At 41.0% G+C, this 144,179-nt stretch overlaps 3 protein-coding genes across 4 annotated transcripts; all 3 read left to right on the top strand.

The window, feature by feature from the left end:
* Window positions 1–41,199: 41,199 nt before the first annotated feature.
* MOB1B (MOB kinase activator 1B) lies at window positions 41,200–106,753 on the top strand. Of its 2 annotated transcripts, none has more exons than XM_075544226.1 (6): window positions 41,200–41,319; window positions 74,135–74,301; window positions 83,014–83,107; window positions 88,794–88,927; window positions 94,250–94,413; window positions 100,597–106,753. In XM_075544226.1, exons 2-6 carry the CDS (start codon window positions 74,247–74,249, stop codon window positions 100,672–100,674), a joined length of 525 nt encoding a protein of 174 aa, XP_075400341.1. In that variant the 5' UTR covers window positions 41,200–41,319; window positions 74,135–74,246; the 3' UTR covers window positions 100,675–106,753. The 2 variants fall into 2 exon arrangements, with proteins under 2 accessions (XP_075400341.1, XP_075400340.1); XM_075544225.1 differs by lacking the exon at window positions 41,200–41,319 and adding an exon at window positions 41,413–41,712.
* LOC142443086 (large ribosomal subunit protein eL29-like) lies at window positions 62,046–62,557 on the top strand. The gene has a single exon (XM_075544683.1). The coding sequence runs from the start codon at window positions 62,075–62,077 to the stop codon at window positions 62,555–62,557; it is 483 nt and encodes a 160-aa protein (XP_075400798.1). The 5' UTR covers window positions 62,046–62,074.
* A 9,419-nt stretch (window positions 106,754–116,172) lies between the features above and the next one.
* DCK (deoxycytidine kinase) lies at window positions 116,173–139,099 on the top strand. Its single transcript, XM_075544224.1, has 7 exons — window positions 116,173–116,498; window positions 123,017–123,132; window positions 126,698–126,891; window positions 128,741–128,888; window positions 134,206–134,321; window positions 136,754–136,844; window positions 138,463–139,099. Exons 1-7 carry the CDS (start codon window positions 116,408–116,410, stop codon window positions 138,487–138,489), a joined length of 783 nt encoding a protein of 260 aa, XP_075400339.1. The 5' UTR covers window positions 116,173–116,407; the 3' UTR covers window positions 138,490–139,099.
* The last annotated feature ends 5,080 nt before the right edge of the window (window positions 139,100–144,179 follow it).

The raw sequence follows: 144,179 nt of genomic DNA, 5'->3' as shown, positions 1-144,179 counted from the left end.
ATAAAGTTGGACGTGTGCAACAACATCCCATTGTTAAATGGAAGTGGTATATATGAGATCGGGCCAAAGCAGGACCTGAAGGAACAAGTAAGCTACATGAAGAAGTGGCCCAAATGCCCACAGTCTCCACTCCTGTCACATTACCTTCTTTCTCCCAGTCTGCACCTATGGCCTCCTGGGGAGTTCCTTACCATACTTTAACTGAAGATCAAAAGAGTCATGCTTGGTTTACGGATGGCTCTGCACGATATGCAGGTGCCACTCGTAAGTGGACAGCAGCAGCACTACAGCCCCTTTCTGGGGTCTCCCTAAAGGACAGTGGTGAAGGGAAATCTTCTGAATGGGCAGAACTTCAAGCAGTGCACCTGGCTACTCAGTTTGCATATAAGGAAAAATGGCCAGATGTGAAACTGTATACTGATTCATGGGCTGTGGCTAATGGCTTGGCTGGATGGTCAGGGAATTGGAAGGACCATGATTGGAAAATTGGTGACAAGGAGGTGTGGGGAAGAGGTATGTGGATAGACCTCTCTGAATGGGCCAAGAAAGTAAAGTTGATTGTATCTCACGTGAACGCTCACCAAAGGATTACCTCTGAAGAGGAGGACTTTAACAATCAAGTGGATAAGATGACACGCGCTGTGGAGACTGGTCCTCCTCTTTCCTCTGCCACCCCTGTTATCGCCCAATGGGCACATGAACAAAGTGGACGTGGTGGCACGGATGGAGCTTATGCATGGGCACAGCAACAAGGACTTCCACTCACCAAGGCTGACTTGGCCACTGCCACTGCTGAGTGCCCCATTTGCCAGCAACAGAAACCAACATTAAGTCCAAGATATGGGACCATTCCTCGGGGTGATCAACCAGCAACTTGGTGGCAGGTTGATTACATAGGACCACTTCCATCATGGAGGGGACAGCGTTTTGTTCTTACTGGAATAGACACCTACTCTGGATATGGATTTGCCTTCCCTGCACGTGATGCTTCTGCCAAAACTACCATTCATGGACTTACAGAATGCCTCATCCACCGGCATGGCATCCCACATAGCATTGCTTCAGATCAAGGAACTCGCTTCACAGCAAATGCAGTGTGGCAATGGGCCCATTCCCATGGAATCCACTGGTCGTATCATGTTCCTCATCATCCTGAAGCTGCCGGCTTGATAGAACGATGGAATGGGCTCCTAAACACACAATTACGGCGCCAACTAGGTGGCAACAACTTGCGGGGCTGGGGCAATGTTCTCCAGGAAGCTGTATACGCTCTAAACCAGTGGCCAATATATGGTGCTGTGTCTCCAATAGCCAGAATTCATGGGTCCAGGAACCGAGGGGTGGAAGCTGGAGTGGCACCACTCACTATTACTCCTAGTGATCCCCTTGCAGCATTTTTGCTTCCTGTCCCAGCAACCCTGTGTTCCTCAGGCCTGGAGGTCCTGGTCCCGAAGAAAGGAACTCTCCCACCTGGAAACACAGCACGGATTCCACTGAACTGGCAGCTGAGAATGCCCCCTGGGCCCTTTGGACATCTCATGCCTTTGGATCAACAGGTCAGGAAGAGTGTCACTGTACTAAGTGGTGTGATTGATCCTGATTACCAAGGAGAAATTGGACTGGTACTACCTAATGGAGGTAAAGAAGAATATGTCTGGAATCCAGGAGATTCCCATAGGCCGACTCTTAGTGCTACCATGCCCTGTGACAACCCAATCCTGACAGGACTTATAATGACCCAGACCCCTCAGGAATGAAGGTCTGGGTCACCCCGCCAGGCCACAAACCACAGCCAGCTGAGGTGCTTGCTGAGGGCAAAGGTAATACAGAATGAGTAGCAGTAGAAGGTAGTTCTACCTATCAATTACAACATGATCAATTGCCTAAGCGAGGTTGTAATTGTCCATGTATTTTCTTTTTATGTGCTTATTGCATATCTTTCCTTTGTTTGGGTATGATATATCAGATACAATTGGACTCAGTGTGTTTTCATTTATATGTATGATAGATGACTGATGATAAGTATAAGTGTGATTTCATGAATGTCTGGAAATTATATAAGTATATATGGCTAAAGAATTGTGTACAGTTGTCAGGTTGGTAAGGGGTGGATTGAGATAGTTTATTGTGCCAGCCTGGCCGATAAACACAAGTGGGATTAATTGAAGGGGGGAAAGATAAATGGCTCGGTGAGCCTCGCCTTCGTCTCTCGCTCTTTAATCATTGGACCAGTGTGCAGCTGCCTTGCTTGTTCTGTGCCTCAATTTAAAGGGCACACTACCTGTGGGATGTCTAGCCTATGGACTGTGTTGCTGTAAGTTGAGGTCCCTTGAAGACCACATGATTAAAATTTACATCTCTGGAGCTGAGGACTGACCGTTGGTGTCCTGCCTTGCTGTTTGCTGCCTGTGCTGGGATAGCCTAGCTCTCTCTCTCTACAGAGGACTACCTGGAGGCTCTAAAGACTTGTAGGACTGCTAGTGTCTCACAACTCTCTCTCAGGAGTGAGTTGCACTGAGTCATTTGTACTGCTTTATAATTTAACAGTTCATTTCTTGTGTTATATATCTATCTTTATAAATATATATTTATAATTGAGGCACAGAACAATTATATATATATAATTGAGGCACAGAACAATTATATATATATAAAATTATCAGCAATCTGGTTTTATCTCTCTAGAGAACCCTGCCTAACACAGGTACAGTGAGACCAGGGGATGTTTGATCAGCTGACTGATGGCCAAGGAGGCTCTTTATGGGGTCCACTGTGTGGGATGATTCCCCAGCCCTGGATACGTGCATTTTGTTTGTTTTTAACAAAATCAGCACTTTAGTATTGGGCAGATTAGGAGTTACATGTAATCCAGGCTTCTCTGCTATCCTTCTCAACCTGTACTTCTGTACGCATGGGTAAGACCTAAGTACTAACTAGGCTAACCCCACTAACCAACCATGCCACCTCATGAAGGCCATGGGCCACCTTCAACCCCAGATTTGAACAAATTGTTAGCATACACACATCTGCAACAGGCTTGTGTTTTGTTTTTCCCTCCCTGAAAGGAATGCATTGTGAGGAAAGAAAAACCATGGCATAGGAAATAAATATAAATGTAAGCCCTTTTGCTAACTGCTTTATGACCACAAAAAAAAAAGGACAGAGAAGACCGCATACAAACTCAACGAAGGTTCGGCGATGGAGGTGCTCCCTTAGCAAGCTGGTATTTGGAATGGGAGCAGCAGTCCGCGGTTTGGGATGGGTCAATCCACGCTTTAGCTAGATTTGTCAGAAGGGTGGCCACGCTGCCCAGGTGGAAGCAGGTGAAGTGCTTGGTGTCCTGTGTCCCATTCCTACCAAGGCTTCTGCCCATGCTGCAGTGCCCGTGGGGGGTACTTATTGTCATACTCCTTCTTGATGGGGCGAGACGGCCTTCTCTGTGTCGGATCTCTCCAGCATGAGGAGCAGACTCCACCGGGTTTGGTTGTATCCCTCTGACATGTGTGGCAGTTTTGGCCCTGGCCTTTGGGTTGGGCATGCTCCCAGCAGAGCATGGGCAGGCAGACTGCCAGGGTCTCCTGAGCAAGTAATTATTGCTGCTTAAGCGAGGACAGAGATGCTGTAGCTACCGACTACATGGCCCATCTAAATCAACCTGTGTGTGTGTGTGTGTGTGGTTTATTTAAGTATTTGTGTGGCACTGTGCACCTGCATACCTGGGCCCAATAGAAATGTTCAATAAGCTTGTTTCAACAACTTGTGTGAATGTTGCCTTCTTTTTCCTGTCTGCCAGTCCTAGAAGTTCTGGAAGATTAGCACCTGGAGGTTCTAAACTAAGGCTTGGGGTTTATGGGAGTTAGGTCTAAGGCAGTGGTTCTCAACCTTCCTAATGCTGCGACCCTTTAATACAGTTCCTCATGTGGTGGTGACGCCCAACCATAACATTGTTTTTGTTGCTACTTTATAACTGTAATTTTGCTACTGTTATGAATTGGGAAACCCCTGAGAGTCGTTCGACCCCAAAGGGGTCATGACCCACAGGTTGAGAACCACCGACCTAAGGGTGTGGGGGCTTGTAGGTTTAAGAGCTGGCATTAGGAGTTAAGATTTAGGAGCCAGGGAGTTGGATTGGGGAGTTAAGAGGTCATGGCTGGCAGCCAGGAGCATGGTCTGTGTTCTGGGGCTCAGGTTCCAAGGTTTGGAGTAGGGCATAGGGTTCAGCGACTGGAATCTGGAGCCTGGGGTTTGGAAATGGGTGGGGTTTGGAGTTGGGACTTGGAGTTTGGACTTGGGGGCACTATAAAGGGCTTGGGGTTTTGGAGGGGTGTGAAGATGAGGGATTAGGGTTAGCATTATTAGGGTTTGGGCTGTGGGGGCTAGAAGTTGGGGATTGGGGTAATGGTGTGTTCATGGGGCTGGGATTAAGGGCATAAGAAAAGGGGGCCTGGGGTCAGAGGTGTGAGCTGGGTTTAGATGTGAAGGTATATTGGCTACGGGTTTGGGGTTAGGGCCAGGTTGTTAGGATTTGGCCTTAGAGCTGGACCTGGGAGTGGATGAGAGTGAAAGTTGGGGCCTGGAGATGAGGGTATGTTTTGAGTGTATTTCAAGAACTGCCAATGGAACCACTTGCATGAATATTATGCTCATTCCTGGAGCCTGGTTGTTGTTTACTGATGTCCTCAGCGTTCATGCCACTGGTTTGTGAACATGCTCTCTCCTGAAATGAGTGGATATCGAAGCATTGTTTTTGACTTGGTGTCCTTCAATATTTGCCCACAAATCCTTAAATGTTATAACTCAAGGCTTGAGCTTTTTTCTTCAGTTCTTTCAGCTTGAGGAATGCTGAGCACGAACTTCACTTTGGATTTCTCACTTCAGTTTTCTGCACGTTTCACTATAATACGTTGCTGTGTTTGCAATACCAGTGGCTTAGCTTACAGCATCACCATACCACACAAGCCATCGTAGTACAACAGCCTGGGGAGTGATGGGAAGAGGCATCTAAACAAGCAAATGCCTCTTGTTCACTGGTCTTCAGGTAAGAAAGAACGTATGTCCCATGAATTGACCATTTGAGCCCAGCAGGAGCAGCGCATGGCCGGATGCCTCTGAAGGGGTCAGGAGGAGGAACCGTGGTGGGAGTGGGAAAGGTCATGGGAAAGGGGGGTACTTTTGCATTCTTTGGACTCTGAGTTGCCAAGAATTTCTGGTGAACCAGATGTATGGGATAAGGTGAAAGGAGCATTAAAGGTGATTTCTAGAATTCAGGCTACAGGAAGAACTTGTTCACCAGATATGGAAAATCACAGAACAAACTTGCGGGGGAAATGACCAAAATCTTTCTCCTGAGCATGTTCGATTTGGGCACTTAGAGTCACCCACGTGTGAAGAACAGTGACCAGAGGTGAAGTTATTTCCTGCGTTCTAACTGAAACTTTGGAGCTCATTAGCCTAGAGAGCATTTGAGCATCATTATAAACTCAATAAGATCTCCTGCAGATTGAATGCTGCATTCTCTAGAGTAATGTTTCAAGGTTTATAAGGAGAGTCAGGAGATAATCTGGGGACTATATTTCCTAATACTATGATTACAAGGTAAAATTTTAGGATGAAAAATCAGGAAACCAGGACTTCTGGTCTCCAACCCATCTCTGTAACCTGGCCTCACCACATACTGTACCTACTCACATTGCAGCGAGTCACACGGTGGAGGGGAGCAATCATTTCTTCCTGAAGGAAAAGAACCACTTCCTGTGTGGCTCCCCAGCTTTATCCACGCAACATGTTAGGAGACTATCATTTCTTGTCATTCCCAAGTGGTCCTCAACACACTACGGAAGGTTCCCCTAGTGGTGTAGGTAGTTACCAGGTACAGAACGGACTTAGAACATTTCTCTGCAGCTCAGAGATATAAGTGGACACTCTCTGTGAGACCCTCTGGTCAGCACAGACCTGTCCCGGCCTCCAGAGAAAGACTTGGAAACGTTCCAGAGCCCCATCCGAGAAGCGGGGAACAGGTCCGCACGAGCCTGTGCTTGAGGGTGAGTTGTATATGAACATCTAGCAGTCACGGTGAACACAGGAACTCACTGCCGCCCCGCAAGGAGTCCTTGACCTCCGGCATCCCTGGAGGCCTGCGGCTGGTCCGGGCACCCTGCAGGGACCTTGGTCATTTTTCTGGAGGCTCAGCTCAGCCAGTGACTACACTGGCCCTCCTGGGAGGTGGCTGTGGGGACCTGGAGAGCAGAATCGAGGTGAAACGATGATGCCCAGCGGCTCCACTCTGCACCTGTGTCCTTCCTCCACATTGTTCTGCTTCTCAGGGGACTTTCGAATGTTGAGTTCCTGCTTTCCTGAGCCTGAGGCTTGCCAGCGAATGCCCGCGATTCGTCGAAAGGACGCCAGAGGGCGCGCGAGCTGCCGGTTCTGTCCACTGGCCCCGGAGGGCGGGAACCGCGTGGGGCAGCGCGCAGACGCTTTCCTTCCCGGGAAGGAGCTGGGGCAGTTTAGGGACCAAACCGGCGCCGCGAGCGCAGGCGGACAACGCCCCATGCTCACCCAACAGGTGCCCGAAGAGGGAGTTCGGCCGGTTCCTCCAGGTTTCCTTCAACAGAGAACCAGCACAGATGGTGTTTATTAATGGCTGTGTCCATTACCTACCTTAAGTAGGTAAATGAAAAGTCACATTATTTTAAATTTGTAATTTTTATTCTGAAACTAGAATTCGTTGTCCTGTCTACTTTCCTGGCTTCAAAGAAAAGCCATTTCGTGAATGTTTTAGCAATACTCTCCGGAGTTGATGTCATTTTCAAATTAAAATCATGTTAACATACCCATAACCCAATGATGATCCTAAATATATATTTTTATTTTCCTTAGTTTAATAAATGTCTACAGTCAAACATTTTATGAGATTAAGAAAAGTTCCCACAATGTCAATATTTTCCTACCATATCAATATCAACACCCTATTTAAAATACCGACCATTAAGATGAAACGACTACAGGACTTAACTTGTCAGAATATTTGAGGGCAAAGAGCCAAGAGAGAGGTTACTTTTGTAATCAGATGTATTATTTGACAATAATTTCCCATCTTGAAAAACTCCGGCGAGACTGTAAAAGGGGGCTCCTACTGTGAAAGTCGTGTTGCCCGTCGTCCAAACGCTGGAAGTAGAGATGCCATCCGATGCATTCACGATCCCCGAGAAATAAGAGCTGCGACTTGAATAAATACATGTACACTGAGCCATGCCCATCTGTGGGAGAAGAAGACGCTTTCTGCTCCCCTAAAGACTCTGGAAATCCAAAGGTGTGGTTCTACTCTGTTCTACAGGGTCTCTGCGAGTCTGAATCGGCTCCATGACATGAGTCACAATCACAAAGGGAAGACAACGACTCACGTGTCCATCGATGGAAGAATAGATGAACTGATACAAACAATACAGTGAACTATTATGCAGTATTTAAAAGGTAACGCTGCGTCTGTGAAACACATAACACGAATGAACCTCAAGGACATTATGCCGAGTGAAATTAGTCACAAAAGGACAAGTATTTTATAAAATCACTATTTTAAAACGTCAAGGAAAGGTTTTTACACATATATAGTCTTTGGTGGTTACCTAAGCCACTATCCAGAGGGTACCAAACCCAGCGCCCACTGCCCTTGCGTTGAAACCAACTGGTCTCCGGTAGGACTCATGGTGGGTTTCCCTGGGGCCCTGCGCGGCCGCAGGCTGGAGGGCAGACGTGGGACAGCTCGGGTGAAGGAGAAGGCAACATATAATATGGAGGAAGTCAGCACAAATACAAATAAAAATGATGGTCCAAGAGTTAAAGGCAACAACAATATTCCCACGCGCACAATCCTGCGGTGAGGGTGACTGCAATGTAACACTCGCATTTGAGCGCCTTTGACACATCTTTAATCTGTTCCGGGTTTCAGGATTTTCTGTTTTCTTTCAATTGAGGGTTTCATCTGTTTTGCTTTGCAATTGTTGTTAGTTTTCTTTTTCTTTCAAAAATGTTTTCCTGTATTTGATACCCAGGCCAGGTAAATCTACAGCGACAGTAACTGGATTAGTGGTTCATTGGGGCTATGTCAGGGAGAAAAGGCGGGGCTAATCACACTGAGTACCAGGAAGGACAATGCTCCAAAATTGACTGTGGTGATGATTGTACAACTGTTCTTAATATGGTTGAGCTATGGAATTGTAGGATTTGTGAATTATATGCCAATAAAACATTTTTTAATGAAAGTACATAATTTAATTTCATGTATCTCCATTTTGAAGGTGAAATTAGGATGTTTATAATAGCCTCTCTTTCCCATAGTAATTAACACTGGGCATCTAGCAATTCAAATATTTCCAATTTTGTTTCTCTACTAATGAAGAAAGTTTATTCCTATATCTAATAAAAATTTTAATTTGTGTAACATACTTTTGCCACTTGTCATTTTTTATTTTCTTGGTTTTAAGGAAAGACACTGGTGACTCGATGACTTTCTGTCATTGGTATAATTTGTGAACAAGGGAGAGCGTTCTGGGGAGTGGGCAACTTTAGTTATCCTCGGGAATTGTCCTTGGAGAGCTTCATTAATTATATTCATTTGGGTGAGATTCCTGCTCTACTCCAATAAATTGCTAGCCTATTTGCCACAGTATCTTCAGATTTTACCTATCATCATTTGATATTGGCACAGGTGAGAATTTTAGAATTTGTTAATTTGTGAAGGAATGCTTTGAATACCGAGTATATTTAATGTATTTTCCAAGGAGAAGAAAGGAGGGAATCCATGCATATTACAACCCCAAGCACTTCCCCACTTGGCAGTTCCCTGTCAAAATCAGTCGGCCCCTCGATCCTCCTAGACACTACAATCCCCAAAGAGAAGCCTCCCAATCACACCTCTGACACTCCCCAGCACACCCCAGGCACACTGTAATCACACCCATAGCGCACCGTAACTACCCTCAAACATGCACCTCTATTAACACCAGTGGCACCCATAGCACACCCATACCATAGCGGTAAGATGTCCAAAATCTGCCCCAAACATACCTCAAACCCACCCTTAACATTTCCCAAGCACACATCCCTCTCTGACAAAGGGCTGACACCAACAAATTGTACTGACAAAACTGAATATCCATCTGCAGAAACGAAACAATTCATATCCGCACCATATACAAAGATGAGTCCAAGATGGATCAAAGAAAGACCTAAATGTAAAACTTAAAATTATAATGATCATTAATGAAAGAAGAGGGACAAATTTAGGGGCACAAATATGTAAAAGAAAAATTATACATAGATAGGCCATCTTTTCAGATGCCAATACGTGAATTTTGATTTACAGATTAAATGCTTACGTGACTGGACACAATTTGCATGAACAATGGTGGTTAATGATAGGGCAAAACTTTCAAGAAAGTACATTCCCAGAGGCAGAATTATACCTATCAGACTAATACACTTCATAAGAAAGCAAGAGGAGCATTCAAATGGAAAATGCATGGGAGTCCCGAGGCACCATTCACTGGGCACCCTCAAAGCAAAAGATCCGAACCAAAGTCCAAAGACCCCCAATTCCATAACCCTGGGATAGAAGTCATCTACTTCTTTCCACACTAGGGAGTTTCAGCCCTAAGCCCAAGGGAGGATGTTAATTCGATCAGTAACAAGAAGATAATTTTTAAAGAATGAAGTATTTACCATCAAAGGGATTTTTTTTAATCAAAGGGCTTCTTACGCACATGTTCCACTTGTGCAGCATGCTAGCTGGATGTCTTTGGCATGATCATTGTTACACTGCAGTCAGTGACCGTGGAGAACAGTGTAGAATGGCCCCTGCGATCTTCCAGCCCGTAACTCTTCACGGGAGTGGAAAGCCGCATCAGTTTCCCAAAGGGCCAAAAGGACGTCATGCTTGTTGAGGTAGAAGGGTAGTGAAGAAAACCCCGAGGAGATGGATTGACCCAGTGGCTGCGGACAATGGGCTGAAGTACGAGTGTGAAGTGGTGCAGCGTTTCCTTCTGTTGTGTGGATGGCTCCCAACAACGACATGTCGTCCTTTGGACCGTTGGCGGCGCTGTTGGGTAAGCTGTCGACTGCTGGCCAAAGATCAGTGGTTCAAACCCACCGAAAACCCGTGAAACTATGTGTTTCCATCACGATGTACAGCCTCGGCAACCCTGTAGAGATGCTGCGAGCTGCCATGGACTTAATCGCAGTGAATTTGGGATTTTGGTTGTTATGGTTCCAGAAATGTAATCCGTTTTGCTTAATGTTTCCTATGTTGCCTGGCTTTCAAATGTGTGCTTCAGAGGTTTCCCTAGAGTTTAGTAGTCAGCAGTTTGGAATGTTAATTGCCATCCACACTGTTTGGCTGACTGGATCCTCCAGTTTCCCTGGTCATTGGATCAGGTCTGATAAGGAGTCTTCTGGACAGTGAATGTCAAGATGGTTAATTGTAAAGTTGTTTTCGTGTGCTTACCATGTGCCTGTGACATTCTTGTGGTATGCAGCGTGCCTTGAAAATGATAGCCCACTAGCATGTAGTATATTACTGATATTATTAGGAAAAGGTATAAATATTATTTGTTAATGTTTCCATAGACTTTTCACTTGGCAAATAACCTTTGTTGATGTTGGATGCTCTGTGAACCTGGCTTTGTAATAAATATATTTTGCTTTCACTGTACCACTTGGAATGATTATTAATTGGGCTCAATCGCTCCAAGGCATGGACCTAGTTTGAGGGTCACAGGAAATAGAAAATTTTAAAATTGGTGTGGGTACAGTTTGAACTTGAATTATCAACTGCATTTAACCAACGTCATTTGTTTAGTCAATTAATATTTACTAAAATGATTCAATATACTCTGTGATGAACCAGGCTTTATTGGTTTTATATCCTAAAAAATTCTCAGTTTATCCATGTAAGATATGAAAATAATAATAATTTATAATATATCCAGGGACCACGAGGATGAGAGAGGTGTAAGGAGGGGAAAAAGAGGAGCTGATACTAAAGGCTCAAATAGAATGGAAATGCTTAGAAAATAATGATGGCAACATATGTATAAATATACTTGATACAATTGATGTATAGATTATTATAAGAGCTCCCAATAAAATGATCTTAAAAAGCATTCTCTGTTTAATACAGAAAAAATTCTCAATTTAATTTCAGAAACCTCAAATACAACATAATAAATACTGGCATCAACCACAGATGTAGGAGCGATATTACTGTAATGGGATAATTCAGAACAATATTAGTTCATCACAGAGGCTGGATGAACCCTTGAAGCTACTGTCCTGCTATAATCTTAAAAACATAACCCAAAAATATTCCAAAGTCTTCTTTAAAATACTTAAGTAGTAAATTAGATGTGCCTTGAGCACTGTGCTTTTAAAAGAACTATCTATGTAAGATCAAGGCGACACCCACAGCCTGACAGACTAGATGGAAATCTGAGGGAGGAAAAGAGAGGGAGAGGGGTTATACAACTCGGAAAATGTAGCTAATGTCACTGGATTTTACAAGAAATAGAGGGGAGAGGAAATACACACACACACACACACACACACACACACACACGCCCAAGCCCACTGCCATCAAGTCAGTTCTGACTCACAGTGACCCTGATAGATACGTATATACATTACTTGGACAGTTTGTGTGACTCACAAAATCAGCAGGAGGCTGAGGGTAAGACTTGGAAACAAAAGCAAAGAGCCCCTCCTTGGGGTCAAAGAGCGCGAAATATAACAGCCTTCTTTGAGTCAGCACAGAGTGGCTGGGCTGGCACCTCCAACCACGTGGGGTGCCTCTGTGGGAATAGATCTAAATACCCCCGCACCCCACTTTAACAACCGCCCAAGTCAGTGCCCTGAATCGGATTTCTTCCTCCTTCAGTTTCTATAGTAAAAGACGGGACGCCGACTCCTACCCAAACCGTACACAATGGCAGATGCCCCTAAATCGAAAGGGGGAGTTAGATAATAGTACCCCAGAAAGAGACAAATATCTACTAATTCAATACAGGATTTTGTCTTGAATTTGTATTGAATTGAACACTGACAAGTTCAATTTTTTTAAGTTTACTGGATGTTGGCTGTGAAATGAGTTAACTTTTTAAAAAAGGGAAGAGAGTGGCAGAATGTGAAAAATAGCTATATTCCTTCCTTGGGAACAATGATTTTTGTTATTTTCTTTCATAATTAAGAACTTACATGTCAAAAAAAGAACTCACATGTTTACATGTGTTTGATCATTTTGGCTGCTAAATGGGTAGGATAGAGTTGCCTTTTTAAATGAATTTTTTGTGAATTAGGTCATGGTATATAGAGCAGATTATCTGTCAGCTTTTATTTTTTAGTCATTTTATTGGGGGCTCTTACAGCTCTTACAACATTCCATACACCAATTGTATCAAGCATATTTTACCATATGTTGCCATCATCATTTTCTAAACATCATTTCCTAAATATTTACTTTCTATTGAGCCTTTGGTATCAGCTCCTTTTTGTTCCCTCCGACCCTCCCTCATGACCCCTTGATAAATGACCAATTATGATTGTTTTCATATGTTACACCAACCGCTATATCCCTTCACCCATGTTTGTTCTTCATCCCAATCATGCGATTGTGATCAGTTCCCTCTTCCTCCCCTTCTTGCTCCACCTTCCCTCTACCCTCCTGGAATCGCTATACCCATTTCTGTTCCTGAGGGGTTTACCTGGCCTGGATTTGATGTGTCATGAGCTCTTATGTGTAAGAGTATACATGCTCCAGTCTAGCGCGCAGTGAAAGGCTGGTTGGGGCTCATGGTAGCAGGGGGCAAGAAAGCCTCAAAGAACCAGAGGAATATGGTGTGTTTCATTGGTGCTATACTGTGCCCTAATTGACTCATCCTTTCCTTGTAACGCTTCTTTACGGGGATGCCCCATTGTCTACAGATGGGTTTTGGGTCTCTTCTCTGAGGCCCCTCATTCTCAACAACATGATTTTGTTTTGGTTGGGTCTTCTAGTACCTGTTACCTGATTCCACAGTCACCTCATGATCACACAGGCTGGTGTGCTTCTTCCATGTGGGCTTGTTGCTTCTCTGCTAGATGGCCACTTGTTTAACTTCAAGCCTTTAAGACTTCAGATGCTATATCTTTTGATAGCCGGACACCATCAGCTTTCTTCATCACATTTGCTTATGCCCATTTTGTCTTCAGCCATTGTGTCGGGAGGGTGAGCATCACAGAATGCCAGGTTGTTAGAACAAAGTGTTCTTATTTTGAGGAAGAGCTTGAGCAGAGGCCCAAACTCCATCCACTTCCATATAAATATATGTGCATAGGCCAATACTTCTGTTTTATTAATTAATATATTTACATGAGTGCACACCTATGTTTCTACCTGTATCCATGGCTTTTCTTCCGAGATCTTTCCTGTTTCCTTTTACCTTCCTCCTGCCCCACCATCACATTTGTCCTTCATCTGCCTTAGTAATTCCTCTCAGCTAGATTGCTGTTGCTTGTAGTTGATTTTAACTCCTTATTTGTTCCCCTGTCTATGTTGTTGTTTGCTCATCACTTCCTTCCCCCACTTCCTTCTCCACCCAAGACGCTTTGGGACAGTCAACCATTGGTCCTATTGCTTTCTTCCAAGGTTTGCTTCGCATGCCTATCTTATATAGGTAGGCAAAACAACAATAACAGAGATGAAACAAAAGATTGAATAAAAACAAAACAAAAACTAGCAAAACCCAAAAAAAGCATACATAATGCCAGAACTATCCACTGACCTTTATGACTAATCTCCCCACCAGTCCTGGGGGGCTGGGGTGAGGGACACTCAGGAACTGCCCCTTCTAGCCTGAAGTCTATTTTGGGGCTCCTCGGGGGTTTTGTGGCTTTGCTCCCATTGCTGATCTGCTATGTTCCCTTCTTGGTTGGCCCCATGGTGGGGGTGGTCAGACTGGAATGTTCTATTTCCTTTTACCTTCCTCCTGCCTCATCATCACTCTAGCCCTACTTCCACCTCTTAGTAATTCCTCTCAGCTAGAGTGCTGTTGCTCCAACACTCCCAGGATCTCTACGGCCTCCTCATTGTTAATTTTAATTCCCTAGTTGTTCCCCTGTCTACTGCATTGCTTGCTCCGCACTCCCTTCCTCCTCCTTGCTCTCCCTCCTTAGTCCCTCCGGGACCTTCAGTTCTGTTGCTTTCTCCTTGAGCTTGTTTCCCACACCTATCTTATATAAGTAGGCAAACCCACAATAGCAGACTAAACAAAAAGAAAAGAGAAAAAAACATACATAATTCCAGATTTGTCCACTGATCTTTATGACTATCTCCCCACTGGGTACCTGGGGAAATTCCAGGAGCTGCCCCTCCTAATCTGAAGTTTACTTTGGGGGCTCTTTAGAGACTTTGTGGTTTTGCTTTGCTCACATTGCTGATCTGTTGTGTTCTATTCTTGGTTCACCCTCTGGGTAACCACTCTGGTGATTCACCCTCGGTGGGTGGGGGGGTTGTTCAGACAGGACTAACTCCCCGCCGTGAGTCCCCAGTATTGTCCTCTGTCTCAGTGTGCTCCAGTAAGTGGACAACATGTCTTGAGATGTTGTCGGCCCTACAATCGTCTCTGTGCCTTAGCAACTCTGTGCAGGGACCTCGTTCTCCGGGCTTGGTGTGTCGATGTGGGGTCTAGACCGTCCCTCTCTCTTTTTCCTGCTCGGTTTGCTGCCATGTGGGTGTAGCAGGCCAGCCCCGCTCCCCAACCTGGAGGTTTAGTGTTGTTCTCTGCAGCACATGCTTCTAGGGAGGGGCCAATGCATCTTGATTGCATGCTTGATCAATTTCGGTTTGAAAATGTTGGTAGAAGTATTCATATCCTCCATTACTGCATTTAGTGGTTGATCTGTGTATCTGAATAGAAGCTGCAATGACTGGTCTTCCATAGAGGGGTAACATGGCCTATCACAGACAGCATTATATGTCAAGATAGATCTTGACATGTTCTTTTTGACAAAAAGGATGACACCATGTTTTTGATTTGTCATTCCTGACACAGTAAACCATGATTGTCCAATTCAGTTCACTAGTACCTACATTCTTAATCTTTGTGCATTCTATTTCAATTAAAAAATCATTTTATTGGGGGCTCTTATTATCTCTTATAACATTCCATATATCAGTTGTATCAAGTATATTTGTACATATGTTGCCATCACCATTGTCTAAACATTTTATTTAAATTTGAGCCCTTGGTATCAGCTTCTCTTTGATCCCCTCCCTTCTCCCCCTACCACCCTGGTGATCCCTTGATAAATTATAAACAATTATTGCTTTCATGTCTTATACCGATTGCTGTCTCCCTTCAGCCACGTTTCTGTTGTTCATCCCCCTTGGGGCAGGGGGTGGGACGGGCTTATGTGTCAATCACTGCAATCAGTTCCCCCTTCCTCCTCTTCTGTTTCAATTTTCACAACTTCCAATTTTCCTAGATCAGTGTTTTGTACTAATGAATATCTGCAGCTGGTTCTTCTCATTTTAAGTCATCAGCAGGTAAAAGTCCCCACCGCGGTGTGCTTTCTCCACCTAAGTAAGGCCTATGCTTCTTTGATGAAGTGACTCTTCTTTAGGCATATTTTGGTGCCTTATACCTTGAAGAGAAGTCCTGGTGGTGTAGTGATTAAGTGTTGGGCTAGTTTGAAACCACTAACCTCCCCAAGGAAGAATGATTGAGGGTTCTACTCCGGTGAAGAGTGACAGTCTCAAACACGACAGGGCCATTTCTATCCTATCCTATAGAGTTGTTATGAGTCAGCCCTGACACAATGGCAGTGAGTAAGTCTACCTTAAAGGACTTATTTCCAGCACTATATCAGACAGGATCTTGCTATTCATAAGATTTTCAGTGGCCAATACCTCAGAAAAGGATTCCCCATTCCCTGGTTTGCAGTCTATTCTTGGTCTGGAAGCTCTGTCGAAGCCTGTTCACCATAGGCGTTTGAAACACTAACATCATAGCCTCCAGCATGATAGCCACATGCAAGCCGCCACAGCCCAGCCATCTGCCACATGAATGGAGTTACATTTTGATATGTAGTTCCAAATTGTCCTTTCAGGAGCAAATATTAATTCACCTTTCTGCCAACAGTCTATAAGCTTCTCTTTCTCTACATGCTCAGTTCTGCAGTTTATTTTTAAAGTTTTCACCTTCGACTATTGGCTAGGGGAAGACATGTTATCTTAATTTTATTTTGCAATTCTTTTACTTTAAGTGATGTCTAAAATATTTCCATATTAATAAGCTTCTCCTATTTCAAAGGGTTTTTTGTCTTTTTCTTATTGAATTATCAGAGCTCTTTAGTCAACAAAGAAATATGTACTACATCTGTAATATGTTTTAAATATCCTCCCAGAATGATTGATTTAAATTATTTGTTAATGTTTCATGACTGACATTTAAAATTTTATCCAATTTATCAAAATCTAGTATGTGCATTTGTGTAGATTCTGGAGTTATGTGTATTTTATATGTTCTTATTTTGTCATGGATCTGCTAAAATTTTCTACTTCGGTCCTATTAGTTAGGTAAGGTAGTGTGTTCCTAGAAATGTGTCACTTTGTCTAGGTTTTCAAATTTGTTGGCATACTGTTTGTAGTACCTTGATCTGTCATTTTATTTTAGCTGTTTAATTCTTTTCATGTTGTTTGCATATGCTCCTCTTTTTTTCCTTTGAACATTTGTCAGTTTTATTATTTTTTCAAAGAATCAACTTCTAGTCTTATTGATTCTTTGCGGGGGTTTTGGTTCATTGATTTCTGCTCTAATTTTTTTGCTGATACTGGTTTTTATGTGTTGATTTTGGTTCTTCTTCTTTTTTTGATATGTACATTTATAGTTGTAACTTGCTCTTAGACTACTGCTTTTGTTGTTTCCCAAAAGTTTTGATATGCTGTGCTTTCATTCTAAGTTGATTCAATGACTTTTAAATGTTCATTTCTAATTTCTTTTATTATCTAGTAGTTTTTCAGCAGGGTGTTATTCAACTTTCATGTATTTATTTCCCCCCTTGATCTTCTTACTTTTGATCTCTGAGTTTTAGCATTGTGACCTGAGAAGGTGTGTTATAATATTATGTTGGTAAACTACGGAGGCTTGCTTTGGGGCGTCACACATGGTCTATTATGGAAAATGTCCCCATTGTACTGAAAAGAATGCTAACTATGCTGTTATTTGGTGTGGCAGATATATAATCTCCTGTCAACTTGAGCGAAGGGGTGGAACCTGGCCTGTCAAGCAGGTCACAGATTGATGACCTCATTTGGAAGTGCCACAGAGTGATAAACAGCTCACTGGAGGCCAGACCCATTCTCTCTGCCTTCCCTTTCCTGCTGTTGAGATACTCAGGGAGCTGGAGGAGACCCACATCAGCATTGAGATGCCTCCACTGCCACTGGGTCCACAAGACATACCACCCACTGGCCTGTGATCTTCCTGCATTTGGCATCAGTTCATATGCTGTGTGAGTCTAAAGAGGAATTTATGGGCTAATTTGGATTTATGGGCTAATATCAGACTTATGGACTTGATCTGTATTAGGCTGGGATGTTTTCTTAATATACAATTACTCTTTGACATAAAGTTTACACATATGAGTGGCTACAAATTTGTTTCTCTAGTCAACCCAGACTAACACATTATATTACTGAGATTTGAGTATCACATATGCCTATGATATCAAGTTGGCAGATTACATTGCTTAATCCTCTTGTGCCTTTGTGGAGTTTCTTTCTAATTCTCCGAGCCTTCATCTTCTGTCTTCTGTTCTTCATTGGAAGTGGTAGTGTATTTTAATTTTCAGTTATTACTGCATATTTAAGCATGTAGGTGCTGTCATAATTGAGTGCATTTTTAACTTTTAAGTTTTATTTTATATCACTTCTACAATTAGAAACCAGTATCACACACCTAATGTAGAAAAGAACACACAAAAATATATACAATGAGGGCAAGATGCTATTAAGTTCTAGCTAGATATTGTTGCCTGCTGAATCTAGGTCTTAAGTCTATGTTCTCTGTGAGAGTTAAGTGTTAGATGTTAGAGACATCCCTACCTAGATAAGATAGGTGGAATAAACAATCCAGAGCAGAAAACAACAGGACTAATGGTTCTGGGGAAGCATGGGAGAGGGGATGCAGGGGATGCATGGGAAGTGGGTGTTAACAAACCCAGGGACAAGGGAACAACAAGTGATCTAAAAATTGATGGTGAGGAGGGTGTAGGATGCCTGGTAGGGCTTGGTGAATGTAACCGAGAGAAATTACTGAAACCCGAATGAAGGTTGAACATGATACTGGGACAAGAGGAAAGTTAAACGAAATAGAGGAAAGAACTAGGAGGCAAAGGGCATTTATAGAGGTTGAAAACCAGACATGTACATAAATATAATGATAGGGAAATAGATCTATGTACATATATCTACATGCTAAGTATTAAGGTAGCAGACGGACATTGCGTACTCCCTCAATGCTAGAATACTGTGTTCTGATAACCTGGCATTCCATGATGCTCAGCTTCCCGACATGATTGCTGAAGACAAAATGGGTGCATAAGCAAATGTGGTGAAGAAGGCTGTGATGGTGCCCGGCTATTAAATATAGTGTTTGGGGTCTTAAAGGCTTAAAGATAAATAATTGGCCATCTAGCTGAGAAGCAACCAAGTCCACATGGAAGAAGCACATCAGCCTGTTTGTTCATAAGGTGTCGATGGGATCAGGTTTCAGGCATCAAAGACCAAGAACAAAAAAATCATATCAATGTGAATGAGGGGGTGTGTGGAGTGGAGAACCAAAGTCCTTCTGTAGACAATTGGACATCCCCTTACACAAGGGTCACCAGGAAGAGACCAGCGAGTCAGGGTACAGTATAGCACCGAGGAGAGTTGTATGTTATTTAATGCTTCCTCCCCAACACTATTATGATCCCAATTCTACCTTACAAATGTCACTAGACCAGAGTATGCATACAGGTACAGATAAGAGCTGGGGAGGGGGGGATCCAGGAATCCAGGAAATTCAGGAATTCAGGACAGGTAAACCCCTCAGGACCAATAATGAGAGTAGCGATACCAGGAGGGTAAGGGGAAGGTGGGGGGGGGGGGAGAAAGGGAGAACTGATCAGAATGATCTACATATAACTCCCTCCCTCGGATAGGACAACAGAAAAGTGGGTGAAGGGAGACATCGGTCAGTGTAAGACACGACAAAATAATCAAGGGTTATTTTGATTATCAAGGGTTCATGAGAGATTTATAGATTATCAAGGGTTCATGAAGGATGGAGGGTGGGGTAGGGAGGGGAAAAATGAGGAGCTGATACCAAGGACTCAAGTAGAAAGAAAATGTTTTGAAAATGATGATGGCAACAAATGTACAAATGTGCTTGGCACAATGGATGGATTGCGATAAGAGCTGTTATGAACCCCCAGTAAAATGATTTTTTTAAAGAAAGATGTTATAGACATCCTTGGTGTCTGGGTGGTACAAACGATTCGTGCTGGACTAACACGGCCTCCAGCGCATGCTCGTGCAGCGGCTCCAAGCCAGGAAAGCGGGCAGTGTGCTGTGTTCAGATGATAGCCAAGGAAACCCGAGCAACAGGTGACTAGCTCTACTGCGTGGCACCTGGAGGCACCACGAGCTGGAATCAAACGTAATCACCTTGGTTTGGGTTTTAAAGACACACTGCCCTAAAACTTTCTACCAAGGCTTGCTTCTTGATCTAATCAGAGCGAAAATTAATTTTAAAGGAATCCTTTTCTAACATGCGACTTAATTCATATCGTGCTGGGCTTGTGCATCAACTTCAATCATGTAAAGCCCTGGGATGGTTTCCTTTTTCCTGGAGTTGAAAGACCACGGTTCAAATTCTGGATCCACTCTTTCCTATCAGAGCTGTAGTGGATGTGATTTAATTTCCTCATCCATAACATAGAGCAATAAAATCTGATTTATTGTGTTATCATGAGGATTAGATGAGATGTAATCTTATAAGATTGGTAAAAAAACGACATAGCAGAAAATAATGATTTGTTTTCGCTCCACCTGAAGATGCTGTGGTTTCTTTGAGTGCTAGCTTAGATCTGCTTATCTTTTCATGACCATTCAAGGTCTTTTGGAGTCATGGCGGGTTGGCAGTCACAGAGGACCTGGGGTATCGCAGGGAACAGAGCTGCTTTCAGTCCTGTCCACAATAGCCACGTAGCCTCCTGGGAGGAACCTGCCTTTCCAGTCACACTGTGCAGTCTGGAGAGGGTTGCTGATGATGCAGGCTAGGTTGATGGAGATTGCAAGCATGATGCCCTGGGATAGTCAGTCACTCTGATAGATGACCCAAGTCCCTGTGGGTTGCCAGAAGGAGGAAGATGATCAAGGGGGAAACGGAGGAAGGCTTTGTTCCTAGTTCCAGAGCAGTGGGGTCGATTTCTTTTCCTTAAGCACAAATGTATATATACCTGCTTCAATTTTAGATCTGCCGTTTGGACAGCCAGTGGGCTTATGGCTTACTACTGTACTTTACTCTTCTTTTTTTTTAGTAGCTGCTACAGGATTCGATTTGTGATTCTGTTCAAATTAGTGAAAATGAACATTAAACTAGTGTCTGCTTAGTGTCGGGGTGTCTTTTGTCTTTATGCTGTGCTTTCAGAGTTTATTTACCAGATTCCAGTTACTATAAAAAATATTTATTTAACAAGGTTTGACATCTCCACGCCATACTTTGGGATAATTAAAAAACAAATTCACCCAGAGAGTGGAATTCATAGACTTACATCCAAATTATCTCTTTCCTACTAGAACGTCAGCTTCTGGAGGTCACGACTTTGTATGTTCTGTCCGCTTCTATCTTCCCGGGGCTTAGGTAAGTTCCTGACACACAGTTGGTGCTCAGTAAGGCTGTGTGGAACGTGCATGGCAGATGTGGCTGGGTGCCGGCGTCTGTTCCAGTCCACAGGGACCCCGTGCACAACAGAGGGAGCCACCGTACAGCCCTGCGCCAGCCTCGCCATCGTTCCTGCGCTGAGCCACTTGTTGCGGCCCCTGTGTCAGTCCGCAAAAAGGGCGTCCTCTTTCTCACTGCCTCTCTCCCAAGCGTCATGGTGGAGGTGTCTAATATATGGAAGAAGTCTTGCCATCCTTGCTTCTAAAGAGCAACTCTGTCAGGACGCCTTAGAAGACACATCTGCGTGTCGTTTTAACAGCCCCTGGTACGTCAGTATGCTCCTCCAGCCCCTCCGTTCAAGTGATCGATGCTTCTCCGGTCTTTCATATCCGATGTCCGACGGTTACATGCACATGGGACAGCACTAAAGCGACCCAAAGACATCGCTGTAGGTAGATCTTCTGTCAGATCGCAGATTTGACACAGGTATTAGGTGTAGTGGAGAGTACTTTGAAGGTGATAGGTTTTTTAAAAATTTAAATACACAGCTTTGGGGGGAAATTCCCCTTTTGGGGGGGAGGGAGATGAGGGAGGTACCCCCTTGTGTGACTTATTAATAAGGGATTTGGAAATACCTGGGCCAATCTCAAGCTGAGTTTGACTACATTGGTGTTCTGTTCCCTGGATGTCTCCTGGTTACGCTGATACCATAGTGATCTCAGGGCAATAGCCTTTTGGGAGCGTTGGCATAGTTCGCCTGAGGGAAAACAAATGGCCTGGCTCTCTGGGACCCGCTTCCTGGTGCGGGGCTGGGGGATTTTGTCATGTAAAGCAGTGTCTCACGGGTCTGGCTATCAGAGGATTGTGGGTCTGCAGAGGTTATTATGGCGGTGACTATGACAACTATGAAAAATATTAGGGAGATGCCAAGAAGAGGGTGTGGTCATAGTCAGAGGCAAGGGGGAGCAAATGGCCAAGACGAGGGGCCATGTAATGTCCCTGATGGTGCCTGGAACCCAGTGACTGTGCAGCAGGGAGTCAAGTCCAAATTTAAAGATCTGACTTCCACACTACATTATTTAAATTGATGCCAGTTCTGGACTGCTCCTAATCAATCCCTTTGATGTATCCATTCTGCTTTATGTGGCTCAGCAGATGGGAATGGGGCAGGGAGAAGCAGCAGCGTAAGTGCTTAGGGTACCACCCAAAGGGCTGCAGCTCGTGAGAGCAGACACTTTAATTAAGTCAGCTGTGAATTTCAGTGCGTGAAAGTAACAGCTGCTGATTCCTGGGATATTTTTAAGTTGCACCCAGTTAGGATAGTCTCTGTGTCTATATACGGTCTTCCACACTACAGGGCCGAGTGGCAATTGGGGGTGGTGGCAGCTGGAAACATAGGCTCCTTGAAATGACATGATCACTTCTTCATCCTTGACAGCACATCAGCAGCCTGCTCACTGGGAAGTGTCAGTAAGGTTCAAAGTTAAGCTGTTCACCTGACAAACCCAGCAGGGGTTTTGTCCTATCTCCCACTTGGTTGCTAGGCCCTTCAGAGGCTCGAGGAGAGACTTGTTGGACTTGTTTGCTTAGTCCGCATATACTTCAAGCTGCTTAGCTACCACATCGTGGGCACAACATGCACTGCAGGCAAACGAGTTTGTAAGAGCACGGCAGATTGAAGCAGCCAGCCAGCCTAGCAGATGGAGCCCCCTGAGCCCGTGTGCTATATGCGGCAAACCAAAACACAGCTGGCAGAGTTAATTTTAGGCTTTGCAACCTTGGCAATGTCCTATCGATGGTGGAAGAATTGCTTTGAATAGACTTAAAAGGACCCTCTCCCCTTCTCTCCATGCAGCTTACTGGGAAGAATGACTTCATGGGGTAACTTTAGTGGTAATGACAACTCACTGTGGGCAGTGGTCAATTGAATAAATGAGGACATTCAATTCAACATTTATTGAGCAAGTACAAGCCCATGTAAGAAATCTTATATGATGTTTGTTTTGTGGACCAAGAAGATTTCTAAAAGATTGATTCCCCTTTCTCCTCAATTAAAAAAAATCCTTTATTTTCTGTGGTGCTACAAAGCATCATAAGTGGGTCAACAGTAATGAGTGGCTCACATAATGCGTTCAATAAATGCAACAAAAATTTAAATACAAGGGAAAAACATATCAAATGTCATGAAGATAGTATAGGACCAAACAATGTTTTATTCTGCTACATGTATGGTAACCAGGAGCTGGAGCCAAATGGATGCAACTAATCCATGACCAACACCAGCACCTTGACTTCTGGGTTCCTGAGTGGTGCAGACATTTAGTGCACTTGGCTGCTAACTTGAAGGTTGGAGGTTCAAATCCACTTGGCAGCATCCTGAAAGAAAATGGAAGCTGTGCTTCTGGAAAAGCATCCCTGAACGCCATGGAGCACGGCTCTACTCTTGACGCCTCCTGGTTGCTGTGTGTCAGAGTGCACTGACAGCAACGGGGCTTTGTTCACTTTTGAATACGCAGAATCTAATCTTGCTCTGGCCCTCCAAAGGAGGACACATCCTCATAATACATGCTCGTGTGACAGCACGGGGCTCTCCTTCATGACATTTTCTGAAGCAGTGAAGTTCTTAGTATGGCTCTTCTGCCCACTGTCTTTGTAACTCCCACCGAATGACATTTTCCTGTTAGGTACGTGTAAGAGAGGGTGGGGGAAGATATTGATAGGACTACATGATTCTGTTGTGAGTGATTGTTGACAAGGTCAATTGTGATCATAAAATCTTGGAAATGTAATGAGATTGGTCAATTTTGCTAGGCTTAAAATGAGCCATCTAAGAAGCAAGAAGGGGGAATCTATTACCACAAAGAAAGAAGAGCCGAGAGTCTTTTGAACCCTGAGATCCTTGTGTGTTGAACCCCCCTCAATCCAAGGACAGAAAGATGTGACAGCTGAGAAGTGGCAGAGAATTGGCAGCAATAGAACTAAGAGCAAGAGCGCACAAGACAGCATGGTGGGTTTCTCGCCCGATGCAGATTGAAGTTGAATGCCTTTGGAGACGAGGCTGACTTTCAGAGTGGGGTGCCTCCAGGTACTTGCTTGGGAGGCCAGGTTTGGTGACCTGTGGAACTAGAGCTAAACACCTTTGGGCTGAGGCTTATGGCCAAATGGAGTGCCCTTTGGGCATTTATCAGCAGCACCAAAAGTGCTTTGTAACCTTGTCTGAGCATGACAGAGGCCAGGGAGCCAATTGACTAAGAGGCTGAGGGCCAGAGTGAGGCATGCCTCAAAGCAATGCTAAGAAAAGGCTACCCTAGCTGGAAGAATTGTATCCTAAGCATATCGGACACTGAATTGTTCTGTTAACTTTCCTAATCAACCTCAAAATTGTGAGTGTGGTCTGTGAGCTCTGTCTGTGGGCTTTGCAGTGAAATTTCAAACCCAGCTGAGAAACAGCGAATGTTGGAGGGATGGTTGGTATTAGAACTGGTCAGGAAGGTTAAAAGGTGGAAGCGTGTCTGATCTTCACCCCATTGGACTCAGAGGGTTCAGCTAACGTTGATGAGTTTGACTTCCATTTTCTCCTGTGAAGTCTGAAGACACCAGACACCTCGTCCTTTTCCCACATATTTATGTTACTTACATTTTTACTTTTATTTATGTCATGGTTATGCATTGGGATGCAATCCACATGGTCAGCAGTTCAAATCCACCAGCAGCTCCTCAGGAGAAAGATTGGGCTTTCAACTGCTGTGAACGATTAGTCTTAGAAACCCAGAGTGGGTCACTGTGAGTCGGCATTGACTTGATGACAATGAGTTTGGTTTGGGTTTGGTCTTTATTAAAAACCAGTATGATTCATGATGACCATTGTGTTTATCTTTCGCTTATCGAAGTCCACAGACACCCAGTAAATATCTGTTATATCAAGGGATTTGAACCTTGCCATTCCTCAAAATCTAGTCATTCTATTGCACAAATCTCACCTTCAAAAGAACAAGCAGCTTGAATAGAAAGTAGTAGAGTTAGGGTTGGAGGTCAATGGAAGAATCATGCTTCCATGTGAAACATAAATAAGAAACTTTCTCTCTTAAAAATTTTTTTTTAATTTTTAAATTTTTCTCTCTTTTTTATTTTTATGGGTTTTGGTGAACTGAGATGAATGCACTAAGAGATGTCAAGCTTCAGGAACCAGCCTTTCATGCTTCCACACCTTTATAGGACCTCAAATATATCCTTGAAGCTTTTGTGACTGCAGCTTGGTTTGTCCTGAATGGAGAAAGTGAATTCAAACCTACCGAGCATTGATCAGGATCAGGTTGGCTAACTGGTTAAATTTAAGTGAGGTTGTGTAGCATGCCCAATTAATTTTTAGGCCATCTTGGAAGGAAAAATGGATTTTGCTAAATTCAGATGATATTTACTAGCTATGCGATCCTTAACAAGTTAGTAACAAGTTACTAATCTCCTGGCATCAATTCTTTATGTCTAAAGTGGGAAAAATAATAGCTGATATCAACTTCATGGGGCAGTGTAAGGAAAAAATAGAGATAAAATATATGAAAATAATAAGGAAACATAAATGTCAAATACACGAAACGTTTAGTAGCGGCTGTCCCACTCAATAGATGATAGCTACAAAAATAATCTTATATAACTGAAGTAATTAGATGAAATAATTAGCGTGCCAATTTAAATATTATGCCATCAAAATACTCCCACACAGCAGAATGCATTTCATCAGGTCGCTAAGGATTTGTTGCTAGGGTATAGCCTTTCTAGTATTTACTTACCTTTGTTTGAGAATCTGTTCTTTCAGAGTCGGATCATAGTCCTCAATCAGAAGAGAATAGCTGTTGAAGAAGTACTAATGGAGTCAGAGGGTTCGAACTCTCATTCCTCTGTTCTAGCATCGAAAGCATCTGGTTTTAGTTTTATGAGCAAAAGCATATATGGGGCAGATAAAAGATACTAAACCATCGATATTGGTGACAGCTGCCCAAGAGGATTAATGTAATTACTGCCACTACATTGTACACATGAAAAGTCTTGTCTTGGCAAATGTTGTTACCTTCACAACCACCACCACAAAACAAGTTGCCTAATGTGAGGAAAAGGAGAGCAAGTCCCAAGCCTCAGCTTGCATGCCTGCTCGCTTCGACCCCTCAGTTATAGCGCTTCTCCGAGGAATTGGCTCAAAGATACTTGCCTTTCTTTATATTATGGGCGATTTCAAACCAGAACTGAAGAACACAGGACAGTATTCTGGCTGCCACCCACCCTCCGCACTCATCACGTCAGTTTAACAGTTAACTCCTGACCAATCATGTTTCATTTCACTCTCACTCCTCTCTCCCATGTTATTTGAAAGCAAGTTTTGGGCATGATTACTTCAACTGCAAATATGTCAGTACATATTTTCAACGATATAAAACCAAAAATCCAAATTCACTGCGAGTGAGTTGATTCTGACTCATGGTGACCCTATAGGACAAGGTAGAACTGCCCCCTATGGTTTTCTAAAAGGGTTCCTAAAGAGGAACTGGTAGTTTCAAACTGCTGATCTTCCAAATCGCCACACCTACTCTCTTAAAAACAAAACAGTGAGACAATTAGCAATAAATACTTAATGTTATCAAATATCTAGTGTTCACACTTGCAGCTGTCACGCATGACATAATCTTGTTTTCAGACTGCTTGCTTGCATCAGGATGTAAACAAGGTGCCCACGCTGCAATTGGTTGACATGTCTCCTATGTCTGTTACTCGCCAGGTTTTAATTCCAGTTCCTTTGTCCTTTACAATTCAATTGTTGAAGAAATCAGGTCTTGCCGAGTTTGCTCATAGCTGGGAGGAATTAAACCATAGCGAATTGAATCCACATGGTGTCATTTAACATGTTCTCTCACACGTTGTTCTGTTCCTTGTAGTTCCTATAAATTGGTAACTAATCTCAGGTTTGCCCCGCCCGCTCCGTCCTCACAGTTGGTGCTGTTTGCAGTTAGCGTGTCCATTCATCTCCTTGGGAACCTGCCTCTTTTCACTGCCTCTCCACTTTACCAAGCACGACATCCCTAATGATCAGTGTTCAGACTCATCAGTCTAATAAGGGTTGCAGAAATGTTGATAGTTTAAATAATAATTCAGCCATTCCTACTTCAGTTTTAAATCCGAAATTCTTCTATTTGGGGCCATTTCCCTTTATTTACCCCCTTTAACTTTCAAGCAGGGAAGCTGACATCTTAATGAGCACCTTGGAAGTAGTTACCTGAGGGACAAGGGAAGTAGTAAGAACTATCTTTTAGGTTTTTTTACCAGAAGAGGACTCCCATCAGGCTTTAATATGCTATTAACACATAACATTGTGTTCATAGAATGTATGGTGAATTGGAAGAGATCCATACCTATATATTTTGGTCTGTATATCGGATGGTTACTATTACCGTATATACTCATGTATAAGCTGAGGTTTTTCAGCACTTTTAAAACATTTAATCATTTTATTGGGGGCTCATACAATTCTAATCACAATCCATACATACATCCATTGTGTCAAGAACATGTATATTTGTTGCCATCATCATTCCCAAAACATTTGCCTTCTACTTGAGCCCTTAATATCTGCTGCTTATTTTCCCCCTCCCTCCCCACTGCCCCCTACCTCATGAACCCTTCATCATTCATAAATTATTATTATTTTGTCATTTATTACACTGTCCGATGTCTCCCCCCGCCCTCTTCTCTGCTGTCCCTCCCTCAGGGAGGAGGCTATACGTAGATTCTTGTAATCAGTTCCCCCTTTCTACCCCACATTCTCTCCACCCTCCAGGCATCGCCACGCTTACCACTGGTCCTGAAAGAGTCATCTGTCCTGGATTTCCTGTGTTTCCAGTTGCTCTCTGTACCTGTGCACATCCTCTGGTCTAGTCAGATTTCTCAGGTAGAATTGGGATAATGATAGTGGACGGGGGTGGGGGGCAGAAAACATTTAAGAACTAGAGGAAAGTTATATGTTTCATCATTGCTTCCCTGCACCCTGACTGGTTCATCTCCTCCCCACAAGCCTTCAGTAAGGGGTGTCCGGTTAGCTACCATTGGGCTTTGAGTCTCTACTCTGCACTCACCCACATTTTCAATGATATGATTTTTTGTTTCTTGATGCTTGATACCTGATCCCTTCAATAGCTCGTGATCACACAGACTGGTGTGTTTCTTCCATGTGGGCTTTGTTGCTTCTGAGCTAGATGGCCGCTTATTTATCTTCGAGCCTTTAAGACCCCAGACGCTATATCTTTTGATAGCCGGGCACCATTAGCTTTCTTCACCACATTTACTTATGCACACGTTTGTCTTCAGTGATTGTATCAGGAAGGTGGGCACCCACTGATGTGATTTTTAGGTCTTTGATGTCAATAACTGGTCCCTTCTACACCTCATGGTCAGCCAAGCTGGTGTGCTTCTTCCATGTGAGCTTTGATGTTTCTCAGCTAGATGGCCGCTGTTTATCTTCAAACCTTTAAGACCCCAGGCACTATATCTTTTGATAGCTGGGCACCGACAGCTTTCTTCACCACATTTGCTTATGCCCACATTTTTCTTCAGCAATTGTGTTGGGAAGGAGGTCAAGACTTTTTTTTAAATCGTTTTATTAGGGGCTCATACAACTCTTATCACAATCCATACATACGTCAATTGTGCAAAGCACATCTGTACATGCATTGCCTTCATCATTCTCAAAATATTTGCTCTCCACCTGGCATCAGCTCCTCATTTTTCCCCTCCCTCTCTGCTCCCCCCTCCCTTATGAACCCTTGATAATTTATAAATTATTATTTTGTCATATCTTGCCCTGTCCGACGTCTCCCTTCACCCCCTTTTCCATTGTCCATCCCCCAGGGAGGAGGTTATATGTAGATCCTTATTATTAGCTCCCCCTTTCTACCCCACCTTCCCTCCACCCTCCCAGTGTCGCCATCCTCACCACTGGTCCTGAGGGGATCATCTGCTCTGAATTCCCTGTGTTTCCAGTTCCTATCTGTACCAGTATACATCCTCTGGTCTAGCCAGATCTGTAATGTAGAATTGGGATCATGATAGTGGGGGGAGGGGTGAAGGATTTAGGAACTAGAGGAAAGTTGTATGTTTCATTTTTCAGCACATTTTTAATGCAGTTTTTGTGGTAAAATTAGGTGCCTCGGCTGATATTCGGGTCGACTTGTACTCGAGTATATAGGTACATGATTCTGTGATAATAGTACTAGTTTTTCAGCATGAAAAGGGCACCTATTTCATCTAATTAATATTTTTTAACAATTGCATTGGCATATAATTCACATATCATATAATCCAATAGTTCAATCACATCAAGATAATTGTGTACAATTATTGCCACAATCAGTGTAAGAACATTTTCTTCCTTTTAATCATTTTATTGGGTGCTCTTACAGCTATTATCACAATCCATACATCATACATACACAATATACACCCATTGTGTCAAACACATTTATATATATGTTGCCATCATCATTATCAAACCATTTTCTTTTTACTTGAACCCTTGGTATCAGCTCATTTTTCCGCCTCCCTCACCCTCCCTCCCTCATGAATCCTTGATTATTTATACTTTTTTTTTCATGTCCTACACCGACCCACATTTCTGTTGTCTGTTCCCCTGGGAAGGGGTTATATGTATCGGTTCCCCCTTTCTCCCCCCACCTTTCCCTTACCCTCCTGGTATCACTACTCTCATTATTGGTCCTGTGGGGGTTTATCTGTCCTGGGTTCCCTGTGTTGTGAGCACTTTTATTTTTAATTGTTTTATTAGGGACTCATTGCTGTGAGCTCTTTTAAGGTGGTACAAATCTTATCTTGAGAGAGAGGGAGAATGCACACACATATACACATACATGTAAAGAAAGGTATTTCTCCCAGGGTTCCAGTTCATATGTGCACAGCTTTACCCCGAGCACAGCGTGTCTAAACATGTCTCTGCAACCAGTGAGCTGTAGCAGCCACGTTCTCTTAGCAATATACCTCCTTACTCTCATTAGGGGGAGATTATTTGGAAGCAATGCATATTTGTGTGTTCTTCTGGCAGTCTATGTACTTGCAATAATTCAAATGCATCAATTCTTGTGTGGTCTTCCTCATTCATTGTTATGGTAGTTATATAATTTCATGTCAACTTGATAAATGGAATGAAGGATTGAGTTTTTCCTGTCAATCAGATCACAGCCTGATGATGCTTCCTTGTGGGTTGGCCTTCTCATGAGGATTCTGGTAACTTGCTCTCTTCCTCCTGAATAGGGGGTGGGAGGTGGGGGAGCACACACTCTCTCTCTGTTTAACCTTCTCGTCAATGAGCCATGCATGGAGCCACACTGATGGAACCAGAGCCCTGGGGCTGGAGGAGCCACGTGGAGACCCACGCCAGCACTGAGATGCTTCCACTGCCACTGGATCCATGACTTTCCACCCACTAGTCTGTGATCGTCCTGCATTTGGCATCATTGCATATGCTGCATGAATCTAAAGAGGAATTTATCTACTAGTATCAGACATATGGGCTAATAGACTTACGGACTTAATCTGGTCCAGGCTGGGATGTTTTCTTAATAGACAATTGCTCTTTGATATAAAGCTCTCTCTTATACATATATGAGTGTCACTGGATTTGTTTCTCCAGTCAACCAGGTCTAACACTTCTATTGATAGGGAAATATCTTATCTGCCCTTCACCTTGCTTTGTACTGGGGAGGCATTGGGGACACATGCCGCCACCTCCCTTTGCAGTAGGCTTCCTTCCATTATTGTTCTTTTATTCCTTTGTCAGGTTCTGTGTGGCTAACAAAATCCTTAACAGTGTCACTCTTTTCTTTGTTAATCTCGATGTTACTTAGAGGCGTGCCTGCCCAAGATAAAGATTTACTTTGTGAGGCACAAAATGGGTTTTCTGCATAGAGAATTTTATTGCAAGTCTCTTGGGAGGAAGAAAAGCCTTTCCAGGCAACATGGCTGCTCTGATATCTTCTTGCTGTTGTGTAAGAAGAGATCGTCAGGATCTGTGCCTGTCTTGTCCAAATCTCCACCTTTGTTCCCATGCCCTGTTTCAATCATGTTGTCTATTGGTCCATTTGTGAAGGTTGTTTTCTTTTTTGTTTGTATGGAGTTGCAATCCATTCTGAAAGCTTTGACCTTCATCAGTAAATGTTTCAAGTCTTCAGTCTTTCAACAAGCAAGATTGTATCATCTGCATAATACAGGTTGTTAATAAGCCTGCCCGTCCTTGAAATCTGATGCTTCATTCTTCTTCATCTAGTCCAGTTTCTCGGGTTACTCACTGTGCACACAGATTGCTTAAGTATGCTGAAAGGATACACCCTCATACACACACACACACACACGTCCCTGACTTTAAACTGTGCGATTCCCCTGTTCTGTTTAAACAGCTGCTCCTTGGTGTGCGTACACGTTCTGCACTGTCCAGAACAATGAAGTGCTCTGGAATTGCCATGTGTGGTGAAATGAAATTCCTAAATATGGATTTTCTATCCATGTCTTTGTAACCCAATGTTTGGGTGGAACTATGCAAATAGGCTGTGTGAAACACTAATAGAGGGGCTGGTTAGGTTAGCTGCTGTTCCCTTGGCTATAAGAGAGTTATTTCAGAAACAGAAACAGAGAGAATTCCCAGGACCATCAAGGAAGAAGAACCAGTAGCAGAGCATGTTCAAGGTCCCTTCTTGCCTAAAGTGGTAGACTAAGTCTGAGGCCAGAGGCACCCCCGGAGCTGGGGCAGAGTGGAAGCGCAGCATGGAGACGGAGACTGTGAAACAGAACCGTGGGCTGGCTTCCTGGCCCATGAAGACCAGATGCCAAATGACCATGTGACTGAGAGGCTGAGGATGGGGGATGGGAGCAGGTTGCTGGCGGAGGAAAGGCACTGCTGTGGACAAAAGGCTATATCCTTAATGTTTTCTGATCCTGGCTTCCCTAACCCATTCCTCTAATTGTGAGTGTTACCTGTGAGTGCTTGAACTGGGCAGAGAAGTTGGAGGAACAGTTGGTGTGAGACAGGGTAACAGAAGCGTGGGGCATGTCCAGCCTCTGCCTTGTGGCACTTGACTTTGGGCTGGTGTAGCGATGGAGCCTTCTTCTTCCCTGTGTAACCAGAGGGGTCAGCTATGGCCTCCAAGCCGTTTTCACACCATTCCTCTCAATGTTATCCATTGTCCGTTATGATCCACACAGTCAAATGCTTTTGCATAATCAATAAAACACAACTAAACAGCTTTCTGGTATTCTCTGCTTTTAGCTAAGATCCAGCTGACATCATCAGTGATGGTCCTTGTTCCCTGTCCTTTTTGGAGTTCGCTGTGAACTTCTGCCAACTCCCTGTCTCTATGGTGCTGCAATACTGAGAGAGCTGGAAACACCAGTCTCAAACGTGTGCAGGCCTAGATGCTGGCCATGTCAAGAAACAACAGCATCACACTTTGATATGTTTGTTTAATGAAAGTTATTATGATTTTGTAGCAACACTTCCGTGTGTGTGTGTGTGTGAGAGAGAGAGAGAGAGAGAGAGAGAGAGAGAGAGAGAGAGAGAGAGAGAGAGAGAGAGAGAGAGAGAGAGAGAGAAGTACCCAGGCACCCCGGTAATGACATGGGTTAGATGTTAGGCTGCTTATCATAGATTAGGAGTTCAAGCTCATCAATAGTTTCATAGGAGAAAGGTGATTCTGTCTGTTCCTATAAAGATTTAGTCTCGAGGGTCTGCATGAGATGAGATCCACTCTTTGGCAGTGGGTTCTAACATCACGGAACCCCACCAGTAAGTCTTGGCCCCAATGTGCTCAGCCTCTAGCTTCATGATTTGGCAAACCTAGCTTCCCTGTTAGGTGCCCAAGACAACCCTGTCTGCCAGGAAGCCTCCTTGAGAGCACTCAGCTTTCTTGCTCGGTGGGCCAGGGCTGGACAGACTGCTCTGCTGCCGCCATGACCTCTGCTTCTCATCTCCTCGGATGGCACACTTTTTATGTCCTGGATCAAGGAGAGGGGTCCGGGTTCAGCACAGAGATCTCAGATCCAGAGATCCACTTCACTCCTGGATCATCATCATCTTCTTTTTTTATGTTGGTTTTCTTTTCTTTTTATTAATTTTGATTTAGTACATATATCAAATCATTACATATTTCAATCATGTCAAGTAGAATTATATAATTGCTACCACAATCAGTTTAGTGGTCACTTTCCTCCCATCCCTGAATTTTAGATAGGGGGAGTTCTTCAGAGGCTTGTTTCCTCTGGATCTTCTTTTTCCATGATAGTAAGCTCCCCCTTTCTGTCTCAGGGATGACTCATTTTCAGTCTAAGAGGATGACAAAATTGGCCAGTCCCTTGCTAGGGTGCTACATATATTATTTGCATAGTTTCTTGCCACAAGGGGGCTTACCCATTATTTACACTGTTTGTAAGCTATCCAGCCCCAGCCCTCACCCCCATGGACTCCAAACACCTCATGTTTTCAGTCTTACCAGGTCCTGGGCTCCTAGCAGTGTAGTGGGTCCAGATTGGGCTGAAACCCACAAGGTCAGCATTGGGAACCACTGGCTGCTTTGAAGGAGAGGGACGGGGCTGTCTACTCCCACAAAAATGACAGTCTTAGAAACACACAGGGGCAGTTCTACCCTGTCCTATGAGTCAGCATTGACTTGATTGCAGTGAGTGTGACCCATTCATTTGATGGGAGTTACAAGGACACTGGCTACAAGAGCAGGTCAAGTGATTCACTGCACTGCAGTAACACTCTGCGACGGCTAGTCAGGTAACATGTTCATTAGGTCTGCACCTATCTGACATGTAAATTCTTATTTATAAGCCAATCCCTTGGGTTCAAATGCTAATTACTTGTTACAGACTTGTACATTCATACCTCTAGTTCAGGTCTCTCCCCGGAATTCACACAGTAGTCAAAATTCTACCAGACACCTCTACTTTAAAGTTTAAAAGACATCTCAAAAGAAATACTGGGGAGCCCCCAACATAGACTTCAGGCTAGGAGGGGAAATTCCTGGAATCTTCCAGGACTGGTGGGGAGATAGTTCTAAAGGTCAGCAGACAGATCAAGAATTATGTATGCTTTTTAGGGGATTTTTTTTGCCCGTTATTTTTTCCTTTCTCTTTCTTTTTTCTCCCTTTCCTTTCTCTTCTCTTTTTATTCACTCTTTTGCTTTCTTTTCATTTTGTCTCCATTATTGTTTCATTGCCTACCTATATAAGATAGGCATGGGAAGCAAGCCTGAGGAGAAAGCAACGGACAGCTCTGGAGGGACTTGGGGGAAAGAGGAGGCAGGGGAAGGGAGCAGTGATCAAACAACACCATAGACAGGGGGAAAACTAGGGCATTAAAATCAACAACAAGGAGGACATCGAGATACTGGAGGTGTTTGAGCAACAGCAATCTAGCTGAGAGGAATTACTAAGAGGCGGAAGAAGAGGTGAGCGTGATGGTGGAGAAGGAGGAAGGTAAAAGGAAACAGGAAAGATCTAGGAAGCAAAGCTATGGATACAGGTAGAAACATAGGTGTGTACATACATAAATATATTAATTCATAAAAACAGAGGTATTGGCCTATGTATATTTATATGGTAATACACTGAGGAAGTAGACAGTCTTGGAGCCTCTGCTCAAGCCCTTTCTCAATGCAATAACACTTTGTTCTAACAACTTGGCATTCTGTGATGTTCACTGTGTTAGTCTGGATAGACTAGAGAAGCAAATCCATGGACACTCATATATGTATAAAAGACAGTTTTATATTCAAGAGCAGTTGAGTATTGAGAAAACATTCCAGCCCAGTCCAGATCAAGTCCATAAGTCTGATATTAGTCTATAAAGTCCCCTTCAGACTCACAAAACACATGCAATAGTGCTGAAATGCAGGAAGATCACAGACCAGTGGGTGGGAAGTCTTGTGGATCCAGTGGTGGTGTAAGCAGCTCATCACTGGACAGGCTCTCTAGGTGGCTTCTCCAGCTCCAGACGTCTGCCTTCATCAGCCTCTCTCCATGTGTCTTCTCCACAGGGATGTCTCGCAGGGAGTGAGCATGTGTCCCACCTCCAGTGAGATATTTATCTCCTTAGTGCCTCCAAATGAGGTCATCAAGCTACTACCTGAGTGACAGGCTAGACTCCACTTCTTCACTCTGAATCCTCAAATTGACACCAGAGTATGTAACTACCGCACTCACCCTCCTGGCATAATCACTGAAGACAAAATGGGTGCATAAGCAAATGTGGTGAGGAAAGCTAAGGATGCCCAGCTATCAAAAGATATAGCATTTGAGCTCTTAAAGACTTGAAGTTAAACAAGTGGCCATCTGGCAGAGAAGCAACAAGCCCACATGGAAGAAGCACACCAGCCTGTGCAATCATGAGGTGACAATGTAATCAGGTAAGAGACACTAGAAGACCCCAAACAAGACAAAATCATATTGTTGAGAATGAGGGGGCTCAGAGTAGAGACCCCCAATCCATCTGTAGACAATGGGACATCCTCTCACAGAAGGATCACAGGAAGGGTGAGTCAACCAGGGTGCGTAGAGCACCAATGAAACACCATATTCCTTTGGTTCTTTGAGGATTTCTCACCACCACCCCCCGTCATGACCCCCGTCCAGGCTTTTACTGCAGGATGTATACTGATACAGATAAGAGCTCATGGCATATGGAATTCAGGTCAGATAAATGGGAATCTCAGGAACAGAAATTGGAGTAGTAATACCAAGAATGTAGGGTAAAGTGGAAGAAAGGTGGGGAAGAAGGGGGATCTGATTGCAAGGATCGACACAATCACCCACCTCCACGCCTGAGGGGAACAAACAACAGGAACTATGGAGGAAGGGAGACAGTGGTTGGTTTAAGATATAAAAATAATAATTTATAATTTATCAAGGGGTCATGAAGGTGGGAAGGGAGGAGGAAGGAGATAAAACAGAGCTGATACCAAAGGCTCAAATAGAAAGTAAATGTTTAGAAAATAATGATGGCAACATATGTACATATATGCTTGATACAATTGATGTACTATAATAGTTATTAGAGCCCCTGATAAAATGATCTTTAAAAAAATAAAAACATCTCAGAGTTAATGTGTCTAAAATGGAACTTTTCATTTCACTCTGAAACAGGGACTTTCATCTTCCGTAGCTCAACAAATAGCAGGATTAACCAGTTTCCCAAGCCAAAATCTAGGATTCCTTCCTTCCCTCCATCCCCCCAATCAATTATTCAGCCACTCACTAGTGCTGTTGGGTTTACCCCTAGGTTATCAATCCATTATTACATAATCTCTGAACAACTGGACTACTGCAAGTCTTCCCATTGGCTTCTTTTCTGACAGATTGATCCCGTGCAGCCTATTTTCCATGAGAAGTGAGCTAACAACTGATGAAGAGGTGTAATAGATTCATTATGCTAAACTCTGCCCCTCTGTATGTTTGACATTTTCCAAGATTAAAAACAATGTTATTCAGATTATTATATTTTCTCTTGTTATTTTACTTTTCTGTTGAAAATCTTCTAAGACTCTATGGTGCTTAGAAAACAATCAGAATGTCTTACTTAGGCCTGCCCTCTAACAGAAAATATTCTCCTCCAAGTTCCTTCAAGACTGGCTCCTCCTCTTCCTCTGGTCTCAGCAAAAACGGTCTCCCTGGAGAGGCCTTTTGTAACTACCCAGTCTAAACTAGGTCCTCTTCTACCTGGGGGTAATAGTTACACACTGGGCTGTTAACTGCAGGCTCTGTAGTTCAAAACCACCAGCTGTCTGAGGGAGCAGACTGGAATTTCCCAGAACTGATTTTTTGTGGGAGTAGAAAGCCCTGTTTTTCTCCTGCAAAGCGGCCATGGTTTTGAAGGCCGACCTTGGGGATGGCAGCCCGGCATGTAAGGACTCCACTGCGAGGACCCCAGTGACTGGGGAGGACTGTGTAAACACCCAGTGACTAGTCCATGGTCTCTTCCTGTAGGCATAGTCTATTCTGTTACTTTCCACTCCCCTGAGAGGCAGTCTCAGAAACCCACACGGCAGTTCTACCCTGTCTCATGCGATCACTAGGAGTTGAAATCAACTCAATGGCAACGAGTTTTTTGGTTTTTCTTCTCCCTGCTATTACTCTGTCATATAATTGTTAGCCACTGTCAAGTCAGTTCCAAACTCCAGCGTCCCTATGTACAGCAAAATGAAATGCTGTCTGAATCTGCACCTCCTCCAAATTGTTATGTTTGAATCCATGGTTGCAGTCCTTTTGTCAGTCCATACCACTAAGAGCATTGAGAATCTTCCTCTTTTTCTCTGCCCCTTGCATTTATCAAGCCTGATGTCCTTCTCCAAGGACTGTCTCTCTGAATACCATGTCCAGAGTACACGGGAGAAAGCCTGGCCATCCTCGCTTCCAAGGAGCACTGCTTCTCTAGCACCTTTTCCTGTTCTATAGTTTTCACCACAATGTATAATTTCTTAAGTTGTTTACATAAATTTGCTTATCCTGATGAAACTAATTCCAATGAGTACTAGGAGATATTTGAAGGGACATGACTGTTCATATTCTATTCTATTCACACTATATTTTAATTCTAATTAATTGAAACATTGATAGAATACAAATTTTAATAATCTTCATAAATGAAGACCTGCAAGATTTTAATCAGGGGAATAAATTTTAAATTTTTTATTGAGAATTGGTGGAAAGTTTACAAAGCAAATCACTTTTTTATTCAACAATTCATGCTCATTTTGTTTCATGTCATTGTTACCCCTACAATATATTATCATGTTAACACCTCTACTATGCCTTCTGTTTCCGTTCTCCCTCATTTTCTGACCCTTCCTGACTTCTGAACTTTGTCCTGGGGTAAATTCTGCCCTTTTGTTTTGTTTTCCAGAACCATAGGGAGCGCTTACAGATATACTGTTTCCATAGTTCAAGAACACCAAGCTGTATAATTGCTATTACAATCAAAGTATTTCCTTCCTTCCTGAACCCCTTTATATCATTTCCTCTTTACCCTCTCCCTCCCAATTCTCCCTTTTGATCTGAAATGGTTGATTGTTCCAAGGAGTGCACATCTCCCTGGTGCTCTTGCTCTTCTTAAAGCCCCTGTACATTGGCTGAAAATTGAACCACTAGGGAGAATTGCATTTCAGGGGTAAAGGGTCATTAAGGACCATGGCCTTGGGGGTTCCACCAGTTTCCATCTGACCAGAAGGCCTGGTTGCTTTCACGAGTTTGGGTCTATACTTTTCTCCCACTCTATTCATATCCTTCTACTGTGCTCCTTTGGAGAGTGCTTGGTAGTGGTAGCTGGGCACCCTCCGCTTCTTCTGATCGCTGAGTGGAGGCTGAGTCTTCTTTGAACAAATTATTCTCATGTATTGTTGACTCTCTTCACTTTTCTTTGCTCCTGATGGGGAAAGACCAATATGGCACCTAAGGCCAATACTGGCTGCTGAAAAGCGTTAGAAACTCCAGACATAACCGTAGAACATCTTCTTTGTGGACTATGTGGTTTCAATTGACTTGATGTCCCCTAAGACTATAGTCCTGAGCTCCCAATCCCAGCCATTCATTCCCTCAAGATGTTTGGTTCTGGCTAAGAAGTTTTCATAATCTTGCCTCCCATGCCTATGCTATGTTCATAGATATTTTGGGAGCACATATAAATACCTATGAGGGACTAAAAGGAGACCGAGGGTGCGGTGTGTTATGCATTGGGTTGCTAACCACAACCTCAACTTCAAACCCACTGGCTGCTCCAAGGGAGAGAGGCCAAGTCTGTCTGATCCTGCATTAGCAATCCTAACGAGCGACCACATTCTGTCTTACAGTTGGTATGTAGAAATAGCCTCTCTCAAACCTATATATATTTTAGGTATAATCCCATTCTCCTTCCCACACCTGTTCAGTATCTAAGGTTGATTATTATTATTACTATTGTTATGGTAGGATAGTGGACATAGTCTCCCACTACCTTGGCTATTTGGAGAGTTACTTATTGTTTTAGAGAGTAGTATAAAAGGTCAATTAGCAGGGAGATTAGAATTCGAGTTATATCTGAATATACTCTGATTCTGAATTTTCATTTTTTTAAAAAGTGGAATGATTTTAGGCGATTTTAGATTTAAATGTCTAACTTTCTGGAATTATGTTCTATATTTTTAAGAGTCACCTCTCCAATCTCTAGGACTGATATATTTAAGTTTTGTTAACTGCTAAATTCAGGCAACTCTCCTAGCAGGCATTCCCCTCCTCTGCAGATCTTTCACATGAATCAGCGTCATAGGACTCACCTAAATCGAGTCACTTCAGCTAGCCTACCGAAACATGGAGGAGTTGAGCATTGTGTGCCAATTATTTGAAGAATGCCTCTGGAATGACCGGATTTTAGAACTGGCAGATATCTTCCAGATCATTTAATAATCTGACACTCTTATTTTAATGGAGTGATGTCAGGGCTCCAACAGATGAATTGATTTGCCTTCCCCCAAACAGCCTAATATCCTAATCAGGTATTGCAAATATTACTTTAAAAAGGCCCACAAAGAATTCTATGGTTGGCTAGTATGTTATCGAGATCTTAACACGGTGCTTTTATTTCATAAATCTACTATGTTTATTATATTAAGATAAATCTTTCTACTCGGACCTTCTTTTCCTTTGTGTCTTTAAGTTAGTCTCAAATTTTTTGAGTAATTTCCATCGCTTATTACGTGTCACAATCTCAGTAGTGTCTTTCTTTTATTTTTTATGGCTTTTTGTGTGTGTTGTAATTCAGAAACAGTAGACTGTTAACTCAACCATGCACTGCATAGTAAGTCTTTATTTTTTAATCATTTTATTAGGGGCTCATACAACTCTTATCACAATCCATACATACATCAATTGTGTAAAGCACACTTGTACATTCATTGCCCTCATTATTCTCAAAACATTTGCTCTCCACTTAAGCCCCTGGCATCAGGTCCTCTTATGGCTCGTTTTACCAACCGAGAAACTAATAGTGTATGTCGTTAGCCACCCTGGATTCAGCTCTGACATAACAGAATACACTGCTTTATTCTTAGGCAAATGCATGGTCAGCTGTGATCCATAGATTTTCAGAATAGACTATCATGCCTTTCTTCCGAGTCCATTGTATCATATGAACATGTGAACCTCCACGGACAGATGGGGATGGTGGTGGTAGTGGTTGTGCATGAGATCCAGTAATTAATCAAGTAAATTTCATACTTGCATATCCATGAAATCTACTATGCTCATGGGTATGATTATCCAAAGACGGGTTAACACTTAACATACATTTTTGTTCTATTTCTTGGAATACCCTACTCATAGATTTGATGAATGTTACGAATAAAGAACATAGGCATTTTTCAGGTACAACAAACGGGTACCCATCTTTTCCCAGCAACTGATAATGCTGTAGGCTATTCTTAACTATATAAAGATTTGCCTTGCACTATATTAGAATAAAAGACCCTCCTTTAGGGGTAGAGGGCTGAATCTTTTCTGGACTCTAAAATGTTTGGGGTATGAGTGCCCAGTGGTTATAATTGACTTTGCCCACAGATACGTAATCACTGTTGCCACTGCTTACCCATGACCTCGCTCTCTTCCTTGTTTCTGCCCAGTGTTCTCAGATGCTGATGACAGTCTAACTTGTCTGTTCAGACAGTGATAGTCTTTGACCTGCACCTAATTGGGGGTTTTGAAATATATCCTCAAAATGATCAAGATGCTGAAAATGCTGTCCCTAATCACTCTTGTGGGACGAAGACAAGGCTTTCAACTCCAGTAAAGAGTTAGTCTTGCAATGATACAACTCTTCTTGATTTAATTGACCTACTGAATTGTATGATATGTGAATTATATGCCAATAAAACTATTGGGGAAACATAAAAGAGTGACAGCCTTGGAAGTCCACAGGGGCACTTCAACCTGTCCTACAGCGTCGCTATGAGCCAGAATTGACTCTACGGGACGGCAGGGAGTTTGGTTTGGTTTTAGCCACTCTTTTGACCGAACCACACCCAAGCCATTCCAAGCGGATGAACCTCCGTCCTGTTTTAATAGGAGCCGGCAAAGAGATTCCATAACCTTTCCTCACCCTTTGTTGGGCACTCAGGGCGGGTGACATCCGGTCCCCGTCCATCCCTCCCTGCCGTAAGCTGACACCCAGGCTGGGAGCCCATTTCCTCCCGGAGCGCTGAGACCCAGCCGAGCAGTCCCGAGCACGCGGCCACGACCCTCCGCCGCAGGACAGGAAGGCCAGGGTCCCGGGCGCCCTGGCTGAAGGTGAGCCGAGGTGAGGTCCCGGGCCGCGCGGGGAGGGGAGGGTTGCGCGCACGCCGCTCTCGCGAGAGCTGGCAAGTCGCGGGCGGCCGGGGGCGAGGGGCGGGGCGCGCGCGGCGCCAGGAGGGCTGGGCGCGCGGCGCGGCAGTCGCGGTGCGTCCTCGGAGGAGCCGGCCGCCCACGTTCTCTCCGCCCCGGTCCCTTCTCCTCCCGCGGCGAGATTCCAGCCCGCGCTCCCCACTTCCGCCCCCTCGGCCTGCCATTGGAACTGGCCCGGGCGGACGAGTTGCCGCCGCGGAAGAGCCCGCGCGCCCCTCCTCCTTCTCCCTCAGCTGCCCGACCGCCCTCGCTCCTGGCCGCCGCCGACCGGAGGCCTCGCCGCCGCCGCCGACATGAGCTTCTTGTTGTAAGTAGCCAGGCTCCGCGCCCCGGCTTTGTTCGAGCGCGACCCCGCCGCCGCCCGCGCTCGGCCGGGCCTCGTCGCCGGGAACCTGCGGACCTTCTCCCTGCACCCCGAGGTCCTGACACACCCCGCTGCCGGCACCCCCCCGGTTTCGCCCCGACCTTCCTTAGTCGTTCGTAGCCGGGGTGGACGGTGTGTACGCTTTTGATGGTTACCTCCCACTCTGCCGCGGGACTCGCTCCTACCGCGTGCCGGGCCGCTTGCCCGCCTCCTGCTTGCTCGTTATCGATGGATCGATTGACTTATTTATTGCGCTGGTACCCTAGCCCAGGTGACAAAGCGCCGGGCTTTCACGAGCCCGGCTCTGCCCCGTAGCCCTTCCGAGCGGTCAAGTGCTCAACCGCGAACCGCAGGCGCTGCTGCTGGAACACATCATCTATCTGCTCCTAGACTCATTGCAGCCTCGGAAAACCCGGGGGGCAGCTCGACTCCGCCCTGGAGGGTCATTCTGAGTCAGAATGGACTCACTGCTAATGGGTTGGGTTTGGTTCTTGGGTCCTAGGCGGCGTAAATTACTCCGGGAGGTAATGCTGAAAGGCGGCAGCTTGGTTCTGGAGGACAAGGGTCTGCAGCAGGCTTTAACTTTCCCGAGAGACTCCTTTCTCTCTTTGTGGTTTCCCTGAAAAGTATGGACTTTTATCTCTTTAGACAACTACCAAATAAGGGTCTGAGTAGCGGGCACTGGGCTGATTAGGTTCACAGGGGAGTTGTTTTGCAAAGTCATTTGTAAATGCCAATTTTAGCACATTTATTGCATGTCATTCTTTCACTTACTTATCATTTATTCCAGAGGGGAAGGGTGGGGAGATGGGATGGCCAGATGGAGTTAGTTATGAATAAGGAGGCAAAGGACCCTCCCTCCAGTCACCCTAAAATGGGAGCTTACACCCTGATGATTCCGCTTTCCTCGGCTTCCTCGAGTTTCCCCCGAAATTTAGTCCATGGTTAGAAAAAGTACATTAAAAAGTCGAGGTATTTTCTTTCAGAATTGTGGAGGAAAAATGCGTTTAACGACAGGTTTCTGTTCTGTTTTCCCCCTGCCCTCATGAGAAAAATGACCTTTGAAGACTGCTTTCTGTTCTGTCTTCCCCCTTCCACATCCTTTAATACTTAGTTATCAAATTGGTATCTGTCTGAACACTTTAATTTTCACACATCTAGAATGTAAGTTCTTTTCATGGCATTCAAGCAAAATTGAGCCATCATAAGGAGGCAGACCACCAGGACTTGCTAGTATTTTTTGTAAGCATGGGACCTGGTTGGTAATCAACTTGCCTAAAGTGTTTGAGTTTGTGAAACCCTTTTGTTAGGCTAATCTTAGAAGTGGACTCTGAGTTTGCCAAATTGAAATCATGAAATGAGAAGGCTGTGTAACTTTAAAGAAGTCTTTATTTCCAGTTTTAATGTGAATTAACATACAGGCATCTGTACTTGAAGCGTGAGTACAATCCTATAATGCTGACGTTTGATGCTTTCAAGAGTGTAAAGGCTGTTCTGGAAATAGTGATGTAGAGGATTGTGGTGGCTGTTGATGCGGTTGGGTTGGGTCTCTTGGAATTCAGAAACTAAATTGGTGCAACGAGGGAAGGAACTATATTTGGCCGAAACGGGGGTGTGGAGAAGGCCCTTATACTATTTTATGAATACCAGTACAATAAGAGCCGGTTTTTCAAGGTTTAATAGGAGCTCCTGTGGTATCGTGGGCTATTAACTGCAAAGTCAGCAGTTCAAAACCACCAGCTGCTCTTTCGGAGGAAGACGGGTCTTTCTCTTTTGGGTCTTTCTACTCTAGTGAAGAGTTAGTCTCAGAAACTCACAGTTTCTGTTCTACTCTGCCCATGCTCTGACTTGGCTCTGACTTGATGGTAGTGAGCTTGGAGTTTTTGGTAGTGTTTAATAGATTCAGTACGGTAGGGGCAGGAGGGGTTAAAGGGGAGTTGATATCAAGGAATTCAGGAAGCAAGAAAATGTTTTGAAACATTGTAGTAGCAATTGTACAATACTGCTTGAGTTTCTATAACTGTGGAATGTTAGGATATATCTGTAAGCACTTACAATAAAATAATTAATTAAGGAAACTGAAAAATACCAGAATAGATACAGAGACCTACAGAGAGAGGGGAGACGGACATCGGGAAAAGAACCATGTACATGCAAGAAAGCCAAGGAATGCCGGTAAACTTAAGAAACCAAGGGAGAAGTTCCTAGAAGGAATCCACACAGCCAAAGCCCTGGTTTGGATTTTTCACTTCCATGACTTTGAGAAAATGAAAATAAACTTCTGTTCCCTGAAGGGGAAAAAAAAATCCAGAAATGCTGTTAAGTTCTCCTATTTCCTGAAGCATATTAACCAACCTCTGTCATCGGTTCAATTATGACTCATGGTGGTGACCTTATTAGCAACTTTCAAATCTTGCCTAATGGGTGTATATGTAGTACTGTATAGGGTTTGCACTCTTTAGGGCACAGTTTCACAGTCAGCTCCCATAGAGCTTTTAGAATATTCCTAACATACTTAGCCTATATGCCGGACAACCCCCCAAATTGATCAGACATTATTAGTTACATTCCTGTTGGACATGATACAGGAAAGTTTGGGTTATTTCTTCTCTTTGTTATCTGGTATAATTTCCTGAATACTGTTTTCTGTATTACAAAGTGAGCAGAGAAAGGAAGGATTACAGCTTAGTTCTCAAAATTTTATTAAAATATTAATTAAAATATTTCTCCCTAGATTTTGGAAGTGGTTGGAGCAGAGGAAATAGGGGACAGTGGGAGATGGGGTTCAGAAGATGATTACTCCTGAAGGCTTGTAAGATAGAAGGGAAGAAGTTACAAAAATTATTCATTTTGCCAGTACTGGTTTAGGCACTCAACTCACTGTCATTGAATTGATTCTGATTCAGAACGATCCTACAGGACAATGTAGAGCTGCCCCTTGGCTTTCCAAGACGTTAAATCTTTGGGGAGAAAGCCCATATTTCTACCTCACCATGGCTGGTAGGTGCTGACCTCTGACCTTATGGTTAGCAGCTGAGTGTGTAGCTTACTACACATGGGGATCTATGTATTGAGTATCATTAATGCTCCCTGTCATTAATGAGTAAAATAGACAAAAATTCCTGCCTTGGTGACGCTTAGGTTTTATTTAGTAAGCAACCATAAACCATAAGCCATCAGTAAATGGTATGCGAGGGGCTTCAAAAACTTCGTGGAAACCTTCATTATCTTTTAATTACATTTTCCAACAACTGTTTGAAGTTGTATGGGTATGGTCCATGGCTAGGGAAGAAGGACTTGCTTGGAATGGTGTCAGGAGCAGGGCCTACATAGTTTGCTTGGCTCTGGCTCTCAAGGAGAGACTGGGCTTCTCTCCCGCTGTCTCAGAGAATGCTATGTGCCCAGAGACAGCCGTTGCAGGTGCAAGCTTGCAGCTCCCAGGCTCAGGGTGCCTGTGGAACACCAGGACAGCTTGTGTGGGGGCTTACTCTGATATATGTGTATCACATATTTACTAAATCTGATGTTCACACAGCATCTGAATCACATAGTATCATGTTTTACAGGAAGCATCCTTGGCCATGCAGGGACGCACACCCTAGCATGGTGAGAGGATTGATAGTGGAGTCAATTTGATGCATGACAACCCCATGTGTGTCAGTAGAACTCTGTGGGCTTTTGACTGGCTGATTTTTTGGGGAAGTAGATGACCAGATTTTCTTGTAAGCAACCTCTAAAGGTCGACTTAGACCTCCAACATTTAATTAGCAGCTCTGCGTACTAAGTTGGTACCAATCAGCAACTCTCTTATTGAAGGACACAAGCCATGGGACAGAAAGAGCTGGGCTGAGGAGGTCTTGGGTAGGGAGTGGAGGTGGCCTGGGGAGCCCCAGAGGTTCCCCGATACCCTGGAGCAGTCATACCTTTGTGTAGCTTTGTACAAGTGTTCAGAGTAAGTTGGCACCACGTATGCTGCTCTAGCTGGGACAAAGCTGTGGTTCTGCTAGCAAGGGACTGCTGTGTACTTTCAAATTAAGCTAAATTCCCGGAGGGAAGATAACAGAAAATTTGAACTTAATTTTGTAGACTTAAATCTCTCAACACTTTATTAGTACTTGCTGTGTGTCATGCATTTTTGAAAATGTGAGACTCTGGGGATGTTAGATAAAACACCATTTCTAGCCTCATAATGTTTGATGAAGAAAGTATATGAATATCAAACCCACTACCATTGAGTCAATTCCAACTCATAGCAATCCTATAAAGCACAGTCGAACTGCTGCTTGCTGTTTCTGAGCCTGTAAATCTGCAGAAAGTCTCCTCTTTCTCCCTCAAAAGTGTTTGGTGGGTTTGAACCGTCCACTTAGCAGCCCAGCATTTATCCCACAGTGCCACTAGGGCTCCTTAGTATATGAATAAACATCTGTCATTGATGCCGTATAGTCACATGGGTTCCAAAGTCTAAGAAACATTTGGTTCTGTTTGGCTGCAGTAAGGTTTCATCAGAGTGGGTGGTATTTAATGGAAGGTGAGCATGAGGTCTCTAAAAGGGCAGAACTCCAGTCATAAACATTCGGAGGCATGAAATTGCCTCTTAATTGTGCATCATTAGGTTCTTGTCAGAAACTGGAATCATAGAGCGATGGGATCTCTCATTAACATAGCCAACTTGCCGCTTATTGCAGAAGAGGCATAATCACTAGCTCCAGGTTGTTGCCTAATTACCAGTCTGTCCAGAATTAGAATTCAGGTCTTTTGGCTTAGTATTGTACTTCTCCTGACGTTTTAGGGGAGAGGGGCTTGGTGGTGCAGTGGGTTGCTTGTTGAGGTGCTAACCACAAGGTTAGCAATTCAAAACCACCAGCTTCTAGGGAGAAAGACAAGGCTTTCTACTCCTTAAAAGACAGGGACAGTTCTGTCCTGTCCTTAAGGGTCTCTATGAGTCAGAACTGACACAAGGACTGTGAGTTGAATGCCTAGAGTTTTGCCGAGAGCTTAGAATGTATTAGGCACTAAATGCTTTTCGTCAGTAACTAATTTCAGTAGCTAATAGGACCCTCATTTTATAGGTCGTACAGAGAGTATCTTAATGACCTAATGCTGCTATAACAGAACTTCCACAAGGGGGTGGCTTTAGAGAACAGAAGTTTATTTCCTCACAAGTCTGGGGCTAAAGGTCCACATCTGTCTCTACAGTGTGGGTTCCTTTTTTGCCCCCAGCCCTGGGTGTTCTTTGGATCCTTGGCAATGTCCACATGACATGTTTGCCACTGTGTTTGTTGCTGTGTCTACTGTTCCTTTTACCACTCAAAACAAAGGTAGCTTTAGATTAGATTTAGGACCTACCTTACCCTGATGATGCTTTCAGGTAGCCTTTGGATTGCTAACTGCAGAGTCAGTGGTTCAAACCCACCAGCTGCGCCGTGTAGAAAGATGAGGCTTATCTGCTTCACAGCTTTATGTAGGGCTGCTATGAGTCAGAGTTCCTCTGATGGCATTGGGTTTTACTAAGGTGTGATATAGTTAACACAGCACAGAAATGCTATTTCCAAACAAGATTACATCCATAGATACATACCTTAGGATTCTAACATATTTTGGGGAGACACACATTTAATCGATAACTATATAAACTAATTAACTGCCACCACGTCGATGGGGACTCGTAGAAACCTTGTAGGACACAGTAGAACTGCCCCTGTGAATTTCTAAGACTAATTGATTACCTAAGTGGAAAGCCCCTTCTTTTTCCTGAGGAGTGGCTGGTGGTTTCAACCTGCTGACCTTGCTGTTGGCAGACCGACTTGTAACCACTGTGCCACCAGGGCTCCTAACAGGCTAAATAGAAGCCTCAGTATCATGTAGCCTATAAGTGGTGTCTCTCACTCTTACTGCCACCGAGTCAGTTCCAACTCCTAGTGACCCTATCAGACAGGGTAGAGTGGCCCATGTGGGTTTCTGAGACTGTCACTCTTTACAGGAGTAGAAAGCCTATCTTGTTCTCACAAGACAGCAGGTAGTTTTAAACTGATGACCTTGTAACACACTATGCTGCGAGGGCTCTTTGGGATTTAATGCTGGCAATCTAGATCCAGAGCTGTTATATATCAGGCTTGATAAAACTGTAAGAACGGGATATTCAAGTAGACCACATTTTAAAGGAAAGTCTTTTATTACCAAATACTGGTATGCCATATTGCTTAGACAGTTTTCTAAGGTTTACCAAGAAAATAATGATGACAAAGAAAATTTTAAAAATTTAAATTTAAGTAACATTTAAAAATTAGTGTTAACATCCTTTTTTTTTTTTTTTTTAAATGTTAGAGCAGTGGTTCTCAACCTTCCTAATGCCGCGACCCTTTTATACAGTTCATGTTGTGGTGACCCCCAACCATAACATTATTTTCGTTGCTACTTCAGAACTGTCATTTTGCTACTGTTATGAATCGGATGACCCCTGTGAAAGAGCTGTTTGACACCCCCAGGGGGTCATGGCCCATAGGTTGAGAATTGCTATGTTAGAGAATTCCTTGGGTGGTTTTAGTATTTAAGAGCTAACGTAGTTTCACTGTTTAAACCCACCCAGAGGGATCTCAGAGAAAAGACCTGGTGTCTTTTCCAAAAAGTCACAGCCATGGAAAACTCTACGAAGTGCAGTTCGACTCTGTACACATAGGGTTGCCTTGAGTTGAAAGGGATTCTAGGGCTCTACAGTCAACTGGAGAGAAATCAGGCTATGCTTAAGAAAACAAAAAGAAAAACACCCGCTCATGTAATCATGCCTTAAGAGAAAACTATTATCAGTATTTTGGTATATAATGCTGATTTTTTCTGTTGGATTTTTGTTTGTGTGTATTCTAAAATATACTAATGAATCCCTTCTGTACATAGACCATATTATTCATGTTTGAGTGTTTTATGTCAATAAATAACTTCCCCGGCATAATTTTGAATAACTGTTGTCTCAAGTACTTGTATTATGTTATACTTCTACAACCAGTGGTAAGATTCAAATAATTTAACAACTGGTTTAAGTATATAAAAGAGATATGCTGAAAGGTAGTTTATTTAAAAAAAGGTAGTTTATCATTTACTTTATTATTTCATACAGTTAATACTTAAGAACAATAAAAGAGGTATACAAAACTGTATTAGGTCATAGGAGTTTTAAAATATCAATGAAAAGATATTAAGTAATACCTTACAGTCAAACAGCAGAACTGTTATTTCCACATTGCTTCTTGATTGGCACCCTCACTTGCAATATTCTTCCCTTTCATCTCCAAGCATTATGGTCTGTGTGATTTATCCTTAACCACCTTTTCACTGTAGGAATAGGATATCTACTAATTAGACAATAGTCACTCTGTGTAATATGTTAATAACAGGTGACTTCTCTGCGCTCACAGCAATTATTCTGACAATATTTTCAACTCTTTGAGGAATTGCATAATTCATTCACTATCTGTGGGAATTTGGGGGATAACAGAAAGCTCTGAGACAAATGGCAGTGTCACGCTCTGGTTATTTGGAACTTTTTCTTTTGTTTATAGAAGGAACAAATGCAAGGGAATGAAAATATTTCATCAAAAGTATAATGAGTTTTATGGAATGAATAAATAAATATTGCAAGCATAGTTCATTCTAATTTTTTATACTGATGGACAGAATGAACATCACTATGGGTGCTTAAAATACACTGTTGTGCAGATAAAAGTTAAAAAAGACTAAGGAATGTAAATTTGTGATTTCCACATTGGCGCATTGCCCAGCCCCCTACCTTATAGAGAACGCTGATTACAAGTGCCATTTTAACAACCAGTTCACTGAACTCAACAAAAAATTAAATATTGGTTCTGCTAAACCAGTGGGAACCAGCTGAATCCCATTACTGTCTACAACCTACTTAATATATTATGAATTTTTGTGTGTGAGAGATTAGAAATAAGCATTGGTGTTTCAGTGAGAAAATTCTTGCCTTCTGTGAGTGGCCCAGGTTTTTCCTTTTCTTTTTTTAAACTTACTGTGATTTAGGTGAAGGTTTACAGTGCATATCAGTTTTACATTAAATAATTCTTAGACATTTAGTTTCAGCTTATACATTGCAATCCCCCAAATATTGCCAGTGTATTTATCCAACTTCTACTCTGTGCATCTTATATCCATTCTTCCTTCTTTCCTAATTCTCTATACTTTATCCTGGGGGTAACTGCTGCTCTTTTGATCTTAAATTATTCTAACACAGTGGGACCTCACTTCCAGACCTGAGTGACTTAGGTCTTGGGAATTCCACCAGCTTCTATCTGATCAATAAGTCTGTTATCTTTTATGATTTTGAATTCTGTTTCACATTTTCTCCCACTCTATCCAAGACCTTCTAATGTGATCTTTTCCAAGCTTTCGGTAGTGATGACTAGGCACCATCTAGTCCTTCTGTTCTCAGGATGATGGAGACTGAAATTTGCATGGTCCATTTGACTATTTTGACATGTTTTTAAATTTTCAGCCCTCTTTCCAGTAAGAGAGACTGATAATTGCAGCTTAGCTGCTCCCAAGATTTCAAGACTTTAGTCACTACTTAATAAGATGTAGGCCACTGTCTTTGTGAGCAGGATTATGCCAGTTAACCTTGGTAGGGTGACCTAAGTTTGATTGTTGGCCAGTGCATCTCTTGCACAGCCACCAGCTTTCGGTCAGTGGAGGCTTACGTGTTGCCATGATGCTAAACATGCTTCAGTGGGGGCTTTTACCAGACAGTAAGGTGGACCTAAAAAGAAGAGCCTGGCAATGTACTTCTAAAACTCCGCCAGTGAAAACCTAAGCTCACAACAGTTCCATCCGCAGGTGATCACAGGGTGGACAAAGGAATGGACAGTTTATTGTTCTACAAGCAGCCCCCAGATTACAAACTGACTGTAAGGAGTTTTAAGTTGGACTCGGTGCATATGGTTCTTAATTAATCTTTAGTTCAAGAAGGAGCCCAGGTGGTTCAATGAGTGAAGTTCTGGGCTGCTAACTAGCAGGTCATTGGTTCAAACTCACTAGCATTCTGCTGGAGAAAGATGTGGCTTCTGCTCCGATAGCGTCATCGTTCTGGACATCCTAAGCAGCAGTTGTAGTCTGACAGGGTTGCTATGAGTTGCATTGACTTGATAACAGTAGGTTTAGTGGAAGAGAAGATTCAAAACCTTTCCAATGATTTAAAAGCTGCAGATGCAGCAACTGACCATGACTGTGAGAAAAAAACTTGTTGCAAGTAGGGTTGGTCCAGTCCTTTCAAACGGAGGGCAAATTTACATAACATTCAAGGACAAGTTGGAATTGGGGTTGTCTGTCCTTCGTGAGAATTCTATAAATCTGGAACTGACTATGCCATCTAATAACAGCAGTAAGTGTGACCATTTTTTTTTTCAGAACTGTGGTTTTAGGAGTTAAAAGATATTTGGTTTGTCTTAGTTTTTTTAATTAATGAAAAGATCATTATTGGGGACTCTCACAACTCTTGTCACAATCCACACATCGATTGGATCAGGCGTGTTTGTCCATATGTTGCCTTCATTCTTTTCTAGACGTTTGCTTTCTATTGAGCCCTTGGTATCTGCTCCTCTTTTTTCCCTCCCCCACCTCACCCTATCTTAGTTTGCTTTTGTTCTGCATACCAGACAAGCTCACACAAACTCCAACTATACTGCCACCTAGTTGATTCCACTCATACTGACCCTGTGCCAGGGTTTCTGGGGCTGTAAATCTTTAGAGGAGCAGATAGGATCATTTTTTTCCTGGAATTGGTAAATGGATTTGAACCACTCACCATGTGGTTACAGTCTATCACTTCCCTGACAGTGCCACCAGGGGCTCGATTTGTTTTATACAAATCCAACACCCTGCCCATTGAGTCCATTTGGACCTTCAGTGACCCTATAGGACAGGCTAGCACTACACCTGTGGGTTTCTGAGACTAAGTCTTTTTTTTAGCATTCTAACTCATGATGGGAGTAGAAAGCCTCATTTTTCTCCGTTTTACATTAGTAAGCATAAAAATAATTGCCATGTAGTTATTTTTTAATCATTATTGATAGTTTTTCCTCTAGGTGTGGTTACAAACTTTTTATACTTTTGGGGTTTCTGATATGTGAACGAGCAAGTTGTACTTTTCTTCAAATGTAGAGTTATTTAGGAGATGCTGAGATAAAATAAGCTATGTGTTACTTTCTTAAAGATGAACAAATAGCACCATTTAGGAATATAAAACTATGTGCTGTCATCCTTTGTTTTACTACAGAATTTTCTTTAACAATTATTGAGTGTTTGTTGAGAATGTGCACCGCAAAAAAAGATGATACAAACTCCGTCATTTTACATGTACAATTCAGTGAGATTGACTACATTTTTGGAGCTGTGCAGCCATTCTCTAGCTTGTCTGAGTTGTCCCTTTCCCATTACTAAAACCTCACTGCCCACTCACGTTTCCTATCTACTCATCCAGTTGTCAGTTTGATCCCATAGAGATCTTAAAAGAGCCCCAGGCTGACGTTCTTTATTAAGAAAACCTAACTATTGTTAGCTTTAAAGAACACTTCGGGGGACATTTTTGGTTTAAGGTTCACATTTTAAAGATTAGCTAAAAAATATGGTTCAAAATTTTAAGTCTTGAAAAAGACTAGACTTACTAGTTGGTTAGAGATTTGTTGGGAACCCTGAGACTGTGGCATTTAGACACCCTTCAGATCTGGAACTGAACTCAACTAATTTTAGCTAAACTTGCTCTATTTTTAGCCAAACAACAGATAGGTCTGCAAGGTCAGCAATAACACTAGTAGGCTAGATACCCCTTAGAATAAGCAATCATTTGAGATCAACAGGACAGCATTTACCCAAGAACGAAGTTCAGAAGGAAGAATGGAAATATGATCTCAAGAAGGTGGAATAAGTGATACTACATTGTGGGGATCACAATCGATGACATGAAACAAGATGTGTGTGAATTGTTGAATTGAAAATGGGTTGATTCTGTAAACCTTTCACCCAGTTTAGAATAAAAAGTTAAGAAATATTTGGAAGTTGATTCAGAAAGACTGGATTCATTAGACTTCCTTTTGATCAGGAGTGTTCTCTATAATCTTCAGTTAAAACATTCAATAATAGCTGGGCACAGTCCAGTTGTTTTGGTCTCATACAAAGGAGACAATTGTTTTTAAGGCAGTTAGTCATGCATTCTGTTTTCTCCTCCAGTGTTAGATTATTATTTTTCCTTGCTATTCCAAGCATATGTAGACTAATTGTTGTCTTGAATGGCTGCTTGGAGACTTAAAACACTAGGTACTGCCCTGTGAGCTAGAAGGTAGAACAGAAGCACTTCTAGGTGATATTAGACGAATGAACTGGATGTCCTATGAAACTCCAAGCCAAGAAACCACATCCTATGAGGTTTTTGCTGTATAGCAAGTACTTTTTTCTTTCTGTTTGCACTTGTTGTAAATGCCATCTATTACGCAACATTTGCACTTAAACTTTTTAAAAGTGTACAGTTTATGGACATCATTACATTGTTCAGTCATACAATCTTTACCCTTAATGTGATTTTTTTATCACTGAGAATTGAAACCTAGTACTTTATATGCTATAATTATCCCATTCTCACTCCCCACCTTCTCTCCTTGGTTAACTGAACTCCAAATTCAATGCCATCTAGTCAGTTTAGACTCAGAGCCATCCCACAGGACAGATTAGAAGTAATCCTTGTGGGTTTCTGAGACTAGCTCTTTATGGGATTAAAAAGTTTCATCTTTTTACTGTGAAATGGTTGGTGGTTTCAAACTGCTGACCTTGCAATTGGCAGTCCAACCCACTACTCCACCAGGGACTCCTCTGCCCTTGGTTACCAACACTGATAAACTTAGTCTCTATACATTTGCCTGTTCTTGACTTTCTGTATAAGTGGGATTGTACCGTTTGTATTATTTTGCAATTGACTTATTTCATTCACCACAGTGTCTTCAAGTTCCATCCATGTTGTAGCAGCATAAAGAACTTTAACTGTCCTAAATACTCCCCTTCCCCACTCAATTTATATATATTTCAATTTATATTTTTGTTTTGTATTGTTAACTAAGGCCATTATTTATGAGAAGTCTAATTAAAAATGTAGCTGTGATATTTTTTATTTTCCCCACACCTACCACCTTTTTAAAAAGGTCTTTTCATTTACAAAAGTAGTTTATAAATTTTATTTTGAAGCAATTTCAACCATATGGAAAAGTTACAGAATAACAAGAATTCCTACGTACATTGAGTTTCCCAGTTGCACCATTCATACCATCCTTAGCTCAAGGGTCCACTCATGAATCATGCATTACATTCAGTTACGTGGTACAGCTTCTCGGTCTTTCCTTGACTTTCATGACCGTTACATCTTTGAGCATTTAAGCTCATTTTGTAGAATGCCATTCAATATGAATATATCCAATGTTTCCTTAGGAGCCCTGGTGGCGCAGCGGTTATGTGTTGAGGTGCTCACTGCAACACCAGCATTTGGAAATCACCAACTGCTCTGTGGGAGAAAGACATCTTACAGTCTTGGAAATTCACAGGGGCAGTTTTACCCTGTCCTAAAGTCTCGCTGTGAGTTGGCATCAACTCTATGGCAATGAGTTTTGTTGTTTTAATATTTCCTTGTGGTTAGCCCGGCTTAAGTGTATGGGGAAGAACTACCACAGAAGTAATCAACATTTTTCTTAACTTGCAACCTTATCAAGTGACACAGTGCTTATTTGTCCATATTGGTGGTGGTAAATTTGCTACTTTGATAGAAGATGTCTACCAAGTTTTCCCACTAAAACCATTTAAATCTTTTTATTCCTTTGTAAAATTTCATGAGATGTTTTCGGACTGTGTAACTATCCTGGTGTTCTATTTTGCACATCCATTGATGATTCTTTACTGAACTGTGACTATGAAGATTACCACACTAATTTCGATTCTCTTTTAACTTCTATGGTTATTGGTTGGCATTTTCAGTATATGGGACAATTTATTCTTTTTTCCATTTGTTTATTTTTCAAATATCAATATAAACACAGATCCCTATTTTACTTAATGGGTTATAATCCTTTGCTAGCATTATTTACTTTGGTACTCAAATTGTCCCAGTTCTGGCTAATGGGAACCTTACTCAACCTGGCCTTTATATCTGTTTGACTTGCTTATTTTTTCTCTTTGGGAACTTCCTTGCTTTCTGTCAACACAAGATAACTGCAGGTTCATTTTCTACACCCCACCCCCAGCTCTAAAGTGAGTCATTTCTCCAAAAGACTTTGGTTCTATTTGATGGGTATTTAGAAACCAAAATCTGGGTAATACATTCCTTCATGACTAGAGATATATTATTATCCTAGTGGACAAAACCAAGCAATCAGAATGCATTCACATCTTGTCAGTTCCCACTCAGCAACTCTACAGGTCAAGGTGGAACTGCCTGCCCATTGGCCTTTCAAGGCTGTGCGTCTCTACAGAAGCAGACAGCTACTTTTTCTCCCACAGTGGGGCTGTGGTCTGGGCCTGCTGAAGGTCCAAGTGCTTGAACCACGGTCTCTCTCAGTGGGCAGTGCTAAAAAACACACACCCATACAGGTTTGTTACTTCTACATATTGCTTTTCTGTACTTAATCTGCTATCTACTGAACAAGTTTGCACCAATACCTGAATGTCTGTAGCACAAGGTTCTTCATGTTTTGTTCCTTTCCATATTTTCCCCCTTTTTTTGTCACTCAGAAAGCTGGCGACTGTCATCCTCTTTATACTTGTTTTTGCTCAGTCACTTACTGTCTTGGTCTTGCTGGTCACCCTCCTTGGGATTGTTGTCCAGCCATCATTACGACCCTACTCCTCTACTTGGAGCATGGGTGGGCCCCACTGCTGCAGTCCTTTCAAGCGTGAGTGTCTGCATCTCCATCATTGTGTGTGGTATGTGACTGGCTTTTATAGGCCATTAAGTTTTAAATCCCCCTACCCCATGAATCTGTGTTAGAACCAATATTCCAGAGATGTTGGGAGGATTAGAAATACTGAATATAAAAGTCTAATTCAATAGATTGTATTTATGTCCCTGTGAGACATGTTCATTATGTGTGTATATGTCATGTATATGGGTGTGTATTTATCAGTGCTACTTTGTTTTTCTAAAGTTATAAAAGTAGGATGCTGAAGGTTAACAATTATTTGCAAAATAGTTTACCTTATAACCAAGCCGGTTTATTATTATTTGTCTTGGAAATTTAAATAACCTATTACTGTTTTTTTACTCACTGCCATCGACTCATAGCCATCTTCTGGATTTCTGAGATTGTAACTGTTTACGGGAATAGAAAGCCCAGTCTTTCTAAGGAAGATCTGCTGGTGAATTTTGAACTGCCGACCATGTGGATTGCAGCCCCATCTATAATTGTTACTTGTGCCGTCTGTCTAAATTCTTCTTTTGGTCTCAAGTTGAATTTGATAAGAATGGCTCAGTAGTTATAATCTTGGATATTGGCACTCAATATTAAAAGAAATATTTTTACCTTAAGTGTTCATTTGAGGAAATAAATAATAATGTAATTTAAATACTTTTTAGTATTCCGCTTAAACATAGGATAAGTAGAAACAATGGAGAGGTGCTATCTTATAGGAATTATTCTGATATCTCAGTGGAGCCCTGGTGGTATTTTTGAGTAAGCATTGGTCTGCTAGTCACAGTATCTGTGTTTCAAGGCCACTAGCTACTGCTGGGGAGAAAACAGCAGCTATATCTTCCAGTAAAGATTTACATCCTTGGAATACCTTTGCAGGGTTGCTGTGAGTGGGAATTGACTCTGTGACTGTGGGTTTTAAAAATTCTGCAATCTCAGGATTTTGAATCATGTTCTAGGTGGATTAGCAGCAGCATGTACGTCCCTTCTGCTGTTGGGGAATCATTTGTTTGCGAGTGTCTTACAGCGTTAGATTTCACTACTGAAACCTAGCCCTTTGTTTAAAACTGCCCTTCCTTAAAGTGTTTGTTCAGATGCAGCTTGTTTCATTTTGTCTTCTCCATACTCTGCCACATATTCAGCCGGTTCTCTTCTTCTCAGCTCTTAGAAATTATCCTTTCAGGCAGTGAACAGCAATTCATTCAAGCTGGTCTCTCACCCTGAGCACAGCTTTGATTAACGCAGGACTGGTACTTGTTTTTCTAATTTATTGTTGAAGATCCCCAAAGGGTTCTTCACTGCCAGAATGCTCAGCCTTTTAATCAGTCCCCCCCCCAACCCTGTCAGTTTTAAATTTTGGAAATAGCAAGCTATCAAAGACTGAATTCATTTAACATATTGTATTTCTAATTGTACCAGAAGTATAATTTTAAATGGCTTTACACTTGGGTGTTAAAATAATGGCTCAACTGAGCTGAATTGATTTTAATGTTTGCTCAAGTGGGAAGACATACATACAGCATTTGTAAGTTGGGAGGAATGTATTGTTGAATGATAACTATAGTTGTCGATGCAGTTTTTTTTTAGTGTCACTAAGCATTAAAAATTGAAACACCATTGAGGGGAAACTGCTGTGGTGCTAGTCCTGGGACACGTTCCAGGAATGACGAGTAGTGTTTCCACATACCTATAACCCTAATGAAGTCTGCTTTAGATTCTTAATGCTTTGGCATTCACCTTAGAGCTTGTTAGGAATGCAAGATTTCAGGTCTTGATTCTGGAATTAGAATTGTTTTTAATAAGATCCCCGGGTGGTTTGAAAACTCACTTAATCGTGAGATACTTTAGACAAAGTAAATGGAGTTTAGTGATTTGAAATAAGGTAAAGAAGAAAAATCTTTGGGATTGAGTGTAACGTTATCTCTACCCCTGAGCTGTTCTCTGAAGCCCACAGGGGGTTAGGTGCCCTTGTTGTCTCTGCAGCATTTTTCACACTTGTAATTATTTAGTCATCCATATTTATTGTTTGAGCTTTTCCCTCCTTCTGGTGTATACATTTCACCAGGAGTTGTTTCCCATCTTCTTTCCTAGTATGTTAGTACATTGCTTGGCAGATATTTTTGTTAGTTTCTGGGATGGTTTTCCTCGCTTCTTGCCTCTCAATGCTGAAAGAATTCACATGGAAGAAGCACTTTCTTAAATCCAAGTACCTTGAACGAGGGAAAGGGAAGTTTGGGGTCGCACAGTCTCAGCACATGTGCTCTCTGCAAAGCACGTGAGGCCGAGCAGGGATTCGCAAGAGTTCGTGACTGAAAACGACCGCTTCAGGGAGCTGAAAAACCACCCGAAAATGCCCGGAAAGTGGAGTTTACAGAACTAAAAGTGGAGTTCTGAACCGGAAAAAGAGAGTGTGAGTCTGAGGGGGCACCCGCATGGTGGGGTGTGGGGGGAGGAGGGGAGGTACTGCCCTTGAGCTGCCTGCCCTCAGGCTGGGCTATTTATCCCCTTGGGTCCCTGCTTGGGGTTGAGGTGCTGCGAGGCTGAGGGTATTGGCCATTCTTAGTGGCTGAGTTTAGGTGCGCGTGTGATGTAATGTGTGTGCCCAGGTTTGCCTTCACCTAGGTCTAGGTGACTGGTCTGAGCATCCCAAATTTTGGGTTGACACCATAGGTGTCTAATGTCTGCTCAATTTCTTTCAAACCCTTTTATTGTGTCATGGCCAGCTAATTTTCGTCTAGTTTAGTCATTTGGTAGAGACAATCCCCTTTATCTCTAATCTTCCTACTTCATTTCCAATACATTTTGGGTTTTGCTGACTCTGAAGGTTGTGGGGAGAACAGTAGCTAATGATGAGGAACCATGGGTTTGGGTCTTGATCTGTCTGTAGCCTTGTGATCTTGAGCAAGACACTTGATTGCTTGGTCGCCTTTCCTTGACAGCAGAGATGTGAGGGGGAATGCCTATTCCAATGCGTCAGTGTGAGAACTGAATGTGATATGCATACATGGAAGCTTTTCATAAACCAGCGTCCTATGCAAACACTGTCATTATCTGTGGGGGGAGGTCAGACTCTTACAGACATCCTCCCCGAGGGCAGTTAGTCACCAGACTATAGGGTAGGTCTAGCTCCCTGCTGCTGGGGACAATAAATTATTTCTCCCTGAGGCCTTTCCACCCTACCAATAATGGTCTCTATCAGTTGAGCCAGGGAACAGGCCAAACTGGCTCTGTGACATCCAAAGTTAAGTTGCCATCCTAAATCTTGGATCCGCCCATCTTGCCACATGTATACTCCCAATCGCTCCTCTTACTATTGCGTGGATACCCCTAGGTCATCCCCTCCCATTACTGTATTACCTATAGCACAATCCCTTCCTGTGACTATGTCTTCACCTGTAATTAGGGGGCTTGCATGTCCCCAGAGAATATAAAAGCCTGGGCTAGCATTAAATTACATTATGTTAAATTAGGTTAAAATGTAACACCGTACCATTTGATTACCCATTTAGAAATTGTTTCAGTGTTTAAATATTTTCTTCTTTCTTTTCAACTGATGTTTTCCCTCTGTTTTGATTTGTCATATTGCGGGTTTTTGTTTTGTGTGTGTGGTTGGTTTCTATGACTTTCTGTCTCTGAAATCCAGAAGAAGAAAATTTACAAAGACAGTAATTGAAATAGTAATTACCTAAGGCAGAGGTGTCAAAGTGGTATTTTTTGTGGTCCACAATGCTCTGAAATAAAAGGGAGAACATCAAGCCTTCTATGCTCCTAAAGAATTAGTTACAGTCTGGGGAGATGCTTCACAGCGATTCTACCCTGTCCTACAGGGCCCAAATGAGTCAGAATTGGCTAGATGGTAGTGAGCTTGGTTTGTTTGGTTTAAGCAGTGGTTCTCAACCTGGGGTCGCGACCCCTTGGAGGGTCAAATGACCCTTTCACAGGGGTTGCCAGATTCATAACAGTAGCAAAATTAGTTGTGAAGTAGCAACGAAAATAATTTAATGGTTGGGGGTCACCACAACATGAGGAACTGTAGTAAATGGTCAAGGTATTAGGAAGGTTGAGAACCACTGGTTTAGGGGCATGATAGGGCTAGGCTGAGAGGAAATGGGACGTTAACAACAATGAGATGAGAAAGTAGAAAGTGTCCTGAAATTGATTGTGGTGATGATTACACAACCTTTTTTTTTGTATGATTGATTGTATGATATATGAATTACATGCCAACAAAACTATTTAAAAAATCATTGGTGTGTTTTATAGTAATAGAATGACATTTTACAATATTAATAACTCATTTGAAAAAATACTGTTTTTCTCCAAGATCACCATGTATTATGGTCTGTTAAGGGTGATTTTCACCAAACAATATTTAACCCATATTTGACTTATTGTTTCTTAATTATCTGCAACTGTCACATCCAAGAGGATGCCTGGAACCTATGTAGAGCCCTGCAAGACAAATGAGAAGGGTCGGACTTGGACTTGAGGTCGTGGTAGTGCAGAACTGGTGTTACTTGGGCAGTTATTATATTTTTATGCCTCCTTTTCTTACCTTTAAAAGAACAGATTTTTTTTTATAATGTGCCATCTCTCTTCCTACTGGTGCTTGAGAATATTCACGGTGACTTGTGAAATTTTAAAATGCGCTCATACCTTTGTATAAGTAGTTTACATTGCGTGATTTTAGAGCTGGAAGAGATTATAGTAGCCAGTCCAGTCTGTTGTTTTTTTGATGAACCAATTGAAACTCTAGGATCTTTGGATTTTCCAAGGCCCCTGGAAATGACTTTTAATGAGATTAGTCTCGATTATAAAGAATCTTGGTAACACCAAGGAGTTTGAATTTACCAGTTACTCTGCAGAAGAAAAAAACCTGTAAATCTGTTCCTCTGAAGAGTATAGGCTAGGAAACCCTGGCAGTTCTATTCTGTCCTGTCTTTCAAGTTGACAGCAATCAACAACAAAAAACTTGAAGATAATTTTATAATTTTAAGTATAAAGTTATAGTTTTAGATATATTTTGTGACAGTTTTATTTCATTGTGTTTTGGCATTATTAAAAATGCAGAGTATGGCGGGGAATGTATGGATGTGCTTTATACAATTGATGTATGTATATGTATGGATTGTGATAAGAGTTGTGTGAGTCCCTAATAAAATGTAAAAAAAGAAAAAAAAAGAAGATGATGAATGGATTGTTATAAGAACTGTAAGAGCCCGCAATAAAATGATTTGTTTTAAAAAAAAAGGCAGGGTATGTAAGCATAACTTGTCTTATGTGTGTGGAACCTCTAGCTTCCAGGGATAAGCAGATGGTACAGCTATGTTTAACTGGTGAGCCTTTGCTGTGCACCCAGTGCTCTGTATTTCTATACATATCATTTCATTTTCAGAGCCGTCCTGCATGGCAGGTGAATTTTTTGGAATGATTTATATAACAGAGTGTCGACACATTATAGCAGTAGCAGCCACTGCCACTAGCTCTTAAGTATTAGGATGAGAAATCCCCACCTAGGTGGTTTTGGCATTCTCATGTGCTGTAAAAATACTGAGTCATATGTACACACACACAGTGTACAATACTCTTAATTTTAAAGATGCTTCTTTATAAAAACTGTTATGTTGCTATTTTTAATAACTCAAATGTTTTCAAAAATTAGTTTCTTTTTTTAATGAAAATTTTCATTTTGTCATTGTTGTGTACATACTCTAATTTAGAGTCCAATAATTCTATAATACTTGTGATGAGAAACAAGTTCCTTTTCCTTGCCTTCTAGTTAGACTTTGCTCCGTACCTCATTGTTTTGAAATTTGATTTCATATCACTAATATCTCTAACTGTAGGAATAGGCTTAAGACCACTAACAGTTGTGAGGACGGCATAGGATAATGTCTCATGAGGTCGTACAGCAGGTTGCCCTGAGTTGGAGCCACCAGCAACAGTGCTTTTTTATTGCTACTTAGTGATTTGTTTGTTTGTTTGTTTCTGTACATTCATTGTTGAATTCTTATTACTGACAAAGTAGGCTCAAGGGGTTAACTTTAAACTTTTCCTTTTTCTGGAGTATGATTTATAAGCAGTGAAATTCTGCACTGATGGTGTAATGGGGCACATGTTAGGTTACTAACCACAGGGTTAGTAGTTTGAACCCATGAACCTCTCTGAAGGCTCAAGATCCGACTTTCTGTTCATGTAAAAATTTATAACATGGAACCTATATATACACGGTCATTATGAGTTAAAATCAACTTTGAAAGGCAGTGGGTTGGAGTTATATGTAGTTGGAGTCATTTAAAAAATGGGGTGGCGCTCTTCCGGTTCCTGGCGTTCCGGGAGCTGCTGGCGTCGGTGCAGACATGGCCAAATCCAAGAACCACACCACGCACAACCAATCCCGGAAATGGCACAGAAACGGCATCAAAAAACCCCGGTCACAACGATACGAATCTCTTAAGGGGGTGGACCCCAAGTTCCTGAGGAACATGCGCTTCGCCAAGAAGCACAACAAGAAGGGCCTGAAGAAAATGCAGGCCAACAACGCCAAGGCTGCGGCTGCTCGTGATGAGGCCATCAAGGATCTTGTGAAGCCCACAGAGGTCAAGGCCAAGATCCCAATGGGCGTCAACCGCAAGCTCAGCCGACTGGCCTACATTGCCCACCCCAAGCTTGGCAAGCGGGCTCGGGCACGTATTGCCAAGGGTCTGAGGCTCTGCCGGCCCAAGGCCAAGGCACAAAGCAAGGCTGATGCTCCAGCCAAGGCCACGACTCCAGCAAAAGCTCCCAAAGGCGCCCCTGCCCCAGCTCAAGCTACCAAAGGCCCCCAGGCTCCCACAAAGTAGAGTTCTCTGTGAGGGCGAGAGGGACTGGTGTGAGCCCTGCACTGCTGCCTGCATGGCGCTGGTGTCTTCTTGAGCTGTTTGTTGTACAAATAAACCCATGTGGCGCTGTTAAAAAAAAAGGGGGGTGGAAATATGCACAATAAAGCATACCCTTTCAGAGGTGTCAACAAACTCAGGGACAAGGGAACAACAAGTGATCTAAAATTGAGGGCGAGGAGGGCGTAGGATGCCTGGTGGCAATGTTGCCAAGAGGAATTACTGAAACCCAAATGAAGGCCAAACATGATAGTGGGACAAGAAGAAAGAACTAGGAGGCAACATATTTATAGAGGTCTAAAAACAGGCATGTACTTATGTAAATATACTTATATATAACGATAGGGAAATAGATCTGTGTGCATAATACATTTATATGTTACGTATTAAGGCAGCAGATGGACATTGGCCCTCTACTCAAGTACTCCCTCAATGTAAGAACACTTTGTTCTAATAACCCGGCATTCTGTGATGCTCACCTTCCCTGGCATCATCGCTGAAGACAAAATGGGTGCATAAGGAAATGTGGTGAAGAAAGCTGATTTGGTGTCTGGGGTCTTAAAGATAAAGGCTTGAAGATAAACAAACCCCCATAAATAAAACACACCAGCTCATGTGATCACAAGGTGTCAGTGGGATCAGGCTTCAGACATCCAAGACCCAGAACCAAAAATCATATCCATGTGAATGTGGGGGTGGGCGGAGTAGAGACCCAAAGCCCATTTGTAGACAAGTGGGGCCACAAGGAGGAGATGAGCCAGTCAGGATGCAGCATAGTGTTGACAAAACATAAAACTTCCCTCTAGATCTTTAATGCTTCCTGGCCCTCACTATCATGACCTACCTTACAAATCCAGCTAGACCAAAGCACGTACACTGGTACAGATAAGAGCTTGCAACAAAGGGAATCCAGGACAGATAAACCCCTCAGAACCAATAATGAGAGTAGTGATACCAGGGGTTCAGGGGAAGGTAGAGGGAGAAAGGGGGAACTGATCACAATGGTTGACATATTAATCCCCCCACCCCTCAGGGATGAACAACAGAAAAGTGAGTGAAGGGAGATAGTGGATGATGATGTAAGATATGAAAATAATAATAATAATAATTTATAATTTATCAAGGGTTCATGAGGGAGGAGGGAGGGAAAAAATGAACTGATACCAAGGGCTTCAAGTTGAAAGAAAATGTTTTGAAAATGAGGATGGCAATATATGTACAAAAGTTCTTGACACAATGAATGTATGTATGTATGGATTGTGATAAGAGCTGTAAGAGCCCCCAATAAAATGATAAAAAACAAACTCCTTCAATAATTCCTACATGAACAATTTGGTGACATGTTTTATTCAGTGACTTTGGTTACATTTGGGCCACCTTTCTTCATGATACCCTTTTCCAAATTATTGTAATATCATGAAAGATCTCTGGTGGCACTGTGGATTAAGTGTGGAGCTGCTGAACTTCCAGGTTGCCTGTTCAAATCTACTAATCACTTTGTGCAAGAAAGAGGAGGCTGGCTGCTCCTGCAAAGATTCGCCGTCTCGGAATCCCTAGGAGCAGTTCTACTCTGCCCGTAGGGTTACTTTGAATCGGAATCTGCTGGAAGACAGTGGTTTGTCTGTTTTCTCCTTCGTTGTTTGTGTTTTTGTGTTTTCTTGTTTATAAAATAGTTTCAGTTTAAGGTTTAAAGATCATTTTTGGGCACTAGTTATTTTTAAAGTGCCATTTAGTATGAGTAGTTTGATTAATTTTAACAGATGTATACCTTCCTGTAACCCACATCCCATTCAAGTCTCAGAGTGTTTCCATTACCCCAGAAATTTTTTCCAAAGTGAAACAAAAGGACATTCATTCCATATGGGCCTTTGAATATATGTCAAAAGTACACACTTGTGCCTTGTGTCACATAGCTCTTGAGATTCTACTAGCTTAAGTGCGTAGCTCAGCTTTTATGAAGTAGGAACAGAGTCTGCTATCTCATGCAGGTAGTTTCCCCCCATTGGACAGTGCTTCTGTGTGGACTTGGCGATCCTTAAGGTAATCAAAGCATTGGGATGACACCTAGTACCTCACCTTTTGGTTCATTAAAGAGATTTATTTATTGTTCCATGATTCATCCCACAATAATGGGATGAATATAAACATCTGATATAACACAGAAGAGAATAGCTTTATATACTTTTAAGAAAATGGTTCTAAGAGTATTAGCTTAAAATATAGATTATTTGTTAATGATATTAAATTGTTTCTGGATAAAAATACTCAAAATAAGTAACACATGGCAATAGGGCAGACAGATAAATGAGCATCCTATTCTAGTAGTTTGCTGAATACTATCCTTGAAGACTATATAGTGAATAGTGCAATGAGGGGAGGAGTAAGGGGTTAACATTTTAGGAGCTAAGGGCAGTTGCTATAAGAAGGTACCTGACAAGGCCTATGTGTGAATAATTTTGGAAATCAGTTATACTAAGCTAGAACTTACTTTCCCTCTATCACTACCTTTAGTGACCCTTCCAGTGCCTGCTGACTACTCCAGACTTTGAGAGCCTAAAGCCTGTATCATTCTGGATAAATAAGTACAAAATGAATGCAGTGTAGGTAAGAAAGTGACTGTGAGGGAAAATATTAACAAATTACAAATTAAATAAAACTTACAAACTTACCATAAGCTAGCGCATGGCAGCATTCCTATTAGTTAACCACCTGATAGTTCTAAGAGGTGTTTTTGTGTTTAGTGTTATGCTTACTGTGGCCACTTCTGTAAGTGTCAGCAATTTAGTAAAGAAGTAGGCTTGCTTCTTTTTAAAAATGGATAATAGAAAATTTACTTCTTGATCTAGAAGTATAGTTTAGAAACTCAGGGAAAAGATGAGACTGCCTGCTCCTGTCAAGATTTACAGCCTCAGAAACCCCAAGGGGACAGTTCTACACTATCCTGTAGGGTAACTCTGAGTTGGAATTAACTTGAAGCAGTGGGTTTTTGATTTTGCTTTGGCTAACCAAAATGTGTATTTTATATTCATAGTTTAGAAAAACGTTAGGTTCATATAATTAATACCGTCATGTACTCTTTTAATATTGTGAAGCCTAGAGAAACTGCTAAGTTTCTTCCACATTTGAAGGACAGCGTTCCTGTATCTTTTGTGTCAATATCCGATGGGGGTTCACCATCGCTAGAGGACTCTAGTACTGCCATTCAGTGTGAATGACACCAGGTAGTTGGGTATAGTGAGTGATGGGAATGTTCCTGGAAGTTACTCTTCACTTGAATGACTGACAGTCATCTAAATATATATGGTCCTTGTAAACTACAGATAGCCTACTGACCCTACACGAAATGTATCTCCAACTGGGCTTCCCCTAGCAAAAGCCCCAGAGTTTTATATTATTCAGAGACAGAATGTTATCTGGCTGCAACCATCTTACTTTTGTAATTTTTATGAAAACATGACCATGGAAACACATTATGATTTGTTTCCCCCCAGGGCTTTCGTGTGTGCCCTGAAATTGAGGGCCCTAAAAGTTTAAACATTCTTATTGTCTCGGTGAATCTAGTTTTGTAGTCCTGTGTTGTAATTCTGTGTTGAACAAATTCTATTCGTTCAGTTTCATTAGTTTGGAAAATAATGTTTATATTATGTGTATGTATTAAGAATCACTTTGATTACTAAGGTACATTTAATCCAAGTCATGGTCTTTCAGGCATGCAAACATTGGTAGTGAAAAGGAAAAGAGAAGAATCGATAAGTTCAAATTGTGGCATTGGTGAAGAACACTGAATTACCTTGGGCTATTTAAAAGAATACGGAGCCTTGGTGGCATCATGGGTTAACACATTGGGCTGCTAACTTCAAAATCGGAGGTTCAAGACTTTCAGCTCCCATAACCCTTGCTTTGAAAACCCTAGGGAGCAGGTCTACTCACTTCTGTAGGGTTTCTCTCTAGGAGTTGTGATCAACTCTGTGGTGCTTTGTTATTGTTGTTGTTTTATTGCCAAAAGAATGAACGAATCTATTTGAAAACAAACCAATCAGAAAACTCCTTAGAATTGAGTAGTTATCCTCAGCTTTACTTACTATGGACGTATCAACCAGGAAGACCAATTGCTGGAAAAGGCATACTTGATAAATTAGAGGGTCCATGGAAAGAAGAGAGTGCTCCAGTAAGATGGGTTGGCACAATAACCAGAGCAGCAGACACTACATGCTTACTTTCATGAAGATAGTACACGGTTAGGCAGTGTTTGGTTCTACTAGACCTAAGATCACCATGTACTGGCAACATAACCAGTCTCATGGCTATTGAGTCTATGCTGACTCATAATGACCTTAGAGGACAGGGCAGAACTGCCCCTGTGAAACTAATGCTTTATAGGATAAAGGAGTTTCCAAAAGATAGCTGAAAAATAGATTGAAAAGATAATGGAATTTTTCCATGAACTTTTGACTCGTCTTCATGTACTGTTATTGACGATACTGTAGTTGGACCTATTTGTATAAGCTCAAAATAGAAATTACTCAACAAATATTGCTGCACTATTGAATTTTGAGCCTGTACACCTCTTTATCAGTTTAGCTCAATAGACATTTAATGAGGTTTGTTCTGACCCAGACTCTATGCTAGATCCCGTAGATGTGTAGTAGACTTCAAACTTCCTTCTTTTTGGGAGATTTGTGGTGCATTACAAAACCAAGGCATGTGGTAGGTTCCTGTGTACGCACCGAGAAGGAACAAACCCTTTTTCTAGTTTGGGATTTCAAGGAAGCTTCGGGGAAAAATGATTACTGAACTGAATCTCAGGGTGGAGTAGAAATTAACCAGTGGAAACAATGTTCAGTTAAAATTACATAAGATAAAAAGCAGTGGACTACCTGACTTTGTTTTGGTATTTTTTTCTAGTCAAGTTGGCTTTATTATAAAAAACTTAATTTTTAACATTTAGATCACAAAACTGCTTCATCACAGATTATATGGAACAAATATTGTGTTACAAGCCCATATTTGTAGTTAAATGGTGTGTTGCAGTAGTTGAGGGCCAATCTTTTTCTTAGTTAACCCGAGATCTGTGTCTGACGTAAAGATTGCTCCATTACTGCCAAGGCTGATGACTTGATCTTTTACTGCACACCCTCCTAATGGGCTGTGGTTTTGTATTAAATGGCAAGGGAAATTCTTTTCCTTTACTTTGAAAAAAAGTTGTAAGTAATCAGCGTCCTTGTATTACAAGGAAGTGCATTTTGGTTTTCAGAGTATGGTTAAATTACTTTAAACCCTGTGAGGAAATCACAACCTACTTAGTTATTAAAAATATAAAAGTGATCTTTCTCATCAATAGGAAGAGTAAGCTTTCTTAGAATTGCTGAGATGGCTTGCTTTCACTGACCCATTTTTTAGCCAAGGTTTAAGTAAGGCTGGACTGTAAAGGATCTAAAATGATTAAATATGAAAGTTTGTTGTTGGGGTTAGATATCGCACTGTTATTAAGTTGATTCTGACTAACAGTGATCCTATAGAACTGCCCTTGTGGGTTTCTAAGACTAAATCTTTATGGGACTTGAAAGCCTCATCTTTCTGTTGTATAGTGACTGGTAGTTTCAAATTGCTGACCTTGTGGTTAGCAGCCGAATGTGTAACCCACTGTGCCACCAAAGTTCCTTAGTTAGAAAATAGTATCGTTCTATTGTTATGTCTCTTGCTCAAGTTAAAGTCTTTCATATTAGATATTCTTGAGTTTGGTTCAACTATCGAATTGTATGCTATGTAGACAAAGTGACACACTTTTAAAGTGACAAGCATTTTAAGCTTCAGTTTTGCCACTTATAGAATAAATCAAATTATAGCGTATACATTATGAGAGAATTAAAATGAGAGTGCAGAGATGTCAATTTTTAAAATTGTAACAGGTGGCGGTGGGGGTTACATTTCAGAACACCGACTCTGTGGTCAATGGTTTAAATGACTAATCAACACTTTCCCAAGTGTACCCTTCATCACTTTTCTGTCTCTTATGAGTTACTGCCTCCGTTACACCAAGGGCACATCCCTCCCTGTCTAGTTTCTTACTTTCTCTTCCCTTCTTTGTCCTGCCTTTGGTAGTCTCCAAAGTCTGTTCCCAGTTATGCTCATATTGATTTTATAATTATCATTACCCTCCTGATGTAGGCATTTTTTTTACCAGAAGTGATTAGAGCTATCAATCAATAGGTATTCGAGTTAGATCTATTAGATGAGCTACTGATAAAAAGCAGGTTGATATCTAAAGGAGGAGGCAAACACATACGCCACTCACTCACTCACTCTTTCCCACTCTCAAATGAACAGCAGCAAAGCAAGCCCACTGTCATGCAATTGATTCTGACTAATGGCAACTCCTTTCATTTCAGTGTACAACTATACTTGGTAAAAGTAGATCCTCTGGCCTTTTTTCCCAAGTACCTCTTGGTGGATTCATAGAAGTGGAGGAAAAAGAACTAATGTTAGTGAGATTTTCACCTCATAGTTCAATAATCCAGTGTGTTAGTCTGGGTAGACTAGAGAAACAAATCCATGGACACATATGTATAAGAAAGAGATTTATATACAAGAGCATCTGAAGATTGAGAACACATCCCAGCCCAATCCAGATCAAGTCCATAAGTCTGATATTAGCCCATATTTCTGATATCAATCTATAAAGTCCTCTTCAGACTCACAAAACATATGCAGTGAAGCTGAATACAGAAGATAACAGGCCAGTGGGTAGAAAGTCTTTGGATCCAGTGTCATTGGAAACATCTCAGCGCTGGCAGGGGTCTCTCTGTGGCTTCTCTGGCTTCCGAGGTCTGGTTGCAGCCATGTGGCTTGTCTTCTGCAATGTCTCCCAGGGATTAGCAGAGAGAGAAAGAGGTATCTTCTGCCTCCAAGGAAGAAGTACCAGATTTCCCAGAATTCTCAGGCCATGCCCACACAGTAGAAGTCTCATCGGCTATCTTCCAGATTGGCAGCCTAGACTCCATCCCTACACTCTTAATCCTTAATTGACACCAGATTAGGTGACTGCCACACCCAGTAAGGTAGATATTAGTATTCCCATTTTACAGATGAAGAAGATACTCATAATGAACTAGTTATTCCTGTTTCCTACATATACCTTTAACTAGATGTGTGGTTAGAGTACTGAATAAGATGGAGCTATTATGTTTTCCAGGGTCAAAATGCAGCCGTCTATTCTAATGCCTACTGTTGTGTGCCCTTAAGTGAATTCCAATTCGTAGTGATCTTAAAACAGCAGAACCGCCTCCTGGGGTTTCCTCTAGCGAGACTGTCAATCTTAGTGAGCAGATTGCCGGATCTTTTCCTTAATGGAGTGCCTCGTAGATTCAAACTACCAGCCTTTTGGCAGCTGAGTGAGTTAACCAGGCTCCTTGCTCTTTTTTTGGATCTCTGTGAATCTCCTTATTGGCCTTCATTCCTTCAGCCTTGCTTATATTCCCCAGTCCAACTTAGAACTTGAGTAGCTTTGGGTATTTGCTATCCTAGAGTCCATGTTTATTTTCATTGTGTGATCACTGTGTTTAGCAACACAGTACACTTAAGTTTTTCTTCTTAGCACTGGCAATTGTTAGAGTGTGTCAGTTTGTTTGGTCCGTATTACTCTGTATCTGCAAGGGGAAACAAAACAACAAAGGGGGAAAAACAGTATTCAGTTTTCCAGTATTCAGGGTGACTGTTTATGGTGAAACTGCCACTTTTTTCCTGGTAAGACTGTTGATAGGAAAATAAAGGCTCAGCAGAGATGGATTCTCTTCCCTGTTCTTGCTCCCCCGTGGTGGCTGTTGAAGTGCCACGCTTACCCTGGAGCTTGTACATGCTGCTAACTATCCTACCTTCCCTTTTATCACAGTAATGGGAGCAACTGCTTTTTAATTTTGAAAATCCCAGCTGTGTTCTTTGATAATACAGAAAATGCTGTTCGTGCTGTTACTGGGTTTCATTCTTTGCGCCCCCCCCCCCACCCCAGCTTTATTTTTCTACCCCACCTCATTTTATCTAATCAGGCTTGTTGGTGGTGGTGCCACAGAGTCATTCTGATTCACCAATTTTAGAAGTATAGTTTGCTGAGTGTTTACTAATCTATAAATCTGCATAATCATTACCAGAAATCAAGATAAAGAACATTTCATTAATTAAGTGTCCCTGTTCTGTTTCTCTACTCGTTCACTTTTCCCTTCCCTGGACCCTGACAGCTACTGATCTTTTTTATGATTATGAGTTAGTTCTTTCCCTTGCTTTGATATTTAATATTCAAAGCATGAAAGTGAGTAGAAGTTAAGGAATTGTGGATTTCCAAGTTCTGTGTAGGTGGTGTTGAGGGCCCTCTTCTGGATAACTATGTTCATAGAGACTAAGGTATCTAAATATGTAAGATTAAATAGTAAGTAGATTGAATGATCTCTTTATAATAAATAAATACAGATTCATTTCCCCTGATGTGTTAAGTATAATGTGCTTATTGATCATGAAATAATAAGTATCAGAGGAAAATATAATTGTGATTCAATTTTCCTGATTATTATTTGTGCATTTGTATAATATAATTTGCTCTACTAGTAACTTTTAGGAAGAGTCCAAGAAAAGAGCATATGGTCATCTCAAATCCATCTTCCACTTTCTGTCCTGGTCCTAGTTCTGACTAATTCTGTGAGTGGCCCTAAACAAAAACCAAACCAAACCAAAACATAACAGCCATTAAGTCGATTCCAACTCAGAGAAACCCTTTTTGGGGGTTCCAAGACTCTAAACCTTTTTTTTAAAAAGACCTTCAGCAAGTACCATGACCTCTGGGAAACTTCCCATGACATTCATTCTCTAATTCTTCAACCAAGTGGAGTTACAATGATGCCAAAGATTTGCTGATAAGCCTCTGAGTGAATGGCAGGTACTGTTAAGTACTTCCTATAAAATTGTTTATTTCTTCTCACTTCAGCTAAGAGAGATGCTACAGCTATTGATTGCTCTTAGTGCCTGTTCAGGTTCTTCATGGCCTGTGTACCACATAGTGAAACCCTCCCTCTCCTATGCCATCCTCACAGGATGTTCTGTGAAAAGTCATTGTTGCTGCCTGTAGTTTGAAGCCACAGTGCCAGTCTCTCTTGTTTCTGTAAAGCATTTCAATCTCTGAAATCCATGAGACAGTTGTACGCTGTCCCTGCGGTTGCCATGAGTTGGCATTGACTTGGCAGTGGGTTGTTCTTTTCCCTACTTTACCTAACATGAGGTCCTCCAGGGACTGCACTTTCCTGATAATGTTATGAGGAAATACTGTTAGTATTCTCATTTTATAGTTCGAAAACCCTAAGGCTTAGGTTCATTTTTTAAAGAAGATTTCATGCTTTAGTTGTTTGATTTACTTAATCTTTCTTCCCCTGAACCTTTTCATCTGTGCTTTAAAATAGGTGTTGCCTTTTAGTCTTTAATATATAATTTTTTAAAGTAATAATAGATGGTGACAACTTTTGCTTTAAGGGCTAAACTATTTAAAGGTGACTTAGGAAGAGAGTTCTAATTCATGATTTAAAGAGCAGTTCAGGCCAATAGTCTCAGTGATACCTCTAGATTTAATAGGTGTCCAGTGAGCCTGAATTCTTAGTAGAAAGAAAATGTTTTGAAAATGTGATAGCAACATATGTACAAATGTGCGTGACACAATCTATGTATGTATGTATCCTGATAAAAGCTGTATAAACCCCCAATAAAATGATTTTAAAATAAAGAATGTGAAATTCTAGTCCATATTTTCTCCCATTTTTTTTCATGACTTCTGGATTACAGTATTCAGTAGTGGTAGCTAGGCATCTAGTCCTTCTGGCTGCAAGGTGTAGGGGGCAGTCGTTCCTGGAGACAAAAACAAGAAAATAAAAAACCCAAGCTCCCTGTCCTCTAGTCCAGTGGTTCTCAACCTTCCTAATGCTGTGACCCCTTTAATGTAGTTTCTCTTGCTGTGGTGACCTCCAACCATAAAATGATTTTCCTTGCTGTCTCATCACTGTAATTTTGCTACTGTTATGAACCAGGCAACCCCTGTGAAAGGGTTGTTCGACCCTCAGGTTGAGAGCTGCTGCTCTAATCGATACTGACCCTGTATGATAGGGTAGAACAGCCCCTTTGAGTTTCAGAGACTCACTGCTTATGGGAGTAGAAAGCCGTGTATTTCTCCCTCAGAGAGGCAGGTGGTTTCAAATTGTTGACCTTGTGGATTGAAACTCGGCACTTAACTACTCTGCCACCAAGGTTCCTCCTCATGTAGACCACAGTGGTTGATACTGCTGCCCCCCTGGGAGGTGTTGGAATAATCCACAGGGTTTGCAAAAGCAGACACCTGTACTTTTTGGGCTGTAGTACAAACACGTAATTGCCAGGGGGTGCTGGGTAATTCTTTTCGTGAAGCGGGGACAGTTCTCAAATGTCATTTGGCTTGCCATCCTCTTTCAGAAAAAACATCACTTAGCGTCCCTCTCACCACACCCCCACTTCCCGACAGTAGGTCTCTGCTTTTGCAGGCCTTCATGAAACTTTATGAAGAGTTCCTGTTTAACCCAAACCAGCAAAACCCTCCGTGCCATGCAGTCTTCCCTGGCCTTTGCCCCTGGATAGGGCAGGGAAGAGCTGCCCAGGGGCGTTTCCAGGACCAGCTCTTTGTGGCATACGGAGAAAGCTTAGTCTTTCTCCCTGGTGCAGGTGGTGGCTTTGAACTACTAATCTTGTTAGCAGCCCAATGGATAATCACTCACACCTTTTTTTCATAAGAAAAGAAAGGAAGTACTTAGAAGAAACGTCTGTAATAATAATGCAATTTGATAATAACGGCAGCACAGTTGAAAAAGTCATTGCTTAGGGAGCTGTTCAAACAGTTGTAAGCCTCACTTCAGTGATGTGTGTATTTGTAGTTCAAATACATAAAAATGTTCAGAAGTCTGTGCAAAGCAACCATAGTGATGTGTGACTACTTATGTACTTAACCAAGAATTTCAGGATTAAGCTTGTTGGTGTTGCTTATAAGTGGGAAAAATAACATGTAATTTCTTGCGGTTGGGTTTATATGTGTGTTTTCTTATGCTTCCTATAAGAAGTAAATTGTATTTTATTTTTATTAGTATAAAAGACATGATAGGTAAAAAGGATAGAAAATAATTAAAAATCATCATGGAAGTATTTTTGTTTTTATATATTATAATCTGTAGTCATGAATCATTAATGTGCAAAGCCATTAGTTATAGGTTGCTAAAAACATTTTTCACCTATGTAGTAGCGAATGCAGAGAAGGGTTTTAGGTGTTGAATGTAGAGAAAATTTTAGGTATTGAGCACCGTACTGCCCCAGTTATTTTGCTAGCATTCAATTTATACAGCTTAGGTCTGATGCTAATGGGGGGTGGGGGTATATTTGTTGTTTATTTGAGGATATTCACCATTACTTCTGTTTTATTTATCTCAATATATTAGACTATTAAAGGTCATGAATTAAATATTGAAACACCTTTCTCTCTCTTATTCACAGTGGTAGTCGCTCATCTAAAACTTTTAAGCCAAAGAAGAACATTCCAGAGGGATCTCACCAATACGAACTTTTAAAACATGCAGAAGCCACACTTGGCAGCGGCAACCTCCGGATGGCTGTCATGCTTCCTGAGGGGGAAGATCTAAATGAGTGGGTTGCAGTCAATAGTAAGTGGCCAATTCATTTCAGTCGGTTCTTAAGTAGATCAAAGACCTCACTGTTGCTGTTTAGGATTGAGTTAGCAATATCATAGTATAATCACAAATATCACAATATAATGATGTTTCAACCCAATTTTAGCCAGTTATTTTATATATGAATATGTAATGTTATGAATTTATTCAGTGGAGGACTGGTGGCACGGTGGGTTTTAATAAAGAGAGCTAACTGAGAAGAGTTGGTGGTTTGAACTCACTAGCTGCTCGGCTATGGACAGTTGGTTTAAACCAGAAATTGATAGCAGCTCTAGGACGTGGTAGAATTGCCCCTGTGGGCTCACGGGATGCTAACTTTTTACAGCAGGAGAAAGCTTGAGCTTTCTCCTTTGGAGCCGCTGGTCGTTTCAAACTGCTGACCTTGCAGTTACCAGCCCAGTGTGTAACCACAGTTTAGCCCAGGAGTGAAGAGTCTCACCCTGGAGTATTCTGTCACTTTAAAAATCTAAATAAATCACATGTTCATGTATACACGTACACCATATATATGGGTCAATGTCTATTTTAAAGCAGAAACAAAGATTGAGAGGAGGAAAATTAGGTAAATGGAAGTAAAAAAATTAGAACATGAAATATTTTTAAAATGAATATATACCCTTTAAAATGTATTTAAATTATTGACTTGTATGATACAAGAGTGAATGCAAATAAAACTGTTTAAAAAAATGAATCACTTTAGGCTTAGTTTTTTCAACTGTAAAATGAAGAAGCCTTCCATAACGATTGTAGCCTCAGAAACCCTAGGAATAATTTCTGCTCTGTCCTACAGGGTGCTAGAAGTTGAAATTAACTCAGCTCAGTAAGTTGGGGTGTAAAACAATGAAAAGCATAGATAACTAACATTTAAAACACTGTGAGAGAGGGAGAAGGAATAAGTGTAGGCTGACTACAGAATGCAATACCTGAATTATTCACTAGAACCGAATAAATCCTTTCATGACTCGATGCTATTTACACAAATAATGGGAGTTGGTTGTTGGGCTAAACTTAAAATAATATTCACCGACAATGTCCATCACAAGTCTGCTGGAATAAGATACAGCAAGTGATGCATTAAAATACCCTCCTACCGATAGTTCAGTGCTCTTGGTATGGCTCTCTTTTGCTCCTTCACACACTGTAATTTCAGTCTTAAATCCTCAGATTACAGGTGTGTTTGAGGTAGAGTCTAGCTCACCTAGTGGGGTTTCCGGAATGAATCCCTCTGGAACGGTCTTCGGAGCATGCTGTGCACCTTGAAGATCCAGGATTCAATGTCCCAGTGCTCTATGGCACTTGACCTGCGTCCCCAGGGTAAATGTCTATGTTTTGATTGAGGGAAAGTGAAACCATATTTTTCTTGTAATTGGTAGCATCTTATTATCCATTTAAGCATATCATGGATTTTGTAAATTATGCTAGCACCTGCTGATAACTTTTGGGAAGGTAGGAGGATTAATATGTTTGTTTTAATTTTTTTGATTGATGTTTTAAAACTATAATGTGACAGCATTTATAAAAGAATATTTACTATTAATGTGGGTATCTTCTTTGACTCCATAGAGTTTAGGTTACCAATGAAAGGAAGTGATTTCTTTGCTTTATGTAGTGAGATCCATTTTACTTAAAAGGTGGTTCTGTGGGGTTAACCATTGATCTGCTTACCTAAAGATTGGTGGTTCAAAACCATGGGAGAACAATTTGTAGTCTCTGGAACCCTAGAGTGTTTCTGCTCTGCCCTGTAGAGTTGCAGTGTACTTGATGGCAGTGGGTTTGGTTAGGGTAGCACTCAAAGACTGAGTAGAATAAATTTCCAGTGTGTATGAATAGCCTTTGTTTTGTTGTTCTTGCATGCCTGTGCCTTTCAGGACCACTTTTTGGATCTGGTAATCTTAAAAACCTAAGGAACCACAGTGTAGAGCTTTTGAACTACATGCACTTCAAACTTTCACGTATAAAAGGAGATGACCATGTTCTGTCCCATTTCCTTTCAGTCTCATTTGTGAGAATTGTCTGTACTACTGAAGCTCCAAGGATTTTGAGAACTCTGAAAGTTCACAAGCATGCCATATTCCTATTCCAAAGATTGCTTTGGATTAGAACATTATAGCATCTCCTTAGAACGTAGAATTCTGCCTTGAAATTATAGCATTTGATAGTGCTATCCTCTGAAGTGCTCTTTTTTTTATGGCAGTAGTCCCAGATGACACTTGATGTAATGAGAAACATTTTGGTTACATAAAACAGGGAAGAGAATTTGTTGATAGGATTGGCATCTTAATGGCCTTTGGCTTCAGTACATTTGCCAGATGAAGAGAAATGGTGGAAAATGGGAAATCTTTTAGCTATTCAGCAACTGTTTCCACAGCCAGAATATAGATAGCCTGGATTTGAACATTGTGCTTAGTGAAGACAGAAAGACGCTTCAGAGTTCTGGGAAAAAGCAGAGTGGATGGTTTGTAAATAATTTATATGGCACAGAGTCCTGAGGCCATATGTTGTTTGGGAGATGGGAACTAAGACTTACTAAATGCCCACTTTATCGCAGGCACTTAAGAAATGTCCTTTTCTGTTTTATTTCCAGTCCTTAATAAAGCCAATCATAAGTTCGGGGAATTTTAGGTAACTAGAGTAGGAAGCGTAGGATTGGGAATTAAGATCTGATTATTCAAAAGTCATAGGTTTCCCACTGTGTCACGTGGAGACAGCTTGAGAATTGTTATTACAAAGTCATTGCTTAGAAAGGCTTGAGAAGTGAGAGGGCAGAGGAAAACTTTTAGGATTAATTTAGTTGCTGTTCTACTCATGCTGTTCCACTTTCATCAGCAATTAACTTTGACTCCTTTAAAAGTAATTTCATTTTTCATGCAGTCCTAGAAAGTCTGCATTAAACCAGCATAGTGTTGCCTGTGGGTAATTAACAAGATAAAAAGTTTACTTAGAATTGCTTATTTAGGAAGGAATAGGGCAGAACTCTTTTAAAGTCACCCTATGAAAAATTACTCCCTATTTATACTTAAAAATTTTAAAGATCTGTTTTTATCCAGAAGAGTGTAGGCAGAAGGGTATTATCATCTAGCTACAGAGATTTCAGTGCTTGGAACACTCCTTGGGGTTCCCTTGAGTTAATTTTATTCTTTCTGTTTTATATCATAAAGGGCCCAGAGGGAAGCTATTTTTGCTTCCTGTAAAGCTCAGTTGCAGTCAGTCCTTCTATTAGGTACTGTTCTACTGCAGATGCATTAAGTACTTCTGGCTCACGTCATCAGGGGTGGGCCAGATCTGAGGGTACAGGTCACAATCCTCCCGATGCCTTCATTTCTGAGCTGCTCTTTTGTTTATTTTTGCTTTAGTGGGGGGTTCTCAGTATACCTACAGGCACAACACCAGCCTTAGGCTCTGGAGGCCCCAGCATACCTCAGCTCCTTGCTTCTGAATGCCTAACCACAAAGTTAGAGGCTCCCTCTCCCCTCAGAGGAGCCCTGGTGGCATAGTAGTTACACCTTGAGCTGCTAAGCACAAGGTCAGCAGTTCGAAGCCACCAGCTCCTCTGTAGGAGAAAGATAAGGCTATCTACTTCCATAAAGAGATATAGTCTCAGAAACCCCTTTAGACAATTCTACCCAGTCCCTATGATTTAACATTAACCTGATGGCAGAGTGTTGTTTTGTTTTGTTTTTGTCTCTGCCCTCAATATAACATCTATAAGCCTAGAGGCTCCCAAGATCCCTCCTCGCTTTTGATACGTGAAGTTCCTTACTCCCTCAGGTTGGACGATGTTTAAAAGAACGCACAGAACTCAGGAAAGCCCTATATTTAACAATTATAATTTTATTAAAACAATATAAATCGGGACCAACATCAAGAAGAGGGCGTAAGAGTGGGGTCTGGAAGGGTCTTTAGTATGAAGCTACTGTATCCTAAAAAGAGTGTATCATACTTCTGAGAATAGGTATCTTTTTAAAAAAAATAAATCATTTTCTTGAAGGCTCTTACAGCTCTTATAACAATCCATCCATCAGTTGTATCAAGCACATTTGTACATATGTTGCCGTCATCCTTTTAAAACATTGTCTTTCCACTGAGTCCTTGGTATCAGCTCCTCTTCTTTTCCCTCCCCTTGCCACCCTCCCACCCTTGTAAACCCTTGATAAATTGTTTTCATAAACAAATGTCTTTTGTCAGTCAGGAATCTCATGGAGCTTCTATGTCTAAACCTTTATTGGAGCTGCATTAGATAGACGTGATTGATCAAATCATGCCCCACCCCTGAAGTAAGGTGCTATCAGGAAGTAGGCCTTTCTGGTAGGGCCAGCCTGCTACACCTGAGTGAACTCCCTGGTATACCCTCTGCTTTTGGAGCCTGTATGGGTAAAAAACACTTCATCCTTGGGGCACTTCCAAGGTTTTAGAGACTGTCCGTTAGGGACCCAGGACAAAGAGCAGAATCTTTGTGTTGTGGTTAAGTTCTTTACCCCACACATTCACAACAACTTATACTACCCTTTGGGAAAACTTAAAAGAGTGTTTGTGAAAAAAAGAGAGACATACCGTAGATACTCGAATATAAGCTGAGTTTTTCCCAGCACGTTTTTTAATGCAGTTTTTGTGGTAAAAGTACATGCCTTGGCTGATATTCGGGTCAGCTTATACTTGAGTGTATATGGTGCTTGTTCTCTGTCATCCTGTAAAGTCACCGAGGACATGGGATTGTTAGTTTTGCTTCCCATTATATTCCTAGAGGCTAGCATAGTTTCTTACATATCTGAGGGCCATAGATTATCTGGGAAGAAATACAAGTATTTTAGTTATTGTTTGACTTTAATTAAGGGCAAGGCTGGTAATTTCTGTATAGAACGTAATAATAAATAATTTGTGTTTCATAGACGACATGTACTTTATCACAACTATCTAGCTCTGCTATTGTACAGCAAAAGCAATTATAAACAATATATAACTGAATGAATATGGTTATGTTCTAAGAAAACTTTGTTCACAAATGTAGACAGTATGCTAGAATTGGCCTGTGGACTTGAGTTTACTTGTTCTGTTTTAGGGTAATGCTTGCTGTGACTAAAATAATAATATAAAATGACCGAGCTAATTGAGAAGAAAAATTGGCTAAGACTCTATCCAATAATTTGTTGACTAGAAGTAATGGTGGGTGTCCTTGACTTGTTCCTAAACAGAAAAAGTAAATCTAAATGCTGCTTCCAAGAGACATACTCTAAATATGCTGACACTGGGGATTAAAATTTAAAAAACAAAATAATTGAGACCCCCCCAAAAATCTGATATAGTTACATTAATATCAGACACAGTAGGTACCTAGGTAAAAAGTATTAAGGAAGAGAATTTTTAAATGATAAATGGCTGAAGAAATGGCAGGGAGACCACATCTGACTTCCTCTGCCAGCATGAGGAAGAAGGAAATTCCCCTCCATACCTCCCCAAGCTGATCCCACGAGACAAGACGTTCTGCCACACCCAATTGTTCCTTCACCCTACTATGATGGCAGCGATTCCTCCTCTCCTCCACCTTTCTGCTGGGCTTGACAGTCCCTCCCAGTGGCCACACGGAACTCCCAGACAGTACTCACAATTATGAGGATTTTATTAGGGACGTTAACAGTTTGTCACAAATCAGGATCAGAAAAGAGTAAGGATAAGTGACTTTTATTCAAGCAGCTCCTTGTCTCAGCCAGCGGCCATGTCTTTCTCTGGCCCTCAGCCCCTAAGTCACATGGTCCCTTAGCATCTGCTTTGTTCCACGGGCTTCACAGTCTCATGATCTCAGCAGTGTGCCTTCTTGGCGCCTCCACCGCTTTCGGCAGGGATCTCAAATCTGCCCCACTGGTGGCTCATCTTTATTTCAAAATCATTCACCTGTCAAGCAATTTAATCAGTTAATCATATTCAGAAGAGTTGTATATTCATCACCAAAGTCAGCATTTTCTTCTTGTACTTGCTGTTAGGCCCCCATTTCCCACCAGCCTCCCCTGCCATGCCCCTAGGTCTCTCTAGATTTATTTATCTGGATTTCATATACAGAAAGTCATACAAAACACAGGAAGCAAACAAAAACCAACAAGAATGACAGAACAGAAAAACCCCATTCGAAAAGAAAGCAGATGGTCACAAAATTGCTCTAACTGCTTCTGAGATGACTTGTTCTTAATACACACAGTGGAATGTCAGAACCGACCAATCCACACTATGAGTGTTTTGCCCACTGTTTGTATGGTCCCACTCAGTCATTAGTGGGAGTTGCAAAGACATGGACAGAAGAGCTATCAAAATAGTATATTTTACTTCACAGTATGTAAAGTTTTGAATTTACATATGTTTTTAATCCTTTGCTGACAAGTTATGTCAAGCCAACATCATGCTGTGCAACTGGCTATTTTTTCACAAGTGACTACAAAATGAAAACATAACTAAACCTTAATATATTTACACATCATGCATCCAAGTGAAAGGTAGTACATATATTTAATAACTTGAGGCATGGTATACTGTATAGCATTTACTTATGTGCAGTGATATTATACAATAGGTTTTGCAAACATACTGATACTGAGTTTCGCTGTGCTATTCTTTGGAAGAACATACTCCACATGCCCAGTAGGGTTTTATTTTTCCACTAGGTACTATTTTTTCTATAACAGGGTTTTTTAATTTTCATGAAAGCCTCCAAGGTGAACCTGTGTATGTAGCTCTTCTAGCGATATCAGAACTGCCAGATGTGCTGCATTCAGTTGAATTGTTAGTGACCCATTTGCCAACTACTTCCAGCAGGAAATGCTTTTATTTCTTCTCCTTTTTAAGAGTTATAGTTGCAGTGAATTTTAAATGCCTTGAATATAGCACAGTTGATCAAAGAGCCTACTTTTAAAATGCTTTTTTATACTTTTGCTGTTCACCCAATACTGGTCTGCTCGATTGACTCCTGTTGTAATCCACTCTGTGTATAGACTATATTCTCTTATGTGGGGTTTTCATCAAGGCTTCACGAGTAGCTGAGATCATACACACTTGGCTTTGGTCTTTCTAGATAGCAAAAACAATGGGTCTTTTTTTTTTTGGCAGGGGGGGACAGCGAGGCGGTGCCGAGGTGGAGACCTGTCTCCTGAAGGTGGTGTTTCCATCTCTCTATCCCTCCCTTAGAATTCTGTGCTCTTTAGTTTTAACAGGTCAGAACAGCAGTTAAGGACCCAAGACATATTCGTGAAGGACCCAAGTCATATTCCGTTTAAATGCTCTTTGAGTTTAAGAAATAAAAAGTCTGAAGGGGCAAGGTTAGGACTGTAAGGTGGATAGGCTAGGTTTCTCAAGGAATTTTTTGTAGGGCAACCTTTGCTACAGTAAGTCTAGAGCTGCTTTCCCTTAAAAACAAAACAAAACAAAAACATTTTGGGACCCTGAACTTAAAGCAAATGCTACTGTGCATATTCATGTCATAGATCATGAAAATGTCTTTCTGTGCTGTTTATTAGAAATAACTTCACATGTAGCTGTAGAGTATGTAATAGATTTTTTGTGTATGGTATGAGTAAAGTCAAGTGTTTGCTTTTTTTATGAAATAGAGATAACCACTTGACCACTGCTGTCTATTGAGAAGACTTGCCCATTGTCCTACAGTGATGTCTTGCTCCCAGAAACAAATAGAGATGAAAAACTTATATAAATCAAGTGTTTTATCTTTGCTTACATCTAATTTAGTGTGTTTCATTGATCTATGTGGTAGTTACATAATCTGGTGTCAATTTGGGACTTGAGAGGATTAAGAGTGAACGGGTGGGGTCTAGTCTGTCAATCGGATCATAGCTAATGAAGCCTCTTTGTGGGCATGGCCTTCTGAGAATTCTGGGAATTGCTGTATTTCTTCCTTGGAGGCAGGAGAAATTCTCTTGCCTCATTTTCTTGGAAACTCTACTGACAAGACACATGGTACTATGCTGATAGACCCAGTGCCCAGGGAACTGAAGAAGCCATGTGGAGACCCCTGCTCTAGCGCTGAGATGCTTACAATACCACTAGATCCAAAGACTTTCTACCCATTGGCCTGTAATCCTGCATTCAGGGTCATTGCATGTGTTTTGTGATTCTGAAGAGGACTTTGTAGATTGGTATCAGACATTTGGGCTAGTAGCGGATTTACGGGCTTGAACTGGACTGGGTTGGGATGCTTTCTTAATGTACAATAATTACCCTTTATATAAAACTTCTCTTATATACATGAGTCTCTATGAATTAGTTTCTCTAGTCTACCTAGACTAACAGTCTGCTAAGACCACCCTTTTTTATTTATTGTAACTTTTAAGTCTTAATAATGTTATGCGTCTACCTTATTTTGAGTCTTGGCCATTTGAATCTTCAGGCAAATTTTAACCACTTGGGTGACTATTGAATGACATTCCACTATCACTTTAATGTACAGTTCCACGATTGCTAATGAAGTAGAGCGTGTTTCATGTGTTTTGACAGTCTGGAAGTCTCTTTTCTGAAGTGCCAGTTCAAGGTAGTCTATATTGGTGCTGCTGATTCCGATTCTGACTCTTCAGTGTGTTTATCACTGTTCCTCTTTGAGGAAAGGATTCCTATAACCTAAAGATTATACTTGAATAAAACTTAGTTTTTATTTTAGCCATTCTGTTTTATTAATAACTTCTATCTTCTTTGCAGCTGTGGATTTCTTCAATCAGATTAATATGCTCTATGGAACCATTACAGATTTCTGTACAGAGGAGAGTTGCCCAGTGATGTCAGCTGGCCCAAAGTAAGACATGGTTAATGATTAAATCTCATTTTCACTGTGCCATGGGTTTTAGATAAGAACATTTCCAGCCATGAAATCTCTTTATCAGCAACTTTTGGTGATTTACCAGTGGTGAATACATCAAGGCCAAATTCCTTAACCGAGCTTCAGGGCCTTGGCTGTGTTGTCCTCAGTTTGGCTTTTTTCTGTTTGCTTATGTAACTCCTCTGGTGTATCCAGAGGATACATTACCTCATACTCTTAAAATTTGCACATTTTCCTCCTCTCCGTCTCCCATCATCTGCTAATACTTAAAAACGTATTTGTACTTCAGGGTTCAGGTCAGATTCTGCCTTCTTTTTGAAGTCTGTAAAGTCTTTCTGATTTCCTCATAATAGATGTGCTCTTTTTGTTTTTAACATTTTATCTTTATAATGATTATATTTCTTTGTTACACACAAATACTTTTTATAGCTGCATTATTTAACCCATTTAAAAATCCATTGGAGCTCCTAAATATTAAACATCATTAGCTATTATTATTACTGTTACTCATAATAACAAAAACAGCTAGCATTTATTTAGCCCTTGTTAAGTGCAAGACCTTTACAGACATTAGATCTTTTGCAATTCTCATTTTACAGGAAAAGAAACTGAGCTATAGAAAGGTTAATTTGTCCAACGTCTTACTATTAGAAACAGGCAATACTGGAGTAGAATTCCAATCCTATTTGATTTTAATGTCTGTGCTCTTTTTATTGCAGCACTATTATTTTCCTTATTATAAGCGTATAAGTTAATGTTTATAAGGGATAATGTAGAGAGATATTTTTAAAAGGATGTTTTTATGTAAGAGTATCAGAACAAAATACAAACTGCCCAAGCATTACTAGTACTAAGTAATCATCTTATATAGTTTATCATTTATTCTACCAATACTTTCATTGATCAGACTTTTTGGAGTAACTTTTAAGTTGTCATGTCACAACCAGATCACTAACTAAAAGAAGAGAGATTTATTTCTTCATCCATACTACTATTGCCCTTGAGTTGATTCCAACTCGTAGTGACCCCATATAATGTTTCAGAGGGTATAATCTTTTACATGGCCAGTTAACCTGAACTTTCTACCATGGAGCCACTGGTGGGTTTGAACCACTAACCTTGTAAGTTAGCAGTCCAAGGCTTAACTTGACAGCGCCACCAGGGCTCCTTTTTATTATTTCGTAGTATTACCTAGTTAGTATTGCCTATCTTAGTCCTCAGAATGACTCCAATTAAAGTTTTTCTTTTCTAAGGATTAGGTCTTATTAAAATGAACGGTAGTCTGTCATCATTAAAGATACTCAATGTGCTTTTCACTTTCCTGGATACTGTAAAAAAGATTTAAATGATTTTGAATATCATTGGAATTAATTCCTAGCTTTTTGAGCCAACTTCTTTGAAAATTAAAAAAATTTTTTTTTTAAGGGTACAGAAAAGTTACCAGACTTGTATGGAGAAAATCCCAGAGTCCCAATTGTTAACATTTTACCATATTTGCTTCATTACCCTCTCTTTATAAGTATATTGATTACCATACCAAGAAGAATTGGTCAGTATTCAACCATTTCAAGATGTAATAACATGTGATCACGAATCGATGGTATTGGAGGTCCGCGATAAGAGGAAGAAGGCCAAGGACCTGGATTGACACAGTGGCTGCAACACTGATTGTGAGAACAGCACCAAACCAGGCAGTGCTTCGTTCTGTTGTGCATAGTGTCCCCGTGTGTTGGAACCAACTCGATGACATCTAACAATAGCTGCTAGTTAAAAAATTGTTTAATATTCACCTACATAGTAGATTACACTATGTAAAAAGGAATACAAAAATTAAAAGCATTTTTCATGTTCTCATTTACTAATACAATAGATTATAAAGATAGATCATAAATGAACTCATAAGGATAGTATGATGACTCTAATTTAAAGAGTCACCTACATGTATGAGCACACACACCTACAAGCTCACATTCATAACACACATGGAATCTGACTCTTAAGGATTAAGAATACAGCAGAGACATCAAAGTATATAAACCTAAACTGAACAGGCATTTAGTTTTTCAGTTTCCTCTAAAGTTACTTCTACCACTTAGCTTCTCTCTCTGACTCAGTTGTGCTTGTCTTTCTTTTTTTTAATCATTTTATTGGGGCTCACACAGCTCATCACAATCCATACATCCATCCATTGTGTAAAGCACATTTGTGCATTCGTTGCCCTCATCATTCTCAAAACATTTGCTCTCCACTTAAGTCCTTGGTATCAGCTTCTCATTTTCCCCTCTTTCCTCCCCATCCCCCCTCCCCCTTCATGAACACTTGATAATTTATAAATTATTATTATTTTATCATGTCTTACACTGTCCGATGTCTCCCTCCCTTCACCCACTTTTCGGTTGTCTGTCCCCCAGGGAGGATCTTTGTGATCGATTCCCCCTTTCTGCCCCTACCCTCCCTTAATCCTCCTGGTATCTTTACTCTCTTGTTGGCCCTGAGGGGTTTATCTATCCTGGGTTCCCTGTGTTGTCGGCTCTTAACCTGCAGCAGTGTGTATGCTCTGGTCTAATCTGATTTTTAAGGTAGAATTGAGGTCATGATAGTGGGGTGAAGAAAGCACCAAAGAACTAGAGGAAAGTTGTGTGTTTCATTGGTGCTATACTGCACCCTGACAGGCTTATCAAGAGTACTATCATTAACATCCCATACAAGCAAAATTTTGTTGCGCATCCTTGAGCAGCAGTTTTAGCAGCGGTTTGGCGAGGACTGCCAGAGAGGCTCAGGCCGGATTGAGAAGAGGGGTGGATATCATTATATTGTTTTGTGTTTCATTATTGATACATCTTGGCTGAAATCAGAGAATAACCAGAAAGTTGTTTACTTCTTTATATTGACTGTGAAGACATTGAACTCTGTGGATCAAGGCAAATTATGGGTAGCCTTGAGAAGAGTGGGAATTCCAAAACACTTCATTTTGCTCGTGTGAAACTTGTACATGGATCAAAAGGCAATTGTGTAAACAGAACAAGGGAATACTGCATAGTGCAAAATCAGGAGAAGTGTGAATCCAAGTGGTATCCTCTCACCATATGTATTCAGTCTGTGTACTGAGCAAATAATAAAATAAGCCGGATCATATGGAGAAGAATGTGACCTCAGAGTTGGAGGAAGGTTTATTCACAACCTGAGATATGCAGATGACAATTTTTGTTTGCTGAAAGTGAGGAGGGCTTTAAACACTTGCTGATGATCAAGGATTGCTGCCTTCAATATGGATTACAATCCAGTGTAAAGAACACCAAAATTTTCACAACTGAACCAATAGGTAACATCTTGATAAATTTGGAAAAGTTTGAAGTTGTTAAGGGTTTTGGCTCACTTGTATCCACAATCAGTTCCCATGGAAGCATCAGTCAAGAGATAATCTCTACTACATTAGACTTCTTTAAGGTTGAAAAGCAAGGATGTTACTTTGAGAACAAGGTATGCCTCACCCATGCCTTTTTTTTTTTTAAACACCATGGTATTTTCGGTTGCCTCATGTACTTGGGAAAGAAGACCAAGAAAGAATCTATGCTTTTGAATTATGATGCTGGTGAAGACTATTAAAGGTGCCATGGACTAGCAGAACAAACAAATCTGCCTTGGAAGAAGTACAGCCAGAATGTTCCTTTGAGGCAAGAATGACGAGACTTCTGTGTCTCAAGTTGTGTTAGTCTAGGTAGACTAGGGAAACAAATCCAGAGACACTCACATGTGTAAGAGAGAGCTTTATATATCAAAGAGTAGTTTTATATTGAGAAAACATCACAGCCCAGTTCAGATCAAGTCCATAAGTCTAATATTAACCCATATGTCTAATATTAATCTATCAACTCCTCTTCAGACTCAATCAACCCATGTAGTGACTCCAAATACAAGAAGATGACAGGTCAGTGGGTGGAAATTCTTGTGGATCCAGTAGCAGTGGAAGCATCTCGGTGTTGGCAGGGGTCTCCACGTGGCTCCTCCACCTACAGGGCTCTAGCACAGCTCCATGTGTCTTGTCAACAGGAATGTCTCACAGGGAGACCATGCGTTTAGCCTTCAGTGAGTTATTTTTCTCTGTCAAGCCTCCAAATCAGGCCATCAAGCTTCGACATGATTGAGAAGCTAGACTCCACCCCTATAACCCATTTAACAAGTTGCCACCAGATTATTTAACTAACACACAAGTACTTTAGTCATGTTATCTGAAGAGACCAGTCCCTGGAGAAGGACATCATGCTTGGTATAGTACAGGAACAGCGAAATAGTGGAAGTCCCTCGAGATGGATTGACTGAGTGGCTGCAACTATGGTCATACAGAATAATTGTGATTATTATGGAGCAGGTCGTGTTTCATTCTGTTGTATATAAGGTCACTATGAGTTGGAGCCGACTCAATGGCATTTTCCAACAACATCATGATTGCATAGTTGATTAATCTGATTGAAGAAGGTAGTAGAATTCTTCACATTCTTCATCACTGACTCTAGTAGTTGTTTAAATTTGTGCAGTTTAGTAGCCGGATTTCCTTGTAGATGTATAAACAGATATTACCCCATTACCGCTAGATAGTGTTGTACTTCATTAGAGACCTTGAAATGTTTTTGAAGATGAATGCAAAACCACTCCTCTTCAGTTTGTCATTCCCAGCGTAGTAAAATATATCTGATTCAACGTGCCCCAAACTAGGTAATTTCAGTTCTTTATCCATACCATTTTATTTTTAACTACTTCCAACTTTCCGACATTCATAATTCATATATTCATGTTCACTTACTAATGGTTATTTGAGCTATTCTCATTTGGAGTCAGGCCTATCAGCTAATGAAGGTCCCAACAGCTTGGCTCTTCCATGTCATTAATGTTGACTGTACTTTGAGAAGGCAACTCTTTCCCAATCATATTTTTAGTGTCTTCAAACCTGAGGGGTTCATCTTTTGCTGCTATATTTGATTGTCTTCCACTATTATTCATAAGTGACGAATTTTTCAGACGTGATCAGCGTTTTCCTTAGTTTGTCCTTGTTCTGTAAGTTCTGCTGGAACCCGTACACTTTGATTGACCCTGCTGGCCTTTGACATTGGCCAGGAGCACAGTCTCTAGCATCACAGCAACACGCAAGTGACTTACCACACCTGACAGGCTGATAGGTGATTTGTGAGTTCTTGGTTAATGCGCTTAAATCTTGAGCCACTCTCTTCATTCATCTTACTTTGAATCTTCCTCTTCTGTATACTTAACATTTAAAGCCCCAAGTTAAATATTTTTCAAGGGGGGAAAAAACCCTAAAACAATCATAAAGTTCAATTATGATCATCATCGTACCAAAAGGAACTTTTGTGGTACTTTATGATTCTAAATGTTACATGGTAGAAAGCTAAGTACGAAAATTAAGACATGTGAGGAGAGCATTGAAACACCAAAAATCAAAACTCTGAATATGCGGGTGTCTGCTTAGTCTGGATCATGATAAATTTAAAATAACCCATTGGCATTTCAAAATGCATCTCTATTGGAAGAGAACATTACTTAAAAAATATGTCTGTTTAAACCCTCATATACATATAAAAGTGCAATAGAAAAATATATATCATGTAGATGAGTACTAATCTGTGTAATTTGTGTCTCTCCATTGCAGGTATGAGTATCACTGGGCAGATGGGACAAACATCAAGAAGCCTATTAAGTGCTCTGCACCAAAGTATATTGATTACTTGATGACTTGGGTTCAGGACCAGTTGGATGATGAGACATTATTTCCATCAAAAATCGGTATAATTGAGATTCACTGTGCTTTATCTAATTTTATATGTGTCTAGCATTGTTCCCCCTTGAGTCCACCTTTCTACTTCAAGTGGAGTCTTTGTGTGTCATGTAGTTCCAGAAGTTCCTTTTTCCAGAGGTAAAGTAAGCAAATATCCTTTGGGAAATGGTAGTCCCTGCATTTAACATACTCCACAACTGATCCATAATTGTGACTCATCATTACCCTGTGTGGAGCCTCTGGAGCAGATATCCTTATATTTCTCCTGAGGAGCAGCCGGCGGGTTTGCACGGCCAACTTTGTGTTTTGTAGTCCAATGCTTACCTCAACTCCATGGCACCACCAGGCCTTATCTACTTAATACAGCATTTTAAGTACATCTTGAAAGGTAGATTTATTAGAAAATAATGATCTCCTGATTTAAGATAATAATTTTGTTAGATTTCTGATGTTTCCAATTAAAATATCACTGGTTGTATTATTAGTATCAGAGTAATATTCTTTGATTGATATTTGATACTTGATTCTTTTAAATATTAAAGGAAATTGTGACTATCAAATGAAGAAGAATAAATATAAAACCTTACTGTTTAAGTCCTTTCAGGAGTTCTATATAGAAAAAGGTATGGAGGCTACATCTCATTACTCTGTAACCCCTCTGGTTACTTCAGGGAGAAGGAGATGCCCACAGTGCCTCTTCTCAGCCATGCTGGTGGGCATGTCTCTCTGGTCCTTGGCCTTGCACCCAGTTGGTCCTTCGACCTCTGGTCTGCTTCAGCAAGTGCTCCTTCCACATATGTAAATGCTTAATGGGCACCTCACTGTGCAAGCCAATCTCTTGCCACAAGGCAGTCAATCATGTGTACTAATTCTGTGGGCGGGAAATCCCCTTGCTGTACCTGAGTCTCAGCATAGCAACTCTGATCTGCCTTAGGGTCTAAGAGCTGTGATCTCTGGTCTCAACTGACTGTGCTACCTTTGCCACTTTAGACAAGGCTCTTGCATGCCCTCTTTTGGTGGCTTTTCTTTCTTGATGGTCTCACAGGCTTGCGTTCCTGCTTCTAAAGTGGTTCTCTCATACCCAGAGTAATGATGAAGCTGACCAGTTGGTTCCCTCTGTAAGTGTTCCGCACGCTGTGTGCAGGGTCTCCTCCAGTCATTTAGTAGGAGTTACAAACACATGGATAGAAGGGCCATAGTAAGCAATTAACTACATCCCAACCTCACAAAGCATTTGCCAACTCAACTTTTTGCAGTTGTACAACTTGTGAACACCGTTACTCTTAATCGGTGTAAAATGCCCATCACCATTAACAGAAACTTGGTCTCTCTTTCCTTCTCCTCCTGACCCCTGTAACTACTTATAAACCTCTCTCTGTATACATTTATACTTTCATGTCCTTGTATATAAGTGATATCCTACAATATTTGTCCTTTTGTGATTAACTTATTTTACTTAGCATAATGTCTTCAAACTTGGTAATGGAGAATATTTAAGTCTCCCTTTCTGGTCTCAGCTTCTCAGCCATGTGGTCCCTTGGCCTCAGCCTCTATGAGCCAGGAAACCAGCCTGCTGTCTGTCTCATAGTCTTGGCATTACTCCTCTGTTCTGTTTCATGGTTTCCTTTCTTCTACCTGTGATCTTGACCTGACTCCTTTGCTCTGCCCTATTGTCTCTGTGTCACATCCTCTAGTGCTTCCAGTGTCGGCCTCCACTGCTTTAGACAGAGATCTCAAATGTGCCCCGTTGGTGGTGGTTCTTCCTTCACGGTCCTTGGGATTCCTTGTTTCTGAGATGGCTCATTCTTATGGCCAGGGAAGTGCCAACTAAAACTGACCAATCCATTCTGTTAGTGTTCACACACACCCTCTATTGCATCCACCCACCTAATCATTTGGTAGGAGTTACAAAGACAGGTGAGAAAAACTATATTAAGAAATTTTACTTCAAAAAAGAAATTTTACTTCACTACACTGTACCAGGATCCATACCAGATTATCATACTTAACAAGGAATTTTAATTGTGTATATTTTTAGTGTCCTATCGTTTTCATACAAGTTTCATTATGAACATTAAAGTAAACTTCTCTATAATTTAAACAAGAAGATCATCGGTATATGCAGGATAGTAACAAAAGGATATAGTGGATACTAGTATACAGTTGATCGCATCTGCTACATTCTCTTCCTTATTCAATGAGAAGGATTATTGAGTTTGTACCCAATCTTAAATTTCATTGGTAGTAAACAGAGTTTGAATTTGTGACCCATTAAGTGAATCTTACAGATTCTGAAATTATGCCATTTGGGAAAAAAGAAGATTTGAGGGATCGGTCCCCTTACATTGGCTTTAAGAGTACATCTTTCAAGAGAAAATTGTTTTCCTGTAGAGAGTTCATGTGTTCTTATCTTGTTCTATTTCTTACAACTCTGTTTTCTGTTACTTTCTTTGGAGATATTAAAATTTTGTTCATTTAATGATTAAAAAAACGTGCGACTATTTTTTAATATGTGTAGTGTTTGAAAGAAGGGTGTGATGGAGGATTCAGCAATATATGTAATTGTTGTATTATGGCCATTTAAGCAGATTTATTGAATGTTTTAATCATCTTGGGGCCTTGGTTATAAAAGAACTATTTTTTTTAGGACTGAATGACATAAACTTCATAGTGATTTTGGATGAGTGCCCACGCCTTTCTTTATCTTCCATAATTTGTACATTTAAAACTTTAAAAAATAAATTTAACTCAATTTCAGGCTTACATTAAATTTGTAATGATTATCCAAGAATTTCTTTATACCAATCATCTAGATCAATGGTTCTGAACTTGTGGGTCGTGACCCTTTGGGGGCGTTGAACAACCCTTTCACAGGGGTCACCCGATTCGTAACAGTAGCAAAATTACATTTATGAAGTAGTAACAAAAATAATTTTATGGTTGGGGGTCACCACAACATGAGGAGGAACTATATTAAAGGGTCCCGGCATTAGGAAGGTTGAGAACCACTGGTCTAGATTGTTACCTTGAAAATATTTTACCACATTTGCTTGATCTTTCCTCTCTCATATACACAATTCTGCACATACTCTCTTAATTTTTCACATCCTTACATTTTTTAAAGCAAAAGGAAATCTTTGGTTTTCATTTTAATTCACTTGAAGTGTCTTTGGCCCTCTCGCATCTGAATATGGATGCTTCAGTCTTACGTGGTCTCTCACAGCATTGACATTTTTTATGCTGTAGAATGTCTCTTCATTTTGGGCTTTCCTTTGTTTTTAACATGAGGGCAGGCTGTCTGGTGACTCTGAACCCAGTAAGACTAATTGGAGTCGCTAGATGATACAAATGATTAATATTCTCAACTACTAACCAAAACCTTCTACTAAATGGTTAGGCAAGACCAAACAACCATTTCAATGTGAACTAAGGGGCTAAGAATGGAGACCCAAAACCCATCTATAGACAAATGGGCATCTCCTCACAGAAGGGTCACAGGGACGGGACGAGTCAGACAGGGTGCAGTATAGCACCCATGGAACACACAATGTTCTTCTAGGTCTTTAATGCTGCCTCCCCTCCATACTCTTATGACCCCAGTTCTACTTTACAAATTCAACCAGACCAGAGCATGTACATTGGCACAGATAAGAGCTCTTGACAAATGGAATCCAGGACAGATGAACCCCTCAGGAACAATAATGGAAGTAGCAATACCATGAAGTGGGAGGACAAGGGGGAACCGATAGCAGTGATCGACGTATATTCCCCCAACCGGGGGATGAACTATAAAAACGTGGGTGAAGTGAGACAGTGGATGGTGTAAGATATGAAAATAAAAATAATTTATAAATTATCAAGAGTTCACGAGGGTGGGGGACGGAGGGTGAAAAGAGGAGATAATACCAAGGGCTCAAATAGAAAAATGTTTTGGAAATGATGATGGCAACATATGTACAAATGTGCTTGATACAATTGATGTATGGATTGTTGTAAGAGCCCCCAATAAAGTGATTTCATACAAATAAAACAAAAGGTTGGGCATTTCCAAGTCCCCCAGCCATGCCTCAGTAGAAAGGCCTGCTGGCCTACTTTTAAAACCAGCTCCTAAAACTGGTATATAGCTTGGCTTGGCTTACCTTACACAGGGAATCTCCATTTCGTGGATTGACCTGAGGACAAAGAAAATAAAAATGTCAGTATTTAACTCGTGCTTTAGCTAATTTGGGTCAAGTTATCCCTCTTAACCAAAGAGGTTAAAGTTTTAATTTTCTAGTTTTCTAATTTTTCAGTGCTATAAATGTGCGCTAATGGAAAAAACTGCACTCATTTGAGTGGAGACAGCAGTTAATTTTAGGGAAAATGTAGATCTGGAGTAGTAACAGAATAATTTCATCATATAAATATAAAAATCCATTACAACAATCTTAAATAAAACAATATGATTAACGTACTATCTGTGCTTAGCAAATATTTGCATTCCACTTGATGTTAGGAAACCTGAGGGTCTGAAGTTGAGTTATATATAGTTTTAGCTGGGTGCAGTGGTTAAAGCACTCAGCTGCTAACCACAACTTTTTTTTTTTTTTTTTTAAGTTCAGAAGCTCTGGCAACATAGTGGGTTAGCATTAGTATGCTAACCACAAAGCCAGTGGCTCAAGCACACCAGCCACTCCTTGGGAGAAATTTGAGGCTGTGGGACCCCATAAAGCTTTTAATAATTCTCAGAAACACAGAGACAGTCTCCTGTCCTTTAGGGTTGCTGTGAGGTGGAATTAATTAAATGGCCATGAGTTTGGATTTTTAGGAAAGCGGTGTTTTATATTTGAAGAAAGTTATTGTTCTGTGCTGTCAAACCATTGCTTACTCAGTGACGTGCTGTACGGTGGAACAAATCGCTGCACCATCTTCATGACTGTTTCAACCTATTTTTGCAGCCACTGTGTCATCTATCTTGAGATTGAGACTCTTCATTTTAGCCTATCCTCTTTACCAAGCATGATATCCTTCCTTGGGAACTTGTCCCTCCCGATGACATGTCTAAAGTATGTGAGTAAAGTCTAGGCATCTTTACTTCTAAGAAGCATTCTGGTTGTACTTCTAAGAAGCTTAAAAGGCTTTCATGAAGACTAGTTTTTATTCCATTGAAACTTTGGTTCATGATTCATTGAGAACTTCTGAAAGGTATATTGGGCATATAGAGGTGTGATTTCATATATACTTCATTTTACATCCTTGTATTTGTAATTTATGTTGCCATTTGTGGCAAATGCATATTATTTTATTGCCATCTTTTTATTAATAAAGGTTTTTTTTAATCTGTTTTTTAGGTGTCCCATTTCCAAAGAATTTCATGTCTGTGGCAAAAACTATACTCAAACGCCTGTTTAGGGTATATGCTCACATATATCATCAGCATTTTGAACCTGTGATCCAACTTCAGGAGGAAGCGCATCTCAATACATCTTTCAAGCACTTTATTTTTTTTGTCCAGGTGAGTGGATTAAGAGGTCTTCAGTGCTTAATGTAAGCATTTGCCTACAGATTTTGTTTTTAACAATTGTTTGGACATATAATTAATGTGCTACACAATTCAGTGGTTTAAATATGTTAAATAGAGTTGTGCAATCACTACCACCATCAATTTTAGAAATATTTCTCCGTTCTTGTACCCATTCATTACTCCCCAAACTCTCCTGCCATAATTCTAAGGAACGATTAATATAGTTACTGTGTCTGTAGATTTTCCTATACTGGGTTTCATATTCTAAAAATCATACCTTAAAAACCCAACAATGACAAAAAAAACCCCCAGAAAAACCTTAATCCAAAAGAAAGCAGAAGATAATTGGAACCAGAACAAATGAAAAATTGGTCAAAAGGGAAAACAAAAACATTTTAAATGTTAACCTAAGTGGATCTGCAATAACTCATTTTCCAATGCACTGTGTGCAGGCCAGAGTAGTCACACCGCTGGTCCGTGGTCCCAGGGATTTCACTGGAGACTTAAGGTGCGAGGGGACTCTCTGAATGGATTTTCAGCACTTACTGTCATCCATAGCTGCCTCTGAATTTAGATTTTATTATGTACAATCCTGGAACCATGTGAACTGGTGTGTTTTCTTCTGTGCAGACTTGGCCAACACCTTACTTCAATGACTGCTTGTTTTAAGACAGTCCTTTAAGATCATAGATACTTGTTCTTTTTTTTTTCTTTTCTTTTTAAATCATTTTATTGGGGGCTCATACAACTCATCCCAATCCATTCATCCATCCATTGTGTCAAACACATTTGTACATTTGTTGCCACCATCATTCTCAAAACACTATCTTTCTACTTGAGCCCTTGGCATAGATACTTATTCCTTCTGATTGCCGGCCCCCATCTGATTTCCTTACAACACTTTGCGTTCATATCGTCTTTGATCACTTCATAATAGCATATGTTGAGCAAGGGTACCTCATAAGAATCGATTGCATTTAGATCAGGTCACTGTGGGGGTAGAATTTGCCATAATTCTATCTAGTTTGCATACTCTTCTAAATTAACCATGAGAAAGACTTATCCTTTTGTTCTAATTGCATGTATCTCCAAGAATGTGACATGTAATTCTAAAATGGACCTGAGAGGTCTTACTCTGGATTTATTTCAGTTCACAGGCCATAATGGAAGGACTGAATAAGGAACCTGACTAGTGACGTGGAGTTTAATTTGTAACTCTCTTCTAACTCCTCTTATCCCCCTCCTAAAATACAGTAATTAGTATAACATAGCATAATAGCATAGTTTTGGCCTTTTTTAACTCACTCTATCTCAAAATGGACTTTGAATATCACACTCTTATGCCTTCTTTTAAAAATCTCATTCTAGAATTTTTTTCAGGTAGATGCTACCCATTATGTGTCACGGTGTGTTAGTCTGGGTTAACTAGAGAAACAAATTCAGAGACACTCGTGTGTAATAGTGAACTTTATATAAAAGAGTAATTGTATATTAAGAAAACATCCTAGCCCAGTCCAGATCAAGTCAATTAAGTCCAGTATTAGCCCAAATGTCAGATACCAGTCTATAAATTCCTCCCCAGACTCACAGAACACATGGCAATGAAGCCAAATGCTGGAAGATCACAGGCCAGTGGGTGGAAAGTCTTGTGGATCCAGTGACAGTGGAAGCATTTCAGCGCTGGCTTGGGTCTCCATTTGGCTCCTCCAACTCCAGGGTTCTGACTCCATTAGCATAGCTCCATGTGGCTTGTCAACATGAATGTATAGTAGAGAGTCTGTGTGTCTTGCCTCCAGGGTTGAAAACAGGAGTTCCCAGAATCCTCAGGAGACGGCCATTCCCATATGGAGTCATTATTGGCTATGACCTGATTGACAGGCTAGACTCCACCCCTTCACAAGTTGACAGGAGGTTGTGTAACTGCCACATAAGGAAACAAGTGTCCAAAGGAGTACTTTATTCTAGAATCCATTAGTCTTTGATACGGTTTCCTAGTTGAACTATTAATTTCACCTGTTTGGTTTAGTCATCATTGAATTGAACTTAGAGACTAAGAGTGCCTATAATATTAGAGAAGCAGCAAGCAGAGATTAAAAAGAGTTGGGAATGAATGAGCTAACTAGCTTTTAATTTTTTAATGGTGGTAAAGAGGAGAGGGGTAAAGAGGGAGAAGAAGTCTAAGGCTTGAATCTCTTGTGGGCTTCTGGAGATATGTTTAGAATTGTCAAAACTGTTCCTCCAACAGTTAGTTTACTAGGCTGTCCCATGTAGAGGCACTTACAGAGGCAAAAGTAGTCTTAATGTTTGCATACATGCTGTGATCTAAGAACATATGATTGCTACAGTCAGGTTTTGGTGGTTATAGAGAGGATATTTTCCTATCTGGCTGTTAGTTTTACCTTTATGAGCCCACTGTAGAGTATATTTTCTTAGTAGAGGCTTGATATATATAGCATAACATCTGCTCCTATTTATGTCTCAGAACACGGAGCTCTTTAAAAGTAGGTGCATTCATTATACAGCTTGTTCTTTCATTAGGCAAGAGGGCCCTCTGTCTAAAACACCACAATTTAGGGGATCCTGCCCTGGGTCAGTCCCTGGGGAAGGACATCATGCTTGGTAAAGTAGAGGGACAATGAAAATTAGGAAGGCCCTCAATGAGATGGATTGACACAGTGGCTGCATCAACGGGCTCAAGCATAGGAACGGTTGTGAGGATGGTGCAGGACCAGGTGGTGCTTTGTGCTGTTGTTCCCAGGGCTGCTATGGGTTGGAATGGACTCCATGCACCCAACAACAGCCCTAAGGTATATCTACCCAGACCCCTTCTGGTGCACTCTTGGGTACCTGTGATCCCAGAATTCATTGTGCACATGGCCCTAAGTCCAGAAATCAGGATCTGCACAGATTTTCCCTTCTCTCAAGTGTAGGTCACAGCTGCACATCTCCTAGTAAGGGCCTGAAGGACAGATAAGTGACAGTTTTTGTGGGAACATGTGGACATGTGGATGTCCCCTTGAGGTGTGGGATGGAGCTGGAGATGGAAAGAGTAGGAAGGTGCGTGTGCTGAAGGTCAGAGACCTGGAGCTGACTCTCCTTATGTTGGTGCTTTTCAGTACAAACTCCACAGAATTCTAAATTTGAATCTGCTTTCCCGGTCATGATGAAAGTGTGTTTGTTAGGTTAGGAGAATATATATTTTAATAACTTAATGGCTCAATGTATAATTTAAATGCTTAATCATGATATTCTATATTGGTGTTTTTGACTCTATAGCTGGAGAAAGAGGGAGCTTTCTACTTGTGTTAAAAGTTTCCTTCTCAGAAAGCCATGGGGCAGCTCTTCCCTGCCCTGTAGGGTTGCTGTGAGTCGGCATTGATTAGATGGCAGTGAGTGATGACTTTGTAAGATCCACCTGTCACTCCGCCAGAGAAAGGGCCAGCTGCTCCCATGAGGATGACACCTTCAGAAACTGCTGTAGGGTTGTTGTGAGTCAGAATCAACTCAATGCAGGGGGTAGTTGCTGTGCCTTTTCTGCTGCTGCTGTTGCTGCAGAGGTGGATAGTCCTGGGGGCTAGGCATTGGGGTACTAACTGCAAGGTCAGAGTTTAAACCAACCAGCTGCTCTTGAGAGAAAGAGGAAGATATATGCTCCTTTAAAGGGTTACGGTCTCAGAAATTCTATATAGGGTCATTATAAGTCAAACTTGACTGAGTGGCAGTAGGTTTTAGGAAAGGTAGTAAATCCCAAGTACTCGATGGTAACACTTGAAAAGGAGTGGCAACTAAGAATTTCTCGACCGTGGCGGATTATCACACATAAGAAACACATACTTTCCCAGGGCAGAATATCGAAAGATAAATACATACTCACCCAAGTCCATTACGACTCAAACCAAAAACATTCAATGAAGTGGAGATGTTTCTGACTCAAAGTGACCCCTGTTCTCCAATCCAAACTAGGAGTTGAAGGGCCAGTCTTTCTCCTGGGACTAGTGCACAGCCCAGTGGGTAACCACTACACCAATAGGGCAGAGTGACCCTATTGGAAAGAGTGCAAAAGCTCCTGAATTTATAAATGTTTGTTGGAACAGACAGCCTCCTCTTTTTCCCATGGGTTTGATCCATCGACCTTGAGGTTAGCAGCCACTGCACCACCAGGGTTCTCCCACCCCCATGATGATCCTACATGTGTGCACTTCCTTTCTCCCTTCCCCTCTCCCTTCCTTAGTGCCCTCCCTCCCTTCCACTTTAGGCGGAGGTTTACAGTTTAGATCGTTAACTTAGTGATCTTAAAAAAAAAAAAAAAAGAGTCTTGCAATTTATAGTGTAGGGGAAATCTATTTAAAATTGAACTTTAGAATGAAAGTTCTGAGGGAGTATAAATTAAATCAAGGCTTTCTTGCTTGAGCTTTTGTTGTTGCCACTGAGTTGATTCCAACTCACGATGACCCCATGAGTTATAGGGTAGAACCACTTAGTTGTAATCTTTATGGTAGATTACCAGGCCTTGTCTTCAACAGGATAGCCGGGTGACTTTGAGCCCCCAATATTTAGGTTAGCAGTCAAGTACAAATGTTTGTGCTACTCAGGGACCTTAGAGGATCTTAATTTAAATATGTGATCATCCCTATCCCCAAACTGTCCCTGTGGGTTTCTGATAATAACTCTTTTTAAAAAAAATCATTTTATTGGGGGCTCGTACAATTCTTTTTTTAAACAATTTATTAGGGGCTCATACAACTCTTATCACAGTCCATACATATACATACATCAATTGTATAAAGCACATCTGTACATTCTCTGCCCTAATCATTTTCTTTTTTTTCTCTCCTCTTTTCTTTTTTTACATTCTATTAGGGACTCATACAACTCTTATCACAATCCATACATATACATACATCAATTGTATAAAGCACATCCATACATTCCCTGCCCCAATCATTCTCAAGGCATTTGCTCTCCACTTAAGCCCTTTGCATCAGGTCCTCTTTTTTTTTTCCCTCCCTCCCCACTACCCCCTCCCTCATGTGCCCTTGGTAATTTATACATCGTTATTTTGTCATATCTTGCCCTATCCGGAGTCTCCCTTCCCCCCCTTCTCTGCCGTCCCTCTCCCAGGGAGGAGGTCACATGTGGATCCTTGTAATCAGTTCCCCTTTTCCAACCCACTCACCCTCCACTCTCCCAGCATCGCCCCTCACACCCTTGGTCCTGAAGGTATCATCCACCCTGGATTCCCTGTGCCTCCAGCCCTCATATGTACCAGTGGCTCGTACAATTCTTAACACAATCCATAATACATCCATTGTGTCAAGCGCATCTGTACATTTGTTGCCATCATTCTCAAAACACTTGCCTTCCACTTGAGCTCTTAATATCAGCTGCTCTGTTTCCCCCTCCCTCCACACTCCCCCTACCTCATGAACCCTTCATAATTCATAAATTGTTATTATTTTGTCATATGTTACACTGTCCAACGTCTCCCCCTGCCCACTTTTCTGCTGTCCATCCCCCAGGGAGGAGACTATACGTAGATTCTTGTAATCAGTTCCCCCTTTCTACCCCACATTCCCTCCACCCTCCAGGCATCGCCACTCTCACCACTGGTCCTGAAGGAGTCATCTGTCCTGGATTTCCTGCTGACAGTAACTCTTAATGGGTGTAGAAATCCCTACCTTTCTCCCTAGTGGTCACCTATTACTCTCATACTTCATAATTTCATATATGTTTGCTAATAATCAGGCGCTTAAGTAATGCTGAAGTCTGCCTGGTTGGTTTTTTGGTTTTTTTCCCCCAGTTTTGGTCACTGCTTAGTTGACTTTAAGTGATCCCCAGATTGTTCCTTTTCAAATAGCCTAGTGGTGAGATCAGTCACAGCAGCAACTGCTGTTTGAGTGTTTTCCTTGTGCCAGACATTATGTGAATTGGTTTACATACAATATCACCTTTAGTTCTCACAACTTTCTAAAGTGGAGAGATCTATACGAGTACTACAGGTGAAAAAAACAACAGGAGTAGCTAAGTGATTCTCTTACAGAGAAACAAGTAAAAAATCAAATCTATGTTTATTTAATTCATAAGGTAATGAACTTACAAGTGTTAATAGATATCTGCTGTGGAACAAGATGTAAATAATGTCTTGCTATTTTTTTCTTCATCTGTCATGCATAGGAATTCAACCTTATTGATAGAAGGGAGCTTGCACCACTCCAAGAACTGATTGAAAAACTCACCTCAAAGGACAGATAAAAGGATGCTGAGCTGTGCAAATTGTTCCTCGAATGGAGCTGTGTGGAATATATTGGGGTTTTGTTGTTTTTTTTAATCTGGGCTCTTTTTGTGTTAAATTTAAAGGGCTTGTTCGGGTTCTTTTTTCTTTATTCTGAATTAATGAAATCATATTCTATCGCTAGAGGCAACCAGGAACCACTGATAAAGGTACATTTTTTCTGAGGGGTGTGATACCTTTTGTTTACCTGAGGAGTTTTCTCTGATAATGTGTGTTGAAAGAAAATACTTAAAGATGGAACTGCTGATGGATGGGGTTCTGTGTTGTGTAAGTTGTGACCCATTTATGAAGTTCTCAAAAGATTGATGTTTTTAAGTGCCTTGGCAGGCTCACTTCTGAGGTGCACAGACACAGAATTGAACAGGGCTCAAAACAATATGAGCATGCCCAGGGCACTTACTGATGCATGTTTTAAAGTATCTATGATAAAAGCCATAGTTTGCCTAAATTGGTGATCTCTAGCTTTTACTACATTGAAGAAACATAATTTCTAAAGGTGTGCATGTAGAACATAAAAATATTAGTATTTCCTATTTATTTTTTATAGTGATGGTAATATATTCTGTTCTACAGATGCTTAGAGTTCTACAAGCAGGTCTTTTTCCATCTCTTGATATCTGTGATATTGAAAATTGAGGATGTTGGGGTGCAGTATTGTATTGCATTTCCACTCCTCTACATGTTAACTGTACTGTAGGTGTAAAAAATTCAGGTTATCTATAGGATTGCCATCTTCAGAGGTGATGCTGAACTGTGAGGTTTCTTAGTAATTGCCAAATGAGCCATAAGTCGACAAATTCCTTCTGAGGAGACGAGTGTGTGTTTGATGGAGAGGGTTAGTTTGTGTGGGGAGAGGGGTAAAAGGTGGGATTAAATAGGAGGGGTTCATATTCACGAAAGTCCTTTTTTAAGACCCCTTGATTAGAATGGCATGAAGATTGTAGCTAATGCTCATTAAGGAGGTCTTGAAGACTTCCTTTTAGGAATGAACTTCTATGAGAAGTTAAAATAGATTTTTAATTTTTAGTTGATTGCTGTTGAGTTGATTCTAACTGATGGCACCCCTGTGTGTGCAGAGTAGAACTGCTCCATAGGATTTTCAAGGCCGTGACCTCTCAGAAGCAGATCACCGAGCTGGTCTTCCAAGGTGCCTCTGGGTCGATTTGAACTGCCAACTTTTGGACTAGTTGTTGAGTACTTAACCATTTGCACCACCCAACCTAACCATTAAAAATGGAACTTCAGACAATTGGGGGACACTGATCACTTTTCAGTATATCCATTCAGTGAATGGAGCTGGTGTTCGCCTATCATTTTAAAATGATAAATTACATTATTTGTTTCTTATAGGTCCAGTTTGAAGCATTTGACTTCTTATCATCTCATTGTGAAAGGAAATCTTTTCCTTTGCAGTGATATGAAATCACCATAAGCTAATTCAGTATTTATTAATTTTTGAATTGTATTTGCCTGCCTTTCTAGTGAATTATCTCCAGTAACAAATTCAGACATTTAGTTTTAAAAATAAAATATTAGCATTTCACTTTTATTTAATCTTCAAAAATGGTTTGATTTTAATTTTTTCATTTCTTATAAAATATGTGTCTTTCAATTAGATTTTTTGGTAGACTAGAAATGGTTGCTTTGAAATTAAATAGCAGTGATATGATTTAACACCATTAAAATTATCACTAGGAATTGCTTTCTTCATTTCATTTCTAGCCATCATTAAGAACCACTAGTAGAAAGGATCAGGAGAACTCTTGACACGGCAGATGTAGTGAGCTTTCATTGGTAATGATGATTTCTAAATTACAGTGAGAGCTAGCTGGGTTCTTTAAAACAAATCTCTTAAGCTTCATATAGATAATGTTGACCACTATAAGTTGAAAGGAGTTAAATGATTTTTAGTTCTAGCTACATAAGAAAATGAAGCACATTATTCAAATTGTTTTCCACACTGCATTTGACTTCATATAACCTAATAACATAGGGATTGCAATAGCTGAGTACAGAGAGAATCATGGAAAATTGTTCTTGCTCTTGTAAGCCTTATATTAAAGTGTAAAAATAGGGAAATATTTCCATAAATTAATATTTAGGAGTAGGACGTCCTTTCCCAATATTTGTAGACAGGTGTCTGTTATCACTGTGCCAGAATCTCAGGTGCCTACTTCCAAGTGCTCATTTAATCAGAGTTATGGTATGTGTGTATGTATGGTAGCCAGAGTATAGGAGGGGCCTGACGGTGTACATGGTATTACACAGCTATGTCAAGGGAAAAACACACTCAGAACATATGATCAATCACATTTGCTTTGATTTGGATGTTTCCCAACAAATTTACTAGGATGCTCTCTATAAAATAAAAGATCAAAGTTTGATTTTGCAGCAGATATTACTTAAAAATAATCTATTGGCTACTCCTCAGATCTCCTTGTTTAGGTTATAAGGAATCAAGATAATTATTTTCCCACTGTTCTTCATAAAGGTATATAAAATAGATATTGAGTTTTCTCATCCTCTGATAAAAGCATCTTTTAAAAATAAGTAGTAAGTTAACACAATTTTTCTGTCACTTGAAATAATGCTTTGATTACATGTTGATATGAAACAAATGTCAGAATTACTTTAAATGATGGAGTACTACTGGTGGTAGAGAGAAATTAAAAAGAGGAAGAGTGAAAATCTCTTGGTTAGCAGTAGATGGTGCTGCTGGCTTTAATTTGCTGACTTGGTCAGTTTTCCCCCCAAAGTCATTCAATTACCCTAAAACAGGAAATGAGTGTGAGCTGGCATATATTTTGAAGGTCAATTTACCTTAAACAGAAATATTTTAGATGGCTATCTCTACAACTTTTCCTTGTATTTGTCCTGTGTAAATTCTAAATGGTCAGAATAAAATGTATTAGGTAGAAGGTACATTGACTGTACATCTCAAATCTCTGAGTGATGCTTGTCGTATCAGAAAAGAGAAAGCACGACAGTTTCTTTTATGCAGAAAATAGAAATGATGTGGATGAAAATACTTTACATATAATCACCCAACCACATTTTATTACGTACTAGCATTTTCTATGCTTATGGGAAAATAGCAATGTGACGCATTTCTTTTATACCCTCCTCTGGTCCCTCTCTGAGAGAGGTTCTGATAACCACCAAATGATAGAAATTCATGAAAATTTTTAATTAACTTTTTGTTTCTCTTCATGAATTTTTGAAGCGCCCTCATTGAAACGAAGATATAATCAAGCTGTAGGACTTTCTTTTGAAATAAATACATCATACCTTAAACATCCACATGAGAGTTGATCTTCCCATCTGTTCTTTTCAGGACACTGCTTATTTCTGAAAAAGTGTAACGCCTTGAGAATGTTAGCTTGTGACTATGCAACAAAGCTAATCTCATAATTTTATTTGCGGCATTTTAAGTTGACTTTATTCACCAGGGCAGCTCTGACGTGTCTGTTTTACAAAAACGAAATCATGAGAACAGTTCAATAGCATGCTCCTTAGATTCTGAATTTGAAGGAAAAAATGGTTTAAGCATTAGTAGCATCGTTGAGTCTGGGAATAGGTTCCTGTCACTGTGTTAAAGTGGGCATATCATTTGGATGTATTGGTTATATTTTAAATTAAGTTTTATTATCTTACAGTTGAATATAATTTTAAAAATCAAGGACTTTCTCTAGGAACTTTTCTCTTTTTAATCCTTTGCCTAAAAACATTTGAATTCTATCTTGACTACTATAGGATCATTTTGACAGAGGACATACTGTGGAAAAATAGATTTATTATTTAAGTTAACAGCTTAAAGAAACAACATTCTTTACCTCCCTTATCTGTATTTCCTGTGGAATTTTACATTTTTTAAATGTCTTTTGAGAAGATGTGGGACCAGAATATATTTGTAATGTGAAAATGTGATGGCATACCAACAAGAAAACTTATTTTACTTTGAAACTTAACTCTAGGGTATTAAGGATATGTCAGTTCTTAAAAACACTATGCGAGATCTGTACTTTAAGGACCACTAATGAAATAATGGTCTGTGTTTTGGCATAATGTTAATATTTACCAGCAGAATCACTGCTGTTCACGTGTCAGTTTAATGATATTTAAGACCATAAGATATAACAAAAATTCTGACTGCAGATGATTTGGATTTTTAAGGCTTTTCCTCAAAAGCTTAGCAGAGAAGTCAGTAACAATTTTCATCTGAAGTGTGATATTACAGATTTGAATTTTAGAAAAGTCATTCTGCAAGCCTTGCGGAAGATGGATCAGAAGAGGGAAAGAAAAGGGAGGAACAAGTGAGGTTTGCGGCAGCGGGTGGAGAGGGAAATCACAGTAAACCCAGCAGAGTTGCAACTCCGCACAACCGCCTTGTTTTCTGGCCTTTGATGGACTCTGTCATGTTTCTATTGCTAGTTTTAGTGGGAAATATTTGTGCTTTCCTTCTCTGACTGGTTGTAACAAAACTAGATTGGGTTTTAGCAGGTTCCTACTTTTACAGGTTTTACGGCATAAAACTGATAACTGTCCTGATACTTAGCAAGTTTTGACAAAAGAGAAAAAATACAGATGAAAATACTTAGCACTTTCAGCTTCACAGCATGATAGGAGTTTCTTTTTCTCCATAAAGCACTCTGTAATGGAAACACTTTGGGCAATAGTTTTCAAACATCGTAAAATCACTGGCCTTTTTTTTGGAGGATAGTTTTCAAACATCGTAAAATCCTCACCTCCTCCCTGGAGGTAAAATGTCTTCTTTCAGCTGTTGACTTTCTCATTCCTGTTCCCCTCCTCCCCACTCCACCATCACCACCACCACCACTTTGAAAACAAAACAGGTTGATTCTTTCAGTCTCAAGGTGAATGATTCTAAAGTACAGCCAATCTTTGAGCAACATGGGTCTGAGTGTGTGTCACATGGCACTCTAAGTGGATACTTGTGTAATACTGGCAACACTGGAGCTCATGAAATAGCAGGCAGAAAAAGAGAAGAAAGTGTTTGTATACATGGGCATGGTTCAAACCTGCGTTCCAGGGTCCACTGTAAAACCTATGTGGAGCCGGGCTGTATGGGAGCTAGGCAATCCTAACCGTGTAAGGGTCCTGTCAGTAATAGAGATTTCATTGGGAGATGCAGTTTTTGTTATATTTGTTTTGATTGGTGGCTTTCTTTCAAGTGGGTCACTGAAGCTGAGTTTGTTAGTAATCTCTTTTGTTAATATTTAATTTCATATATTTTAATATTCTTCCAGGTGGGTGTTTCTTCCAGTTTTGCACACTTCTCCAGTTTTCTTGGGTTTTGAAATATTTAATTGTTTAGGTTGTAAAATAGTGCTTTTTATTTTCAGAACACCTTTTCCATATATTGTTCTTCAGAGATGACTATTTTTAGGGGCAATAATTTTTACAGTCACTAAAGTGAACTTGTTATTTTTGTACACGCATAAATGGGGTGATGGGGGCACTAATCACGCCTCTAGAGAACACTTATTTTTGTTTGAGCTTTTCCTCTACATTTGTTACTTAAAAATTACCATTGGCAACAGTGCCATCAAATCTAGGATGAGAGAAAATACAATAAATAGGAGAACACTTAGAATGAATAGGAATAATTTCTGATGACAAAAACAGGAGAAGACTGCCAATACCACATAATCCAAGCTTAACAGCAAAGCATATGGTGCAAGTACGGAAAAGAAGGCCCATGGGTGGCCATCCTGCATTCATGGACATAGACAATTCTCTTGATATTAAAGCAGGGAAAAGGAAACAACGCGAGATGCTACATTTTAACGTAGCTGTGCCAAGATTACTCAAATTATAGTTATTGTTTAAAGTTTACTTTAAGAGGGGATTCTGAATGTCAGAAAAAATCTGTAATATGTTTCATTTGAGAGATGTAAATAATGTATACAGACTTGTATGTGATGGTATGGGAAATATTTAAATTTTAGGGTTTTTTTTTAAAGATCAAACTGAATGATGTTTATAAAAAAATAATAAATTGATATGTTTGGCCACGAACTCTTGCTTTGTATTACTGTTTTTTTTTTGCCCTGTTTGCACCGAACACATTTCTGGAGAAGCATGGAAAGTACATGAAGTATGTTGAGCATTTAAAATGGGCTCGCTGTCATTTTCTCTTGTGTTCACAACACCCCTGGAAGCGAGTACTCCACTGTTTTACATACTTGAAAACTGTACCTCAGAAATGGAACACATGACTGATCTGGACTAAAATTTAAGCACATGTATATCTGCCTTTGAAGCTGGTGGGTTTTTTGGGTATTGTCTGCTGCTTTAACATGTATTAATACCATGAGAAGAGTTAGTAAACTAATATTGTTGACCTTTCCATCTAGCTAAGATACTACCTAATATTTTATGTTATATACCATTAAAGAGTATTAAACGATGTTGGAGATTGCAGCTGAATCAACCTACCTTCTAAAAAGGAATGTGTGTATTTGAGTAGTAGTTAAGTATTTGTGTTTAGACTACCCAGTTGAAACTCTTTTGGCAGTAATCACCAGAGTTGTCTAATGTCACTAATTGGTATTTGGGGACAAGAGGAGTAAAGACATCAAGCCACATTGTGCGGACCATGCCTGCATGCTTTCAAACACCTCACACTGCAGTTACTGTGTGCAAAGAACCAGTGAAGTGATATTTTGATAGATTCATTTGCCGCAATTAAATTAAACTATCAATCCCTCCCTGTCTGAAGGTGTTGCTAGGAAAGCATGTTGGGTGTCAGCTGTCAACAACTCCATGTACAAAGGACCACTGCCCAGTCCTGTGCTGTCTCCTCATCCTCAGGAACGGTTATAGTTGAGCCCATTGTGTCAGTCTTATCTCATCAAGGGTCTTCATTTTCATGGACCACCCTCCCCCCCCCCACCCACCATCAAGCACGATGTCCTTCAGGAGCTCGCCTCCTCCTGATGACATGTACAAAGTATGTGAGAGTCTTGAAATCTTCCCTTCTAAGGAGGATTCTGGTTGTAATTCCCCCAACACTGAATTTGTTCCTTCTAGCAGTGCATGGGATTTTTTAGTATTTTTTGCCAACATTGTAAAACAAAGGCATCAGTCCGTCGGTCTTCAGTATTCATCGTGCAGAAGTATATGAGGCAATTGAAAACACCATGAGCTGCCACACTTCAGTATTCAGTGACATCTCTGCTCTTTAACATTTTAATGAGATCTGAAATAAATTGTTTGACTTCTTGGCTGCGGTTTCATAGGTTTTGATTGTGGGTCCAAACAAAATGAAGCCATCTTGTTAGTACCGTCAAGTCGGTTCCGCCTCACCGAGCCTGCTGTGTATACTAGAGCAACCTGTGCCATCATCACAGCTGCCCTTCTGTTGTCAAGGCACTTCCTCATTTTAGCCGCCCTCTACCAGATGTGATGTGCAAGCATGCTGGCTGTGCTGCTTCCAAGACGGATGTGTTTGTTCGTTGGGTAGTCCCTCGGTCCCTTCGATTTCCTTTGTCAGCACCATAATTGAAATGCACCCAGTATTCTTCAGTCTTCCAACATCCACATGCATGTGAGGCAATGGAAAGTACCATGACATGCCTCAGGCACAGCCAAGATGACTCTTAAGTTTAACTCCTTGCTTTTCAGTTTTGTGCAGCAGATTACTCCAATATAATGTGCCTTTTGATCTCGACAGCTGCTTTCATGAGCCAGGAACATTGATTGTGGATTCAAACAAGACAAAATCCTTGACCCTCAACCTTTTCTCCATTTACCACGATGTTACCTATTGGTCCAGTTGTGAGGTCTTCTTTACATTGAATCTTAATCCATACTGAAGGCTGCAGTCCTTAATCATCAGCAAATGCTTCAAGATCTCAATTTCAGCAAGCAAGGTTGTGTCATCTGCATATTGCAGGTTGTTAGTAAGCCTTCCTCCAATCCTGATGCCACATTTTTCATATAATCCAGTGCCTTGTTAATTACTCAAATGAGATTATAGAAACCTTTATCAAACAAAAAAATAAGAATGGGAAACTATTGTTTCTCAGCGTATTCTGCATCTAGATTTGTACACTTATGAGGGTAGTGTTTACATCTTTCTAATCTTTGCCCAAAGAATTTTTGCACTCCTCAATTTACACCATGTCTGTGGGATTATAAAGAGACTTTTCCCCAGCTTTGTCTCCCTCAAAGACATGTCAAACATTAGAGGCTATTTGCCAGCATATGTGGGGAGATCAGATGCTTAGAGACATCCTTCCTGAAGACAGTCAATTGCCAGACAACTGTCTGGTCCCACCAAGGTAAGGGCCTGCTCCCTACTGTTAAGGCTGTGACCATTAGCTTGGTTCCTGTAGGTGGGGTTTACACCCTTCTGATAATGGTTTCTATGGAGATCCAGAGAAAGGTCAAACCTGTTCAGTGACATCCAAAGTTAGGTTGCCATCCTGAATCCAGGATCCGCTCTTGTCACGTGTATACCCCAAATCCCTTCTCTTCCTATTGCCTGTATATCCCTAGATTGTCCCCCTCTCATTGCTGTATAACCCCTTCCTATGACGTAATGTCTTTACCTCTAATTAGTGGACTTGCACTCCCCCTAGAGGTTTATAGACCTGGGTTTGCAATAAAGATCGCTCTTGGGCTCCCCCCTTGATCTCTTGTAGGTCCGCCCTCCTGTCCTGTCCTTGCTCCCCTTTTCCCTTTCCCCTTGTCCTCCTTCCCCTCCCTCTCTATCCACGTGGACCACCAAGCAGGGCTGAGTGAGTGTGCTACCAGAAATGTGTCTGACTCCATTATTTCAATCTCATGCTCTCTGGGACTTTAATATAATATATATCTTAATCATACAATTGTGCCTTTTGAATTTATGATTGGTGGGGGGCTGGCCCTTCCCCATACATGTCAAAATGGCAGTTTGAGCATTCTCAAAGGACTCAAATAATGTTCTCTCTGCATTTTGTGGGAACAAGTCTGAGGTGGTGGGGTTACAGCTGTGTAGGGTGGATAGGATGCAGCATCCTAATGAAGTTGTCGTGGAGTAATCCTGTGCATTGTGATGGGGAGAAAATTCCTTGGTATAATTTTCCTAGGTTTTTCTCACCAGTGCAGTTTTCAGTTCCTTACACCTTCCTAAAAAACCCTGACATCAAGATTACTCCTTTGGAGTACATTACCCCCACCAAAATGCTATAATCCTGATCTTTCCACTGTCACAAACCCCGGGAGAGGTGCCATCAGGTATGTGGCTCAGCCCTCCACTCAGTGTGACTCAAAAGAGTAGAATGTGTGGGGTTTCATAAATGGGCCCACCCCAACCAGAAAGCAGGTCTGAGATCTAGTCTTCGTTCTCTGTACTTCAAACTCAGCCATTTCACTGTGTTGCCACTTTGATGTGTGGGTGCCTCTTCTGTGGAAATCACACATGGGGGTTTCTACTCCTATAACCAAAGATCCATATGAGATGTCTTGATTTCCACTTTCTGCCTCTTTGAAGGTCTCAGAGACTCATTAGGACTTATTTTTTCTCAGTACTTGTTAATATCATCACCATTTCATGGGCTTCTCAGTGCAGTGAATTAAATTATTTAATGTGGCTCTTATAGCCATAGTTTCAGTAACTCCCTCTAAAGGACCTTTTACCGAAAGGATTAGGGAAGAGAACATGAGGGAAGAGGTTTTATGATTCAGCTGTGAGTGATTGCCATTCTGTTGGGTGTGAAAGTGCCATCTCCGAAGCAGGAGTGGGGGTGTTTCACTATCAGTAAGAGAAGAGTCAGGAGTGGAGGCCTCATTTGGATCCCTTGATCCAGGAGATGGCTTCTCTGCCAGAGTAGCAGCAGCAGCAGAACCAGGAGCCAGAACAAGAGACCAAGAGGTGGACTTCCCCACCCACAGAGCAAGTAAAGCGGGGGACTTCTGGACAGGAGGCTGGTTTGCGGAATGATTGGGGTAGCTGGGTTTCTTGACCCACAGGTCTGGAAATGAGTGCTTTTGAGTTGAGGCTTCGTAGAGTTGCCTGCCCTTTGGGCATTTGTTTACTCACTGCCCCTGTGTCAATTCTGATTTATAGATACAAAACAACTGCGCCATGTAGAAGTTCTAAGACTGAACATCTTTACCAGAGTAGATAGCACCATCTTGCAAGGATCGGTGGACAGATTCAAACTGCTGACTTTACACATGAAAGCCCAACTTGTAACCAAGTGCACCACCAGGGCTCCTGCAGTCATCCCCTTGGAGGGCCCGAGTTGAGCTCTCTGGCTTCCCTATTGCCAAGAGGCAGGAGTCAGACATGTCTCCACTCTCCATCTTTGGTTCCTAGTCTCACGCTAACCGGTCTTGCCACAGCACCCTACATCTGTGCTAGGTTTGCTAGTTCATCGCAATGGCCCCACAATGCGCAGTCAGTACTCAGAATTAAGGGGGTTTATTCGGGAATTTAATTGGTTACCAGAAGTCAGGATCAGTAAACAGTAAGGATGCAGTCCTTGGTCCACAGCAGCACTGCTCCTCAACCAGCAGCCAAGTCTTTCTCCAGTCCTCAGCCTCTCAGCCACGGGATGCTTGACCTCTGCCTCTTGGGCCCAAGAAGCCAAGGCAGGATGACTGGTGCTGCTCCTCTGGGTCTCTGTGCCAGTCTGGGGTGCCCCTGGCCTTGGCCTCTGCTACTTCAGGCAGAGATCTTCTGCGCTCTTCAAATGGTCCTTGGATGGCTCCTATAGCGGCATGACTTAAAATAATTGTATTGAGCTAAAATTAGCACATCATGCAATTCAGTAGTAGTTCAATCATATTAAGGTTGTGCAGTCATCAACACAATCAACTTTGGAACATTTTCTTCCTTGTTCCCATTGGTGTTGATGCCACATTTTCCTGCCCTTCCCTTGCCCATTGAGTCAATGCTGACTCATAGCCACTCCCCTGTGGGTTTCTGAGACTGTAATTTGTTTACTGGAATAAAAAGCCATCTTTATTCTGAAGAGCTGCTAGTGGTTTCAAACTGCCAACCATAAGGATCACAGCCCAACTTGTAATCCCTACACCACTAAGGCTTTTGTGCCAATCAGTAATTTGTACTGCCGTCTTTAAAGCCACCCATCCTGGCTTTCCTATACAGAAAAGCATATAAAACAAAGACAAAGTACAAAGAGAAGAAAGGATCTAGTAACGATGATCGTATGAAACAGATACCTTAATCTAAGAAAAGCAGAGGAGATTAAGGATAAATGAAAGGGAGTATGCTGTTCCTTAGTTCTACTACAAATGAGTTCCAGGCAGAGTCCAGTTCGACCAGTGGGTTTCCAACGTGAGCCTATCTTGTGTGGTCTATGACGGGCTTGAAGGTTCAAAGAACAGAGTCCAGGGGTGGGGTTCAGCCAGTTTGCATCAGTTTGACAGAACCGATACCTAATTTTTTGTTGAGTTTGTGAAAATGGCAGTTCTTTCTTTTAAAAATCATTTTATTGGGGGCTCATACAACTATCATAGTCCATACACACATCCATCGTGCCAAACGCATTTGTACATTTGTTGCCATCATCGTTCTCAAAACATTTTCTTTCTTCTTGAGCCCTTGGTATCAGCTCCTCATCTTTTCCCCTCCATCTCTGCCCTACCCCCTCATACATCCTTCATAATTTATAAGTCATTATTATTGTGTCATGTCTTACACTGTCTGAAGTCTCCTTTCACCCACTTTTCTGTTGTCCGGCCCCCAGGGAGGGGCTTATGTAGATCATCATGATCTGTTCCCCCTTCAACCCCCCGTCCACTTACCCTCCTGGTATACCTACTCTTCATTATTGATCCTGAGGGGTTTATCTGTCCTGGATTCCCTGTGTTTCCAGCTCTTATCTGTACCAGTGTACATCCTCTGGTCTAGCTGGATTTGTAAGGTAGAATTGGGATCATGATAGTGGGGTGGAGTAAGCATTAAACAACTTGAGGAAAGTTGTAAGTTTTATCTGTGCTATACTACACCCTGACTGGCTTGAATCCTCCCCGAGACCCTTCTGTAAGGGGATGTCCACTGGCCTACAAGTGGGCTTTGGGTCTCCACACAACCTCCCTCATTCACAATGATATGATTTTTCTGATGATGCCTGATACCCGATCCCTATGGTGTGCTTCCTCCATATGGGCTTTGTTGCTTCTGAGCTAGATGACCACTTGTTTACCTTCAAGCCTTTAAGACCCAAGACGCTATATCTTTTGATAGCCGGGGGCACCATCAGCTTTCTTCACCACATTTGCTTATGCGCCTGCTTTGTCTTCAGCGATTGTGTCGGGAAGGTGAGCATCATAGAATGCCAATTTAATAGAAGAACGTATTCTTGCATTCAGGGAGTCCTTGAGTGGAGGTCCAATGTCCTTCTGCTACCTTAATACTAAACCTATAAATATATGCACATAGATCTATTTCCCCATCTTCATATATAAATATATTTACAGAAGTACATGCCTGTATTTAGACCTCTATAAATGCCCTTTGCCTCCTGGTTCCTTCCTCTATTTCCTTTTACTTTCCTCTTGTCCCACTCTCATGCTCAACTTTCATTTGGGTTTCAGTAATTCCTCTTGGTTACATTATCTTTGATCAAGCCCTACCAGACCTCCTTGCCTCCACCCCACCCCCAACTGTAGGTCCTGTTGTTTTCTCCAGATTGTTTATCCTGCCTATCTTATCTAGATAGACCTGCAGAGATAATAATATGCCCCAAACAAGACAGCAAAACAAAGCAACAAAAGAAAACAAAACCAATAAAAACTGATGACATAAAAAAGAAAAGCCTATAAATAGTTCAAGGTCTGTTTATTGACCTTTAGGAGTATTTTTCGGTCAAGTCTGATGGGGTGCCATGCCCTGGCCCCAAAATCTGTTTTTGGTATTCTCTTGGGACTTCCTTGTTCTGCTCCCTTTGCTGTTCTGTTGTACGCCCTTAGTGTCTTGCCTCTGTGGGGTGAGGTCAGTTCAGACACAATTCCCACACTGTGTCTCCAGTGTTGCCCCCTGTAGGGCTATGGGTCAGTGAGGGATGTCCTGTCTCTTAGTAGGGCCAGCTCTATGGTCGTCTCTATGCGTTGCCTGCTCTGATAAGGGAACATCGTTGCCAAGGCCTGGTGAGTCAGGATGTGCTCCATTCTATCTTCCTCCCCCTTCATTTGCTCCTGTGTGCTCTGATCAGACATGTCCCTCTCTCTGACCTGTAGTTTCAGTGCTGTCCTCTGAAGTAAAATTCATGATGCTTTGATGAAATACTATATTTTTATTCCTTTGCATTTATTATTTCAGAAAACAAACATATAATGTAAAAAGTGCCAAAATACCAGAGGGTGACATACTGTTATTCGTTTCAGCTTGTGTATTATGCCCCATATTCCACGAGATATCATGAGTGAATTATGCAATTCTTAAAAGTGTTCATAGAGCTAACAATATTGTCAGAACAACTCCTATAACTTCAGCAGAAGCAGAAACGAGTTTTTCAAAGATAAATATACCATATATACTCTAGTATAAGCTGACCCAAATATCAATCGAGGCACCAAATCTTGACTTATACATGAGTATATATGGTAATATCTTCAGAGAAGTTGCTGTGCAAACATGATGATTACTGTGGAATTGGTCTACCTCTCAAGCAGTGGTTCTCAACCTTGGTAATGCTCCGACCCTTTCATACAGTTCCTCATGTTGTGGTGATCCCCAGCCATAAAATTATTTTCGTTGTTACTTCATAACTAATTTTGGTACTGTTATGAATCCGGAGACCCCTGTGAAAAGGTTGTTCTACCCCCAAAGGGGTTGCAACCCATGGGTTGAGAACTGCTGCTCTATAGGAATGAGGTCCAATTCCTACAGTGAAAAGAGGGTTAAGGACAAATCACACAGCTTATGATACTCAGGTAAAAGCGAAGAAGAATATTGCAAGTGAGGATGCCATTCAAGAAGCAATATGGAAATGTCTTAAACAACAATTTGGTTGACTTTGGTCAGGTATTATTTAATATTTTTGGTAAATTTGATTAATATTTAAAACTTAAAAACTCATAACATAACATAGTTTTGTGTAACTCCTTTATTAAGTATTAACTGTGAGAAACAAACTACCTTTTGGTATGTCTTTTTTCAAATACTTTCAAAGACAATCATTAGAGCAGCGAACTGGTGGTTCAATTATTTGAATCCCATCATTGACAGAGTCCAACACCCAATGCACCGGACAGGTGGATCACCAGGTGTTGGTTAGAAATCAGAACAAAAGTGTCCAGTTAGGAACCCAATACCAATTCTATTCTTCCTCTGGTGTTTCTAGAATAATAATAAGTATTTTACTCAATGACAGGGTGCCCAACTCATCTTACCCATCATTAGAAGTGTGATGGCTTTCTCCAATACAGACATGCTCTGCCCCAGCCTTCACCTGATTTCCCAGTACGGGGCAGTTCTACCCTGTTCTAAAGGATTACCAGGTCTCCTCTGACTGATGGCAGTGAGTTTGATTTTTTGGTTTGAGCTGAGTCTTACAGCATAGTACTTGGGTAACAAACCAGAAACTCACTGCCACTGAGTCAAGCTGACTCTTAGCAACACTATAGTACAGGGTAGGATTACCTTGTGGGTTTGGAGACTGTAAATCTTGATGGGAGTAGAAAGCATCATCTCTCGCACAGAGTGGCTGGTGGTTTCAAACTGTCCCCTCAAATCCAACATTGTTAACCATGTACTAGGGGCTGGGCATGCAAAGATAATAGCCATCGTCGCGGTGAACAGAATCTTAGGAAGGGGGTTCAAAAAGTTAAAGGAAAATCTCCATTATCTTTTAGTTCCATTGTACTGCACATTTGTTTGAAGCCTACTGGTGGGACAGTTTCTACAGAGCAATAGACAAGCATCCAAATAAAATGGCTAGAGAGATCAAGAAGTTTTTTAAGGTGGTGTCAGATTTAAATTCTCATCGTGTTCGTACTTACTGCCTGGGATTTTGAACAAGTAACTTCTTGGTGTCAGTTTCCTCACTGGTAAATTGGGGCTAATGGGATTTCCTTCGCTTGGTATTTCCGGAAGGCTGCACTGCCCAGGGGCACTTAGCCTGGTGGTGTTCCTGTCCAATCCCAAAGTCGGGTAATTAAGTTCTCTACTAGGTGGTGCATTTCTCAGGAGCTAAATTTCCACTGGAACGCCATTCAAATGGAGAGCAGGTCTTTAAAGCCCCGCTCCGCCCCTTTCAGGTCCCATTGGCGGCCCCGGGAAAGCCCCGCCCCTTTCACGTCCCAAAGGCGGGCCACGTCCCTAGCCTTCCGCTTTTTGCAGTTCCAGGAAGAGGCGGGCCATCACGTGCGTGACCCCGCCCTCAATCCCACGTGACCGGAGGACGTGAAGGAGGGGGGTTACGTAAACTGGGGCCTGGCCCCGCCCAAGGTGATGAATTGGAATCATGATAGTGGGGTCCAAAGGAGGGATGCCTGGCTGGGGCGGCGAGGGGGCGTGGCTTCGCAGCTTGGAGGGCGTCCACGCACAGGCCCTGCCCCTTCGGCCGGTGCCTCCGGGCGCCAAAAATCAAATCGCGCCGCCGGAGACCGGTTCGCGGGCGTCCTGCGGGTTCGCCTAGGTCCGCAGCAGCGCACGTCCTCGCATCTGCGGCCCACAGGCAGCCCTTCCTGCCCAAGTAGCAACCAGACCTCAGCATGGCCACCCCGCCCAAGAGGAGCTGCCCGTCGCCCGCGCCCGTCTCTGTAGGGACCCACATCAAGAAAATCGCCGTCGAAGGGAACATCGGTAAGAAGTCCCAGGACGTGCTGCGGTCAAGGCGGGGAAGTCATGGCCGCCGCCGCCGCCGCTGCAGCGGCCTCTTTGCGGTGCTTTCGCTGCTGCATCTCCGGGCCCAGCTCGCCGCAGCCTGGCTGTGGGACGGCGGGCGCGCTCCCCTTCCCGCCCGCGCGCGCTTCGCTCGCGCCCCGTGGGCTGTCCCGCCGCGTTCAGAATTCGCCCAAACCAAGCCCAAGCTCCCGGTCGCTTCCGACTCCTAGCGCCCGGAGACGGCAGGGTAGAACTTCCCCTTTGGGCTTCCGAGGCTGGAACTCTTGCCAAACGCCGAACCGTACGCACCACCTTGAGTTCATCAGCCTGGTCTCAAACCGCTGACCTTGTGCTTAGCAGCCCGACATCACCCGCGCTGCCACCGAGGCCTCACGAGAACGCTGCAAAGGGGAGGGTTTTTGGTCATGTACCACAGGGTTGTTTTTTTTTTTAAAGTCAGGGTTCTTGAGGTGTAATTTAAATTCTTTATCTTACTTGAGGTGTAAAGTTAATTTCTGTGTCTTAGTAGCTTTATTCTTCAGTGTGTTATAAGGTTGTGTACTCACCACCCACAAAGGAGAGAACGATACCCTCATTTCAGAAGGCTGCCTTGAGTTGCTCCATTGTCCGTGGACATTCCTCTCTCTTGGCAACTGCTGATTTTCATCTCGACTAACAAACAAAGTTACTGGGTGTTTACCACTCCTGACACCTCATGGCTGCTTAGTAGAACTGCTCATTCCATAATATTTCCAAAGCCAAGGGCACCAGGCCTTTCTTCCAAGGCACCTCTGGGGTGGGATATTTATGTCCCTGATTGCCAGCTTAGCCGTTTACTCTACTCAGGGACTCCTCTGTGCAGTTTTGTCTTTTTCAACATGCCATCTAAATGGAGTCATAGAATCCATTGTCCCTTACTTTGTGTGGGGTATTGGTTCCAGGCTCTTGTGGGCACTGAACTATGGGGGTAAGCTACCCACATCCGCCCGTATACTTTAAATAATATTTCCCCTCCCTCTTAGCATTTGAGGGATGGCTTTGACCAATCTATTGTTTTCCTGCTGTGACCTCTTTCCACCCCCCCCCCCCGTATTTTCTATTTGTCATCTGCCCTTGTGCAACCTATACATGTCGTAAGGAAGCCTGCTGCCACTTGTTTGTTCGACTTCTCGCATGTAGCATAATGTTTCTGATAATCATTCTGATGCTTCTGTCTGTCAGTTAGTGTGTGCCTTTCTGTGTGCTGAGTAGCACCCCATTGCATGAATATGCATACTGCACTTTGTTCAGCATCTGTGGACATTAGGAATTAGCAGGTTCCTCCCTTTCCACCCAGCATCCAAGTAAACATTGAGTGGGCTATGATTTAAAGATCAGTAATGGTTTGGGACCTTATACCATGAATGTCACTTTGCAAGGTACATGGGCACTGTATTCTTCACTGTAGTGTCATACCACAAAAAAACTGTCAGGCACTTCCTGTTTTGATAGATTTTCATTCATGCATGCAGCAAATGTTTTTTGTTTCTTTTTAAAATTCGTACTAATTTGACCACACTTTGAGCACTTGTAGCTTCTTGAAAAAAGTAAGGCAAACAGATGTTTTAGTGGCATTTAAAGGTATGGAAAATTCAAAATATCCCCAAAGATGCCTTCCCTTTGTTTCATTGCTCGGAGTATTAAAACACCAGAGGAAAACTCAGCTATTAGAAGGCCCTCCCTCCACTCAAGTATTGCCTCAATGCAAGAATACTTTGTTCTATTAAACTGGCATTTTATGATGCTCACTTTCCTGAAACAATCTCTGAAGACAAAGTGGGTACTTAAGCAAATGTGGTGAAAAAAAGGTGATGGTGCCGGCTATCAAAAGATACAGGGCTTGAAGGTAAACGGGGCCATTTAGCTCAGAAGCAACAAAGCCCACATGGAAGAAGCACACCAGCCTGTGTGATCACGAGGTGTTGAAGGGATCAGGCATCATCAGAACAAAAAATTATATCATTGTGAATGAGGGTGTGTGTGCGGAGTGTAGACCCAAAGCCCATTTGTAGGCCACTGGAGATCCCTTTACAGATGCGTCCAGGGGAGGAGATGAGCCAGTCAGGGTGCAATGTAGCAACCATGAAAAATACAACTTTCCTCTAGTTCCAATAGCTTCCTCCCCCCACCCCCATCATGATCCCAATTCTACCTTGCAAGTCTGGCTAGACCAGAGGATGTATACTGGTACAGATAGGAACTGGAAATACAGGGAATTCAGGGCGGATGATCCCTTTAGGACCAGGGGTGTGTGTGGTGTTACTGGGAGGGTGGAGGGAGGGAGGGTTGGAAAGGGGGAACCAATTACAAGGATCTACATGTGACCCCCTCCCTGGGTGACGGACAACAGAAAAGTGGGTGAAGGGAGACGTCAGACAGTGCAAGATACGACAAAATAATAATTTATAAATTATCAAGGGTTCATGAGGGAGGGGTAGAGGGGAGCCGGGAGGGAGGGGAAAAATGAGCTAATACCAGGGGCTTAGGTGGAGAGCAGATGTTTTGAGAAGGATGCAGACAATGAGTGTACAAATGTGCTTTACACAATTGATGTATGTATGGATTGTGATAAGAGTTGTATGAGCCCCTAATAGGATTTTTTAAAAGGCCCTCATTTTTTCTTAGGAGGGTAAATACTTCAAAGTGGGTCTGTATTAGTGTGGTGTTTTCAAAGTCATTTATTGGTTGGTGGAAGCCATAGATCAATACAGAAAAGTAGTTGAACAAAACTACCTCAAAAGGAAATTGGGATGAAAAACCCCATAAGGTCAGTGCCCAGTGAAGGGATTTCCCTCTCAAGTCTAGTTATTAACGGAAGCATTTCCAGAAATCTTTCCCTCAAGCATCTTTAGCCTGTGAGCACTTAAAATAATTTCCTAAAGGTAATTATTTCTGATTTTCTAACTACAAATGTAATCTTTCTCTTCTGTTTAAATTTTTCGTTGACTTCTCTGTCACCTACACTGTAACAGGAATGTGAACTGATGGCCTGTATTTGCACAGTACTGACCCTGATTGCTTTGAAAATATTTTTAACTACCGGGTAGTGTTTTAATATCACGGTTTCACATAAACATCTAGATCAGGGGTTGGCAAACTGGCTGTCGAACTGAAAAATTTTAAAGAATATTCTTCAACTAATGATGATTTCATTTGTTTGTAAGAATGCATTTATGGCTCTTGAATAATTTTTAAATTGTTGTGAGAGACAAGATTTGCTCTTCCATCTCACAAGTTTGCTAACCCCTGATCTAGGTCATTGGTTCTGGAACTTATTTGACCCACGGCTCCCTTGTCAGACAAAGGTTGACTCAGCACACCCTAGCAGTTGCACTTTTGTGCTGAAGCCCACACTCCAGGATGAAGTGTCCATGTCTGCGATGGTTCCAGAGCCCACAGCACAGGATCACCCGCTTAGGGAAAAACTGATCTAGATTTCTTGGCTTTCTTGGAGAAATCCTAAGATCAGGTTCCATTGGACCTGCATTTCTTGGTGACAACAATTGATATTTAGGCGGAGCATATCGGAGCATGTTCTCCAGGAATACTGGCTTCCTGACACTAAGGCTTTGTCAGTTGCTTTTTATTATTGCTCTTGTACTGGATTGATTATAAAATTATCAGGAAAGAAATATACCCACCCCTTTTAGTCATTTACTTTCCCTTCTGACCCATGTTGACCCCTGACATGGCTAAGGATATAATTAGCATGCTCTATAAGACTGGGGGCGCTGGAGCCATGGTGGGTTACCAATGGAGCAGTTAAACCGTGGCAAGGTGAGCCGTTTGAAACCACCAGGCGCTCAGGCGAAAGTTGAGGCTTTCTGTTCCTATGAAGATTCACAGCCTGAGAAACCCACAAGATCCGTTCTACTTTGTCCTGCCGGGCCCCTATGAGATAGACACGTCTCCATGGCAGTGAGTTTTTATGAGACCCTTTAAACTCCTTGTTCTTTTGGTTCGTTTGCTTCCCTCCACTATCCCAACTTGAAAACTGTGGAGGGAGGAGAATGTCTCACTTTGTCTGGCTTCCCTATTGCCCCAAAGAAGAAGTCATACTCTTCCTAACTGACACCAGCTGTTCCTCCCACTCTGCTTCTGCCCGAGGTTCAGTAATTCCTTGCAATGGTCACACAGCTGAGAGACAAAGCTCGAAATCATGAGGACGGATGAGGGAAGTTGATAGGTTATCGCAAGTCAGGGTCAGTAAACTTAGTAAGAAGGTGCAGTCACTGGTCCCAGCAGCACCTCACCTCCACTGGCAGCCGAGTCTCTATTTGAATTTCCCTTCTCTGGGAGATTTCTGTCTTACAGAGCTTCCAGCTGTCTCAGGCTGGAGTGTATTTGGAAATTTATGTTTGTATCAGAAGAAAGTGGATGCTCGGTCCTTAAGGACGTCCTCACTCCAGAGGATGCCTGATTTTTGGATCTTTTCTTTGGGTGCTGTTTCTGAACACTATATTCATCTTTGCTTCTTCCATTTAGCTTAGTGATTGGTGATCATTTAAGTGTTTGCTTCTATTCTTCCAAATGCCTTATAACTCTGTTTGCTCATTAGCTGCATCCATAAATCTGAGGTCACCATGGTTTTGCCATAAGCAAATCGAAGAGTCATTCTATTTTGTCTGAATGTTTTTCTTCCTTCCTCAGGGCATAATTGACTTTATTCATTTTTCTATTTTTATTCATACTTTGCTTGCTCTGTTGTGATCTTTAAACTTTCCTGTTACCTTATACATATAAGGTCATAGGCTTTCTGTCCTTGATTCCAGTTATGGTGCCCTTGAGGTACAGTGGTTACAAGCACTTGAAATCACCAGGCAGTCCACTCGACACAGATGTGGCCGTCTGTTTCGGGAAAGACTTACATCCTTGGTGAGTGTCCTCTGTGTGTAGGGCCTCTCAGAGCTGGCGTCAACTCGGCAGCGATGTTGCTGTTAGGTGCTGTCAAGGGGCTCCAACTCCTAGCACCCCTGTGTACAGCAGAATGCACCCCTCAGTCAGGAGCCAGCCTGACAGACGTTCTTACGTTTGAACCTGTTGTTTCAGCCACTGTGTCAATCCAGCTTTCCCAGGACCTTCCTCTTGTTTGCTGCCTCTTAACTTTACCAAACAGGATGCCCTTGTCCAGGGACTAATCTCTCCTGACAAACATGTCCAAAGCACATGAGGCGGGCAGTCTAGCCTCATCCTTGCCTTTAAGGAGCATTTTTGCTCCAAGACACATGTTTGTTCTTTTGGCCGTCCATGGTATTTTCAATATTCTTCTCCAGCCCCATACTTCAAATGCATCAATTCTTCTTTGGTTTTCCTTATTCAGTGTCCAAATTTCACATCCATATGAGGCCATTGAAAATACCAGAGATTTGGATTTGTGGTTTGGCTTAGGTTCTGTAAGGACGAGGAGGTTTTGCTTATAAATATCCCAGGATTATTCATGTTTTTCTACATATGTATGCCACTTACAGAGATAGAGGTCTAATATGACCACATTTGGTGACTTCAGATAGAAAGGGCGCGGTCTTCGTTAGAAATATTGCCACACCCTGTTGTATGTTAGGTCAGGAATACTCTTACTATTTAAATTATTAGGTAATATTTAGAATTTGAATTATAGTATGTCTTGGTTTTCTTTTTTCCCCTGTATATGTCTGAGAAATTAATGAATGATCAGGGAAAGGTGAAGTGTATATATTGTTTGATTCTAGGATTGGATTGAATGTACATGAAGCAGAGACCCTGGTGACTACTTGTATAAAGTGCTTTGCAAGGAATCTGTTTGCTAATTTTTTTACAGTTTCTGTAGTGCCGATTTAAAAACCGCTGTTGAGTTGATTCTGACCAATGGTGACACGTCCCCTTGCAGAATGGAACTGTGTTCGGTTGGATCTTCATGACTCTGACCTTTCAACAATACTATTTTAAATTCTACAATTCTAGTCATTAGATGCACCTTCATGATAATTTGAAAATTGATTTGGCCATTTATTCAAAAGAGAGAAGCTTATTTCTAGACTGAGTGTAGCCAGCGAAGAGGAAAATATGAAAATGCAAGAGCCTGACTCATCTAGGGGCTTTACTTGTTTGTGATATTTAACCATCACAGCGGCTTCCAGGAGGAAGGAATAGCTCAGCGGGATTAAAGAATTTGTCCCAAATCACACGCCAGTAAGATCCCTACAAAGCTCTCTCGTTCACTGGTTGGCTTAGGCAAGCGAGTTTAAGTCTAGAATGTTTTCTGCTGTAGCATCTTGCCTAAAATTTTCCCATGTTTTAAAATCTTCTCACCCACAGAATTGCTAAACAATAATGTGGAATTGGACCCTTGTAGCTTACATTAAGAAAAAATTCAAGAAATTGAATGGTATTTATTTGTGTGTGAGTTAAGATTTCGATAATTTTGTAAAAGACATTCGGATTTTGGCTGTTTCAATTTCTGACAAATTTCCCCTTAACAGGTGCCGGGAAGTCAACATTTGTGAATATCCTTAAAAAAGTCTGTGAGGATTGGGACGTGGTCCCTGAACCTGTTGCCAGATGGTGCAATGTTCAAAGTACTCAAGATGAATTTGAGGTGAGAAAATGAACCTTATCTAAGTAAACTCATAAAACTTTCGTTTAGAGGGGTGTTGCTATATAATCTCTTGGCTTTTTGTTTTAAAACTTTTTCCAGTACAACTTTCAAATCTCAACTTTAAGTCTGTTTTCATCTGAGCCCTGGTTACATGAATGGTGGTATTTTATTCTGTACATAGGATTACTTAGAACCTAAAAACCTTCATTTGCACATGTAGCTTTTTGTTAGGTTTTTAAAATTGTTTTAAATTATAAACTTATTAATTTAATTTTAATTGGGAGTTATTACATATATCATATTCCATAGTTCAATCACGTCAAGCAGTCCTATATAATTGCTACCACAATCAATTTCCAAACATTCTTTTTCTACCACTTGTAGCTTTTAAATCTGCCCCTTTTTGCCTTAAACCAAAAACCAAACTCGCTGCCATTGAGTTGATGCTGACTCACAGTGGTTCTTTAGGGCAGGGTAGAACAGCCCCTGTGATTTCTGAAACCGGAACCCTTTGTGGGAGTAGAAAATGCCATCTTTCTCACTTGAAGCAGCCAGTGGTTTCAGACTGCTATCCTTGCATTTAGCTCAGTGTGTAACCGTTTCACCACCAGGCCTCCTTTTCTTGTGTTACAGTAAGGCTAAATAACCATCGGCATCTCTTCTGACGTACCTAAAAATTCAACTAAGATTGGCTCAGGGACAAATCTTATCTGTAAACCCAGGGCTGCTACTCTAACCCCATTGTTGAGTTAGTTCTAATTCTTTGTGCTTTTACCCTGAACACAGCAAGTTTTAATTTCCTAGCACTTTTCCATTCTCTGCTGCAAATGAGCAAAAAAGTAGATTTATTCAATGAGAGAGAAAAGGAATAGCAAATTGTATTTTTATACCAACATTTTTTATTTGTTGGAGTTGTGTGCATGTATGTATGTGTAAGAAAAAGAGCAAGTTTGGATTCATTGACTTGTATTTTAGCCAAGATTTTAATATAGAGAGAAATAAAAATGGGAAGAAATAGATACAAGCCTGAATTCAAAATAGAAATATATGCTAAAAGCTTACATTTTTAGATCTGAGGATAAATCTACCATCAAAAAGTTTCCCATGGTTAGTACCCCTCTCCCTAGGGATACAGGAGCGGAAAGCCTCTTCTTTCCCTCATGGAGAGTCTGGTGGGTTTGAATTGCTGCCTTTGGAGTTAGCAGCCCAAAACGGGGGCTCCAAATCTGAGAATAGAGGATTGGTCGGGGGTGTTATTTCTTTATTGGCCGGGGGTTTGTTTTAAGGCTTAATTGATGGACCCCACATCAAAAAACCAAACCCATTGCCATCAAGTGGGTTCTGACTATGGTTAGAAGTTCAAAGTTTACCTAAGCACCACTAGAGCTCTTTTGTATTAGATGAGGGAAATATAATGTCTTGTCTTTTATTGTTAATTGCCAAGTTGGCTTGCTAACCACAAGGTCAGCAGTTCAAACCTCCTAGCTCTCCATGGAAGAAAGATGAGTTTTTTGTTCCCGGAAAGATTTGCAGCCTTGGCAACCCACAGGGACAGTGAACCTCTTAGCAGAGGCCCCCTGACTCATGTGTCTGTATGCATAAAGGTGCCTGCATATGATGTGCATTGACGAGGAATAAAGTCTCTGCTTCCCCAATGAAGGGCCAGAATTCCACCACTGAACCAGCTTCCCCTTCCCCTTTCATTTAGTGTTCAAATTAGTCAATTCAGGTGTTATTAGCCTAATCTGTCCATTACAAAAAATTCCATCAGTTTTTCCTTAATGAATTCCGGAATTATTTTTAATATTCAGGGGGAGATTACCCAGGAAGCAAGGTAAGTCGAGACTGACTTGTGCTTACTTACTCTCTAGGAAACAACTTTATATGAGTGTATTTGCTGTAGGTCAGTAAGCATTGTTAACCTGTGTTTGTTTACCTGCATACTCTGTCCTGTCGAGAATTATTTGAAAAGAGGCTTTGATCTGTAGGGAGGTACTATGGGGTTGGGAAAGAAACAGATGCTAGCCATACCTAGAAACAGACTCTTTGAAGTGATAAAAATGTGAAGTTGTTCACTACAGATGATAAGTAGGCACCAAATAAGCCCATGCTATCATGCACAGTGGGTCACCCACCACCAGTGCTATGTTGCATTGGGTATTGCAAAAACTGGTAATGTTATTCTGGGGTTTTTGGAATGTATGAACTGGAATTTGTCTATAAAGAGGACTTTTTCCTCATCAACTAGTTAATTACTGTGAAATACCATTCAGACAGAATAGACCAGGATAAAAGGCTTGATTAAAAAGATTTTTTTTCTCTTTATCTACAACATTTCGGCATAACTAATGGTGGCCTAACCACCCTGCTGCTATCCAGTTGATTTTGAGTCAGCAATCCTCTGGAAGGTTTCCAAAACCAACGAGAGCAGGTGGCTTCGTCTTCTCTCACTGAGCAGCTAGTAGTTTTGAACTACTAACCTTGAGATTACCAGCCCAGAGCCTAACCCACAGTGCCACCTGCATGCCCTAACTGGTGTCCAACTGACCTAAGATAGCTAAAGTGATTTCAATTTGTGTACGATTATAAGCTAACTGATTTTGTATTGTAGCCATCGTTTTTGATGTTTACATGGTCTCCTTACTGACCAGTGGAAATCCCTTCATTTTGGGTTCCTTGCCCTTGATGCACCCCACTAACTTTGACAGGTTCCTTGTTTTCCTGCAGCAAGGTACTCCTAGTCACGTTTACAATCCTCTTGTAGACCTATGATCAGCTCTGGAATTCTTTTTCCTTTCACAGGGAACTGGTATTGATAGATCAGAATCTGAGTGATAGATATGCATTCATTGCTTCTGAGTTTTCATTATTTAAAGACCTTTTTAGTGGTCAGAGCTAGAGAATATATTTCATAGAAAAATAATTCATAAGTTCTTTATGCTATTTGCAATTCAGATGTAATATTGCAGTTTCTATTTCATTTTTAAGCTTGCATTTGTCTTTTTAAACACTGAAACTAAGTTTTAAGAATATGATTATTGAGTTGTAAAGTATTTGGGAGAATCTCTTTGTCTTTTTAGGAGATTGGGATGACAGTTTCAGATGCTAGTTATGAGAGTTAATGGTGGGCGCAGATAAGCTGCAGAGCCTATGTCCTATGTGACGGGGACATGTGTGACTTTGCTCTAGCTCATTTTTATCATAAGGAAATACAGGCAGAGTATTATTTGGAATTTAATTTTTAAAAGAAGGTAGAAATCTAGGAATAATATATCAAGTTATTTAGGTTTGTATATTGAGAACTCAAGTTTTTAAAAGTCTTGTTGGGGGCAAACAAATTATTTTTCCATAGTTAGCAGTCTGTGGCTTCTTCTAAGAAAGTGCCAGCTTTCAGACCTTAGCCTACTTGAAATATACAGTGTGAAAGAATGTAATTGAAGCGGATTTAGTCATCCTACTTTTGCTGACCATGGTGCATTTGTCAATAAATCCACCTTCGATTTTTGAGCCCTTCCTTTTTGTTGGGGGTGGTCATTAATTTTCCTTTCTTTCAAATTCAAAATAGGAATTGACAACATCTCAAAAAAGCGGTGGCAATGTTCTTCAGATGATGTACGAGAAACCTGAACGCTGGTCTTTCACCTTCCAGTCATATGCCTGCCTCAGTCGGGTACGAGCTCAACTTGCCTCTCTCAGTGGCAGGCTCAGAGATGCCGAGAAACCTGTATTGTTTTTTGAGCGATCGGTGTATAGCGACAGGTATTTATGAATTGCTTGTACTTGTCTATTTGGATTTTTTTTTTTTAACTAAGAATTGGTGTTTTTTTCTCTTCAGCTTTCCTGGAAATCAAATTACTCTGCAAGTGGGAAATTGATATGGAAAATAATGACAATGTTGGAAGCTCTGACTCGTAGAAGAGGCGTTCAGGCAGTGCAGTGATTAGAGTTGAGCTGCGGTTCATAAAGTGTGCAGTTTGAAAGCACCGGCTGCCCCTTGAGAGAAAGGCTTTCTTCTCTCATGAACAGTTACAGTCTTGGATAGTCACAGGGGCACGTCTACTCTGTCCTGTGGAATCATTAGGAGTCCATATCACCTCGATGGCAGTGAGTTTGGTTTGGTTTTTGGTAGCTTGTAGAACCCATAGTCATTCCAGTTGATTCCAATATGGCATTTGTGACCCTATATAGCAGGGGGTCAAACTCAACTAAAACGCGGGCCATTCGGTGCAGGAGGCAAGACTCGCATGGACCACAGCACATTGACACATTGTGTTATATTTTGAAGTGAGGATTCAGGAATATGGATAGGATAATTAAAACACTATATAATTGCTTTTATTTAAACATTTATTTAATGTATTTGTAAAACTAACATTATTCTTTTTTACCCAAAAGGTTTCCTCCTACTAGTTTTCCAATATCTGGATTCAAAGACTGAGAACAATCTTCATTAAAGCAGATAGATGTTTATCAGTTAATTTTATTTCATGGACAAAAAGAGTTGCTCACACAATGACTTCCCTTTAAAATGTTACCTAGCGCTGCCGGTACACTGTGTGTACAGTATTGCCTCGATCTCCCCTAAGCCCTATTTTCTTCGTAACAAGTTTTTCTATTTTCATTTTATTTCAGAGCATCGCAGGCCTTAAAATATTACCTCGGGGGCCGCATGCGGCCCACAGGCTGCCAGTTTGACACCTCTGCTATGTAGCGTTTCCAAGCCTCAGGTTCATCTTACTCCCCAGCTGAGGTTGCTGGGTTTGAACCACCGATGCTGGGGTTAGCAGCTTAACTCACAACTTCCAACAATATCTAGATTTCATGGGGACCCTAGGGAATAGGATTGTTATTTCAAATTTACAGAAGTTTTGTTCCCCCTCCGTCCCTTTTAAAATTTCATCTGCTCTGAAGATAGAGTGTCTGGGTGTATAGTCTCGACTCACCTGATACAAGATTAGAAGATCTGTGGGGGACCTTAGAACTGCCCTGTTTATGTCAGAGTTTTGTTGACCTTCAAAGTGAGCTCATAGTAGTGGTTTTTAAACATTTTATTCTTGGAACTTGTTGCATGCTTTATGGTTTTAGAAAAGCCTACAACTTAGGATTGAATTGATATGTACATTTTTAGAAACAAAGAAAAAATGTTAAACTATTAATTTAAAGTTGTAATTAATAAAACCATTATCTTCTAATACAAATAGTGTAGTTTTGAATTAAAAAGTAAGATATTTTCCAAAACAACGCCAAATAATTAGGAGTGTGAGATTATACATTCATAAAAATTTTAAATATCTGGCTAAATAAAAAAGCTGTATTCTTGTATTTGCTTCTACATTCTGTCTGCTGTGATACGCTATTTTGTTTAAAGAAAATTTGCCTTTCACATAACCCCTGAAAGGGTCTCAGAAACTTCCAAGGGCATTCAGACAACATTTTGTGAACCTAGTATTCACGAAAATATTTTGTATGTTGGGAAGACTAATGTCTTGCTGTTCAGAACACTTCTGCCACAGGTTTAAGAGAATGCTTTTCATTTTCTCTTTTGAACCCTCTTTTTTTCTACATAATTTTCTAAAAAGAATTTAAATATAGATTGGACTTCTTTCAGGTATATATTTGCATCTAATTTGTATGAATCTGACTGCATGAATGAAACAGAATGGACCATTTATCAAGACTGGCATGACTGGATGAATAACCAATTTGGCCAAAGCCTTGAACTGGATGGAATCATTTATCTTCGAGCCACTCCAGAGGTGAGACCCAATAAAGATTTGTTTGTTCCAGTACAATTGTAAATATTTTGAGTGGTATACAGGAAAAGCAATTTAGTTTAACTTTCCTCCATACCCTCCAGCTCCTCACCTCCAAATTAGAAACATCTATATAGATTGGTTATATTGAGTATGTTCTGACTTAGAGCGACCCTGTGTCCAACAGAACAAGACACTGCCTGTGTCCTGCCCTGTGCGTGCAATGGTTCTTAAGTTTGAGCCCATTATTGCAGCCACTGCATGTTATAACTGTACATAGGCGCTTTCCGTTTTCTCAACAAACTGGATGCTCAGATTTGGCAAGTCCTCTTGTTTCTGTTTTATTTTGTTCATTGTTTCTTTCTAAATTTTTCTGGCTGTCTCTATCACAGCTAGAATAGAGTAACTTGCTCAAGCAATTCTAGACATTCAAGAAGTGAGACTTTAGCTAATTCAATTATTGTGGAATTTTTGATTCCTAGAATATGGTATGGACATATAATAAAAGCACAGTGAATATTCGTAAACAAATGGTAAAGTTGATGGAAGTCTTTTTTTTTCTTTATATAAATCATTTTATTGGAGGCTCTTACAGCTCTTATAACAACCCATACATCAATCGTATCAAGCGCACTTGTACATATGTTCCCATCATTTCCAAAACATTTTCTTTCTACTTGAGCCCTTGGTATCAGCTCTTCCTTTGTCCCTCCATCCCCAACCCTCCCACCCTTGTAAACCCTTGATAAATTATAAATTATTATTTTCATATCTTACACCATCCACTGTCTCCCTTCACCCATGTTTTTGTTTGTCCCCTGGGAGTGGGACAGTTATACATCTGTCACTGCAATCAGTTCCCACTTTCTCTCCTTCTCCCCATCTTCCCCTACCTGATGGAAGTCCATTTTTCAAGGGATTCGTTTTTGGTTGTTCATGGCTTGCAATGGGTGGGTAGTGGTAGCTGTAGCTAAGAAGGTACTTAACAGGACCTCCTAGCAGTTTCAGGTAAGTTAAAAAAACCCACAAACTCACTGTCATCGAGTCAATGCCAACTTAAAGTGACCCTCAGTTAAGTAAGCACACTTAAAAATGTGCCTTTCATGATAGGTTGTAACATAACTGTTCTTATTAAAACCTTATTATTATTATTATTTATTAATAGGAAATGTATGGTTTTAGTTTCTGTATTCTCTCTCTTTTTTTAATGTTTTTCCCTGTTTTGTCCCCAAGACAAAAAATAGGCTCTGATGAATGTAAATACCATAATTTATGCCTTCGTTGTTAAATAGAGAATTCCAAGACTTATCCTGAAGAGCGATGCTGTCAGTGTTAGTAATCCTTATGTGCCTACAAGGAAGACAACAGGACTTATTTAAATGTATGCAACAAGCATCAAAGCCAAATATGAGAAAACTGAAGAGTTTTACAAACAGCTTCAATCTGAAATTGATCAAACATGTAATCAAGATATATCAATAATTATTGGTGATTAGAATGGAAAAGTTATCAAGTAGGATTAATAGTTGGAAATTATGGCCTTGCTGATAGAAATGAAGCAGTAGCTTACATAATAGAATTTTTCAAGACTAATGACATCTTAGTTGCAAATGCATATTTGAGTGCATCCCACCTGAATGGAGAGACTGTCAAGAACAGATTTGACACATTGAATGCTAATGACCAAAGATGGGATGAGTTGTGGGATGACATGATGGACATCATACACGATGAAAGCTAAGAACAGGAAAGAAAGAAAAGAATAAGATGGATATCAAAAAATATTCTGTAACTTGCTCTTCAATGTAGAGTATCTTTAGTGAAGTGAAATGTTGAGGTGAAAGAGCTGAACAGGAGGTTTTCTAAAGGCAGGCCAGGAATACAGAGAAAAGCAAAATGAAGTATACAAAGATCTCGAATTAGAAAACTGAAATCTTAACATATCTCAAGCTAAATTACACGAATGGAAAGTTCGGTCCCCAAGGGGAAATGTTGAAGAACTCTATGGGCAAAATACCGAATAGTGTAGGAAGCACCACAAGAGAAAGAAATGAATACACAACCATTACCGAGAAGAGTTGGTCAACTTGCAACCATCTCAAGAGGTAGCATGTAATCAAGAACTGATGGTCTTGCAGGAATAAACCCAAGCGGCACTGAAGGTATTAGACAAAAACAAGATTCCAGGAATTGATATAATGTCAATGAAAATGTTTTTAACAAACTGATGCAGCGCTGGAAGTATTCAATAGTCTTTGCCAGGAACTCTGGCTAACTAATGGAAAAGACCCATATTTGTGCTTATCCCAAAGAAAGATGACCCTGCAGAAAGCAGACAGTTTTAAACTTTTCATTCACTAGTATCACATGTAAGTAAGATTTTGCTGAAGATAATTAAAAATTGGATGCAGCCATGTATCAACAGGGAGCTGCCAAGAATTCAACCTAGATTCAGAAGAGGATGTGGAATGAAGGATCATGGCTAAGAGCAAAGAATATCAGAAAGATCTTTACTTGTGCTTTGACTGTTCAAAGGCGTTAGACCATGCAGGTCATAGGAGATTATTGATAATATTGCAAACAATGGGAATTCCACTTAATCGTGCACATGCTATACTTGTAGCCAGACCAAAAGACAGTCATTTGAACAAAGCACAGGGGGTCTGTGTGGTTTATGTGTTAGACCAGGTTGACTAGAAAAACAAATCCAGAGGTGCACATAAATGTATAAGAAAGCTTTATGTTAAGTAATTATCCAGAGAGAACACATCCCATTCCAGTCCCACTCAAGCCCATAAGTCTGAAACTAGTCCTTCAGACCTCCTTCAGATTATCTCAGTGATGCAAAATGCAGGAAGACCACAAGTTGGTGGTTACAAAGTCTTGTGGATCCAGTGGCGCTGGTAATATCTCCAGGGTTCTGGCAGCAATTAGGGTCCTTCAGCAGAATGGTGAAGGCAGAGAGGGGGTAGATTCCTAGGACCCTCCTTATGATAAGGCCATGCCCATAAGGAGGTACCATCAGGTTGTGACTTGATTCACAGGCTGGAGACCACCCCTACATTTATTTCTATATATCTTCAAGTTGATGTGACATCATGTAACTACCATAGTTTCCAGGAAAGGCATGTGTCAGGGTAGTATCCGTTCACAATAACTTAGCAAAATCTGCTGGATAAGTAATCCCAACAAGCGTTGCTGTGTGAAGAAGAATGAGACACTGGGTTGGAGGAAGGCTTCTGAACAAGCTGAACTGCGCAGCCGACACAACTTGCTGACAAGGAAGAGTGCGTGAAGCACTTACTGGAGAAAATGAAAGACAGCAAAGTCCTCACAGCTGGACTAATAGATGACAACATGATAGCCTGGAAAGGATTGACGTTGTCGGATTTATTTGTCTTGGAACTACAATCAACACCTGTGGAAGCAGTCGGGAAATCAAATGACATACTATTTTGGGCAAACTTGCAAAAGAGCTTGAAAGTGGTTAAAAAGAAAAGAAAAAATGTTAAAAGCAAAGATGTAAAAAAAAATTTTTAAAAAAAAGGTCATTTAGAAGCCTAATGTGTGCCTGGCTGAAACCATGTTATTTTCAGTTACCTTAAAATCAAGCAAAAGGTGGACAATAAGTAAGGATGACCAAAGAATTCATGTCTTTGAATTGTGATGTTGGGGAAGGATACTAGTGTGCTGTGGACCACTGGAAGAACAACCAAAGAGATGTGGCAGGACATACCTTGGACGTCTCACTAAGAAGGGATCGTCCCTTGGGAAGGGCATCACCCTTGATGGAGGATCAGGGAAAGCGAAGTAGGCCCTCTAGATTTGACACAGCCGCAACAACGGGCTCAAGCAGGAAGGGCGACAAGAACGGCACAGGGCTGTACGGGCAGAGTTTTTTTCTGTTGCGCATAGGAGCACTCTGACTACACCTAACAGCAACTCTAATACTTCCAGTGCATATTTTGTTCATCTTTTAGCAAACATTTTGTTCATCTTTTAGCAAACTAGAACAAGCTATCATTTTAATTTCAAAAATAAGGCAGGGATAGAAAAAATATAAAGAAAATGAAAGCGTAATTTTTCCATATATATTTTTTGATTAGAGACTAATTGTTAAGGGGCTTTTTAATTGTTAAAGAAGGTTTACATTTTTCTGTAAACAATTTGAATGCTGCCATAGTGTCATATACATCCGTTTGGTTACATGTTCTCATTTCTTATGAGCTTCTGAGGATCTGCGACTCCAAGTTGTTTTAGAAGTGTACAGGTAAATATATTTTTAAGGAAAAGAGATCTAGAGCTTTAAATGCTATTTAAATTATTTAAAATTTCTATTCCTTAGTTTCCACACGGGCAATATATTATTCAGTACTCAGAAGCAACACGTGACTGTTGGCTACTTTAGTGACTATTACAGATAATGGGTGTTTCTAACATTGCAGAAATTTTTTTGGTCTGTTGATCCAGAGGTTTCATCACATTAAGAAAGTACCTTTCATGGTTTTATAATCAAATTTAGTAAACCTCAGAGTAGGATTCCTTTGATAGATCTGCGTGCCTTTTATCTGCCTTTTCAAAGTTGTAAATTAATGTTTAATGAATTTCATTCCTTTTTCTGAAGTATATAGATGCTAAAGTGTATTGACATTTTTGAAAGTCCTGCTTAGTTTTGTTCTGTGCCAGTGAGTCGCTCTGACTCGCAACAGCCTGCGTACAACAGAAACACTACCTGCTTGTGCACCATCTTTGCAATCATTGCTAAGCTTGAGTTCGTTGTTGTACCACTGCCTCAATCTTGTTGAGGTCTTCTCTTTTGCTGACCCTCTAACAATCCTGGTACCCTTCTCCAGAGACTGGTCCGTCTTGATCACATGTTCAAGGTACATGCGATAACGTCTTGCCAGCCTCTCTTCTGAGGAGCATTCTTGCCGTACTTCTTCTAACTGCTGAGTTTAGAGACATCAAATGCTATGAAAGGAATGGATAGGACAGAATTAATTAACTTTATAGAAGAATTAGAGATTTTGGCTAAAATAACTAAAGGGACACTGAGACCAAAACCAGATGGGGTTGAATCAGTTCCAACTCCTGATGAACCCAGGGTAGAACCGTATGGTTTTCAGTGATTGGTTTTTCAAAAGTAAATTGTCAGGCCTTTCTCCTAAAGCACACCTGTAGATTTGAGGATGCAACTTCTTGGTACCACCCAGGAACTCCAAAAAACATTAGGGATGAAATTTTTATTTTAATGGCAGTAGGCAAGAATAATTCTCCTTTATTTGTCTTTTTTCTTTAATTGTCTTCTTGCTTATTTTAGACATGTTTGAATCGAATCTATTTACGAGGAAGAAATGAAGAACAAGGCATTCCTCTTGAATATTTAGAGAAGCTTCACTATAAGCATGAAAGCTGGCTAATGAGTAGGACACTGAAGTAAGACTTATTTTTTACTTTTTTAATCGTTTTATTAGGGGCTCATACAACTCTTACCACAATCCATACATACGTCAATTGTGCTAAGCACATCTGTACATTCATTGCCCTCATCATTCTCAAAACATTTGCTCTCCACTTAAGCCCCTGGTAGCAGCTCCTCATTTTTCCCCTCCCTCTCTGCTCCCCACTCCCTCATGAACCCTTGATAATTTATAAATTATTATTTTGTCAAATCTTGCCCTGTCCGACATCTCCCTTCACCCACTTTTCTGTTGTCCATCCCACAGGGAGGAGGTCACATGCACATCCTTGTAATCGGTTCCTCCTTTCCAATCCACTCTTCCTCTACGCTCCCAGTATCGCTACTCACACCCCTGGTCCTGAAGGGATCATCTGCCCTGGATTCCCTGTGTTTCTGGTTCCTATGTGTACTAGTGTACATCCTCTGTTCTAGCCAGACTTGCAAGGTAGAATTGGGATCATGATAGGGGGTGGGGGGAGAAGAAGCTATAGGAACTAGAGGAAAGTTGTAATTTTCATGGTTGCTACATCGCACCCTGACTGGCTCATCTCCTCCCCGGGACGCTTATGTAAGGGGATCTCCAGTGGCCTACAAATGGGCTTTGGGTCTACACTCTGCACTCCGTCCCTCATTCACTATGGTAAGATTTTTTGTTCTGATGATGCCTGATACCCGATCCCTTCGACACTTCGAGATCACACAGGCTGGTGTGCTTCTTCCATGTGGGCTTTGTTGCTTCTGTGCTAGATGGCCGCTTGTTTACCTTCAAGCCTTTAAGACCCCAGATGCTATATATTTTGATAGCCGGCCACCATTAGCTTTCTTCACCACATTTGCTTATGCACCCATTTGTCTTCAGCAGTTTTGTCGGGAAAGTGAGCATCATAGAATGCCAATTTAATAGAAGAAAGTTTTCTTGCATTGAGGGAGTACTTGAGTGGAGGTCCAATGTCCTTCTACTACCTTAATACTAAACCTATAAATATATGCACATAGATCTATTCCCTCATCCTCATAAATAAATATATTTGCAGATATACATGTCTTTATCTAGACCTCCATAAATGCTCTTTTTCTCCCAGCTCTTTCCTCTATTTCCCTTGACTTTCCTCCTGTCCCGAAGTAAGACTTAATTTTACTTTTCTTTTTTTCATTCATTTGTCCAATTCTAATCTAAAATTTGGAAGATACAAATAGCAACGGGAAGTTTTTCATTTTTAGCCATTTTATTTATTAGTATATCTTCCAGAATTAGGTATGGATTTTGACTCTTTATTATTATTATTTTACTTTTGATCAGATTATCTTTCCTTTAGATTTTATAACCGTTACCACTCAGTTTTGTTATGTACTTTCAGATTTTTTTATAGGAAATATGTTTTAAATTTGCTTCCCATAACATGGCACTGGAGGTAGAATAGCAGTAGCTGTTAATAGTGTTTCAGGTCTTGGTTCAAGACCATTCTCACTTATTAGTATGTAAGTTTGTAAAACCGCAGAACCTCAAATAAATCCTTGGGGTTTTAGTTTTCTTGTGGTTAAGATGAAAAATATTCTTCCCATGATGGTGTGCCTTTCAGTAGAATAACATACCATAATGCTCCTAGCTCTATGTCTTTTTCACCTGAGATATATTTAGCTACAGGTAGTAAAAATAAGTGAGTAAGAAGAGAGTACTAGATGCAATTCTTTTAAAAAAATCATTTTATTGGGGGCTTGTACAACTCTTATCACAATCCACATATACATCCATTGTGTCAAGCACATTTGTATATTTGTTGCCATCATCATTCTCAAAACATTTGCTTTCTACTTGAGCCCTTGGTATCAGCACATTTTTATCCCCTCCAATGAACCTTTGATAATTTAGATTTCTTTTTTTTTCATGTCTTATACTGACCAGTGTTTCCCTTCACCCACTTTTCTGTTGTCTGTCTTCCTGGGAGTGGGTTATATGTTGATCATTGTGATCGATTCCCTCTTTTCTCCCATCTTCTCCTTACCCTTCTGGTATCACTGCTCTCAATATTGGTCCTGAGGGAGTTATCTGTCCTGGATTCCCTGTGTTTCAGCTCTTATCTGTACCCGTGTACATGCTCTGGAAACGGATTTGTAAGGTAGAAATGGGGTCATGATAGTGGGTGGCAGGAAGCATTAAAGGACTAGAGGAAAGTTTCATCGGTGCTATGCTGCACCCTGACTGGCTCGTCTCCTCCCTGTGACCTTTCTGTAAGGGGATGTCCAAATGTCTACAGATGGGCTTTGGGTCATTAGATGAAATTCTTGCAGGTTAACTAATATAATATTGATATCATTTTGATTTCCAATGATAAAAGATTGAGGGTCTTCTTTTTGTTTTGTTTTACTTTTCTGATTATTGTGCTTTTCTTTTTCTCTCTTTAAACAGAACCAACTTTGATTATTTACAAGAGGTACCGATCTTAACACTGGATGTTAATGAAGACTTTAAGGACAAACATGAAAATGTGGTTGAAAAGGTATAGTTAGGCAGACTATATACTAATGTTTGCTTTGTCTTGTCTAAAGATGTGTGCTAACTTGTCACAAAGGTGTTTTCTATTGGAGAAGATGACCAAGCCCCTGAGAGATAGCATTGTGAGCTAAATTTTGGAGCTGCTCTGTGCTTTAGTTTCACTCTCGGTAAAATAGGGGTAATCACAATAATAAATATTCTTTATCACACACCCCCATTTTTACCTTTTTTATTTCCTTCTTCAAACCTCTAGTCTTTAAGTATTTTAATGATAAACTACTTGTGCAATTAAATTTCCTTTTCAGTTAGATTGAACATGTATAGTAAAGTTTAGGCTATAGATCACATCCATTTCTACATTAGCTGATGCGTTGAGATTAACGGACTTGTAGTTGTGAGTTTCATTTGGCCATTGCCTGCTCATCAGTAATTATTTTAATGAGTATTAATATATTTCCCAGATAATTGGGAGTTGATTATATTCTATTAAGTTAATGGTAGCCACGTTGACTATGAAAGAATTTCTTGACTAACATTTAAAATAAATTGATATAACAAATAACTCTATCCCCATACTTAATAATTTAACAATATAAGGCAATAAAAAGAAAAAACAATTCTTTTGCTTTTGTTTTAAGAGATATTTGATATTTTATATGAACTGTCACAAAATGTGTCTGCTTACTGTAGTAGATACTTAGCATTCATAACATTTTACAGGGCAACCTTGATAGATAATTACGTAGTGTACACAGGGCAGTGCTAGTTCAATGTTCGAATTCTTGCCTGTGTGTGAGAATCCTTGCTTCTGTGATTCCCAGTGGTGCATTTGCACCTCAGGCACAGCCATCATTCCTCTCTGCGTGGAGACGTGCATACTACTGTGATGCTGAACAGGTTTCAGTGGCGCTTCTAGACTTAGACTCGCAAGAAAGCTATATCACTCTGCCTCTGAGATAAGCCAATGAAAACCTTAGAGATCACATGATAGCCCAATCCTGTTGGACATGGGGTCACTCAGGACAGCTGACAACTATAGTCTATAGTTGGCTTTTTCATAATACAAAATAATGTATAGCTGACAATTTAATAATGCTAGTAATTGGCTTTTTCGTTTAAGGTATTTACTTCAAAACAATATTGCCTTTTTGAGAATTATTGTCTAGTCTAGAATTAGAAAATAGTCCTATTGCATTGTGGTTTGGGTCAGATGACTTAGTTTATTCACTGCTTACGTGTCTTCTCACACATTAGCCTTGTAGAATGTGCGATTCAAATTTTGGTTTCAGAAAACTACAAATTTACTGCATGTGTGAATCTTCATAGTTGCTTGAGCTATTGCCAGTTATTAAAGTTACTAGTTCTAAATGTGGTCATGGTATTTAAATTTTTTTAATTATGAAATTAGCATAACTGGTATAGAGCTCTTTAATCTTAAGTATAAATTTAGTAATCATAATTTTAGGTCATTTAATTTTTAGTACCTCAAATATTTTGAAAGTAAATGTTATGGAATGTGATTGAGTTATCTTGCTATTTATTTTTGTACTTCTAAGTGAAGGCAATATTGTATATCCTGAATTAGTCAAGCAATTACATTAACATTTTTTTTCTCCCCTCAGGTCAAAGAATTTTTGAGCACTTTGTGATCTTGCCGAAGACTAGGCATCCAAATGTTTCCAGATACTTCAGTCTTGTGTATCATTGTAGTTTCATATTAATGGACATCTCATTAGAAAACCCAAGTTTTTAACCATTTTTCCTGCACGGAAGACTTTTTTTGGGGATGAATCCTATCTAAGTTATAGCTTGTTACTTAACTGGAAACTTTAATGTTACATAGCAAGCGGTAGTATGTCTGTGAAAATTAGTATACTATTATAAGTTTAAAAGTGAAATTTAAGAACACCTTAGCATAAGAATGGGGAAATTTAATATGTTTTTGATCAAGTGTCTCCTTTCCAACTTAAATTTATCTTGAAGGTAAGCATACAATAGGTTTAACACTTCGTCACTACATTGAGAGCTCTCGATGTATCTATGACACAAGAGCCTTTTTTTCTCAGTTTGGTAGTGATATCTCAGAAATCATTTAATCTTTTCCCCTGCCTTTGGTTTTTCATCTTCAATATGGAAGAGACTTCTTTCATTCTGAAGCCTGGGGTTTTAGGGAAGATAAACCTAAATTCTTACATGATGTAATGGCTAAGATGTGTTAGTTTGAAGGGACCATCATTCTGTGTGTGTGTGTGTGTGTGTGTGTGTGTGTGTAAGAAAGAGACTTATATACAAGAGCAATTGAATATTGAGAAAACATCCCATCCCAGTCCAGATCAACAAACCATCATTCTTATATTGTGTGGTAGTTCTCCATTTTATAATCATCTTTCATTTTATGTGTTGTACATCCAAACCTGTGTGTCAATAAGGCGGGATTAATGTGTAGTATTTCATGAGTCATGTTATACAAGAGGTGTGGTTAGCGTCATGCCCTTTCTCTGATGCCAGGAGAGTTTTTTTGTGGTACATATTGGATGCTCTGAAAAGACTCCCATATTCTGGATCCTGCATCTGATTTATCTTCTGATGGCCTGTTCTTGGAACTTGAGCCAGTAGGCAATTGACTTCTCTTCTAGTTTGGGGTCTTGAAGTTCTATGAGCCAGCAGCCTGCCTTCTGACCTACTGATCCTGATTCACCAAACTCTGCTGCAATCACATGAGCCTGAAGAAGCTTCCAGCATGATGCCTACCCTATGGATTGGGGACTTGCCAGCTTCTACAACCACCGGATCCATTATATAGATACATAGATATGCACACCTCACGATTTTGCTTCTCTAAAGGACCGAGCCTAAGACATTTGTATCGAGTGGTTCTATAGAAATAAAATGATAAAGATGAGTTTTCTTAATGGTCTGAAAGGAGCCTGATTACTCTGCCTCCAGTAGTAAACAGTGGCCTCTCCACTGTTAAAGGTAGTGGAGTGCATCCTTTGGACCCAGGGTCCTGGCCCCGAGAACCTTTGAGATCTAGGGGAAGATTGATGCCAAGGCATGTGGTGTTCTCTAAGGAAGTCTGGGCCCAAAGATGCCGAGGGGGGTCAAGAGCTCTTTCATAGAGCTAAGATTCCTGAGAGCTAGCGCCATGAATTCGGACTCTCCTAAACAGGAATTTAAAACGCTTTCTTCCTGAATTGTCCTGTAAGGATGGAAAATGACTAGTCTAATTGAAAGATTTGGGGTTGGAAGCATAGCTTTCCGTAAACTTATTTCCACGTTATAGGTGATATTAGTGGAGGGATTAGTCTACTCATTTTGTTCTCTGTTCTTGTCCTAGGAATGAGTACTCTCTCTTAGACTTGGTGAAGAGTTAAAAGAGAAACTCTGAGACTAAGGTATATTATTTTAGTAGTTCGGTTTGTTTAGCTCCATTTCATATTTCCCATTTCATCCTGCTGTTCCCTATTGCCTGGGTTAATTAGGCAGCCTGCCATTTTAAGGATTAGATCAAAATTATACACTTCTACTTTGCAGTCCCTGTGATAAACTCTTCATAGTTGACTTTGCATCTTGTTGGAGTTTTTGCCTTTAGTATTTTCTACCAATTTGAGGGAAGTTGCTGATAAAAATTATTTTGTTTTATGTAGTCTATCATAAAATACTATAATTTTTGTTGAAATACATATGTGCCTATATATACAGGAACCCTGGTGGTGGAGTTGGTTAATCCACGGACTGCTTACTGCAAGTCAGTAACTCAAACTCCGTGGGAGAAAGTTGAAGCTATTCGCTCCCATAAAGATTCACAACCTCGGGAAAACTTTTCAGGGTTACGCTGAGTCAGAATCAACTCAGTAAGACTGGATTTGGTTTTGAGGATTTGTGGATATAAAAATATAAATAAATATACAAAGAAGGTGGGGTAGAATATTTCCATTGTGAAGTAAACAGGTACAGTTAATCTCTAAGATACTTAAATGAGTAGTTCTAATTTGCAAAATTACATTAATTCATCTGTTTATAATAAAAGGGTTTTAGTTTTTGTTTTCTAGTCTATTAACTTGTAGGGGCCCTGGCCTTGGGCTGCAGTCTTCATGGTCCTCAGTTCGAAACCACCAGTCGCTCCTCTGGAGAAAGACTGGGCTTTTGACAGTTACACTCTTGGAAACCCACAGGGGTCACTATGAGGCAACATTGACTTGATGGGAGTGTTTATTTAAGATATTGAGTGTTTTTTCTTCTTGTGTTTGTAATCTTTCAAAAGGACATTTTAGAAAAATTCCTTTTAAAAATGGGAACACTTGAAACTATTTTCCTTCTTAAAAATGTAATGTTATATATTCAGTTTCCTACTCAAAGTTGATGATTTGGTGGGCTACCTCATACAGCACAGATGCACTGGTTTTAAAGAGTGGACTTAGATTCAAATTTATATGTGCCATACATTTTTAAACTGATTCATTATATTTCATAGATTTTAAAAATCTTTTTTTCTAAATAAATTTGCCTATTTAGTAAAATATTTGCTTAATAAGTATGAACAACATGAACTAATGGAAGTACATTCATTGACATCTTTTTAGACTTAAAATGTCGTGGTCTATATAAATTACATTGATTCTATTTTAGAGAATTATAATTCAGTGATTTTCACTGGCCCTTTTACAATAATGTGCAAGGACAGGCCAGGACTCTTAATTTGGAAAATTGAAAAGAAAATAAGAGTATTTGTCAGGACTCAGAATCAAGCTGAACTGGTGGTGCGGTAGGTAATTGAGCCTAGTGCTCTTCATTATGTCTTTGACCTGTATATCTTTCATCACCTTTCTTTTGAGTATATGTTGTACTACTTAATAGTTCACTCTTGTAAGAAGGCAATAAAGTACTCTAGACATATTTTCCTTGTCAAGACTTTTCTCTCTACCGTGTCTGAAAGTTCAAGTACTGTGGAGTGACACCTGGACAGTGTTTTGTTAGTCGCTGTTGCAGCAGTGCTGACTCACGGTGACCCGTGGAACGGAAGAAAAGGAAATTTGCCATCTTCATGATTGCTGGAATGATTGTACCTGTTGCGCCAATCAATCCGTGAACTTTAAGGTTGGCCTTCTACCAAACATGACGTTCATTTTAGTGATTGGTCTTTGCCGATAAGTCAGCAAGTTGATCTCGCTCTAACCTCCCTTCCTTTTAAGGAATGTTCCCATTGTATTTCTTTTAAGGACAGTTTGTTCTTTTGGCAATCCATTCAATATTCACAGCAAATCTGTTTGTTTACTATTAGATTTGAATTAAGAAAACGGGAAGAAGCGGGTGCAGTACTGGTGACTCCTTAGTAACAGCTCCTCCCACTCTGTAAATGCTTTTGACAAACCCAAGAGCACCCTCAACAACATACACTCCTTTAATGTCTTGGCAGCTGCAGAATATAGTGTGAAACCATCCAGAATGCTTTTAGCAATTGCCCTGTTCACAACTTGGGATTCCTTTTGGTTCGTTTTCAAGCTTAGTTTTTGCAAAAATCCTTGCAATAATAGTGATTGGTTGTTTGTGCTACCTGTTTATATGAACTTTAAACAAGTTAGTAACTGCAAATGTAATAGAAAGGAGTTTCTGGACAGGAGGACTGGCTGTAAGCTTGAAGCCTCTCTGTTGCACACTCCTAGGTTGCCTGTGGCACCTGGATACCTGATGTGGGCATATGTGGTCCAGAGCATCTGTAGCGAAAGGACAGACCAGGGAGGAACTCAAATTTTTGCTGGGCTCAGTCTGGAAGTCCAAGTCTTAAGGACTTTTGTGTACTTGTGGGTTGTCAAACCCTTGAGAGCTGCTTCCTGTAATCTTGACCTCTTTTCTCCAAGGTGGTGATTGCTACCGGGTACATCCAGCCAATCTCATGAACTTGGTGGCTCCAGTAGGTAAACTTATGTGTGGACTTGAGTGGTACAACCTTGAGGGCAGCAGGAAGCTCTATCGCTTTTTTCTGCCCATTATAGGTGGATAGGACCCATGTGAAAACCCTGACACGCTTAGTCTGGTGTACCATGCCCACAGTGTCAAAGATGGACCGGGGCCCCAGAAGTGGTGGGGTTCATAAATGGTATGTGCCCTATGAGGGTCTTTTTGAAGAGAAAGGTCATGTACTTGAATGCGTTTCTGTAGAAGGGACCGGAAGTAGTGCTCTTGCTGTACAAGACCATCACCTGTTCCAGAAAACACTTGTTTCACAGCAATGGCTGCCAGACGGCCACAGCCATCTAGCACCAGGATCTGCCCCTCCGCCATCTTTGGCAACTGCCCAGGAAAGCTCTTTTTATCTAACGTTGACAACATGGAACTTAGTCATGTTTAAAAGAATAGGAAATCCCAGTGTGTTCTTGTATGAGAGCAGTGGTTCTCAACCATCCTAATGCTGCCACCCTTTAATACAGTTCCGCATGTGGTGACCCCTCAACCATAACATTATTTTTGTTGTTACTTCATATTTGTAATTTTGCTACTGGTAGGAATTGGGTGACCCTGTGAAGGGGTCATTCGAGACCCACAGGTTGAGAAACACTGTATTAGAGTTTAATTTGGCGTACCAGGTTTGCAGGGGGCTTTGGGTAATGGAAACTCAAAATCCAATTGCAGAGTCCCCTTGCGGATTAAGCCTCCGTTGAATTCCTTTTGACCATTAACCAGGAATGTGAACAGTCTTGCCCTCAAGCAGAGTAGATTGGAAAGTGTATTAAGGTCCCCTATCTAGCTCAGGGAGGGGCAGGCTTCCTTAAGGGCTTGCCTGGGTATGTCCTTGGTGGAGATGAGGCTGCTGGTGGCCACCCTCATGAGTCATGCCTTGGTTGGAAGGCTCTGGAACCTTTAAAATTTTAATGCCATTTTTAACATTTTATTGGTATATAATTCACATTGTATAATAGTACAGCTATATTGAGAAAAGATAATTATCACTGTAGCCAATTTCAGAACATTTCCTTCTCATTTCCCATTTCCCCCATTCTCCCTGTCATCCCCCGAAGACCCCATTAATCCAGTTACTGTCTCCAGGTTCAAACATCATGGGTTTTACATGCCAAAAACAAGCAAAACAAAACAAAAGTGACAACGACAAAGTAAAAGTGATTGTTTCTCAATCAAAAAGAAAATATTAAAAACTCAAACAAATTAAAAATGCATCTGAAGGAACAAAAAAATGATAAGGTGTTAAATTTTAACTGCATCTGCAATAACCCACTTTCCAGTGCACCCTGAATGACAGGTTATTTACATCCTTGGTCTGTGGTCAGAGGGGACTCACCAGAAGCTTAATCCACATATATTTCCCTTTCACTTTTATTTTAAA

The sequence above is a fragment of the Tenrec ecaudatus genome, chromosome 3, assembly GCF_050624435.1.
Source record: "Tenrec ecaudatus isolate mTenEca1 chromosome 3, mTenEca1.hap1, whole genome shotgun sequence".
NCBI lineage: Eukaryota > Metazoa > Chordata > Mammalia > Afrosoricida > Tenrecidae > Tenrec > Tenrec ecaudatus.
The sequence above is the reverse complement of the archived record's forward strand: the minus strand, read 5'-3'. Positions and strand labels throughout refer to the sequence as shown.

Coding starts and splice junctions, on each gene's coding strand:
- MOB1B (XM_075544225.1), top strand. Junction 74,302..83,013: donor TGAGTGGGTTGCAGTCAATA/GTAAGTGGCCAA, acceptor TCTTCTTTGCAG/CTGTGGATTTCTTCAATCAG. Junction 88,928..94,249: donor ATTATTTCCATCAAAAATCG/GTATAATTGAGA, acceptor TCTGTTTTTTAG/GTGTCCCATTTCCAAAGAAT.
- LOC142443086 (XM_075544683.1), top strand. CDS start 62,075: ATGGCCAAATCCAAGAACCACACCACGCACAACCAATCCCGGAAATGG.
- DCK (XM_075544224.1), top strand. CDS start 116,408: ATGGCCACCCCGCCCAAGAGGAGCTGCCCGTCGCCCGCGCCCGTCTCT. Junction 123,133..126,697: donor GTACTCAAGATGAATTTGAG/GTGAGAAAATGA, acceptor AATTCAAAATAG/GAATTGACAACATCTCAAAA. Junction 136,845..138,462: donor ATGAAAATGTGGTTGAAAAG/GTATAGTTAGGC, acceptor TTCTCCCCTCAG/GTCAAAGAATTTTTGAGCAC.